The 144,179-nt window shown below is 35.5% G+C and overlaps 1 protein-coding gene and 1 long non-coding RNA gene across 18 annotated transcripts; one reads left to right on the top strand and one right to left on the bottom strand.

Annotated features, from left to right (window-relative positions):
• Positions 1 to 33,226: 33,226 nt before the first annotated feature.
• Positions 33,227 to 129,086, top strand: Emsy (EMSY transcriptional repressor, BRCA2 interacting). Of its 17 annotated transcripts, none has more exons than XM_063256453.1 (22): positions 33,227 to 33,381; positions 35,008 to 35,116; positions 41,550 to 41,649; positions 43,231 to 43,305; positions 44,611 to 44,652; positions 48,271 to 48,446; positions 50,317 to 50,466; positions 52,804 to 53,063; positions 61,322 to 61,598; positions 67,480 to 67,734; positions 72,906 to 73,055; positions 75,930 to 76,100; positions 80,726 to 80,862; positions 83,725 to 83,898; positions 99,704 to 99,902; positions 113,472 to 113,636; positions 115,325 to 115,480; positions 116,469 to 116,510; positions 119,177 to 119,379; positions 121,478 to 122,041; positions 123,015 to 123,515; positions 127,466 to 129,086. In XM_063256453.1, the coding sequence occupies exons 2-22, from the start codon at positions 35,047 to 35,049 to the stop codon at positions 127,658 to 127,660; spliced, it is 4,062 nt and encodes a 1,353-aa protein (XP_063112523.1). In that variant the 5' UTR covers positions 33,227 to 33,381; positions 35,008 to 35,046; the 3' UTR covers positions 127,661 to 129,086. The 17 variants fall into 17 exon arrangements, with proteins under 17 accessions (XP_063112523.1, XP_063112526.1, XP_063112522.1 ...); XM_063256456.1 differs by having other exon boundaries at positions 50,314 to 50,466; positions 119,228 to 119,379; XM_063256452.1 differs by having other exon boundaries at positions 50,314 to 50,466.
• On the bottom strand, positions 103,430 to 127,526 carry LOC111756391 (uncharacterized). The gene is made up of 4 exons (XR_010049834.1): positions 127,423 to 127,526; positions 126,676 to 126,712; positions 124,432 to 124,500; positions 103,430 to 103,768 (listed from the first exon to the last, which is right to left on the bottom strand). It is a non-coding gene; the product is annotated as an uncharacterized LOC111756391 (long non-coding RNA).
• Positions 129,087 to 144,179: the final 15,093 nt, after the last annotated feature.

Here is a 144,179-nt window from a genome sequence, read left to right as displayed (position 1 = left end):
GGGAGCATACATTGACCTGTGGTGAGTGATGGGAGTGGAGCCATTCCACAGAAAGGGGGGCTCCAACAGACAACATTCTGGGACCTGGCAGGACTGGCAAGCACAAGGGGCAGCAGTGACTTCAGTCAGTTGTTCCCTTCCTGAACGGGATTGGTGGAGTGAGCTCAGTCTGGGTTATGTGACCTGGCTGAGACCCAATAGGTTATGCGAAATCAATTCCCTATGGTGTCTGCGCACACTAACTCAGTGAAGCCTCAGAAGTTTGACTGACCCGGAGGGGAGATGGTGCACAGTAATACAGTGAATGACTCAACAGCTTGACTGATCCAAAGAGGAGGGGCCACATATGCTGCCCCTGTTTGCAACTCACTAGCAAACTGCGGTGGGAAGGGTCACCTAGCCAGCATGCTTCAGAAAAGTTGCAACCAACAAGGAAAGAAACTGGGGCCTCCTGGAAGAAACAAAAAAGATGGAAAGATGAAGCAACAACAAAAAGTCCCCAGGTCCAAACCCTGAGAACACTGACCCAGGACAGGTAAACACAAAGGAGAATGAGAACAGCAAACATGCAATATTAGACACTGCCCCAGTGGACATGAAGAGATATCTTTGGGACCTCATAGACAAGTTCAAAAGTGAAATATTTAGCCAAGTAAAGCAACACATAAGAAGATTAACAAAAGAAATGCTAAGCACCCCTCAAGAAGACACAGACAGAAGAAGGGAGGAACTCAAACAAAGGAGAGGACCATTTGATGAAGAATATAAAGAAAATATAGAATACATGAAGCAGATTCAAAGAGATTACCAGGAAAATAAAAACTCTATGGAAAGATGGCAAATCTGCTTGAAAGAAACTAAGGATAGATTATCAAAACTGGAGGACAGTTTTGCAATGTGGGATTATGAAAGGAAAAACTTTTAAAAAAATAACAAGGAAACAAGCAGTAACAATACAAAGGCTAGAAGATGATAAGAGGATCTATCACTTGAGAATAAAGAATGAATGAAGAAGCAGGAGTACAAACAAAGGAACTACAAAGGCTATTCACAGAAATAATTAAGGAAAACTTCTCAAACATAGGAAAAAGAAATGATAGTTAGATGTATGAGGCATACAGAACTCCAGCCACATACAACCAAAATCAAGCTACACCTAGGCATATCATACTCAAGATCTCAGAAAGTCAATATAAGAACAGAATATTAAAAGCTGTTAAAGACAACAAACAGATAACCTATAAAGGAAGGCCCATCAGAATAACAGCAGACTTCTCAACACAAACCATCAAGTCAAGAAGAGCCTGGAGTGAAATATTCCAAGTCCTGAAAGAAAATAACCTCCAGACTAGACAGATATATGCTAAACTGTCTCTAGAAAGTAATGGAGAAACAAGATGCTTCCAAGACAAAGAGGAACTTGGGAAATTCACAACCACCAATCCAACTCTACAGAGAATACTGCAGGACATTCTAGAGAGAGAGAGAAAAGTACTAGGCTTCCAGGAACAGTGGCAGAGAGGCCTCAATGAATAGAGCAGAAAACAGAATGAAGAAGATAAGCAGACAACTGATGGCAAAAAAAGAGCATAACAGAAACGAGGCAGAGAAGGTTGGTTATAATCTATAATATAGATGGACTTGATGGACTTGATACAGTAAATTAAAAAAAAGAATCACATGTGGAGTAGATCAGGAGGTACTGAGATACTATTTATAGGAAATATAATTAACATGAAAAAGAGTACATGGGCTGAAAATCAAATATGAGAAAACAATGCTCTATGTGACAGAGAACCAGAGAGTAATAGGTAATAGGGGGAACTAGACCAGTATTTGTGGATAGGTTGGAAAGACAGGCTTTAATAGGTAAAGGAATACAATTAGAGATCAAGTCTAGGAGACACACTTAGGTAAATAGCAGGTTTCTCCTTCCCCCAATTTAAAACCAAGTATCTTGGTCAGATCCGAAAATGCACAGTGTACCCTGGGGAAATGAAAGAGGAGGAAGAGTCTTAAAAAAGATGGCAGAAGATATTGTCAATAGTGTATCAGGATTAAAAACCACATTACTAGCACCAGATTGTATTCTGTTCCAGTTTGTCTACTTGCATTAGATTTGAGGGCACAGACAGCTATCCCAAAAACATCAGGATATAGCACAGTAATCATCTTTAATTTCCTATTAATATGGAGCCCTGTATGACTTATACTGTTTTATCATGACTGATCTTAATTAAATCTGGTTTGTTTGATTGCTGTTTGATATTGGCAGATTTTATTCAAAACTGATGTGATTGATAGTATCAAGTCTGAGAGTATAGGCAACTACACTGAAGATGACAGGACTCTACGGTACACATTCTGGTTTGACAATTGCCTGCCTTTGAAGTTTTATACTATATACAAAGTTGTGTTTTTATTAATACTGTTATGTATTGATATATTCAAATATACTGTGTCTGATGATATAGCTAATTCTATTGAAGATAACAAGAGACAACAAAGGAACTCTGGTAGAACTCCTTGTACAACCGTCTTATATGTCTTTTTCATTTCATGTGTTTATAGGAATATGTTTTGTTTTGTCTTGCTTTGTTTTGTTTCTCCACCTAATATAGAAAGGATAGAAATACATGTGAAGGCTCATGCATGTGTAGAATCTATAAACAGTTTTTAAGAACTGATCTTATGATGCATAATGAAATGAACAGTACTTTGAAGAAAAAGAGACACTAAAGTACCCAGTGCTGATTCTGGAGTGTCATAATGTGAAACCCAGCAATAGTATTATTCTTTGTTCAGAGTGATATTAGCCTGCTTGGGTTTGTTCAATCTCAACATGATTGAAGATATGGATAACTGCATGTATGTTTAAGTGTATAAGACTGATAACTGTATTTCTGAGTTTTTGTTGGATAGTTGAACAGAACTGGTTGCAATCTCACTGTTTGAATCCCCACTTTATATGCCCCACTTTAGTATCTTGAATAACTATTTGTAAGAGGACAATCTGTAATCATCAATTAGTGATTTCTTACTGTTTTTTTCTTTGAAAGTATGTATTGTTTCTACCTGTTTTCTATTTTGGTTAATCTTTCTTTAAATAAAGTTTTTTTAAAAAGAGAAAAAAAAGAAGTGAAATGTTATTTTAAAAAATCTAAGATGCCTGATTATTACACTGCTAGTGAGAACTTTCAGAGGTTGTCAGCAGAAGCCAGATGTCCACACAGAAAGTTGTAAAAAAGGTTTAAAGAAGAGTATGTAAAATCACTGGATGGTGGAAGAATTAGATCTTTATTATATGGTGGAAAAAATTTTAGCAACATTGTCACCTGCAATAACATGAAAATGGAAAATATACCTAATAAACTGACTGATCTCCTTGATGAGCTTTCTAAGTAGTGTGCTAAAAGCAATATGTGGCTTCTTGTACCTATAATGAAGAGAGAGAGAGAGAGAGAGAGAGAGAGAGAGAGAGAGAGAGAGAGAGATACAGACAGACAGACAGACACACACACACAAAGAGGCAGAGACAGAGACAGAGACAGAAACAGAGAGAGGGACACACAGAGAGACCGAGAGAGAATAGAGAAAGGAGAGAGGAGAGAGGAGACAAGAAGAGAGAAGCTGTTAAGGATAAGGGAGCCAGCATTGTTAATTTCCAATAATTCCTAGCTTTTCCTAATGTCAAATGATGCTAAGATTAAGAAATGGCTTCTCATGGCTCGAGCAAGTGGCTGGCACCGCAGGGAGAGAACCAGCCAGCATCTCCTGAGATATTGCCATGTTGGAACTTAGGGTGATGGGAAAGAAAGCAACCTACTCACCTCCCTGGTAAGCAGCTGTGAGCCTACTTCCATGAGGACTAAGAATCAACCATCCTACCCCCCTCCTCCATTAGCATTTGGGAGCCAGAGGTCTGAGCATCTCTTGGGAGGTTGATTCCCTTTTATATATTGCTATATATACAATATAGCAAATATGGGGGATTTCCTTCTACCATCTCTTTGAAAGCAAATATTGTTATCATTGTTTTGCTTTGTTCTGATTAATTGTATTGCTCTATTCAATATTCTGTTTTGATAAATTCTATAATGTTCCATATTTGGTTTGATTTTGCTATACCTGATTGAAAGGACAATTATTGTGAAGATAATGAGATATATTATGGTACCTATTACTGTTATCCCAGAATCCTGCTATAAAGTTCTGTACCAATTTCACTACATTGTCTCAATTGGCTTTGTTCTGTCTTGTTATGTTGTATTTTACTACCTTCAAAAATAATAAAAAAAATTTTTTAAAAAACAAGTGACTTCTAGGAAAAAGATCAAATATCTTTTCCTAGGGTACTATCAGGAAAACATGATCTAAAGAAGTCAAAGCCATGATTATAACTGCAGAAATCTCAGAATTATGGTAGAGCTTCAAGCAGATAAAAATCTTCCCAAAGATCTTCAAGTGTTTCTTGACGAATAGAATTTCTATTGTAAGAGCACAGTTATAAAAAACAATAAAGGCACAGTTATAGAATAACAAACTTATTGACATGTTTTAGCAAGTTAAAAAATCAAATAGTGGCCTTTGCTTGTACTCCTGCTGCTTGTTATATAAGCACCCTGCTAAATTCAGTCAGCCTTGACTGTCTGAGACTAGGTGCTTTGCTTCTGATAATGTGCCGGGTCAGTTTGATTATGTCTAGCTTGTACCTTTCTTAGTTAAAAGAGTGTTATTTCCAGTTTGCTTCAAGGTCTTTGTATGGGACAAAGTGACTCAGTCAAGAACACCTTTAACTTTGTTTGTCCCTCTGAACCTCCCTCTTCTGGTCCCCAGGATGTTTCTACATTATGGTAAACAATTCCTTTAAATAAATCTATTTAGAATTGGAATTAGCTTGCCTGACAATATGTAACAATATGTAATCATATAGTAATCTGCCTTCTACCTGTACTTCCTGCTTGCAAAACTGTATTTGAGCTGAATGCAGAACTGTCTCATGGCCTGGTGTTGGAGTTGGTCCCATCAGCCTGCTAGCATAATAAGCTAGTTACCTTCTAGATTCCTCAAGGCAAAGTTTCTGCCATTTGATTTGATATTGGCTTTTCTGTAAACACTGTAACTATTATCCTGCTGCTCTATAGCAGAAGACCAAAACAGTGAACACTATCTATCTGAAGTTTGCTGGTGTAGCTTTTGACTAATACAGTACATAAGGTCCAATAAAATTCTTTGGAAACTTACACAATTTTTAAAAGAATTTGTGTGTGATAGTTAGCTGATTGTGTCAATTTGTGTCAGTATAGTTCTGAGTGTGACAGAAGGGATTTCTTGAAAATAGAAGACCCACCTGATAGGTGAGTGTCACCAACTAAAAGGCTTATTGCCTGAATGGAATAAAAGGGAAATAAAGAATGAAGTCTCACTCTGTTTCCCTGGAGGAACTCCAGTCTACATCTTCACCTTGGATGTCATCTTCTGGCTCCCAATGCAGACTCAGCCTTCCAGCACAGTACGCTGCCTTTCTTCTCAGACCCTTTGGCCTTTTTATATGTACTTTCAAGGGACTCTACAATGAATTCCAGACCTTCGACTTTCAACTGGCTCCTTTGAATTCCCAGTGTGCAGATGACTGTTTAGCATTCTTTCACACCTGGCTCTGTGGTCAACCACTGTAAGCCTATTTTGTAAATCCTTATGTACTCATATATCTTGCACTGAATATATTTCTCTAGTGAGCACTGACTGATATATATGGTAATCAATATAAATACAAGCTTAAATGAAAAGAAACAGAACATGTTTTAAAATGAAAATAGGTCTTTTGGACTCAAGTTTCTATGAGCAGGAAGCAGGATGAAAAATTTATGTAGCCTCAAATATCAGTAATTTTTTAATAGAAAAGGAATAATGATTCAAAAAGCAGAGTTTAAAAAGTCCTGAAGGCAGAGTTAAGAGGCGCCCCTTTATTTATAAATATCTCAATGTGATCCTTCTTTATAGCTGAGTAGCACTCCATTGTATAAAAATACTACAACTTTTTTTATCCATTCCTCAGTTGATGGATACTTAGGTTGTTTCCAAGATCTGGCTATTACAAATTGTGCTGCGATAAACATAGGTGCACATATATCACTGTGGTATGATGTTTTCAGTTCTTCTGGGAATATGCCTAGAAGTGGAATAGCTGGAACAAATGGGACTTCCAAGGCCAGCTTTTTGAGAAATCTCCAGACAAACTTCCACAATGGTTGCACCAGTCTACACTCCCACCAACAGGGCAGGAGAGTTCATTTTTCACCAAAGCCTCTCCAGCATTTGCTTTTGGTGGTTTTCTTGATCCTGGCCATACTTTCAGGAGTGAGATGGAATCTCAGTGTGGTTTTAATTTGCATTTCTCTAAAGAGTAATGATGATGAACATTTTTTCATGTATTTATTTGCCATTTGTATTTCTTCATCTAAGAAGTGTGTATTCATCTCAGATGCCCATTTTTGGATTGGATCTTTGAATTTTGGAGGCCTGATTTTTAAAATTCTTTATATGATTTAGACAGAAGTCCTTTTTCTGAGGGACAGTTCACTGAGATTTTTTTCCAGTTTGTGGGTTTTCTTTTCACTTTGCTGGAGGTTTGTTTTGACATGCAGAAACAGGCCACGGGGCCTCTGGAACTGGTGATGCTCACCTGCTTGCTGTGAAATCCACAGTCCTCCCGACACCAGGGAGGCGGATGCAGGCGTCCCAGATCTGCCCAGTCCTTGCTCTGCACCGAGACAGTGCAAGAGTCCCAAAATCGCTAATTTGTTTTTTTATTTCTGTTAATGCTTAGTTTATATAGCTGGGTGCTCTGGAATTTGGTTCATATATATTTAAAACTGTTACCTCTTCCTCTTGAAGTTTTCCCCTAACCAGTATGTAATGACATTCTTTAGCGCTTCTGATCATTATTGGTTTGAAGTTCACATTGTCTATAAACAGAATAGCTACCCCTGGTTTTTTTTGGGGGGGGGGTTCCTGTTGCATGAAATATTGTTTTCCATCCTTTGACTTTCAGTCTGTGAGTATCCTTTTGGGTTAGATGGGTTTCTTGTAGACAGCATATTGTTGGATTTTGTTTCTTGATCGGTTCTACCAGTCTGTTTCAATTGGTGCATTGAGTCCATTTACATTAATGGTTATAACTGTTATATGTTGGTTTATTGTTGACATGTTATCTTTCTGCAGTTGCATCTTTATCTTTCTGTTCTGTTTAATTGTCTGCTTTGCTTAGTCGTTTTTTCTTAAGTTTATCTAAACTGTTTTAGTATTCTTTGCAGGGTTGGCCTGGTGATCATGAAGCTCTTGAGCTGTTCTTTGTCATAGACGTATCTTATTTCTCCATCTATTCTGAAGCACAGTTTTTCAGGGTTCATTAATCTAGGTTGGAAATCATTTTACTTTAGGATCTGAAATACTTCACTCCATGCTCTTCTTGACTTTATTGTTTGTGCTGAGAAGTCTGCTGTGATTCTGATAGGTTTTCCTTTATAGGTAATCTGTCTTTTCTCTCTGACAGCTTTTAATATTCTATTCTTGTGCTGGATTTCTGGGATGGTGATTATTATATGTTTGGGTGCAGTTTTATTTTGGTTATGGCTATTTAGAGTTCTGTATGCTTCACTGATCCTGATATCAGTTTCCAATTTCACGTTTGGGAAATTTTCAGCTATTATTTCTCTAAATATACTCTTGACGTCCTTTATGTTGTCCCCTTCTTTTTTGTTTATTCCTATCAATCTTATGTTGTTTTTCTTTGCATCATCTTGCAGCTGTTGAATTGTTATTTTCTGATTTCTTGTTATTTTTAAAAGATCTTTCCTTTCCTGTTCACTAGCTGCAATCTTGTCTTCGAGCTCTGAAATTCTATCTTCACTTTCATTGAGTCAGTTTTTACAGTTTTCAATAGAATTTTTGATTTCCTGTATATCTGTTTGCATCTGCTTTATGTATTCTGTTTGTTTCTTATATTGTTCATCCAGGGATTCTATCTTTTTGTTTAGTTCCTCCAATTTTTTAACCGTGTCTTCTTTAGGTATGTTTAGCATCTCCTTCATTTCTTTTATAATTTCTTCTTTTACCTGGGATATTATTTCTAGTTTGAATTCCTTTAAAGCTTCTCAGAGTTGCTTCTTTATTTCAGTTGCTATTATGTCCAGTACTTCAGGTGTATGGAATATATTTTCTTCCATGTACATAGCTGCTAAGGTTTCTTGGGTTGGGCTGGAGGTTTGAGATTGTAATTCGGTCTTTCATTTTTGTCATTTTCCTATATTTCTGTGTTTATAGTGTTACTCCATGGCTTACCTGGGGCCTGTTGGAAATCCTTTTCTATGCCCTCAGCTCCTGGGACTCTGGCCACTCAGTTCCCTGGATTGAGAGAGGGTCACTGGGCATGGGGCAGGCCAGCTCAAGACCCACTGAGCTGGTCCAGTGCAACAGAAAGCTGCATAATTCCCTGTTAGTGCTGAGCAAGGGTCCCAAACTAGCTGCGCTCAGGGGAATGGTGTGGAGACACCCAGCATCTGGAATGGATGTTGCTGGCAGGCTCAGAACTCTAGAGTCCTGAAAATACCATATCTTTCTTGTCCGTTCTGTGGTTGATGGACAAATTACTCTTGCTTTTTTTCTGGTCTCCTATCAACATGAAACAATTGCTTTTTCTCCTTTGGTTTTCAGTGTATGAATTTCTCTTCCAGTTAAGTGTGTTTCTTGTATACAGTATATTGATGGCTCTTGTTTCTTGATCCAGTCTCACTGTGTTTCTTTTTATTGCTGACTTTAGGCCATCTACATTAATGGTTACAATCAGTATACATTGGTTTGTCTCTGCTCTGCTGTCCTCCTGTTGTCCCTCCACTTTTCCCCTTCATTCAATTGCCTGTCTTATTTGGTGATCTTCTTTTGTTCCTGTTCCCTGAACCATGGTCATCTTTTTCTCTCTCTAGAACATTCTTTAGCATTCTCTGTAGGGTTGGTTTGGTAGTATGAATTCCTTCAGTTGTTCTTTATCATATATGTCTTATTTTTCCATCAATTTTGAAGGATAGTTTTGCTGGATAGATCAAGCTGGGTTGGAAGTTGTTTTCTTTTAGGGTTTGAAACACTTCACTCCAAACTCTTGACCTGATGGTTTGTGTTGACAGGTCTGCTGTGATTCTGATTGGTTTTCCTTTATGGGTGATCTGTCTCTTTTCTCTAACAGCTTTTAATATTCTGTTCCTGTGCTGAATTTCTAGGATCTTGAGTATTATATGTCTGGGTGTAGATTTACTTTGGTTATAGCTAGTTGGAGTCCTACATGTCTCACTTATCTGCATGCCAGATCCATTTCCCATGTTTGGGAAGTTTTCTTCCATTATTTCTGTGAATATCCTTTTAATTTCATTTGTGTTGACCCCTGCTTCTTCATTGATACCTATTACTCTTAAATTATGCTTCTTTACATCATCTTGCAGCCACTGAGTTGTTGTTTCCTGATTCCATATCATTTTTAAGAGATCTTTCCTTTTATGATCACTAGCTACAACCCTGTCTTCAAGGTTTGAAAGTCTATCTCCAGTCTCTTTCAAGTGGTTTTGCTAGCTTTTGATTGAATTTTTAATTTCCTGCTTTTCTCTTTGAATCTGTTTCATGCATTGTAATTTCTTTTCTATGTTCATTCAAGGTTTCCATCATTTTCCTATGCTCCTCTTTATTGTCTATGTCTTCTTTAGATCTGCTGAACAATTCTTTCAGCATGTTTGTGATTTCTTCTTTTACTTGAGATACTATTTCTGATTTGACTGCTTTTACAATCTCATGAAGTTGTTTCCTTACTTCAGTTGCTATCCTCTCCGAGATTTTAGGTGTGTGACTTCCATTTTCTTCCATGACCATATCTCCCAGACTTATTGTGTGTGCGCTAGAATTCTGAGTTCGCCTTTTACTCCTTCATCTTGACATTCTCTGAGGTTCCTCCCAACAAGTTGGTTTGTGGGGTGCCAGGCACTTCCTATGTTGACTGCCCCTTGGCAGTGTAGAGAAATAGGATAGGCACCTGGGTTCCTCTAATTCCAGATTTACAGGGAGGTAGCAGGATGTGGAGAGGGCTTCTCCAGAACTCTGCAGATATACTGGGGCTTTGCTGATGATTAGGGGTATTTGTAGGTGGGGGCTGCTTCTCTCAGCTTGTGTATCTACACCGAGACTACCACAATGATGGCGGACACACAGGGGTGTTTGTCTGATTCTGCCAGTGGATGATAACTCTGAGGGAACCAAGGGCCTCCAATGGTGGCCTACTAGTGCACAGAGCTTAGCTGGCTGTGTGACTTACTCCTGCTGGCCCCCTGTAGAAAGGAGCCTTCCGGTGGCAGCTCTCTGAAGGTGAAGATGGATCTGCTGGGTCTCTTGGCTCACACTGGCTGCCTGTAGGACATGGCCTTTTGGTTGCAGTGCACAGCAGGCAGAGGTAGATCTGTCTGTCTTCTTCAGCTGGTGCTGGGCACGTGGAGGAAAGGGCCTTCCAATGGTGGTGCCTGACAGGCAGAGGCAGATCTTCTGATTCTTTCTGTCTGTGCTGGGTGCATGGAGGAAAGAGCCTTCTGGTGGTGGCACCGGGCAGGCAGAGGTGGGTTTTCTTCTGTTTCTCTCTGCCCCCATTGCGCATGTGGAGGAAAGGACCTTCTGGTGGCAGTTCCTGGCAGGCAGAGGCAGATCTTCTGGTTCTCTCTCATTAACTGTTTTTGACTGTGGCAGTTGGTATTTTCTAAAAATGACTGTAATTATTTTTGGTCTCACATGGTACTCTAGAAATCTACCAAACTTAGCAAGAGATTGAATCTATTTCTCTTTTCTTGAACCTAAATATGCTTGTGAGTATTCTGATCGAGAATGTGGTGAAAATGCTACACTACTTCCAGAGACTCATCACAAAAATGACAACTTTCTTTTGTTTTTCTCTCTGGTCACTTGTGTTGGAATCTGGCCACCTGTTCTAAGAAGCCTAGGTTACATGGAGATCTACATAACAATTTGCAGCTGACAACCCATACAATTTCAGGCAATAGCCAACATTAACTGTGGATCATATGAATAAGTCCTCAGATGATTCCAGTCCTCCCTCAACCCTCAGACTTCACTGGATAACTTCAAAAAGAGAAAAGACAATTTGCTACCACTAACTCAGTGCAAATTGGTGATGTATGAGCAAAATAAATAATTTAAGCCATGGCAATGATTTTTTTGAAACTATGGGTAGCTAAACTTCATTTGTATCTTGAAAAGCATCTTCTGGAGTATCTAACTTTGGACAAACTATTTTCTCTACAGGGCTTGGATTCCTCAGCCTTAAATGAAACAATAATTACCATATCATGGGAATGTTCTGAGGCTTTAATGAGCTGATGCATAAAAGGTGTTCTATTTGTAATGAGTCAATAAATGCTATTTAATATTATGTCAACTTAACCCCATCAAGTTATGAGTTTCCTGCTTTGTACATCTAAGGGTTTTGTATTACATACATTTTTATACACCTATAAAGTTTGATTCTTTCTCCTCATTCTCTCTCTAATATTGTAGCTTTTACATTGTTCTCTGTTAGATCACTTTCTCTGGGGCAAACCAGGTTATCACATCATAAGAATGCTGTGAGAAGCTGAAAACTTTTTCCTTATTATCTTGCCAACCATGACAGTAAGCTATTTTGGAAACTGATCCTCTAGTCTGTCAGACTTGTCTGCAAACTCTTGGGAAACTCTGAGCAAAAATCAGTGAGGTCTTTTTTTTTTTTTTTCTTGCACTGAGGATCAAATGCTAGGCAGGCGCTGAGCTCACTGAATTACATCTCTGACCCTACTAAACTATTTTTGATTCCAAAAGAAACTTTAAAACTTATATGAAACTTAAAATAACAACAACAATAAAAAACAACAATGACAACTCATTGTTTTGTTGTTTTAAGCCACTAAAGTTTGGGATAACTTATTATGTATTAATGGTTAACTAATGCTTATATCAACATGGGAAGAGATTGAGAGAGAAAATGATCCAAGCATGAAGTCTGTTTTGGGGTTGTTGTGTAGGACAGAGAGTTGAATGGACTTTCAAGTGCTAAGACTGAGTTTAAAATAAATGACTGTGGGGTCCAGAGTAGAATGAGAAGAAAGTAAATCCAGTGATCAGCAACAGACTTAGAAAACTAGGAATTTATAAACCTAACAGATGTCCTGAAGTTAAGAACAGGTGTGGCAAAGAGGAAAGAGTTAATATATATGGAATAACAAACTTTTGTTTAAAATGTGGTGTGCCTTAGCTGATTTTAGAATAGTTCATGAGAATAAAGTGGAGAAGTGAGTAGGTGAACAGGAGTAGTGAAAAAAGTTTTTTGTGTTGGTGATTCAAGGACAGAGTAGACAATGAGGCACCCTAAGCAGATGACTTAAAAATCTTAAACTTAAAAATCTTCTAAGAGTGATAAAATGGAGTTTATATGGCTTAACTGAGAGCCACCATGCAGGGTATTCATCTGGTAGTTGTAGCAGAATGCCAAGTTTTACTCCTTGCTTGAGATATCAAAGGTGGGAGAGAATAAAAAAAAACTCTCAAAGGAACTTTAAAGGAAGCTGTGAAATTAAAATGCCACACTTCACACAAGATAAAGAGATGGCAGTAGTGCCCTAGGGAAAGTTAGATATATACCTAACATAGGTTTGCTTGAAAAAAATCTGGTGTTTTATTCTGCTGGCAATTGGAAGCCAGTGGTTAAGGAAACTGGTATGATGATGTTTGATAGCTCATTTTGACTAGTGGCAAGTATGGTGGGTGTATTGGGCAGAGTGTGATTGGGCTCTTTTGGAGAAAAGAGGTTTGTACAAAGGATCATTCCAAAGGAGATAAGGCCCTATCACTCTCTAAAACAATAAATTCAGCTATTTGGTTAGTAGAAACTACAGAATTCAGTGGATGATGAGGAAGTTGTTGAGAAGGCAGTGGTTAGGTCTTAAACCTCTTTTCTAAAGCCATTCTAGATTGTTCTGAAGTGTTTCTGACAATCCTTTGTACCTGAGCATGAAATTATCAGTTATTTCCAATTAACTTTCCTTTTTTTTCTCCTAACTTACAAACTTACTTATCTTTTTAAATAGCCATTGAATATTTTAAATATTTATTATGGTAAAAGGCACATTGGTTTTTTTTTTTTATTTAAAAAAAGGAAAGAAAAACAAGACAAAACAGAAAAAAGGATAGAAGTAATACAGAATTTCAAAGAAAAATATTAACATTAAGAATCTTCTAGTTGATAAGTTACATGTTGTTCTCTTAGAAATAGTTGTTCAAGTTACAAAATTGCAGCATAAAAAGTGGACACTCAAACATTGACAGTGCAAACCATTTTATTCAATGATCTAATGGAAACAGTAATATGGTTATCTATTCTATACACTTGAACATCCATATAGTTATATCCTTTAGAGCACTTTCCTTCCCTTTCTTTGTTATAATATCTGTTATATATTTTGGATCTTATTACTCTTGCAGTTTTTATAATTTTTTACACTAGAGACAGTGTGATATTTACAAATGTGAGATTTTTTTCACTTATGAGGATAGTCTCAAGTTGCCTCCATTTTTCTAATTTCTAAAGGCCTCAAGATTGTCCTTTTCTATGGTTTAGTAATTCCATTGTATAAAAATACCACATTTTTTTCATCCGCTCTGCAGTTGAGGGGCATTTTGGTTGTTTTCAAGACTGAGTTATTACAAATTGTGCTGCTATAAACATGGGTGCACATATATCACTGTTGCATGATCTTTTCAAATTTTTGGGGAAAATACCAATAGCTGGGGACTCTGGGAGAACATGCGGACAGACAACAGCAACTACCGAAGGCTCTCTGAAAGGCTCGGCTCAGAGGCCAGGAATGATGCGGACTAAGGAGACACGAATCAGTAGAGATATGCTCTGCTGACTCAGGAACGAACTGGGCTGAGAGAAACCAACTTAGGATACAGTCCTGGTGCTAAAATAGGAACAGAAAAGACTCAGGGTAGAGGCTCGACCCCGCGCCATTGGAAGCCGCGGTTTGGATTTCCCACCGCCCGGCGGCTGGCTGCCTCCACAGCGGCTCGGCAAGGAGAGACGCGCTGAGCTCTGGGAACGGGAGTCTGCGAACGGAGTCGAAAACAGGACGGACAAGGAGGCGTACACGAAAACTGACTGGTGGCGAGGTGAGCGAGAAACTGACCCCCTACCACAGTTTGACTCCAGCGGCGGACATTCTGGGCTTGGGCAGTCCTGTAAGAGCAGGGCGCGGTGGCAACTCCAGCCACACATTCCCCTCTCGGACGGGATTGGTGAAAAGTCCCTGGCCTGAGTGACGCTGCTGGCGGACTCCCTAGGCTGGCCTAACCCAGATCCCAGAGCCTGATGGTGGCCCGGAGGAGCGACTGACTCCCGCGTAGACTGCCTCCTCCGCAACTCCCTGGTGCGCAGCGGTGGGCGGGAACAACTAGCCAGCGCAATTTGATCAGGCTGTGGCTGACAGGCAGGGAAGGCGGGCCTCCTATGTAAGCTTGCATTTTATAAGGAACAGAAAATATGGGGAAGGGAAGCAACAAAAAAGGTTCCTCGGCCCCCAATCCTGAGAATCAGGCAATAGTGGACACCGCACCAATATACATTAAGCGCCATATAGAGAGCCTCATAGACCAATTCAGGAATGAAGTTATCAATGACCTGAAGCTAGAAGTATGCAGAATAGTTAGAGAAATGCTAAGCACCACCCAGGAAAAAACAGATGGTGGAATGGAAGAACAGAAAAAGAGGGGAGAATTGCTTGATGGAGAAAACAGAGAAAGCATTGAGTATGTGAAGCAGGTTCAAAGGGACTATCAAGAAATTAAGAAGTCTATCCAAGACTGGCATAACAGCTTGAAAGAAACTAAGGACAGACTATCTGAACTGGAGGGCAGACTTGAAATATGGAAGAAAGAAATGAAAAATTTCTTAAAAATAACAAAGAAACAAACAGCAATAATACAAAGACAAGAAGATGATAAGAGGAGCCATAACTTAAGGATTAAGAACATAAAAGAAGAAGTAGGGACACAAACAAGTGAACTACAAAAGCTACTCACAGAAATAATCCAGGAGAATTTTCCTAATTTAGCAAAAGGTAAAGATACTCAGATTTATGAGGCATACAGGACCCCAGCTACCTACAACCCTAACAGAGCAACACCCAGGCATATAATAATAAAAATTCCAGAAATTCAATACAAAAACAGAATATTAAAAGCTGTTAGAGACAAGAAACAGATCACTTACAAAGGAACACCCATCAGAATCACAGCAGATTTCTCTTCACAAACCATCAAATCACGAAGAGCATGGGGGGAAATAATTCAAGCTTTGAAAGATAATAATCTCCAGCCAAGATTGAGATATCCTGCACAACTGTCCCTGGAAATTGATGGAAAAACGAGGTGCTTCCAGGATAAAGAGGAACTGGGGGAATTTGCAACCACCAATTCAACCCTACAGAAAGTATTGCAGGATATTCTAAAAAAAGAAAAATACAAAGAACCCAGAAATAGTGGCGGGGAGGCCACAACGAATGGAGCAGAGAACAAAATGAAGAAGACAAACTGACAGCTACTGACAGAAAAAGAGCTCAACAGAAATGAGACAGAGAAGATTGGATGATAGGAACAGCTATTTTGGAGAAAATGACATCTTAATAGGTAATGCTGATTTAGTACCATCTTGTTTTTGAAGTCTCATCTAGCTTTTATTCTTCTGTCTCCAATGGTCTAAACAGGTTGTATCTTATTGGATTTTGTTATGTATGATAGTATAAGCAAAAACCTTTTAAAGACAAGGAGATTATACAGAGACCATTGTTCATTTTCTGTTAGTCGATTCTAAATACTCTGTAATGCTATCATTCTCCTAAATGGTTTTACATTATTTTGATATACTTAATGCTACAGTATATGAAGTTGTACTCAAGGACTTCAGGGAGGGAGTCAATATGGTAACTATTTTTGGGTTGGAAATATCTGGTGGTGAAACACTATTCTGCTTAAATGGTTATGTTTTGATCTGCCCTGTTTCGCTGTTATGCCCTCTTTTTTCTCAATCTCCACTCCATTATTTACTTTTTTATTTTTATCCATTTAATTAAAGGGAAAAATATAGCAGGATATAATATAGTAACCCACTTTGACTTTCTATTATCTCGATTTGAAGCCCTGTATTACTCTCACCATCTTGTTTTTGACTGAGGTTCCTCTATTCTGTTTTGCTGGATAGTATCAGGTTCGAAAGTTTAGGCATCAGCTGAGAAGATAATGAGATTCATTATAACGCCCATTCTCGTTGACTTTTATCTACTTTTCAAGACCTACAATATCTCCAATGTTTTGGTTTTGTCGGTTTTATTCTTTATGGTTTTGTTCAATTGTATTACAACTAATGATATAAGCAATTCTATTAGAGATAGCGGGAGGCATTATGGTAACCATTGTTGATCACCTTGTATTATGTTTTTATATTATCTATTATATCCACCCTTTTGACTTGACCGATTCTGTTCTGTTATGTCACATCTGGTTTTACTCTCTTCCAAAAAAGCAATAAGAACCGTGGGAGCAATGAAACCCAAAATGTGTAATAGTCACTGTACAAAAGAGAGGAAAATAAAGTGCTCTAAACTATATAACTGCATGTATATTTAAATGTATAAGATAGAAAATGATATCGCAGAGTTTTATTGGATCATTGAACGGAACTGTTTGCAGTATCATTGTTGGAATGTCCACTCTACAGGCTTTAATTTTGTGACTGGAACAATTATTTCTAAGATGGCAACACGTAATCCATTAACTAGTGATTTCCTACTGCGCATTTTTTCTTCTGTAAATCTGTATAACTTGTACCCCTTCACTGTTTTTTTTTCTTTCTTTTCTCCTTAAATAAAAAAAAATAAATAAAAAAAATAAAAAATACCAATAGCTGGATTGAATGGAATATCTAATCCTAGTTTGTTGAGAAATCTCCATATTGATTTTCCACAGTAGCTGCACCAGTGTACCCTCTCACCAGCAGTGGAGAAGTGTTCCTTTTTCCCACTGCCTTGCCAACATCTATTATCAGTTGTTTGCTTGATGGTAGCCATTATTTCTGGAGTGAGATGAAATCTCAGTGCTGATTTAATTTGCATTTCTCAAATGACAGTGATGGTGAACATTTCTTCATGTATTTATTTGCCACTTGTATATCGTCATCTATGAAATGTGTGTTCATCTCAGATGCCCATTTTTGAAAACTGTCTGAGTTTGAGGGGCTTGATATTTTTCAATATACTCTGGATATAAGTCCTTTGTCTGAGAGATTGTAGACTAAAATTCTTCCCCATTCTGTGGGTTTTCTTTTCATTTTGTTGGTGATTTCTTTTGAAGTGCAAAAAGATGTGATCTTTAATAAGATGTGATCCCAGTTGTTGATTCTTTGAAGTATTTCCTGTGCAGTCTGCAGTTTGTTCATGAATTCTCTGTCTATGCCTATGTCTCCAAGTTTTCTACCTATCTTGTCTTCCAATAGATTTAGTGTTTCTGTTTTAATATTTAGATCTTTGATCCATTTTGACTTTAGTTTAGTGCATGGTGATGGGCATGGGTCTAGTTTCAGTCTTCGGCATGTGGAAAGCCAGTTTTTTCAAAATCATTTATTAAAGATGCTATCCTTCTTTCCAGTGAACATGTTTAGCTCCTTTGTTAAATATAAGGTGACTAAGTGTCTTTGTAGCTGTGTTTGTATCTTCTAATCTATTCCCTTGATCGTCAGGTCTATTTCTTTGCCAGTATCATGCTGATTTTATCACTGCGGCTTTGTATATAATTTCAAGTAGGGAATTGAGATGCTTCCTACTTTGCCTTTATTGTCCAGAATTGCCTTTGTTACTTTAGGTCTCTTGTGTTTCCAAATGAATTTTAGGAGTGTTTTCTCTAGATCTGTAAGGTATCCTAATGGTATTTTGATTGGAATTGCATTAAATCTGTATAACAGTTTTGGGAGTATGGCCACTTTTACAATGTTGGCAAGGGATATACTTCCATTTTTTAGTATCCTCTTCAATCTCCTTTTTTAGACTAGTATCATTTTCCACAAATAAGTCTTCTACATGCTTGGTTAGGTTGATTTCATTAAAAAAATTTTTTTTATTTGGGGGGGGTAAAATTAAACACAACATAACAGAATAAAATAGGACATAAGAAAGCAATGTAAGAGATACAAACCTAAAAGCTAGACAACCTGAGATCCTCACGATCCATCACACTGTCCCCTGTTCTCCTCCAAATAACTGTTCATGTCTTGACACACAGAGAATTCATACAAAAAACATAGGATAAAACTGATCCAAACAGAATGAAGAAGGCATTTTAGGTCTTCAAAACCAGACAATAGCGTAGTTATCAATGGCTCCTTTTCTCCTCAAAATAGCTGACCCTACTTCCATGTACATTGAAGTTCAACCAAACAAAACAGGCAGGAAGGGAGGGGTTGCTTGGTTTTCTGGTGCTCCAGGTCACAGCATAGTGCAGGTCCCAGTAAATGCTGGTGATTCCTATCCTGGGCCACCGGAGCCTGCCACGCTCATAGCGGTTCACCAGCTGGGGGAGGAGTTGCTTGGTTTCTCGGTGCTTCAGGTCCCAGCATGGCTCAGGTCCCAGTAAACATCAGTGGCTCTCATCCTGGGCTGCCTCAGCCCACCAAGCTCACAGCTGCTCATGGTGGGTGGGGGGCAGGGTTGCTTGGTTTCCTGGTACGGCGCAGATCGTGGCATGGCGCAGATCCCAGTAAATACCAGGGCTCCCATCCTGGGCTGCCACAGCCTGCCACACACACAGCCACTCACCAGGAGGGAAGGGGTTGCTTGGTTTCCTGGCACTCCAGGTCCCAGCATGGTGCAGGTCCTAGCAAATGCCAGTGGCTCCCATCCTGGGCCACTGGAGCCTGCCATGCTCACAGCCTCTAATCAGAGGGGGAGTATATTTCATTTTTTAAGATGCTATTGTGAAAGGTGATATTTCCATAATTTCTCTCTGAATTTTTTGTTTGTTTACAGGAATGCTTTTTGAGTGTTCAGTGCTGCTGAATGTGTTTATTACCTCTAGTAGTCTTTTTATGGAGTATTTTGGGTCTTCTATATAAAGTATCATGTCATCTGCAAATGATAATTTTACTCTTTCCTTTCCTATCTTTATTTCTCTCTCTTTTCTGATTGCCCTGGCCAATATTTCCAGAACTATATTGAATAGGAGTGGTGATAGTGGACATCCTTGTCTTAGTCCTGATTTTAGTGTGAAGGCTTTCAGTTTTTGACCATTTAGTATAATATTGGCTGTGGGTTTGTCATAGGTGGTCTTTATGAAATTGAGATAGATACCATCTATTTCTAGTTTCATAGGGTTTTATCATGAACAAGTGTGGGACTTTATCAAAAGCTTTTTCTGCATCTATTGAGATGATTATGTGATTTTTGTTTTTGGCTGTTGATGTGGTATATTACATTTATTGATTTGTGTATGTTAAACTATCCCTGCCTTCCAAGAATAAATCCCACTTGATCATGGTGTATAATCTTCTTGATGATTTGCTGCTTTTATTTGCCAGTATTTTACTGAGAATCTTTGTATCAATGTTCATTAGTGAGATTGGCCTATAGTTCTTTTTGGTTGGGTCTTTCTCTGGTTTTTGGTATCAGAGTAAAACTTGCCTCTAGGAGTGAGTTAGGGATGATTGCTTCTCTTTCAATTTCATTGAAGAGTTTAAGGAATATTGGTGTCAAATCTTCTCTAAATTTCATATAGAATTTTGCAGTGAATCCATCAGGCCCTGGCCTTTTCTTTGTTGGTAAGTTTTTAATCACATTTTCAATTTCGGTAGGTGATACTGGTTATTCAAAATTGCTAAATATTCTTGATTGTGCATTAGTAGTTCATATGTTTCTAGAAATATTTCCATCTTCTCTGTATTTTCCACCCTATGTGAGTAGAGATTTTCAAAGTTGGTATTCATAATCTTTTGAATTTCCATGGGATCTGTAGTGATTTCCCTCTTTTCAGTCCTTATTGCATGCATTTGAGTTTTTCTTCTTCTTTCTCTTTCTAAGGTTGGCTGGAGTTTTACCAACTTTTTATTCTCTTAAAAAAACCAGCTCTTTGATTTGTTAATTCTTTGTGTTTTTTTTAGTTTCAATTGTGTTAATTTCTGCTCTGATCTTTAACCATTTCCTCTCTTCTATGAGCTTTGGGTTTGACTTGCTCTTCCTTTTCTAGAAGCTTGAGATGTAGCATTGGATTGTTTATTTGTGCTCGTTCTGTCTTCTTGATGTGACTGTTATGTTTTTCCCTCTTAGGACCACTTTGATTGCTCCCATAGGTTATGGTATGTTGTATCTGCATTTTCATTGAGTTGCAAGTATTGCTTTATTTCTTCTTTAATTTCACCTGTAGCCCACTGGTTGTTCAGAAAGTTACTTAATTTCCATGTATTTATGCAGATTTTGCAATTTCTTTTGTCATTAATTTCCAATTTCAGTTCAGTATGATCAGATATTATGCATGGGATAATTTTAATCCCTTTGCATTATTATTTTAATCCCTTTGCATTATAACCCATAAGAATGTTTTATGGGTTAATAAATGGTCTATTTTGGAGAATGATCCATGTGCAGGTGAAAATGTATATTCTGATGTGGTTAGGTGTCACTCTGTAAACATCTACTAAGTCCATTTGCTCACAAGTATGATTCCGTTCTATTATTTCTTTGATGACTTTTTGTCTAGTTAATCTATCTCTATGTGACAGTGGGACATTAAAGTCTTCTAATACAGTTGTGTTTTTGTGTATTTGGTTTTTCATGTCTATTAGTATTTGTCTTATACAGTCGGGTGCTCCTGCATTTGATCAGTATATAATTGTTAGTTCTTCTTGAAGTTTTTCACTGACAAGTATGTAGTGACCTTTTTTTTTTTTATCTCTTTTAATCATTTTCAGTTTGAAGTTCACATTGTCTGCAAACAGCATAGTTACCCCTGCTTTTTTCTGGATTCCTGTTGCATGGGATATTGTTTTTCATTCTTTGACTTTTAATCTATGAGTTTCCTTTTGAGTCATATGTGTTTCTTGTATACACCATATTGTGGGATCCATTTTCTTGATTCATTCTGTCAACCTATTTCTCTTGAGAGGTGAATTGAGGCCATTTACATTTATGGATATAATTGATATGTACTGGCTCAACTTTGTCATATTATGTTCCTCTTGTTTTCTGATTTCCCCCCTTCTTTAATTGCTTGCCCTACCTGGTGGTGTTTTTCTGTTGTTGTTCTGGAGATTGTGTTCATTTTTGTCTCTATCTAGTATGTCTTCAATACTCTTTCTAGGTTTGGTTTGGTGAACATGGATTTCTTCAGTTGTTCTTTGTCATGGAAATGTCATTTCTCCATTAAATTTGAAAGACAATTTTTGTTGTGTCTGGGTTGAAAGTTGTTTTCTTTCAGGGCTTAGAATATTGCTCATCATAACCTGAGGGTTTGGGCTGAAAAGTCTGCTGTGATTCTGATTGGCTTTCCTTGATAGGTGAGTTACATCTTTTCTCTAACTGCTTTTATTATTATTCTGTTTTTGCATTGTATATCTGGGACTCTAATTATTATATGTCTGGGTGTAGATTTATGTTGGTTCTGACCGTTTGGTGTTCTACATGTTTCACTTTATATCAGATTTTTTCCCCATGCTTGGGAAATTTTCTTCTATTACTTCTGTGAATACTTTATGTCATTTGCATTGACTCCTGCATCTTCATTGATGCCTTTTAATATTATATTGTTTCTTTTGGCATCATCCAGAAGCTGCTGTATTGTCATTTCATGCTGCTTTGTTGTTTTTAAAAGTTCTACTTTCATGATCACTAACTGTGATCCTGTCCTCAAGGTCCGAAATTCTATTCTGTTCTATCTGTATTCATTTAAATGGTTTTGCCAACTTTCAATAGAATTTTTTTGGTTTTTGGATATCTCTTTGAATTTGTTTCATAGATCCTGCTTGTTTTCTATATTGTTCATTCAAGATTTCATTCAATTTCCCATGCTCCTGTATTTTTAAAAATCTATTTCTTCTCTGGCTATGCTGAGTAACTCCTTTACTATGGTTGATATTTCTGTCTTTACATTGAAAAGTATTTATAATTTGATTTGCTCTGTAGCCTCAAGAACTTGTTTCTTTATTTCATTTGCTATCCTTTCAGAGATTTCTGGGGTATGACTTTTAAAATCATGTATTTCAGTGTTGCCTGTACTTGCTATTGATGGACTAGATGCTTGAGATTGCATTTTGCCTTTTCTTTTTGTTATTTTCACCTTTTGGGTAAATACTTGGTGTTTCAATCCCAGTAGTCTCAACTGTCTGTAGTGTGAATCTTGGAGTCCTACTGTGTGGGTGATATTTGTCCAATTGCTTGTTACCACAATGAGGAGGAGAGTCAGTCATCTCAATTCCTCCTGCAGGGCCTGTTGGGTGAGTCCTATATTCTTCCGGGCTAAGTAGCCTAGGAGTATTGATGTGGGTCAACTCTTAGTCCCTGCTGTTGTTGTCTTGAAGTTATTGCAGGTCACCATATTTCCCTGTCTATAGTGAGGCCCTACTGTGTCACTGGGTATCTCATAAGCTCTTTTAATTTTCTCCAAGTTTGGGGAGGCCTTATTGGCACACTCCTCAACCTGTCTGATGTTCTCTGTGTGGAAGGGATCACCCACTCTCTTGCCAGCTTCACCAAGGTCTTACAGTTGTAGGGAGCTTCACTACTGCTCATATTTACCTACTTCAGACCTCTATTTTAAGAGCAAACTCACCACACTGACTGGAGCCTGCTGAAGTCTTGTTTGGGTGATGGGTTCCTGAGTCTCCCATCAAGCCAGCATGGTAATCCGCTGTAGTCTAAGGTTCTGGGAGAAGGGGTTGGAGCCAAAGATCAACTGAAAGGTCCAGGAAGTGGGGGAGTTCCCCGAGGGATGGCCTGGAGCATCCCAGGTGTGCCAGGCCAAGGGGTGGGCCCACAGTGGAGGTCTGGGGCATCTCAGGCATGCTGTGCCGAGGGCTGGGCCCACAACATTGGTCCAGGGCATCTCACATGAGGCACATTCCTATTGATCCTCTCAAGACACTCTCCACCAAACACAGTAACCTCATTGCTATGGCCTTCAATCTTCTAATTTTGACCTACTATTTAATATTCTACTTATGTATGCTTTGGTTTGGCTAGTCCCATTTTAAATACATACATTAGCTACATCAATATAGTAATAAACTTTCTAAAGGTAAGAAACTAGATATTGTGTTATAGCACACACACAAAAAAGCAATCAAAAGATCCAACCTGAAGATGGTGGAGGAGTAAGCAGCACAGGAAACAGCTTTTCTGAACGTTGTCATTCACACACTGGAATTCAGCATAGTGAGGAAGACAAGAAAGAGGGAAGTGGGCCCATTGGATCCAGGAAGACTCTGAAGTGTGAACTGAAGCCCACCAAGGAAGTAAAGAGAAAAACTCCAGTGAAGGAGGTAGCTGGCAGTGACCTTTCCCTGAGATGGGAGTTACTGCACAAGAGTAGTAATTCAAAACTGTAGAGCCAGGGTGACAATGATAGCTGGTGAATCCAGAGGCCTCTGCAGATAGATACAGTAGTGGAAGGGAGCAGCAGACATGAGGGACTTGCTGGTGTTAAGTGCAGAGGACTTAGTCTTCACTTGGGAGAGAACAATTAGTTGGGAGCCATCTTAAAGATGGTTGGTTGAACTCAGAACCCAGAACTGCTACTGGTTCCATCTAGCAGCTCCCAGCTGGGCTCAGACCCATGGAAACTGCTTGGGCAGCAGCAAGCCCAGTGAGACTGCTTTCAAAACAGATCTTCTGAGATTATCCATTACCACACCAAGAAGCTACTGCTGGCTTACTGGGAAAGATCTGCATGAATCAGGACTCTGTCTCCACAGGTGTCTACTAGTGAAGCAAGAGAGAACCCTGGAAGTGGACTTTTTCCCTTTTTCTTTCTTTCTTTCTTTCTTTCTTTCTTTCTTTCTTTCTTTCTTTCTTCTTTTTGTTTTTGTACTGGGGATCAAATTCATGACCTCATGCTCGCCAGGTAGGCACTTATGCTGCTGAGCTAAATCCTTAGCCCCATTTTTCTCTTTCTGCTTTGTTGTTTGATCACTTTTATATGAGTGTGAACGTGTTTCCTAGTTTCTTTGTGGTTATGGTTCTGTTCTTCCTTTTATATCTTCCACCTCTCTTTTCCTTCAGTCTTCTGCACCAGTTTCCCAAAGTTGGTATGATACTCCTTTTTTATCTAAAGTTATTTCTAATCACCTCCTCTTCTTACACTGCTCTATTTTCTCCTTATTTCATTTTAAATTTTAACCCCTGAGGGCAAAGCTGACATGAATATTACATATAATTTTCTGCTTTTTTATATAACTAAAAGCCCAGTTCACATAGTTAAAAGTTACAAATTAAGGGTTAGCTCAGTTTATCTGGAACTAAATATATTTGATGCTATTGGTACCCTTCTAGCCAAAATTGACATAATTGTTCTAAATAGGTGTCAGTCCTGATATTCCATGGCTAAAATTGACTAAAGGTTACAGAAAATATGGTGGCACAGTGCCAAAGCATCAGGAACTGTGCCAAAAAGCAACTTCTAATCTCCAACTAACTGAAGAGGTAAGATCTTCCAACAGACTCAAACCCCAAAACCAGCTATACCTGGACGATACCTCAGAGAATTAATCATCACCTAAGGATCCTAAATACTAGCAATAAAGCAACTCACCATAGGCAATTTACAAGAATCACTCCAGGAATTAAACTAAAAAAGAAGACAGAAAAAATGAAAATACACTTAATAAAATGCAACTCCAGACAGTAGGTTCGCTAAAGGCAAATACATGGGGCAATGAGATGGGACAATTCAAAAGTCTCTCACTTAGCCTCCCTGAAGTGATAACAACAAAGTAATTGAATGAGGCTTTGGAAAAAATGAAATGAGAAATAATCTCACATATAGAGATCATGCTTAGTAATGCTAGAGCAGATACAGACAAAAAAATAGATGAGCTTAAGAAAATTATGGAAACTCAGCATAGGAAATAAATGGAATCCATAAAGCAGATTCAAGCAGATATACAGGAGAATAAAAATTCCACTGAAAGTATTTAAAGCAGATTAGGCCACTGTGAGGACAGGATCTCAGACGTTGAAGACAGGTTTGCAGTTAGTGACCAAGAAAATGAAGATTTCTCAAAAATAGCAAGGGACTGACAGAAATCAATCCAGCAGCTGCTAGATGAATAAGTTAAGACTGAATGAAGTCAATGAAAGCACAGGAGATACTACAAATCACATTTAAAAATGTGCACAGATATCATCACAGGAAACTTTTTTGGGAGAAAAAATAATTGGATATACAGATAAATGAGGGTTATAGAACTCCAATTAGCCCTGATCAAAAAAATTCTAAAGCAGGTATAGTCAAGATTCCAGAAATTCAACACAAGAGTAGAATCTTAATAACTGTTAGGGAGAAGAAACAAATCATCTGTAAAGGAAAATCCATCAGAATTACTTCTGACTTCTCTGTACAAACCCTAAACTCAAGGATTGGAGTAAAACATTCCAAGTGTAAAGGAAAACCACTTTCAACCCAGACTGATGTACCCCACAAAACTATCTTTCCACAGTGATGGAGAAATGAAATACATTCATGACAAAGAACAACTGAGGAAATTTAAAATGATCAAACCAGCACTCCAAAATGTTCTGAAGGACATTTTGGAAAGAGATAACAAGGACTACAGCTCTATAAACCCTAACAGAAGGAATCTATCAGGCAAGGCAAACAATTTAAGCGAGGGGGAAAGGGACAGGGGCAGGAACCAACAACAGGAAAATAACATGACAAGGAAAGTCAATACATATTGGTTGTAATCTTCAATGCTAATAGTCTACATTCACTAATCAAATAACACAGACTGGCAGAATGGATCAAGAAGCAAGATCCAACAGTATTCTGTTCAAAAGAAACACATTTAATTAAAAAAATTAATAGATTGAAAATCAAATTATGGAAAACAGTAGCCCATGGAAAGGAACTCAGAAAGAAGCAGAGGTAGCTGTTCTATTTGGAGACAAATTGAATTTCAAGCCAAGACTTATAAAGAGAGAAAGAGAAAGTCACAACATCCTCATAAAGGGAACAATCAAGGAGGAAAAGATAACAATAATAAATATATATGCAACAAATACCAGTGCACTCAACTCTATAAAATATGCTAATGGACATGAAAAATCAAATAAGCCCTGATACAAATTGTATTGGAAGACCTGAATACTCCATTGTCACAAAAAGACAAATAGAATAGACAACAATTAATGAAATATTAAAACGTAACCAAACTTTTGAACAACTGGACTTATTAGATGTTTATAGAGTGTTCCACTTCATTACATCAGAATACACATTTTCCTGGGGATTTAGCTCAGTGACACAAGTGCCTGCCTGAAAATTGCAAGGTTGTGAGTTTGATCACTGGTACAAAAAAATTTTACATGTTATTCTCATTTTCCAAAACAGGCCACATACTGGCCCACAGAACCTGCTTATGTAAATGCAAAGGAATTGAAATTATCCCAGGCATACTATCAGACCACAGAGAAATGAAATTGGAAATCCATGGCAAAAGAAACCAAAGAACTTCATAAACACATTGAAATTAAATAGCACCCTTCTGAATAACCAATGGGTCACAGATGAAATTAAAGAAGATTTTAGACAATTTTTAAAGATGAATGATAATGACAATACAACATAGTGGAACTCATGGGCACAGTGAAACTAGTCTTAAGAGGAAAATTTATAGCAGTAAGTACCTATATCAGGAAAACAGAGCAAGTACTTATAAATAACTTAATGATGAAACTCAAACTTCTAGAAAAAGAAGAGAAGACTCAGACAAAAGCTCAAAAATGAAAGAAAAAGTGAAAAAAAAGCTCAAAAGTGGAGGAAATTATAAAGGGCAGAAATCAGCACACTCGAAACTAAACAAAAATACAAAGAATCAATGAATCAAAGAAAGGTTCTTTGAAAGGTTAAATAAAATTGACAAGCCCTTATCCAACCTTATAAAAAAAAAGACTCACATCCACACAATTAGAGATAAAAAGATGAAATAACTGATGCTGCAGAAATCCAGAAGATCTTCTATACCTACTTTTAAAACGTGTACTCTAACAAGATGAAAAATACAAAAGAAATGGATAGATTTCTAGATACACATAAATTATCAAAGCTGAAGCACAAAGATATAAAATTCTAAATAACCCAGTATCAATAAATGAAATCAAACATAATTAAAAACCAATCAACAAAGAAAAGTCCAGGCCCTCACAGATTCATTGCTGAATTCCATTAAGAAATTTAGAGAAGATCTAATACCACTATTTCTCAAACTCTTTAATGAAGAAGACCTAATGCTATATTTCTCAAACTCTTTAATGAAGAAGACCTAATACCACTATTTCTCAAACTCTTTCATGAAATTGAAAAAAAAGTAATACTCACAAATGCATTCCTGGAAGCATTACCCTGATACTAAAATTAGAGAAGGATCCAACTAACAAAGAAAATTAAAGGCTAATCTCTGTAATGAACATAGATGCAAAAATTCTCATTAGGATACTGGCAGACAGAATGGAGCAAATTATCAAGAAGATTATACACCATGTTCAAGTGGGATTCATCCCAGGGATGCAGGGATGGTTCAACATATGTAAATCCATAAATGTAATACACCATATTAACAGAGCCAAGATAAATAATCATATGTTCATCTCAACAGATGCAGAAAAAGTTTTTGAGAAAGCCCAGCATCCGCTCATGATAAAATCCCTACAGAAAATTGGAATAGATGGTTTTTTATCTCAATCTGATAAAAGCCATCCATGACAAACAGCCAATATCATCCTAAATGAACAAAACCAGAAAGCTTTCTCTCTAAAATCAGGAACAGGACAAGGATGTCTACTGTCTTCAGTCTTATTCAACATAGTCCTGGAAAATTTAGCTGGAGCAATTAGATCAGAGGAAGAAATAAAAGGAATAAAGATAGGAAAGAAAGAAGTTAAACTACCTTTTTTTTTGCAGATGACATGATATCCTACATAAAAGACCCCCAAAACACCACTAAAATTGGTAGATTTAATACACAAATTCAGCAGTGTAGGTGGATACAAAGCCAACACTCAAAAATCAACAGCCTTCCTGTACAGGAACAAACTCACTGAGAAAAAAATCAGGGAACCAACATCTTTCACAATAGCATGCCCAAAAATGAAATACCTAGGCATCAGTCTAACAAAGGAAGTAACAAATGTCTACATTGAAAAATACAGTACTCTGAAAAGGGACATTGAGGAGGATATTAGAAGATGGAGATATATCTTGTGCTCTTGGGCAGGAAGAATCAATATAGTGAAAATGGCCATAATTTCAGAACTGTTACACAGATTCAGCGCAGTGCCAAATAAAATTCCAATAACATCTCACTGAATTAGAGAAAAGTCCTAAAATCCAGCTGAAACTGGAAGAGACCTAGACTAGCATAGGCAATCCTGGGCAACAAAGGCAAGGCAGGGGACATTACAATCTCTAACTTGAAATTATATTATAAAGCTACTGTGATAAAAAAGGGTGGTACTGGCCAAAAAAAATCTCCCACAAAACCAAAAACCAAACCCCCCTCCAAAAACCAAAAAAACAAAACAAAAACCCCAAAGATCAATGAAACAGATTAGATGTAGAAACAACTTCAGACACACTAAGCCACCTTATTTTTGACAAAGGTGCCAAACATATTCACTGGAAGAAAGACAGCCTCTCTAATAAATGGTGCTGGAAAAACTGGCTTTGCATATGATGAAGATTAAAGTTGGACCCATATCCTTCACTATTCACTAAATGAGATTCCATGCATCAAAGATCTAACAAATCTGCTGGAAGATACAGTAAGTAAAACTGTTGAAGATATTGGGGCAGGCAAATACTTCATGAACAAAACTCAGATTGCACAGGAACTGTCACAAAGAATTAACAACCGGACCTCAACTTATCAGAAAGCTTTTTCACAGCAAGAGAAACCACTAACAGTGAAGAGACAACCCACAATGTGAGAAAAAAATGTTTGCCAGCTATTCAGATAAAAGATTACTATGAAGAACATATAAAGAACTTTAAAAAATCATTTCTCCCAGATTAAAAAACCTAATGCAAAAACTGACATCTGTAATCAAACACATTTCTCAGATGAAGAAATAAAACAGCAAATACATATATGGAAAAACTTTCTACATCACTGATTATTCGAGAAATGCAATTGATATTCCACCTCCTTACAGAAAGAATGACTATTATCAAGAAAGCAACCAATAACAAAAACTAGAGAGGCTGTGGAGAAAACTACTGTTGGTAGTTGTGTAGACTAGTATAGGTACTTTGGAACTCAGTGTGGAGATATCTCAAAAAGCTAGAATTGAAGGTCCCATTTATTTTCCTTTTGGGTATCTTCCCAGAAGAATTAAAAATGCAATATGTGCACATCCATGTTCATAGCAGCACAATTTGTAATGGCTAGATGTTGACAACAACCGAAATGCCCATTAACTGAGGAATGGATAAAAAAAAGATGAGATACCTTTATACAATGGAGTACTACTCAGCCATAAAGAAGGATAAACTTTAGATGTTTATATGTGAATGGATGCAACTGGAGACCAGACTCACAACTGAAATAAGTCAGACACATATGTATAAACATAGTGTTGTCTCACTAATGTGAGAAGCTGAAAGATATAATGTATATATAGGTCTATATATATATAGATACAAAAATAGTTAATAGAGTTATTCTACTGATTTCTCTTGAAGACACTGAAGAGAAAGATTTGTGCTGGTAGTGTTTGGATAATTGAATGCAGATGTCTTGTGTTTCAGGTGAATGATTTGGGAATGACAATGTGTAATGCAATGTACCACTGTTGGCTTGATTGGTGTGATTTGAAATTTTGTTTTGTTTTGTCTTTTTGTGTCTCTTTGAAATGAAATGCGTTTGAAAAAATAAGTTAAATAAATCAGACATGCAAGTATAAATACTGTGTTGTCTCATTAGTGAGAAACTCAAAGAATACTACTCATTTCTCTGAGTTCATTGAAGAGAAAGATTTGCACTGGTACTGTTTGGACAATTTAATGCAGATGTCTTGTGCTCTGGGTAACTAATTTGGAGATAGCAATGTGCAATGTATGTACCGTTGTTGTCCCAGTTGTTGTGCTTTGAAATTTTATTTTTTTCTCTTTGAAATAAAATGCATTTGAAAAAAAACTAACCCCAATTCTGCTATGAAATTTCCATATAAATCACTTGATTATTTCAGTATCTTGGTTTTAGTAGTGTAAAGTAATAGACCCTAAGGTCTTATCCATTTCAATTTGCTTATGTAATATCATGGTAGCTTAACAGATACTTTCATGATGACGATGAACTCTACTTTTCCAATATAGCCACATAATATAAGAATGGTAGAGAATATGCATTTTGAAGAAATTTAAGACTAAGGTATTTAGTTAATCAAGGAATAACATTTAGACAGGCAGCATATTCCCATTTACTTTCTCAGAGTAGAGGATAATCATTTACATTTAGTAGAATAATAAAACTAGCTTTTCTCTTTTGGAAGTTAAGTGTGGCGTGACTTTTGTCTCACATTTCCTGGAGCCAAAGTGAGTTCATTTGAAATTATGGGTTTTACTACTTAGGCTGTTATCTTGGGCAAACTCTTTCTTTTCTCTGCCTTAGTTTCTTCATTCATAAAATGAGGCTAATATACGATTATTGTAGGGGGGAATCCAATGTATGCAACTGCAGTTGGAATAGTGAAAGCTCTGCCTAAGTCTTAGCTATTTTAATGTGAACACACCTGATTAGTCTCTCTCTTTAAAGAGCTCATGGTCTAGTGACAAATTTTGAAACAACTGATTATACAGTAAGTAATTTGAACTCTGTAACAAGGTGTACAATATGTGGCATAGGGGAAGAAAGGGAATGGAATAGAGGTATGGCATGCTTAAGAGTAGTCTGAGTCTGATGCATAGAGAAAAGAATACAGTATTAAGAATATTTGGGGCTAGGAAGCAGTCAGAGACAGCATGCGGAAGGTAGTTTGTGGCTGCAAAAGCAAAAAACAAAAATAAGGTTAGGAGAAAAGCACCACCATCACTTAAAAGCTTATTAAAAGTACAGATCTAAGTCTTATCCTAAACATACATAATCAAAATTTGCATTTTAACAGGATTCTCAAGTGTTCCTATGGAACAATGAAGTTTGAAAATCACTGGTCTACAGCATAGATTCTGGAGCCAAACTTCTTAAATTCAGAAACTGCCTGTATCTATTTACTTATGTGTGATCGTAGGCAAGCTATTAAACTTCCTTTGCCTCAGTTGCCTGATTTGTAATTAGGTATAATAACAGTTTCTACCTCATAAAGTTGTTTTAAGGGTTGAGTTATTATGTTAAATGCTTAAAACAGTACTTGGCATATAGTAAATACAAGATTAACTACAGTAATTCATCATACTTCTTATGGTAGGAGTCAGTTTTTATAAACCCTGTCTTTTCACTTCTACTCTATTATTTGTCATTCTGACATTCCTTGTAAAGGACATTTGAAGGTCAGAATACTGGGTGTTACAGAACACAACTATCAATTCCTAGCTATATGAAACTTGGTGAGTTACTGAACATCTGTGTTTTTCTTTTATAATAGGGGGGATGTTAAACATGGCTCATAAAGATAGTGCAAAGCTCAAATTAAAGAATGTATGCTATTACAAAACCTTCTATTAAGATTTCATTTGCTATTTTATCAAGTTCTGAGGCAACTCACCTCAAAATAGGATCCACTGGAAGATCAGGGAGGGAAGGCAAGAAATTTAAATACAATTATTTTATCTTCTTAACCTATACCTTGAGTCAAGAACATGAATGGTATCACTGATTTATATAGTAGTTCCTGATTTACAAATAACTTTTTTTTTTTTTTAAGGTGTATATCACAACATCTCTACAGGGTATATTATTCCTTAACAGGGTAGTATTTTTCTTTTCTTTGAGGGGCCAGGGATAGTAACCAAGGTCTCAAGGAGGAAACTATTCTGGTAATGGCAGAATGAACAACAAAACCTTTTCTGGCTCGAGAATTACTAATTAAAAGGACAAAATTTGGAGAGAGGACAAATACAAAATTTGATGAAATCTTCAGCAATATTAGGCACTGGCTTGGGAATCTTAACACATAGGGCCCCTTCCTATGAGCGCCAAAACCTTCCCAACACTGTGTAATTAAGTAAGAACAAAGGCTGAGTGAGGGTGAGCCTACCACCTCGTTGTGCCTCAAATAAATAGCACAAGATACCACTATCATTCGCACTTTGAATGTGCAGGAATCTGAAATTGAGAACGCTCAGGCTCTTTTTCCACTTGAAACTTCGTAACCCTGTGAACAGGTATGGATAACTCCACTGTCAATTCTCGGGGTGTGGATTATTTCTCTTCCAGCTATCGTTTGAGTGGCTGCGGATGGCAGCTAATGGCCGCTTCAATTCTGAAGAATCCGTTCCTTAATCGTAACCTCGCTTCAATGCGAAGCTGGAATTTTTTTTTTAATCCCTAGCCTCACTGGAATAAAGGTCGCCGCGAAATGCAAACTGTAAGTACAGGCGCCATTTTGGCCGCTACGTGAGACGGCACGCGTAGCAGAGAGCACCGCCGATTGGCCGGGACAAGGCAGCGAGGAGAGGCGCGCGAAGCCAGAGAGCAGAGAGTATGCTGGAGAAGCCAAAGGAACTACAATCCCAGCTTTCCTTGCGCGTGCGACGGCAACCCTGCAGTCAAAAACGACGGTTTGCGTTGGACTACAACTCCTAGCAGCCCCATGCGATATCGGACCTTTCCTTTTAAAAGGCGTAAGAAAAGTACAGGATGAATGGAGGGCCTTTGGTGTCAGGCGTTCGAAAGGCGGGAAAGGCGAACTACACTTCCCGATTATCAACGCGCGCCTGCGCCTGCGCTCTGGTACTTGTCGCCATCTTGCCCCTTCTGAGGCACAGCAAACAAACCCTATTCCTGGTGTCCCCTAGTCTTGGCGGAGGAGCCTTTTAGATGAGCCCCGAAAAGCCGGGCAGGTGGGTGACTCTCAGGCGCGTCCTATGAGAAACTGGCAGACACCCAGCATAGAGGAGCCCTGGGCCGGGCACTTGGAGCCCAGGTTGGGGCGCCCAGCCCCATCCTCCGTTGTTTCCTAACGGTATCGTGGGGCTCCCGGAGGTGGCCTGAGGGGGACTCTGGCAGGGCAGGTGCTAGGATGCCGGGGGTCCAGCTCTAGGAGCTCTCAGTGAGTTCTGGCTGTCCGACTGGCTGTCCGCGCGTCAACTCCTCTCTGTTGTCCTTCTCGCTGGGGAGGGAGCGAGCACAGATTCCTGCCGGGGGCTCCTGGCACCGGCTGCCGGCCAGAGGGGCTGGGTCGCGGGCTTGGTACTGGGATCGGCGCTGAGTGGCGCGGACTAAGAGCCTGGGCTGGTCGCTCTGGTGCCGCGGGCGAGTGCGTGTTGGGAGAGGGGGCGGGGCGGGCTTGTTTCCTTGACACTTGAGCTGGGGAAGGATTCCACGAGATCCTGGTGTCCCAACCGGCAGGGGCCCCTATTTCCCACGTTTCGGACGCGAGGCAGCCGTGGGTAGGGTCCCCCTGGCCGGGACGCGTTGGGATGCCGTGACGTGGGGCTGGATTCTGGCGGTGGAGCCGCCTCCAAAATCCTATCGGGAGGCGGGGACAAGCTTGTGGAGGGAGCGGATTTCTCTGGCTCTGCCCCTTTTTCCTCCTCCCCACCCCTTTACTTTATGTCATCGTGCCAGCTGTGGCGCGCAGTCCAGTTCTATTAGCACTCAGTTGATGCTAAACTGAGAGTGTAATGAAAAGTAGGGGGAGGGGATTGAACTGGGGGCGTAGAGTTGGAGTTAGAGCCCAGTCATTGGAACCGGATATAGTAGTTATTTCGGCTCAGTGATTTCTATCCTAGACAGTGAACTCACTTACTCATTCATTTTACTTTCTCCCGCCAACCATTCATTTATCCATTTAACAAATGTTTGCTGAGGGTTTGCTATATGCATAGCAGATATTGTTAAAGTCCTGAGCGCCTTTTGTTCTGTAGACCAAGGCGGTTTACCAATACGAAGTTCTTGGCATTTAAACTTTTGCTAAATAGTAGTAGTTTAATGATTACTAAGTCTAAATTAATATTTCATTGGTAAGACTTGAGAAGAGCATTCTTTATTACTGAATTCCATTAGCCCAAATAATGTTTGGGTTAAGTGAGAAAACTGACAGAAGTCACTTGCCCAAGCTTATATAGGTTTGTATTTATTAAATTGCATACCAGTCACTATGGAAAAACGGCATGTGTTGTTTATGAATACACATGCCAAACTGAGTGGTAATACCTTGATTTAAATACACGCATAAAACCGGTTTAGAATATCTAGTTTTGCCAGGATCATATTAGTAGCAGTGAAAAGCTGAAACTAGAACCTAGAGGTTGCCTGACCCTAAAGCCTGGACTCTTTCCACTGCTACTGACTGGTATAGTAAATTCTCAAATGGTGGTTTAATTCTTTGCCAGAAGTTGCAAAATATGGTGATGAAAAATGATCTGAGCTATCTTATTGGTTTCACTTTTTAGCCTGTGGGTGGATCTCCAGGTGAGTGGCTTCTTAAAGTACTCTGGTAAATTGGTTGTTTTTTCTTCTGGTAGGGAAGACAAGCTCTTTGGGGCTACCAAATATAAGCAGCAATGCCTGTTGTGTGGCCAACCCTTTTGGATCTCAGCAGGGATGAATGCAAAAGGATTCTTCGAAAATTGGGTATGATTTTTAATTTTTAATGGTTTTGGTCTTTGATCGTTTTCTTGTTTGGGGTATAGTTGTGTGCCTGAATGTCATCTTACGTTGTATTAGAAAATCTTTGGACATATAGTACAATCATTCTCACTGTTGTTTCTCCAGTGCCTGTTGTAGTGACTTGTAAATGAGGTGCATGGATCATCATAATACAAGTAGCTAAGACTCACTGACAGTAACTTTGCTATTTTGAATCTCTTATATTTAGCATTTCACTTAGCCTTCACTCAAACCTAAAAGATAGGCTTATTATTATTATTTTTTGCCTCCATTTTACAGATGAAGTTTAAGACCTGAGGTAATGCTGACACTATAGTCAGTATCTGAACGATTTTCTGTCTCACTTCAGCATACATTTAACCATCTTGAATGTATGTATGAATGACAAATACTTCTGAATTCTAAGTTAATATGAGCTGTACCTACTTCCCCAATTATGTTTTACTATTAATAATAAAACATACTTTATGCTTATTAATTAACAGCTTAATGTGCATCTTTTATAGCAGCCTTTCTTAAGTGTTTTAGGGAGAGAATTAAGCCCCAATGTCAAGGCATCTGTTGTATGTAATGAACCAACTTTGTCTTGCATCTGGAATGGTATTAAGTTATGTGCCATCTCAAAGAAATTTGAGAGGAGTTACTCAAATTATTTTCCATGTCATATAGTTGAAATGAAAATCTGTATTGAGAAATGCTGTCTTTGACTATTAGGAGCTTTTATTTACTGCTGAGCTTCGGGTTACACAATGGATGAAATAAAAGAAAAAAAATAATTTGAAAATGAGCAATAAATGTTTTAGCAGTGAATTATTTAGATAAAAGGCCTACCATGATGCCTGGCTTTTAGACTGTATTATTTAAAGAACTACAAAATGCTTCAGAGGAAATCTTTTTTGGGAATTCCTATATGTAGATAAATAGAATTAGGGCTACTCAAGCCTGCTAATATTTTTTCCCCTTTTATAGTTCCCCTCATGACACTATGAGGATTTCAAACCTGTTCTTAGCATTGTTTGTTTGTCTATTTTTACAGTTTTTTGGGATAGAACTGAGGCATACTCTACTATTGAGCTGTATCCCCAGTCCTTTTTTTCATTTTTTATTTTGAGACAAGGTCTTTCTAGGTTGCCCAGACTAGGCTCAAATTTGGGCTTCTGCTAAGCAGCTAGGATTACAGATACGCCTCACTGGAGTTGAATTTAGCATTGTTGTTTTAGCAAGTTGAGGAGACATGTTTTTCATGGGAGGGGTTTATCATCCATCTATTTTTTAATCTTATATACAAACAACATTAATTTGAAAAGTTTTTTACACGCTCATGCAGTTAATATAACTTACTGTCATTTGTAAAATTAGACTCACTTATTTTATAGCTGAACTAATTGCAGAGGAATAGATCACAAAGGCAATAGCTAGAATTGGGGTTTCTGGGTTTTGGAGACTTTGAATCAAGAGATTATGTTTAAAAATAAAAATAGGGTTAGGGATGTAGCTCAGCAACACATTGCCTGTCTAGCAAGCATGAGGTGGTGTGTTTTATCCCTGGTACCCCTGCCTCCGAAAAAGATAATATTTAAGCCCAAATTAATCCCCTTTTTTCCCCATAAGTGGCTGAAATGATAAATGGTAATGGTATGGTTTATAAGTGGATGAAGTGTTAAATGAGAATGGTATGGTATTAACCCAGAAAACCCCACAAAAATTATGCAAATCAAGAGACTAACATCTTTGTACTCAGTAAAAGAAAGAATACTCCTGAAGCTCCCCAGGGCTATGCATATCTGAAAAACTACTAACTATTAAAAAGATGTCACTTTGCAGAAGCAATGTGTACCATTGTGTTACAATGGGGAGTTAGTAAGTATGCCTAGGAAGAACAGTGGAGCTGGACATGGGTTTAGTGGCCCAGAAGGAATACTGAATAATTGTTACACATGCTTAATGCAGAATGCTAAATTTTTGAGTTTAGATGTATAGTCTCATCCAACACACCAAGTGAACAAGCCACCCAAGACATGCTCTGATACTTACAGAATTTGGAGTAAGATTACCCATATGTGAGCTTTTCCCTGCTTCTTGAAAAGGAGCAAACTATTCCTAAACCAGAAGAGAAGACTGCACAGAAGAAAAAGGTGTAAAAGATGAACAAAAAGTTAGGGGAGCAACAGTAAAGTTAACCTTGAAACAAATGCAAATAAAACTGAAAAATAAATAATGCTAAATTTATTCCTAATTTTAGTAAGAGCTGTGTGAGTAATGCTGCTGGAGAGCTCCTTCTGTACAAAAGAAAACATGTATCCTACCTGGTAATGTCATTGACACTTTCAGCCCTTGATAGTGTTTAGCTGGAAGACTTCCTTTGCACTTGTTTGCTCATCATCATAACAATGAACCTTGAATTGCCTTCAAGTACTAGCTCCAGATCCTAAATTTAGAGAGGACAATGTATTTAAGAATTAGCTTTGTTATTTTAAACATACTTATAAATTATGTTAATGTAAAATGCTAAAAAGATTTTACTTAATTATAAAGACTTTGGGACAGAGATTCTTTATGATATACTGAATGTACCACTGATAAAGACCTGTCAGTTCTGCCCCCATCCTCTCCTGCCTTGAACCCAGGGTCTTGGTCCAGATTTGCATCCCCAGCCTGTTTTGAGTTTTGGTCTAGTTAGCCCTAAGTTGCCCAGGCTTGACTTGTACTTGTTATCTTCCTGCCTGAGCCTCTCAGAGTGCAGAGGTTACAGTGTGTCTTAGTTAATTTCTTTATCCCTGGGATAAAATACCTGACATCATAACTTAAATAAGGAGAAGTTTCTTTTGTCTCTTGTTTCAGAAGTTTCAGTTCTTGCATGTCTCAAAGTTTGGTGGAAGGGCCTGAGTGGAGGAAGGCTGCTCACTTCATGGTGGTCAGAAAGAAGAGAGACAGAGGAGAACAGAGGAGGGAGCTATGCTCTTCCAGGTCATTCTGCCAGTGGCTTTCCTTTTCTGATCAGGTTCCACTTTTTAACACATTTTGCTGTATTGCTCATATGATTCAATTAGCTTTCAAAAGCCCTGGCTATGAGCACCTGAGACTTTGGGGGACAGCTAGATAGAAACCATTAGCACAGGCCTTGCCCAATTTTTATGATTACTTTTAACTATATAACTCTAGCCATGTAGGGTTTTATGTACTGTAATAGAATTCAATGGACGATTTGTTTAAATGGAATGAGTTGAGGGTTTTATAAAAATAGTTTGGCAAAAAAAAAAAGACTTGGTAAATTTAAAATTTTCTTTCTCCTTTCTTCTTTCCACTTTCCTTCTTTCCCTGGTTTCTTGCTTTCTTGTGGTACTGGGGATTGAACCCAGGTCCTTTGTACTAAGTTCTCCATTCTTTTTTTTTTTTTTTTTTTAGGTAAGTTCTTGCTAAGTTACTCAGGCTTAGCTCAAACTTGCATTCTTGCTTCAGTCTCCTGGCATGCTTGGATTACAGGTGCATGACAGCATGCACAGCTAAATCTTTTGGTTTTCTGAGGTGTTTGCGTGTACTTAATTCATGATAGTTGTGTGTTATAGGAGTTAACATTACAGTGGAATGGCACCAAAAAGGACACCAAAAATTTAACCAACTTTAAGACACATTATGAAGCTAGTGGGCATAATGGCTCATACCTGCAATCCCAGCACTTGGGAGACTGAATCAAGAGGATTGCAAGTTTGAATCTCTCCTGGGCCCTGTCTCAAAAAAAAAGTAGAGCTGAAATGTAGTTCAGTGGTAGAATGCTTCTTGGTTTGATCCTCAGTACTGAAAACAATCAAGATTTGAAGATACCCATAAAAATGGTCAACTTGTGTTTCTACAAATATTTCTGTGGTACTTTGTAGTAGTACTGTAATAGTAATGGTAATAGTAGTAATATTCTATGAATAGTTTGATTTCTATTATTAACTATACATAATTTTGCTTCCCTTAATATCAAATTCTCAAATGTAGTCACTGTAACTGGAAGTTACTGAAATAATAAGAAACACTATCTGCTCTGTTACTCTTTTACTCTCCTTTTCCACATTTGCCTTCCTTTCCCTTCTTGCCTGGAGCATAGATATTTTTTTCTTTTTCTAATTAAAGCTTGTTTCCAGGTTAGATGATAACTTTCTCCTCTGTTCATTTACTGCTGTTCATTTACTGCTGTAAGTAAGCTTTATTATAATTTCTTGAGGATTTATTACATAGTAGCTGTATTTTACAGTTAACTTCTTTACAGCATGACCTAACACCCTATATAGCATGTATGTAATAGGACTCAATATTGATTTGTTGAATAAAATATTTATAAATATTTAGAGTATACTTAATTTTTACTTGGTTATTTTCAGTCCCTTTCTCTACTCTGGGCCTGTTAAAAGCAGAAATAATGTTTCCTGAAATTAAGTTTTTCCTTCATGTCTCCTAGAATTAAGTATTTCCTTTACTGTCTAGAACAGCAGAGCTTGTCTTTCAGGAGAAATTCCAGGAAATGTCAACATAGTATCCAGTACAGGTTGAACACACAGAGTGTACACTTTGGTTAATTCATTTGGATCAGCCATTTCTATTTAATATCGTTGGACCACTGGACCACTGTTCTATATAAAGCTTCCTTTTGACAGACTTGTGAATAATGTTAACTAAATGAGACTACTAGTGTGTTACTGGTAATATACCTAGTCTGCAGTCATGCATTTATTTAGCTTATATTATGTTTTATGTCAGGCACTGGCAAGTAGCAAATTGTTGTGGCACCTTGATTATGAAGATAATCTAGTCTGAATATATATTCCTTACCATTCTATTTATTTATATATACTTGTTTCAGAGTATTAATGACTTAAAGCATCTGTACATCATTTCTTTCTATTCTATAAGTTGTTGGTATTGTCTGAGATCTCTTTTATCTCTCTTTGTGCAGTTGGTAGTTTAGCCGAGATGACTGGACCTCTCTCTTCATGTGGCCTTTCATTCTGGGCTGCTTTGGAGCTTGGTATCTCTAAGAGAGCAAGGCCCCAAGTTCTCATTTTTAGCAAGTATTGTTTCCAATATTGTTTTAGCAAGTATTATTTCCAATATTGGCCCAAAGCACATCACATGGCACTCTAGTCTGTGGGAGAGAAGTACACAAGCTACAATGGTATGCATGTATGTTTTACTTGGGGCTGTTGAAGACTTGTAGTTTTATATTTTAACCAATAAGAGGGATTGATAGATTTGTAATGGCTATTTCTATGAAAGAGTAAATAAAGCTGTCTGGGGCCTGAGATTTAGCTCAGTTGCATAAACGCCTGCCTGGCAAGCTTGCGGTTGTGAGTTCAATCACCAGTACCAAAAAAAAGCTCTCTGGTTTGGTATTCACTAAATAATAACCTAGTTGCTTTAAGAACATTTCATGTTTTCTAATTAGTCATTTTGATGATAGTTTTGTAGCTATAGAGGATCTTAGATCTGGAAAGTACCTAGAGTGTTCTTTTTAAATAATGAAATGGGTTCACAAATAAGAAAGGATTTGTCTGAGATGGCCCAATTAGTAAGTAGCAGTGATGGAGCCAGACTTTTTTCTTATTGTGGCCATTGCAAAGACGCATTTTATTTTATTTTTTAAAGATTTTCTTTTTTAAAGGCTGAGCCAGAAGGCTTGCTGTAAGTTCCAAGGCCACCCTGGGCTACATAGTGAGTCGTTGTCTCAAAAAACAAACAAAAATTTTCTTTTTCCTTTAACTTTTATTTTTTATTTTTTATTATGTACATATTTGCAGTACATAATGAATACATTCATTGTGGGGAGTTGGTACATGTACATGGACACCTCTTAATATGTCTTCTTTCCCTCCCTTCCCTCCTCTATCCCCCATTCCTCCAAATCTTTTAATTCTCTTCCTATTTATAAAAGATCTGGCTCTTTGTTTCCTATTAGGTATCTTTTTGAAGTTACTAATACTTTAAGTTTCTTTTATAAGAGAAACTATGTTGCACAGTGCTCACTGTACTCTCACCTAGCCAGAAAGGAAGTGGTAGTTTGAATTTTTAAGCAGGGCTATGGAATTATTTTGAAAGTTGATCAGTGAAAATGCTTTTCAGTAATGCTAAAAACTTTTTTTAATGAGTCTCATTATATCACTTGGGGATTCCTGTTGTAAATTTGTTAGATTGTTTTCTGCCTGAACATGTTACATACAGGACAACTGTGAAACAATAGAGAACAAAATGATACAAATTGTAAAAGCCACATTTAAATCCTTAGATAAAGTTTTTGAAAGGACTTAAAAAAAACTTACATTTGACTGATTTTAAGTTTTTAGCCCTGAAGTTTAGGCATAGCCATAGTGTTAAAATACTGAAGGCCTACCTTGATAAAATAATTTTCTTCTTCTAGAATTGGAGGCATATGCTGGCGTTATCACTGCACTTCGAGCACAGGGAGATCTCACCAAGGAAAAAAAGGATCTTCTTGGAGAACTCTCAAAAGTTCTTAGGTAAATTGTCATAAGTTTGGGAGGTGTTATTCTAGAAATTTCATTTTGAGGGTGTTTATTACTTTCCACTCTCAGATTAAATTGAAGAACAGAAGTATTCAAATTGTTGGTGCTTAGAGATCCTATCCTATTTGTGTACTCTTTTCCAGAAAATTTTGCAGTTTATCCTTTGTTCTGTAATCCCATCAGAAAGGGTTAAAGGCAAGTTTAGTTTTGGTCCACCTGGGAAAGGCAAGTATGTTTGATGAAAATGGAAGAAAGAAAAACTGACAGCAAATGAATATGAAGATCTAAGGTGGCATTTGTTGGAGGGAAGAGAGATATGCAAGGAAGATTCCTTAACATGTAACTGGGTGATAATTATGTAGTCATAGCGTTAAGTGTAGTCTTCCTTCAACTGCACTAGAGTGGCATTTCGATCCAATAAAAAATTCCAGTTGAAGAGTTTCCTTAATACTTTTCTTTCTTTCATTTGTTTTGCAAAGTTTATTTGAAAAAGTAAAAGTGAAGAGTGAGGGAGAAGCTGATTCTGCAGTATGAGGCTGGGTTGAATAAAAGAAGAAAGAGCAAAAACTACTCTGAGAAAGCTGGGTGGGATATTGTGAGGAAAGGCAGGATATTCCTTCACATTTTTCTTGATTCTGACATTTTAAGCTTTCTCAGAAAGTGTTTCGTTTTAACTGTTTGGCGTTTATGTTGAAAGATACTCTGTCCTATTATTTTTTAAGTGAAAAGATGAATGAGGTTCTTCCTGTTATTTAATAATACTAATGTAAGGATGCAGTTAATCTAAATTCTCAGTCTTATTGTTTTGTTGTATGTTTTTTCATAAATTCTGCTTTTTAATCCCTTAAATGTTTCAATTCATCGTATAGGTTCAACTTAAATAGTGAAGAATACAGTTGGAAGACTGATCTTTTATTATTTGTGAATAGAACGGTATAGCCTTTAAAAAAAAGCTGTTTAATATTTTACATGTTTAGTCAAGTACAAGATTAATATAAGCATATTTTTACCACTGGTAATATAAGATATAAGATACATAATATAAGATACATAGTTGGAAGTGTTGAATAATAAAAGATTATTACCTCAGTGTTAAGTTTCATAGCACATAGCCACAGGTTACAGATTGTCTTGCTACTTTCATTCCTTTATTATATTTACTGAACATAAAATTATAGACTCTTAAGCTTTAGAAAAGATCTTAGAAGACTTCTAAATGCTAAAGTCTTCTCAGCAGCCATGATTAGGAGGCCATTGAACATCAGTTTGTCTCTTTAGATAACAGGTAGCTCTGCTAATCTTGTATGATCAGATATATCTGAGATTTGGAAGTAATGCCTTGATATAAGGCTGTGTTTGTTTTTTTGTGATTTCTAATTTGTAACGAATTCTTTCTACAGTTACACAGAATCAGTATGAGTCTTTTTCTAAGACTGAATCATTTGACAATCTTAGGCTCCTACTATGCCTTTTCAGAAAGCACCCCCACCCCGCCTGTTGACTTAAACATTAATAAAAGTATAGAAAAGAGCTGCCTGCTTGGCAGAGTTCTATAATGGCTATTTTTTTTCATAGCATCTCAACAGAACGCCACCGTGCTGAAGTTCGGAGAGCAGTAAACGATGAACGGTTAACAACAATTGCACATAAGTAAGCCATTAGTCATACCACCCCTGATTTTTTTATGACATAGTATAACATAGCTTTGAAACAGTCTTCCTGTTGTGTAGCAGATTCCTGAGTACTTTATCTTAATAACAGTATTTCCGCTCAGGCATCTTGACCATAGTGGTCATTGTTTGTTCAATTGGTTATGGTTTTTGCATTTTGTTAGGCTACCTTAAAATACGTAGGTCAGATCCTGTTACAGGGTAATTTCTGTGTAACTAAAGACCACCAAGGTTTAGCGGATGATTCACTTAAGTAAAGTAACAAAATAATGTGCCTCCTCAAATTGAAAGTCCCTTAGGGGTTCTTTGTAATGGGTATTTGATATGTATATTATTTTAGGCATAACTTTTTTGTATGTAGCTCTATTTCGTGTATTTTGAGATAGAGAAAAACCCTAACATATTTTTTGCTTGTAAGACATGCATATATCTTAATTTACTTTAAAAAGTAAAAGTAAAATGGCAAAGGACTCATCAAATTGTTTTGAAATCATTACAACTGTTTGACAGGTGGGATGAGGGTGGACTGAGGGCAGGGATCAAGTATTGAGTATAGATGGAGACAGTGCCTCCTAAGAATAGAAAGGAACAGAAATTATCCTTAAAGTGTTGATATAGGATGATAGAAATATTTCATAAAAATATGTTAAAATATAATTTATTCATTTTTAATTTTTGTTTTAATGTGAAATTAAACTAAAGGAAAAATTTAATGCATTTCCCTAATGTGATACCTTAAACTATGTATTTAAACTAATTGGCAGAATTTGCATTTACCACAAAAGACCTGTTAGCTTTGTGTTCTTTATTCTCCCTCATTTTACTTAACACATAAAATGGGGTGCTTTTTTTTTTAACATCATAGTTTGAAAGTTTAGCAGTTTATCAAGAATTTTGAGATTCTTTAGTGATAGGTATGCACTGTAAAAATTGGAAAATTTCCATTGAACATTTTAGTACAGTATTTATTTGTCAGGCTAACATGGTTGAAACATTCAAGTACTAATGTATTCCTTTTTTAATTTGCTCCAGACTTTTGAGTTGGGATTCTCTAAAAATGATAACTGAGTCTAAATCCTAATATGAGAACTGGTAATAGGAAATTTGTGTGCTAGATAATAAAATAGTAAACAGTAAGTTGCATTCAGAGGCACTTAGAGACAAATTAGTATCTTAGAAACGTTAGAACAATATTGCGGGACAACTAGTTGTAAGTTGATGCATCAGTGTCATACTTAAAGGATAACATTTATTTAGTCTCCTTTTCCTTTTTTCCCCTTTAAAGAATGAATTTATCCTTATATTTGGGTGAAAGACCAAGTTACAGGTATGCAAATAGGTTATTATTATTTCAGGCTTTTTCTTGTATTTATTTCCAAATTAAAGCTCTCAATTATTCAGGGGCACATTATTCCGTTTATGAATTAACCATGCCCCTTGCTTTTCCTTCTCTTCCCCTCCTCCCCTTCCTAATACTTCCCACCCTTTAGCCATTTTGCTGCTTGGGAGTACCTCTAGTCAGAGGGTGGGAAGGGAGAGGAGGTGAAAATTTTAATTAGTAATTTTAATACTTGTTAGTTGTCCTGGAAAAGATTTGGTGAAGAATTTACTAGTATTTGCCAAAATATTTTTGGATATTATGTGAGTTTCTTTAATCTAGTTAACCTCTCCCTTTCCTTCCTCTCTCCATTAGCATGGATAATTGAGAGTTGGCTTTTATCTGCCTGTGTTTCCTCTTTTTTTTTCTCTCTCATTTTGATTTCCTTAATATATGAATTTCATTTTTTGAAAAGAGTTTACTTCAGTGTATAATTTTAAGCTGTTTAGGTCTTTTTGTACTCCTGTTTTAATATTTTACATTGTGGTTTTAGTTTTACCAGACACTGTATTTACTTGATGAGCCCAAGAGTTAGTGAGTAGAGGACTGGGTGATTGCGCTTTTCCATTAGAAATATCAACAGAGCTTAGTTCCAGAGATTATGTATAGGAGGGCTTCATACTCGGAGTTTGAAAAAACAGTGAGAGGAATGCATGTGAACTGACTGCATTCCCTTTCTCCTTTCCCTGCCCTCCCCCACGCCAAAGAGCAGTTAAGGCCTGAAGGAATGTGGTTGAAAAGTGATGAGAAAGCCAAGATGGAGCACACAAAGGAAAGGGAACAAAAGGAGTGGGGTGTCTGAGATCAAAAAGGAGCCTTGCTTGTGGCTTAAAGCATAACACATTTATTGTTTGGCACCAAGCCACATACTAAGGCTGATGCTATAATTCAGATTTGATTTATGACAGAATGTTAAAGCTTCAGATTTTTAAATTGGGCTGTACTTACCCATGTTGACGGAATAAAGTGGCTGTCTGGAATTTCTGCTCTTTAACCCTTCCTTTCACCGTTAGTCAGACATTCCAGGATACTGTGTTTCTGTGTGAGGAGTAACCATTCCTTTCACACCAAAGAATGATGTGACAGCCAAGGTGATTTAATTAATATCATTTTAAATTTCTTGAAATACAGACTAGAGCAAGGTTTCTATCTCCTTTGCCATATTAGTATAAACAGAGGTATGATACTGAGACTAAGGCATCTCAGTGAAGCCCTGCAGTAAGATGTTTAGTTTGTAAATTTAGTTGAGATGACTTATGTAACTAATGCATATTTATACTCATTACTAAACAGATAGGAAATTTTAATCTAATTCTAACATTTTTCACTCATTTAAAAAATTCAAGCATGTTTGCATGAGTGGAAATTCAGAAGATTTATAAAGTTTTAAAAAAGTTGCAGTTGTCTTTTACACTGCAAGCTTCTCTTTTTAATAAAAGCCTATATTCATGACTTTAAATGATTAATCTTCTGTAATTTCTGCTACAATTTAAACAATGCACCAGGTAAGTGTAGATATCACTTTATTAGTGTGGTAAACTCACACCAACCAAGTTAATAAGTAATGATCTAATAAAATGATAGCATAATAAAATAGGCCAAAAAATATTGAATAGTGTGTGTGTATATATATTTATATATATATATATTTTTTGGTACCGGGGATCTAACTCACAACTTCATGCTTGCCAGCAAGTGCTTATGCCATTATCTAAATCCTTGGGCCTGAACAGCTTTTAGAATTTTTTCCTTTAACAGTTAGCTATAGCTCTTTTCTACTTTTCTTGTTCACACCACTCTTTGTTTCCAAACTAGTATACTATGGAACTTTTAAATTTGTCAGTTATTGGGGTTTCAGGGAGCCCTCTTTTTTTGCCTTAGGTAGGACTGTGTTAAAATGAAGGACTTTATAGATTTTTCACAGTAACTCAGTTCAATTCATCAGCTTTTAGAAATTCCTTTTCGAACTGTACTTAAATTCTTAAGTTGTAATTTTTCTTCCATTCACTGAGTTCCCAGTTGATACAAATCAAGGGCAAAAGTTTAGACATAAAACTCATTTGTAAAAAAAAAAAACAAAAAAAACCCCCTCATTTGTAACATTTTATGTTTTTGTCATATGTGCCAAATAGCTGAAATATGTTAGTTGAAGGAGACATTGATTAGTTGTGGACCTTAGAAAAGCTATTTAGCCTGTCTTCTGGCTCAATTTTACCATCTATAAAATGGAAATAATAAGACTCCCAATTTCACAAGATTGTTGAGGGAACTATGAATTAATACACATAAAATGTTTAGAACAATGCCTCTCATATAGTAAATTCTTAACTGATTTTAACTTTCATTTCTACCCTTACCATCATCATTATTCTGCTACCCACTAATCATGGCTTTTATGTAGTCCCTCTAAATCTGAATCAGTGTATATAGATTCTTAAATGCTGTTACATTGTAGAATCCATGGTTTCAAAAAATATATAGAAATAGTTCTGATTTTATGAAGCAATTGATTAGTTTTAGGTGAATGTTAATTTTAGGTACTAGTGATTAGTCTGGGTCATTCATAGAGCCAAGTCAAGAGAAGTGACAGTTTTCTTTTTATGGTACTGGGAATTGAACTGAGGGCCTTCATGCTGAACTACATCCCCAGCCATTTTTATTTTTTATTTTGAGACAGGCTCTCACTAAGTTGCTGAGGGAGGATTTGAACTTACGATCTTTCTCCCTCTGCCCTCCTCAGTTCTGGGATTATAGGTGTACACCACAGACCCAGCTGACAACTCTTTTTTTTGGTATTTCAGCCTCTGGTCAGATTCTCAGGATGAAACTCACTCAAGAAATGTCGAGTAGAGAAACATAGTAGTGTCTGTTGAGGAGAAAGTCTAAATAACCCAAATTATTCTTAGAATGAATGGTGGTATACATAAATACAAATAACATAGTGGCAGTTTTCTTTTAGTGTCCTTAGATCTGGTCTATTTTTAACAGGAAGGCACTGTATATGTAATATAATGTAGTATAATAAAATCATTAGTAGCACATACTGTTATGTATATAACTTTCTTCTTTAATACTTAGTTCCCCTCGTTTACTGCCTCAATTTCCCTTATTTAAAAGCCTTTAGAAACTCTGGCCATGCAGGCAGATACATAATTTTGCAAAGGTTCAGTGAATTCCATTTTCAGTTTTTAAAGAAGACCTGAGTGTTAGTATTATGAGTGCTTTTTACTTTCATGGTTTAATTACAAAATTTCATTCTAAAATTTACTAAAAATGCTAGTTTTTGTTAGTGAAACAATGAAACCAAAACTAGTATTTATTTAAAAGCCATAGAAAAATATACCATAGTTTCAATTATGTTCATTGTAAGATTCAGATTATAGAATGAAATATATAAGAACTTAAGTTTGTGGCATTCCTTGAATTCTAGTTATACATAATTTTGATCTTGCTTGCTTAAAATGAAGTCTCTTTGTTCATTAAGGGTCCTTTTTATAATTCAGTGTTATATTTGATTTGTTTTTAGTAATTGAGAGCCCTTGTAGCAGTGTTTTCTCTTTTGTTTAGTATGTCTGGACCTAATAGCTCTTCAGAATGGTCCATTGAAGGTCGTCGATTGGTACCACTGATGCCCCGACTAGTTCCCCAAACAGCATTCACTGTAACAGCTAATGCTGTTGCCAATGCAGCTATTCAGCACAATGCATCTCTTCCCGTGCCTGCAGAAACAGGAAGCAAAGAAGGTGAGTAGGAAAATACTATTTAGAGAGTGTTTTCCTCAGAATTTTCAAGAAAAGTTATCCTTTTTTTTTTTTAATCTTATCTTTATTGTAGTATTTAAAGGTTATGAAACATAGTGGGCAACTCTTGTGCTGAAGCTACAAATTAGAAAATTTGTAGTCTCAGCCAAAATTAATCTTCTTTTTGTTGAAAATGTGTTATGTTAATGGTAAAATTACAAAAACCCTTCTTGAAATGAAGTTTGACATCACCATTTCTTATTAGAAGTGGATAGAAGACTTTAATGGATGCCATTACAGAATGAATTAGATAACATGTTTAATTGCTGAAAACAAAGCTCTACTTTTGTCTTCTGCAGTTGGTGGTATACACTACTTTTCTGCTTTAGACACTGTGCTTAATTCATTACCTGGCAGATGAAAAGATTTTAGAAATTCCTTTTTGTTATTTATGAAAGGTTCTTGCCCTAGTATAAATTACTGTACAGTTATGGTGGTGGTTACTTTTCCTGCTTCTTCTTCAGCTCTATTTGGAATTCCCCTTCCTGTTTGCACGCACAGAGAATTCAGCTCGGTTCCTCACATGTCATCAGTACCCACCCCATGTGCCGCTTCAATCAGAGGTCCTGTAACCCTCTGCCTCTCTGTTTCTGGTGAAAGGAGACAACCCAGTCGCCATGGGTTGTGTGCTCCTTTCCACATCCTCAACTCAATAAATCTGTTCATTTTGTACTTTTGCTTCTCTGTTGTGCCAGAATACTCTAACAGTTCAATCTACTAATTGACACATGCTTTAAAAATCTTTGAATTCTGAGACCACCATATTTGAATTGACTCTAGTAGCTTAGGTTTTTGCATGACAGTGGACCTAAAAACATTGCATTTGTCACATTACTCTGAGCAATTGCTAACGATATGGCCATGGAGTGGAATGAGACACTCTTCTTGAATGCTAGGCTGCTTTAGGCTGAAGATAGTTAAATCTGTAAGGAAGTAGTTGTCAGTGTACAAACTGCCTTCTTTGGGTTACTGTTACTCTGTTGTTGGAGAGGCATCTTTCCTCTCTTCCCACTTTTATTTTTTCTATCTATTAGCTCTCCGGAAGAGTGGTAAGAATGTAGGATTTCCAATAGTCAAATCTGTGTTTGAATCGTATTTTGCCATTTCCTAGCCCTGTAACCTTCAGTATGAATTAGCATTTGTGAGCTTTGGGATCCTCATCTTTAAAATGTGGTCATGGTGGGAGAATTAGTGATAATGTATGAAGGGGATTTAGCATAGTGCTGGTTACTCAGTAAATAGTACCTGTCTTACTGTTGATTGAACTGTTTCCCTTTGTTGAATGAAAAAGGTTGAAATTTGATGTTGTTATTTTAGTTGAGTTATTTTTGCATCACTTGCATGGCAAATGACTAGTGAGTTCATTTATATAAAAGAAATTTATGTTGCTTCTTCCCTAATAATATATTGGAAATAGCCGTGGTTAGGGAAAAATTATCCATCACCCCATCATTGACACATAGTACTAAAAGGAGATACAAATATTTGCCTGTTGTGGATGCCATTGCTGTGAATGAAAAATGATTTTCATTTTTCTTTGTATAATTTTAAAGTTGATTTCTTTGTGACTATATTTTTGTCTATTGTCAAAGTCACCTGTAAACAAGCTATTAAATAATGGGGGGAAAACTCAGTTTAGATGTTAATTTTAGGAAAGCTGTTAGTACTTTTTAACCTGTGGACATAGTACCTAGTATTGGCCTCTTAACTTTTGATCACGTGAAAACGTTAAAATTGGCCTGCAATAAAAATAAATTTTCTGTATGCCTCTGGTGAAAGTTAACAGCAAACTTTTTTATCGTTCCTTCAGTAGTGGTTTGTTATTCCTACACAAGTACCACGTCAACCCCAACCTCTACCCCCGTTCCAAGTGGCAGCATAGCAACGGTTAAGTCTCCAAGACCTGCCAGTCCTGCCTCCAATGTAGTTGTCTTGCCAAGTGGAAGTACTGTTTATGTCAAAAGTAAGTGATACTCTCAGTGTTTCCAGGGCCATCTTGGCTAAATATTGCAGGGTAGGCTCTGATTAGATCTGCCTTCCTGGAATAAATCATCAGGCCACTAGCATTACCAGTGGTTAGTTTTTGAAGATTTCAAAGAGTTCCTTTCTGTCTATGTGACTAGGTGTGTATTGATTTTCAATCCATTATACAGTTTGAGAAGTATCTTCTCTTTGTTCTTTTTGGGGGATCTGCCTTTAAACAGTGCTCTCCTTCAAGTATTCACTTGTTTTGATTGTAATGGACTAGAAATGTGAATACATACTGAAGGAATATACTTATGTCATGTAGTCAACATTTACTTCTGTGATTCTAATCTTTGTAGTGTTTTTATTAGTTCACATAATATATCATTCAGCTGTTAGAGTCAGTGAAGTACTCTAAAAGTCTTTTATTCAGGAATTCCTTGTTTAATGATCTAATGATTTAACAATCTGCTGCTCTGACTTACAGCCCTCATTTGGATTTACCATGGAGGGATGTCAGTGGCAGTGTGCCCTTATGGTGGCTTCTTCCATAGTATGGTACTATAATTTTTGATGATTGTACTGTCTAGTACAGTACTATAGATTTATGTTGTTATACATTATACTGTACTGAATCTTGTAATATACATACGATTCCTCATGTAGGGACTAATTTATTTAATGACTAGCTTCTAGGAACTGCCCTTTGTTGTTAAATGAGGAATGTCTACATTTCTAATTGACTATTTTTAAAAAATTTTTGTTTGCAATTTTAACTTGTTGATTCTACCCTATGAAGGAATGTATTTTTTTCTTTTATATTGCTGCCCCTTTTTCTTTTAAAATTTATTTTACCTTTTGCTTTGCTTTTTATATATTGAGATCATTAATATTTAATTTTCATTTTACTCAGGATATAGTTGATTCTTTGTAATTTTTAGAGGCTGTGTTTGCTATTTTAGACAGGGGTGACCCTGTGTTGTTCTCAGCCCAGTTGAAATTAGAGTCAGAGTTAAAATGAAGGTGTTAGGAGTTATCTTTTATTATCAACCCATGAGTCATGCTGTATAATTTTTATGCCTGCTTTAGAGATTTTTTTTTAATGTAGATTGGTATCGTATTATATCTAATTTGATTTTTTTAAACATGTCTATAACAATAAAGGTTTTAATATATAAAACAAAAGCTATGAATCTTGAACTATTAAACTTATGACTGATTTCTGTAGATTTAGCCAGGGTGGTCTTTTAAAATAAGCTCCACAGACTTATTTTTTTATTATTATGGTTTTTTAAACACTGGATTCCCAAATATGAAGAAACCATTTCTCAAAATACGTAGTTTTAAGTTCCAAGTAGTACGTTGTTTTATATTGAGAAGTCACACAGACATTAGTTTGGGGTAAAAACAATTATCTATTCACCTGACTTTATGTCTAAGATACCATACCAGGGAAACAAGCCATAAGATTTAGCTCCTAAGTAATGGGAAATAAGCTTGTAAACAGATACATTGCCAAGTGGTAAGCGGTATAGAAGAAAAGGTACAAAGTACCTTATAAACTCAGAGGAAACATGCTGGATGAGCAGTAAAAAGTATTTTACTGAGGAAATAACTTGGAGGATGACAATACCAGGATGATGAAAAGGTCTTTCATGGTAGGTGGCTTTTTACAAAGAACAATATTACGTAGAGACCCAGAAGTAGAATGTACTAAGTTGTTTTGGGGAATGGTTTAACATACCAAGATTTTAGGAATGAACATGGTTAGGTGCAACAAGATATTTTTGTGTTCTTGGAAAGATATGAGGCCTTTAATGATATGGTAATGATTTTATACCACATCTTATAGAAAGATAAAAATTGCTAATGCCAACTTAATCATGCCAATGCACTGCCTATGGTATGAAATTTTGTAACTGATAGTAGGACAGAGGGTAGAAATTGAAAGAGTGGAGGTATAGACATCTTTTAGGAGGTTATTGCTAAAATACAGGTAAGAGATAAGAAAGACTGATGTGGAATAATGGACATAGGTTTAAAGAAAAGAGAGAAGATATTCAGTGACAGCTTCTCTGAGGAAGTATAGATTGGACTTACAGGTTGATTGGCCGTAAGGCAAAGGGAAAGATCAAGACTGACTTGATCACACATAGTTTTTTTTTTTTTTTTTTTTTTTTTGATACTGGAAATTGAACTCAGGACCTTGCATTTGCCAAGAGGTCATTGTGCTGCTGAACTGTAACCCTGATCTGACACATGGGTTTTTAAAAATAAAATACAAAACGTAATGTTAGTTTGGTATAAATATAGCAATATTGTCATTGCCTTTCAGGTGTTAGCTGTTCAGATGAAGATGAAAAACCCAGAAAACGAAGGCGAACAAACTCTTCTAGCTCCTCTCCTGTTGTCCTAAAGGAAGTTCCAAAGGCTGTTGTTCCAGTTTCAAAGACGATCACTGTGCCTGTGAGTGGCAGTCCCAAGATGAGCAACATCATGCAGAGCATTGCTAACTCCTTACCACCCCACATGTCTCCTGTGAAAATAACCTTTACCAAACCGTCAACACAGACAACAAACACAACAACACAGAAGGTATGTAGTAGATGTAGTATGTGCCTGCCAGTTGTTTCTATCTCTTTCTGAAACTGTGATGTACATTTAACAAGTATAGCTGAGTGCTTATTATGTGCTTGGCAGTATGCTGGGAATGCTCATATATTTTACTTGTTCAGTTCTTCACAGAAAAATTAAAATTGGTATTATTTTTGCCCATAGGTGGCTAAATCATTTGCCTATGATGAAACAGCTAGCAGATTTACTTTGAGACTTATTTCATCATTAGAGTATCATTTGGAATTTTTTTAAATAGCAAAGTTTTTTAAACCTCCTTTTGTCTGACTATACCTTCCAAAACTCATTTTTTACTTTGCCAAAGTAACAAAGTTATCAGAGTTGGTTTTTTGTAAAGAAAGGAGGAATATGGTCTTTCAAAAAATTTTTTGTATGCTATCATGAATTCATTCCTAAACTGTTCCCTAGGTATGCATGTTTAAGTTGTCAGTAGTCTAAATATTGCATGCTATTGGAACCTTTAGTATTTCCACACTAATCTGGACTCTGATGGACTCTGGTAGCTATTGTACACCTATATTTCTGGGATTTTTCTTTACTGTTATTCTGATCTTCTTCTTTTATCAGTTTATCTATTCATTTTGGTAGAGCATATCCTCCAGTAACTTTAGGATATATGGCTGGATGAAATATTTTGAGGCTTTTCATTACAGGTTGCAAATTAAATTTTCTAGCCTTTCATTTTTGTCATGGTTTAGCTAGGTAAAGTCTTCTAGGTTGGAAGTCATTTTCTTAAAATTTTAAAGGTACTGTTCTTTCAGGTTTTGGTGTCATGTTTTTGTCTTTGAAAAGTCTTAGTAACTTCCCTAGTCCTGACATTTCAAAGAAATATTCTTTGATGTAGGACTTTATTTTATTGATTATGTCATATGCTCAAGTATGACTTCTCATTTTGGACACTTATGTCTTTCATGTCTCAGAAATTTTGAGTTACTCCTTTGGTTTTTCTCCACTTCTTTGTGGATTACCTGTGATTCAGGAGGTAGAATTGCCTCAGTTGGATTCTTTAACTTTCTTGCCTTTTGCCATTCTCATTTTCTGTTTGTTTGGTTTTCCCACCTGCTATAGCAGAGTGCTTAAAGATTTGGATTTTGAGGTGAGACTTTCTAAGTTGCAGTCCCAGATTTTGCCACTTAACAATTGTGTAACTGTGGGAAGATTAAACTGTGTACCTAAATTTTCTCATGTGTGAAATACAGAAAAGATACTTTTAAAAGTTTTGAAGATAATATGAAAACTGTTAGAGCTTAGCAGATAATAAATGCTCTGTAAGTATTACTATTCCTGTTTTTGTTTTTTTTCCTCAGTATAAGGATAGAACTTCCAGGAATTTTGTCCTGAGCTACATTCCCTGCTCTTTTAAATTTTTATTTTGAGGCAGAGTCTTGCTAAGTCACTAAGTTGCTCAGGCTGGGTTTGACCTTGCAATACTTCTGCCTTTGCCTTTGAGTGCTTTTTTGGATTATAGGATCGTGTTACTAGGTCTTTTTATTCTGTATTCAATATTTCTATGGGAGTTTCCATTTTTTTCTATCATGTTTTAAATGTCTAGTCTTTCTTGTACTCTGAAAATTCCTTTTTAAAAAAAATCCTGTTAGAACATTGTTATATTCTTTGATCAGATGATTTTTTAATTTTATTTTTTTTGAGACAAAGTTTTTGTATGTAGTTCAGGCTGGCGTTGAACTCAGTACATAACCTAGACTGGCCTTGAATTTATGGTGCTCCACCTACCTCAGCCTTCTAAGTGCTGGGATTGCTGGTGTGTGTCACCACAACTGGCTTGATCTGATGGTTTTTATGTTTTCTTCTTTCATGTACTTTATCTTACCTGTAAGTTCATTTTATTTATTTTTATCTCTTTCATTTCAGCATTTTCTAAAAATGTCTGGCTACCTACTTATATATAAAAGTGGGCAGTAAACTTTGTGTGTATGAGTGGGCGGTGCTGACTAGTAACCTCCTTATCGGTTTTCCTAGCTAGATTGTTTTTTTTAAGGAACACTTACTCCACTTTTCATGGTATGTAATGTCTTGGATTTTTTTTTTTTGGACTTCATCTCTTGCCTTGAGTAATTTAATTTTGGCTGCCAATATTTGGAGTAAATGGAATAGATGTAGGTGACCTCACCATAAATTATATTTTTATTTAGCCCTTTTTTAAGTGTACCACTTAGTTACCTTAGTTGTATGTAGTGTGAACAGATTCCTTTAGATTCAGTTCTTAAGTGCCTGGTCTTCCTGTGATGTGTGGGAGGGCAGCTAGAGATCTAAATGTTTCGTCAGCAGATTTTCAACTAGTTTTCTTCTCTTGACTCCCACTTTTATCCTCATGTCAAAAGCATGTTGTATTTGCAATTCTTGACTCTTTTTCTTGCATGTGAAAATTGTCTTTCTTTCATAACTGGCGTGGTTCATTTATGACTGGTCTGTTTTCCACTTTTGAAAGGTTTATAGCTGCCATCATTCCTTTCATCTCTCCTCTTCCCTTCTCTCCCCCTCTTTCTTTCTCTCTCCACCTTTCTTCCTCCTTTTTTTCTCCTCTCTGTCTCTGTCTCTGTCTCTGTCTCTGTCTCTGTCTCTGTCTCTGTTTCTCTTTCTGTCTCTCTAGTTTAGCTGGAACTGAAGTCTTATGCCTCTGTATCTGAGTACTTTTTTGTTTTGACTAGTTTATGTGCCTTTTCCCCTTTAAAAAAAGTTCCTTTTAAAATTTAAAAAAAAAAAAGTTCCTTCATAAGGTATTAGTAGAATTATGAGAAAGGAATAGCACTAAGTTCTGTGTTCAGTGTATGTTTTTTACTTTTGAATTCTTGGTCCTATTAATGGCATTTTAACTTCCTTGAGGTTTTTGGCAAGATATTCTTATATAATATGTGAAAATTTATTTTCTTAATAACAAGAAGCAATAAAGAATGGATGGTATTTTTAATCTAAGAGAAGGGATAGTGGTATAATATTAAAAAGGAAGCAGGAAATTTTGAAGTTCAAAAGTTCCGAGTTAGAAATCTACTTCTTCCAATATGACCTGAAGTAAATTTGTCTTTCTAAATCTTTTTCCTCATAGATGAGAGTAATGCCAGTTTTAGAAGGTTATTGTAAGGATTAAAGAGATTGGATACTTAAAAGTATAATATAGTCAAAAAAAGTTAGCTTCTTTCCCTTATAAGTATTTTATGGAAAACAGTGTTCTGTTTATGTTGTTGATAATGAGCTGTTCCAAATAAATAAATTTATCAGTTCACTGAAGTATATACCTCAATCTATTGAAATAACTTATTTTTGGTGACTTCTTAAATATTACACTGGACATCAGTTTTGCATTTTTATTTGATGACTTCAGGATAATCTTTCTGAATGTCACTTTTCAAATGTTATAGTTAATTGTTTTCTGAGCTGGCCCTAGATTGGGTTACATCAGCCTGTTACACTTGAGTCTCTGTTTTACTTTACTAGTACTTTTTGAGACAGGGTCTCATTATGCAGTTCAAGCTGGCCTTGAGCTCACAGTGTAGCTCAGGCTGGTCTCAAACTTGCAACAATCCTCCTGCCTCAGCCTCCAGAGTGCTGGGATTATACGCATGAGTCACCACACCCGACTTCCTTACCTATTTTTTAAAATTTTGCATCTTAAGAGATAGTAGAATATAGTTATAGCTAAAAAAAAACCTACCTCCCATCTATGTTTCTATTTCCAATATTTTATTTGTATTCATTATACTAGTTGATATTATATTGCAAACTTTCTTCTTTTTGTTTCTCCCATGAAACTAAGTTGGTTGAGAGAAAAGATTTTGTCTTATTTATCACTGTGTTCACTAGTGTTTAGAAAATGCTTGTCATGTAAGATGCTAATTAATACATAGATTTATTATAGTACTAGCTCTGTTATCTTCCTTGAGCCTCAGTTTTCTTATACAACAAAAATGATAGCATTATTTCTCAGAGTTACTGGGAGAGTTAAGTAGGATAATTGGTGGGAAACACTTAATACATTTTACATGTGATGAGTGTTTAGTGTCATCTAACATTATTAACTTTGCAATCTTTAGACTTATATAAAAATACTTATACTAGATAGGGGTTCATCTATAAGTGATATCTGTGGAGTCTTAAAGAATTTATTTTATATATATTTTTTTTTCCTCCCCTTCTGAGTTTTTCACCAGGAATGGTTTAGGTTGTTTGACTTGTGATGCTTTTAAAAGGGGTTAAATGCAGAAAATTGACTTTTATTTTTAAAGTCACTAATGAACTGTACCATGCAGTTTCAGATTCAGAATCTTAGATTTGTCTTACTGAGTTTAAAAAATAAACTTTTAAAACAAATTGAATATAAAATTTATTTCACAAGTAATTATTGAGCATCTACTATGTTCCAGATACAAAGCTCTTGTATTTCATGTGTACTTAGTCACAGCAGTTTTATTTCTTGGGATAAGCAGAGTATAGGTAGGGCTTAATAAATATTCTTAGGTTATTTCATTTTATCTTTTTCTGGGTAATCAGAATTTTTTGAACGTAAGATGGTTGTTACTGCGTTCATTTTGGATTTCTCATGCATTCTGTGAAGACAACTTAGTTTTATGTAAAATAATTTTACATTAAGTATAATTATATATCAATTTGTGGATTTTATTCAAATTCAGATAGGTTTTACATTTTCAGTGTAGACAAATCTCCACCTATGTTGATGTGGTACCTTTATTTAAATATAACATTGGTACAGCACTGATATAAACAAAGCAACAGAATATAGCTTTATGCTTTCATGTGCTTGATTGATATTTTTCATTTTGTCCTTAGGGTGCAGGTCCCAGCACTCTTAAGGAGTTTTTGTGAGTGCTAGAAGGTCAGTAATTTGAATTATGGCCTGAATAAACACTGTTGGTTCACTTGGTTTCAAATCCCTTTATTTCTCTGTTACAATAAGTAAATGTAAAGGGCACATAGATTTTTCTAAGGTGGATTTAATGTTGGGTAGCCCCGTTACAAATCAGAAATCATCTTGTGCATTAAAATCTCAAGATGAGTTGTATTGTTTGTATCTGTATTACAGAACATACTCCTAAAGACTAGATTTTTCTGAAATTTGTTGTCTTAATATTAGAATCTCATGTGTGTACTCTTGTTCTGAAATTGCAAATATTTGATTATAAATGTGATTACTTCCATTTATTTTGTCTGTTTACAGACATTACTAAGTAACATTAGCATACTTTCCTGCTAAGCCTCGACAAACTATGTGCCTCCAGAAACTATCCTTGGTTCAAAATTGACAAAAGTGAAACTGAATTGCTATCACTTTTGTAATTAGCTTTGTTGATAGCAACAATTTGGATTATAAGGAGTATCAGAATTTGGGGTAAAGATAAAAAAATTTTTTTATTAAGCAAAAATAAAATACATGAAAGGAATTTCCAGATTGATTTGATCTATAATGTCTTTACTGATATCCCTTTAATATTTATTAAGTAGGAATAATAATTACTAATAAGTTCATTTGTTAACTGCTAAATATTGACCACCTGCTATGTGCCTAGTATGTAGTTGCTTTACTTGATTATCTCATCTAATCCTTATAATCATTTTCAAGGTAGGTATTATTATCCTCATTGCACTGATGAAAATTGAAACCTTTTAACATGTCCAGGCACCTGCCATTTGTGACAGAAGCAAGATCTAAGTGCAGGCTCACTTGATTCTTAAGTTTGTGTTTCTGTTAACATATTGATTTACTTCTCAGTTATATGATGCTTCTGGTTGTTTTCTAATATTCTTATTATAGGTGTTTGCTGATTTAAGTTTATATGTAAGTATGCTAGTGAGCTCTATGTAGGTATTTGCTGGTCAAGATTTATGTTTGTAACTTTGACTGCTTAGATAGTTAACAAGTACTTGTGTCTTCTAAGCCTTTATGACACTGAAAATAAAAGCTTCTTTGGAATGTAGGTACTGAGTATTGAGTTCAGTATATACTCATTTTGACTGATTTAATCTCAGGCCTTCTTAAGGAGCAATGTAAAAATGAAAGGTTCTTCCTTAAATTTTTTTGGAGTTTTCAAAATGATTTTTCTGTCCTAAGTGTACAATTTCAGTGAAAGAAGATACTATGTTCTGTTTTGAGGATTGCTATAGGATGGTTAATATTTATCTCAAAGTAAAACTGTGATGTTACAGATTTATAAATATAGTCTTTATAATTTCAGCTATAAAATGGGGATAATAATAGTATCTGTGTCATAGACTTATTGGGAAATTACTTAAATAAACCAGTGTATATTAGCTCTACGTGCTATTCTTAATTTTGTTCTTTTTCTAACCCTGCCATTCTCGTTATCAATAACGTTTTCTCAGTGTCTCAGAATAATCTGACTTCTATTTATTTCTACTATTAACACCTACTTCAAGCATCCCCTGTTTTTCTTGCCTGGTCTACTGCTTTCCTTGCTTCTGCTCTTGCCTCTTGTTATATAACAGAGTTTTAAATATAAATCACATTTTGTTGTTTTTCTGTTTAACATCCTTCTGTGGCTTTCCATTATTCTTGTATATAATCTAAATTTTTATGGGTTTTAAACTTGGTCTCATATTCCTTTTTAAATTACTCTTTGCCTTACATAGTTTTGCTATACTGCCTTCCTTTCTGTTTTTAAATATATCAAACCAGTGCTGGAGTTAGTTCTTTTACTCTACTATTCTTTCCCTCTGAAATACATTGTCCCTAAATCATCAACAGCATTTTGACCATATTGGCTAAACCTTGAAGTCTCTTTCCTGCTTCTCTTTTTCTGTTTTCCACATCAACCTATGAGGAAATTCTGTTGGTTTTACTTTTAAGATATAATCAGAATTAGTTCATGTTTAATCACCTCCATTGGGAACAGTGTGGTCACCATCATCTCTTCTTGGTTTATTATAAGAGTTTACCAACTTGTCTCTGTTTATACCTTCTGCCTAGCAGATATATTAAAGCATTTTTAAAAATACACATTATTTTTGAAACAGTTTTAGATTTTATGGAAAAATTGAGAGTAGTACAGAGTTCTCAAGTACCTTTTATTTAGTTTTTCCATTCTTAATGTTTTTCATTATTGTAATACATTGTTTTAATTAATGAATAATATTAATGCAATAATATTAACTTAAGTTTATGATTTACTCAGATTTATTTGGGTTTTACTTAGTCTTTTTCTGTTCCAGGATCCCATCTAGGATATCCACATTACATTTGCTTGTCATGTCTCCTTAACTTACTGACTGTGAAAATTTCTCATACTTTCTTTGTTTATGGTGACTTTCACTGTTTTGAGGAGTACTAGTTAGGTGTTTTGTATGATACCCTAGTGTCTAGAGTTCCCTGATGTTTTTTTTACGACTAGACTAGAATTACTGGTTTTGGAGAGGAAGAACATGTATTAATTATATAAACTATTGTTATAATCTTAAATGATCTAGTCCTCTGTTGCTTCTCTAGTTAGTTCCTACTGTTCTCTACCTTATAAGTTCCAATACTGTTTATTATTTCTGGAAAATTTCTTGAGCGTATCAAGCTTGCTTCTATTTTAAGACTTTTGTATTTGTTGTGAATTGGATTGTTTTCTAGGTCACAACATAGTTCATAGCCCTATTCCTCTGGTTTCTGCTTAAATTTCATGTTACACAGAGATCTTCACTAATATTTTATTGTAAAAAATCATATAGCTCCCTCATCATCCTATATTCCCTTACCTTGCTTTATAATTTTTTCCATTTGTATCTACATGACATATTTTTACTTTTTTTATTTGTTTGTTGTTTCTGTCCCCTTACTACAATGTAAATTCCATGAAAGTATGAACTTTGTTCAGTTTTCTACCCCAGCATCTAGAACCATGCCTGGCACATAGTAGATGCTCAATAAATATTTATAAATGAATGAATGTCCAAATTGCTTTCTAGAGAGATTGTGCCAATTTATATTCCTTAAGCAGTATGTTAGGTTTGCTGTGCTACCTCTTGCACAGCACTAGATATTGCCTTTTAAAATATTTGATTGGTAAAAAATTTTTAAAAGTAACTATGGTTAATAATAAAGGAAAACTTACATATATTTTTAGTTATATATTTGTGTTGAATTTTTTTTGTATTTCATAAACCATTTTTGAATTGTATATAACTGTGAGTATAAATATATTAATAGCATAGTAGATACATGAAATAACTTGTTTTTCTTTTCTTAGGTTATTATAGTGACCACATCACCAAGTTCTACCTTCGTACCCAACATTCTCTCCAAATCCCATAACTATGCAGCGGTCACTAAACTTGTACCAACATCAGTCATTGCTTCCACAACTCAGAAGCCACCGGTTGTTATAACTGCTTCACAGTCCTCTCTGGTCAGTAGTAGCAGCAGTGGCAGCAGCAGTTCTACACCATCACCTATTCCTAGTACAGTTGCGGTAACAGCTGTTGTATCCTCCACACCGTCTGTTGTCATGTCAACAGTAGCACAAGGTAAGTGGTAATTCACCATTTTATTTGTCTTTTTGGTATAGGACTTTTGAAGAAAACTATGTGGTTATGTTTTTCTGCTTTGGATACAAAGGCTTCTACCATTAGATGATCTGATTACTTACCCCTTCCCTTCCTTTAGTTTAAGAATGCAATTTAGTGAGTTATTCCAAATTTTTTACATCTATGGCTCCTATTCAGTTATCTCTGATAATCTGTTTTCTTTTAGTTATTTTATTTATCCTTCCATTTGTAAGTAGATAAGCAAATGTATATATGTGTATACATATATGTGTATATATATGCGTGTGTATATACATATATACGTATATATACATACATATATATACATATATATAATTTTGCCTTTTTCTTAGAAAATGAAATGTACAAATTTGTGCATTTTAATATTTGGAAGTGATTGTTTTTAATTTTACAATTATAATTCTGGTGCTGGTAATTGAAAAGAGTGATAATTGAAATGTGCTTTGTAAGTTTTTAGAAAAAAATAGTTTATTTCAGGTGAGTACATTTTCATTGATTCTTCTTTTCTCTTGATGAGAGAAATTTTTATTCATATTCCTTTTTTTTTTGCTTTTTTGAGGCAAGGTCTCACTACACAGTTCATGCTGCCTTTGAGCTCACTTTATAGCCCTGGCTGGTCTTGAACTTGCAGTGATCCTCCTGCCTCAACCTCCCAAGTGCTAGTATTATAGGCATGCTCCATCACGCTTGGCTGATCTTACTCTTTTGGTCATATTCTTTTGTGAATGTTTTGAATTATATATCCAAGACAATCTTCTGTTAATCTTTCCTTTTCCCTCTTTAATTCTACTTCAACTTTTGCTTCTAATTGCATTCTATCTACTAGTACTACTTCCCTTACTTTAGGCTGACTCTGATGGAGTGTCTGTATTCCACTCGTGAAATCCTGTCTTTGTAAAATTCCTCAATACTGTCAATTCAAATATAGTCCCCATTTAGTATCTAAAAGTATTTTTAAAAATTTGAAGATCTGAAAATATTAGTAGATTAAATAATTTTAGAAAATGGTACAAAATAAATGCCCACCAGTAATCCTACCACTATGCCACCAATAGCACTTTACATTTTACCTATTACTGCCTTTTACCCATGTCCATTATTTTTTTACCTATTTGGAATAAAACATTCTCTATAATTTTCCTAATTATTTTTAATGCTGTTTAATATTTCTGTTACTGCTGCATAATTTATTAAATTATTCTCATTGTGGGATATTTAGATCACCTTCAGTTTTGTGAATTTACCTGGGCCTTTTATTTTTATTAGAAACAGCATCAAGAGTAAGATTACCAAATGAAAATATTGGAATTTTTGATAGTTTGCTACATACCTTACTGAATTTCCATAAATCATAATATCTTAGAGTATTTTACTACTATCTGTCCAATATTAAGTCCATATTTTTATTCTGTACAAAACAAAACAAAACAAAAACAATATGTAAGGGGAATAATTTCTATGACTAAATGTAATTGATGGGCTGCAGGTGTAACTCAGTGGTTAAGTGCATATCTAGCGTGTGAAAGGGCCCTTGGTTACAACTTCCTACTGGAGGACATCCTATTTAATGAATATATGATTTTATACTTGATTTTGTTTTCCTTTGATAACTGGCTAAAAAACAACATGGATAAAATATTTGTCATCTTTTCACTTACATGGCTTGGGTTTTTTGCCTTTTTATCGTTTTGGGGTGGCATCATTCTTTCGAGGGCTCCTATTTTGCCTCTTTAAGTACTTTATATTATATATTCCATTTTTCATTACTGTAAAGAAATAGTGGGTGGCAGATAAATTTTTTTTTAAAGAAAAAATGCTTTGGCTAATGGTTCTGAAAATCTAAAGTCAAGAGATTGCGTTTGATGGCAGAGTCCTTAGGATGGTACACGGCATTACGTGGCCAGAGACAGGGAGTACCACTTTCTTATGATTGTGTTTACTTGATGTATCTTCTTTAATTCTTGTATTTTTAACTCATCTATGTTTGCTTTTTTATTCAGTCTTACCATCCCTGATTTTATTTGTTTAGTCCATTTATATATAAGGTCATTGTCAGTTATCATTGTATCTGTCATCTTGACAACTTTTTATTTGTCTTCTCTGTTCTTTGTTTTTTCTTCCTTTTTCCCAATCTTCATGTGGCTTTATTGGGTTTTTGTTATTTTAAAAATTTCCATTTTATCTCTTTCACTGGTATTAGGGTTTATATCCAAAATGTTTTCCTAAGCCTCATGCACTCATAGATGGAACTTTTGGACCATGTAAAGATACTTATCACTGAACACTGGATTGGTCCATTTATGGGTTTAAATCTGGGTTAGGGTTAGAGTTAGGTGATATTGGGAGGTGAAGCCTGTTGGGAAGAGGTGGGTCACTGTGGATGTGGCTTGGAAGAAGGTGTATACTCTTTCTCTCTCCATACACACACACACACACACACACACACACACACACACACATATTCATTCATTCATTTATATCCTTTCTCCTTTCTTGATCCTGCTTTGCTTCCTGCCTGCCATCCTATGAATTGTTTCTCTGTTGCTCTGCCCTGCAACCAGTGGACTGTGTAATGAAAACTTTGCAGACTATGAGCCAAAATAATCCTCCCCTCCTGTAACTTGTGGGAACTGGGTATTTTGTCCTATCAATGAGAAAGTAATTGAGACAGTTGGCTTGTTAACCATGAATTCTCTTTTTCTCTCTCTGTCTCTTTTTTTCTTTTTTTGGTACTGGGGATTGAACTCACGACCTAGCTCTTGCCAAGCAGAGGCTTACGCTGCTGAGCTAAGTCCTGGGCTCCTCTCTCTTTTCTTGAGTAGTTGCTGTACAGTAATTTTCTCAGATTATTGACATTTTGGACTAGATAATTCTTTGTTGTGGGGGCTGATTTATATAACATAGGATAGGATGTTTTCCAGGATCCCTGGATTTAGCCCACTAGATATCATTAGTTTGTTCACTCATGATGTTAAAAAAATGTCTCCAGTGATTGCCAGACACAATACCTAGGGTGGTGGTTGGGAGCAGTGGTGACAAAATAGACCTTTGTTGAGAATACAGGTTTAGGGCTTACAGTATGCATCTTTAATTTGTAGCAGTCTACTGGCAAATAATACAATATTTAATGTATTGTGCTAGAATTTTAAGTGCCCTTCCATTTCTTTTCTCTTATGTTTATGTCATGATTGTCATATGTTTTATGCATTTAACAAACTTCTGTTATGTAAGTGTTGCATTAATAGGTTTACTTTAAACAGGCAGTTTTCATTTAAAGGAATTTCAAAAGAGTGAAAAGTTTTTATATATATCAGGCTCATCCTATACCACTGTTGGTGAACCTATGGCACATGTGCTGCAGCAGGCTATTTGTATCATTGAAAGTTCTAAAAGGTTCACCATCACTGATCTATACTATTCTTACTCCATCATTAGGAGCAGCCATTTCTCCAAGGCGCTCTAGTTATTTTTAGTGGAAAGTGGTAATTAGAAGATAAGATCAGAGTACTAAACATGCTTATTACTGAGGAACATGTATAAGTATGTGAGCACATGTACACATGCAGTGTGCATGTGTGCATGTATATTCAGGCACTGTATTATTGGTTAGTTTTGTTGTTTGGGACAAAACATCTGACATATACAATTTAAGGAATAGAGTTCTATTTTAGTTCATGGTTTTAGAGTGTTCAGTCCACAATTGGCAGGTTCCAAGGCAGAAATGACATGGTGAAAGGGCATGGTTTAGTAATTTTGCTTACTCTATGACAGTCAGGAAATAGAGACAGACAGACAGATACTCAGAGACAGAGAGACAGCGAAAGAGACAAGACAGTCTCACACACACAATACATGCAGACCAAGAGACCAGGAACAAGAATATACCCTTCCAGGTCATATCCTTTTTTTTTTTTTTTTTTTAATCTGTACCGGGGATTGAACTCATGACTACCTGCTTGCAAGGCAGGTGCTTATGCCACTGAGCTAAATCCCCAGCCCCCCAGGTCGTATCCTTAATGACCCACTTCTTCAACCAAACCCCACTTCTTGACAACGTATTCAGCTTTGAACTCATAAATGGATTAATCTGCCAGTCAATATAGTGGCCTTGTGATCCAAAGGTCTACCTCTGAACACATGAGATTATGGGAGGATATTTTAGATCTATGTAACGCTCTCATAATGCACATATTTATGTGTATATTTATTTCCATATGGTGAAAACTATGAGTTCATACTGATATATTTATTTCAGCCAAACACTGCCTTTTTTTTTTTTTTTTTTAAATAAAGAAAAGCTCTCCCTATGTAGTTCAGATTAGCCTTGAACTCAATGTGCAACCCAGTCTGGCCTTGAACTTCTGGCCTTCCTCCTGCCTCAGCCTTCCAAGTGCTAGGATTTCAGATATGCATCACCATGCCCAGCATTTCCTTTCATCAATCCACTACTATATAACTAATCTTTTATCATTGCTTTCATTCTATTAGACTCTGATAGCCTACATACTTCTGCATCACCTTGAGATTTAACAACCTCCCTCACCCATTCCCTTGCTTGGCAAGGGGCAAAAGAAGGGGAAAGAGCACCCTTTTCTTATTAAAACACAAATAACATGTTTTAGTTTTTCATGGTAGATTTGTGTAATCATTCATTAGATTATGTTTCTTTGTAACTCTGCAAATTGAGCCTAGAGCCTCCAGAATGCTAAGCTGCTCTCAATTTTAATTTTCCTGAAGGTAGAGATTATTTCATGTATACAAAATAGTTTACCCAAAATGTAACATTAAGTATGTAAGCATTAAGTGAGCATTTCTCAATCCTTAATTCTTATTGAATGAATAAATATTCAGAAAGGCTAAGGACTTTAGTCAGTTCACATAGCTATTGTATATTTGTGATTTGAATGCTTCATTTAGATACAATTATAATATCTGATTCTGAAATCACATTAAATGCTTTTACATCAGTTACTTTTCCTATACAGAAATATATGGAGATCATAGTTGAGTTAGGGAGTTACCCACATAGTTAACTTAGTTAATATAGAACCATACATTATGAGTGTATTATAAAGATTAAATATTTTAAGTTTAAAAAATATTGTTCACTTGTGAGTGAATATTGAGTCATAAAATTTTGGCATCAAAAGGGGCTGCTCCAGTGATAATCTAACATAGCAAATAGATACACGTCACTAAATAGATATAGGATACAAGTTCTATAGCAATTTAGAACACATGTCACTAAAATAGCTCCTTCCTGTAGTATTATGGGGGTGGTGGTAAAGTAAGTATAAATGTTTAATATGAATAATCCCTCTAGGTAATTTTGAATACAACTTTTGTCTCATTAAGCATTTCTCAATCTTTAGTTTTACTTCATCCACATAGCCACTTTTAGACCAGGTATGGATACTTCAAGGTTAAATTAACTAGTTTCTTTTCTTTTTTAAAATTTTTTTTATTTTAAAGAGATTAAGACAAAAGAGTACATAACAAAGCAGATCAGAACAGAACAATGTAAGCAACACAATATTTCACCACTAGTTTATTTTCTATAGAGAGACCTGTGTGCATACATACTGATTTTTAATTGTAACACTTCACTAAAAGAGAGTCAGTTCTTTCTTGAGTCTGAGAGCAAAAATGCTTTCCTTACAATTAGAAGAGTATATATCAAATGTGCTATCTGACACTAAGTACCACTGTACTGTATGACACTAAGTGCTCAGTAAATCATAGATTTCACTGATTTACCTGGATTTTTAACTGTTATCTACTGTAACCCAAAATAATTTTATTTATGTTTTCCTGTCAAATTGTCTTTATATTTCTGCAGGTGTATCTACATCAGCAATCAAAATGGCAACAACAAGACTTCCTTCCCCCAAAAGCTTAGTGAGTACCCCGACCCAGATTCTTGCACAGTTTCCTAAACAGCATCAACAATCTCCTAAACAGCAGTTACATCAAGTACAACAACAGGCACAGCCTTCTGTGGCTCAACCTTCTCTAGTATCTCATCAACAACAGCCTCAGCAATCTTCTTTGCCACCTGGTATCAAACCTACCATCCAAATCAAACAGGAATCAGGTAACTGGAAAATATTTACAAGATATGCTCATTCTGTTCACCAATTCTCTGAGTCTTCCAGTTCATGTACATTGTATTCTACAGGTGTATTTATTTAGGTCTTCTTTCATCAGTGCTTTAGATTTCAACATACAGATGTTGTACATGTTTTGTTAGGTTTGTACCTAAGTATTTCATTTTACTGGAATGAATATAAGTAGTGTTATGATTTTAATTTCAGTTTTCATGTGTTCGTTGTTGGAGTATAAAAGTAATACTGACTTTGTATTTGATTTTTCTAATCTCATTTATTTCTAGGAGTATTTACTTAGATTTTTGGAGTTTTTTGCATATTGTAGAAGTTTCCAGTTATGTGTAAATACATTTTTTCTTCCTTTCCAGTCAATATTTGCATGTTTATTCTTTCTTTCTTTCATTTGTTCCTTTTTCTTTCCTCATTCTTTTTCTTTGTTCCTACATTTTTTCTCTTCCTTTTTCCTTTTTCTTCTTTCTGTTTCTCCTTTTCTGTTTGTTTGTTTGTTTCTATCTTTCTGTTTATTTTCTTTTCTTTTTCTTCTTTCTGTTTCTCCTTTTCTGTTTGTTTGTTTGTTTGTTTGTTTGTTTCTATCTTTCTGTTTATTTCAACGAGTAGAGCTTCCATTACTATGTTGAGTGAATAAGATTGGAGGGAGTAGACATCCTTGCCTTGTTATTAATCCTAAGGAGAAGGCATTGGTCTTCACCATTAAGTACGATGAAAGATGTAGGTTTTTGTCAAGTTTAGCAATTTCCTTCAACTCATACTCGTCTGGGACTTTTTTTTTGTTTTGTTTTGTTTAATAATGAATAGACATTGGAGTTTTGTCAGGTGCTTTATTTTCTAGTCAGCTGATATGATCATGTTTTTTGTTATTTAGTGTATTGATATCCTGTATTATACTGATTGATTTTCTGTTGAACCAGATTTGGATATCAGAAATTAACCCCACTTGGACATGATGTGTAAATATTTTATATATATTGCTGGATTCAACTTTTGTCGGTGTTCATAATAGACATTGGACCGTAGTTTTTAAATTTTGTAGTGCCTTTATCTGACTTTTGTAGTGCCTTTGTCTAACTTTTGTATCAGGGTTACAGGTCTTCAGGAATGCCTTTGAAAGTATTCCTTTTGTAGTTTGTGAAAGAATTAGTGTGAGAATGGTGTTCTTTAAATATTTAGTAGACTTCTCCAGAGAAACTATCTGAGACTGAAGATTTCTGAGAATTTTAAAATTATGAATTCAGTTTGTTTAATGATTAGAGGACTATTCATTAGGATTATCTGTTTGATATTGATTGAGTTTTCATATTATGATTTTCAAGGAATTGATGCTTTTTTTATAAATTGTCAAATTTATGGTTGAGTTTTGGTTTGCAGTAGTTTCTTACTGGTTTTTTAATGGTTATAGTATGATCTATATTAATGATCCCTTTTCATTTCTGATATTTGTGGTTTGTGTCTTTTTTTATTTCTCAGATTTGCAAAAGGTTGGTCAATTTTATTGAAGTTTATTTTGTATGTTTGCTTTGTAGTGTTAGGGATTAGACTCCAGGCCTCTTTGTATGTTAGGCAAGATCTCTACCACGAAGCCATATCCACAGGCTATTTTTGTATGTATGTATCTAATAATGGAGTTGCAGGTTGTATGGTAAATCTGTGTTGAGTTGTTTGAGAAACGGCCAGATTGTTTTCCAAAGTAGTTGTATATTTTTACATTCTAGCAGCAGTGTTTGAAAATTTTAGCTGTTCTTAACTTTTGCCAACACTTACCTCTTTTTACTCTTGTTGTCCTAGTTTCTATGAAATGATATTTCATTGTGGTCTTTTTTGCATTCATTTGATGACTAATGGCATTGAGCATAGTTCTGTTTTTGTTTTCTTTCATTTTGTTTTGTTTTTTGAGACAGGGTCTTGCCATGTATAGGGCTGGTCATGAACTTGCAGTAATCCTCTTGAATCAGCTCCTGAGTGCTGGTATTATAGGGATATGCCTCTATACTCCACTAATTCTGTTTTCTTATTAGACTTTTTATGTATTTTTTCTTTGAAGAAATATATTTATGGGGCTGGGGATTTAGCTCAGCGGCATAAGTGCCTGCCTTACAAGCAGGCAGTCGTGAGTTCGATCCCTGGTACCGATTAATTAAAAAAAAAAAAAAAAGAAAGAAATATATTTATGTCCTTTTGAAATTTAGATCATTTGTAAATTGGGTTGTTTGTTCTTTTATCATTGAACTACAAGAGCTTTTTCATATAGTCTATTAAACCCTTATTAGTAATTTGCAAATACTTTCTCCCATTTCTCCCATTTTCTCCCATTCTTTATTGTTTGCTTTATTTTTGGTGTCCTTTGAAACACAAAGGATGAATTTTATTGTTTAGTTTAATTTCTTTCATTGCTCATGCTGTTAGTGTTATAATTAATCCTTTTTCAAGTCCAAGACCATAAAAGATTTTCTCTGTATTTTTTTCTAAGAGTTTGATAGTTTTACCTAAGTATCTTTGATCCATTTTTACTTCATTTTTGTATGTGGTATGAAGCAAAAGTGTGCTGCTGTTTGGATATGTTCCCCAAGAGTTTATGTGTTTATAGCTTAGATCTTGGTGTAATGTGAAAGATGGTGTGGACCTTTAAGAGTTGGGAGCTGGTAGGAGTTTCTGTTGGAGTCTGCTGTTCCACAGAAGAGATTTAGGTAACCCTTGTGGTGCCTCTGAGCTCTTGTGAAAATCTATTTTAAGAGTGAATGTAGTGCTGGTGATAAAGGTCAGTGGTAGAATCCTTGCTTAGTATGTGCAGATCTCTGAGTTTGATCCCTAGCACCACAAAGAAGAAAAAAAGAAAAAAAGATTTCGTCTTCTAAATTTCTTTGTGGTAATATCATCCTTCCTCTTGCATGTACCATGGTGGTATTTGGCTCTCAGTAGAGACCAGACCAGTGGGGCTACATCATTTTGGACTTCCAGTCTCTGAAACTGTGAGATAAATAAGCCGATTTGTTTTTTTTTTAGTCTGTCTCAGATATTTGATTATAGTAATAATGAAACAGACTAATAAATTCCCACTTCATTCTACGTGTGCCTGTATAATTATATCAGCACAATTTGTCGAAGAGATAGTTCTTTTCCCCATTGAATGGTCTTGGCATCTTTGTCAAAAATGAATTGACCATAGGTATATGGATGTATTTCTGGATTCCCAGTTCTATTCCATCAGTCTATATATCTGTCTGTTACACTAATATCACATTGATTTCATTGCCATTGTTTTTGTAGTAAGTTTTGAAATGAGGAAAGTTGAATTCCCTTGGTTGTGCCTATCCCCCAATATGTTCTTCTTTTATTATAGTTTTAGCTGTTCTGGGTCCTTCGTAATTTCTTAGGAATTTTGGAATATACTTATACTTTCTAGAAAGAAGTTGGTTGAGATTCTGATAGAGATTGAATTGAGCCTATAGATTAATTTGAGGTATATTGTCATCTTAATACTAAATCTTGGTGAACATGATGTTTGGTTAGTTTCCTACCTTGTTATAATGTTACCTGCCTGTAGTTACAGCTATTCAGGCTGAATCAGGATCATTGCTTGAGATTTTAGGAGTTTTAGACTAGCCTGAGCAGCATAGTGAGACCCATCTCTTTATTTTATTTTTTTATTTTTATCTTTTTGAGACAGAGTCTTTCTGCAGTTCATGCTGGCCTTGAACTCATAGCGATTCTCCTACCTTAGCATCCCAAGTGCTATTTTGCAGGCTTCCACCACATGCCCAACGGAACCATCTCTTAAATAAGACGAAAAAAGAAACAGATTTTCAATGCATTCCTTTGGTTTTTCTATGTAAAAGTTCATGTCATTACAAATAGAGGTAGTTTCTTTGTGGCAATCTGGATGCCTTTTTTTCTTTTTTTTATGTAATTTTCCTGTTAGAACTCCTAGTAAATGCATTATTGGATAGAAGCAAGAAGAACAGACATTGTGGTTTCATGCCTTACAGTCATAGAACTTCATTTACTGTTTTGTAGGGCTGATCAGCAACACATTTTTTTGTTTTTTGTTTATCTGGTAAAGACTATTTCATCTTCATTTTTGAAAGATAGTTTTTGTTATCAAATTTTCTGTTCTGAAAATGTAAAAAAGTAGTAACATCACCATCTTAACATTTAATACTATTTTTGCATATTCCCTTCAAATTCTTGTCCACAGGTGGATTTTATGTTGGTGTAGTAATACTGTATTTTTTGTAGTTAATACTTAGCAAAGTGGGTTATTAAAATACTTTTAAAAGAAAATATTTAAAAAAATAAATGATGTTCTTGATCTGTACAGTGTTCAGCGTCTTTTTAATTTGTTTTTTTTCTGTTTCACTTTGTTTTTAAGATGAGGCCATATTGCTCAGGGTGGTCCTGAACTCATGAACTCCTCAAGTACTTTTCTTGCCTTAGCCTCCCAAGTTGCTGATAGTACAAGTGTGTGCCACAACTCCCAGTTTCAGCAGTTTTTAAAAAAAATATATTTAAGAAGTTTAGAATATAACATTAAGTATATTAATTTTTATTTTTGACTTATGGTAATCCTTTCAACCCAAGGAGAATATAGTATTAGCTACATTATTCTTTTTTTTTTGTCTTTTTGTGCTTGTTATTTCATTCCAAAGATTTGTATGTAACAGATTATTTTATTTGCAAAAGTTCAAGTCCAGTTGCTAACTTTGGTTTTGAAAACTCTTATCTGACACTACCATAGATAAGAGTAAAGGTTTGTTTTCCTTTAAGAACTTTGCATGGACCGTGGTGGCAAACCTGTAATCCCAGTACTTCCAAGGCTGAGATAGGAGAATCTTGTGAGTTTGAGGCCAGCCTCAGCTACATGGTGAGTTCAAAGCCAGCCTGAACTACATAGACATTCTGTTTTAAAAACAAAAAAATCCAAATGAAGAATTTGTTATTGTAATGTTTTAATTGCGTTCCTGAAATGAGAGAAATTAGGGAAGATAAGAATTTGAGAAATAGAAGTTTGAAGAGTTTCATTAATATGAAAAAAAACATCTCTAGATAAGAGTAAGTAAACATATGTGATTGTTGCCCTCTTGGGTTGGTATAAGAAACATGTATTTAAAAATTTGTACTGAGATTAATCTTTCTTCTTTCAAAGGTGTTAAAATCATCACACAACAGGTTCAACCAAGTAAAATCTTACCTAAACCAGTAACTGCAACTCTACCCACCAGTAGCAATTCCCCTATTATGGTAGTTAGCAGTAATGGTGCAATTATGACAACTAAACTGGTGACCACTCCTACTGGTAAGTTCTTGTGAACATCAGTCTGTTCATTTTTATATTCATCAAGTAATTTCTTTATACCAGCACTATGTTTGACACTGAACGTCTAGAAATGAATGAGTCAATTCTTCAGAGTCCTTTTTGACTCTCGCTACCCCCTCACCTCCCTGAAATTAGCTTCCTCATTCTTTTTCATGGTCCTCTTTTCTTTTATAACACTGGCCGTGTTTACTTAGCTTGTTTGTTTGTTGGTTCGTTTTCCTTTTTAGACCACATGCTTCAAATATGTGTGCATGGGTGCTTATACACATATATACACACAGCACTGGCTTGTTAGTAGTTGTTCAGTCAGGATTTGTTGACCTATTGAAAATAGTCCCAAACCACAAGGATCTTACTGTGATGCATTTGAGAGCCTGTATTACATTATAGTATGGTAAGTGTTATGGAGACCGAGGGAAGCACAAGATTTCATTATGCTCACATAGAGCAGTCAGTTAGTGCTTGAGGAAGTGACAGTGTAGAACACTTTAAATAGTATACCCTGTATGACCTTTAGCAAGTTACTTAATCTCTCTAAATCATTTCTTTTTCTTATTTAAATTGTATAGCATGGTACTATGCCACTTCGTAAATGCTTCTGTTTGTGCATAATTTGGTTTGCAATCAGAAACATTTGGTAAAGTTTTGTTTTTCTTCGCAAACTTTGTACTGGGTGGCAAACATGAGTACAACCGTCTTTCCCACACAAATATAAATGTGGCAATCTAGTATTTTTTGTTTGTTTGTTTTAGTTCTTTTGAGACAGGGTCTTCCCATGTAATTCAGGAAGGCTTTGAACTCACAATGTGACCCAGGCTGGTCTTGATTCTGTGGCAATCCTCCTGCCTCAGCCTCCTGAGTGCTGTGATTATAGGCATGCACCATCATGCCTTGCCAATGTGCCCATCTTTTCCAAAATTGCAGAATAAGTTAGTTTTGAACAAAGGTACCACTATAATACCTCAACTATAAATTAAGTATTAAATAACAAGTATGTAAAAAGTCCCTTGTATAGTGCTCAGTAGCTGTTAGTATAAATATTAGAATTAGCCATTGCTATTATTTTAAATGTCTATAACTCTTAAGTAAACTTTTAGGAGGGCTGGTATTTAGAGGACAATATATAAATAGTGTAAAATTATACCTGTCTTGATTTTATAAGCTATCATTTATTGGCCTGTACAAACATTAAGCTTACTCTCTGTTACTGGTCCTGTTTTCAGTGATATACATAAAGCAATTGCTCATGGTCACACAACCAATAAGGGAGAATTAGAATTTGAACCCATATATGTTTAACTCCATAATCTGAGATTTTTAAAAAATTTTTTAAAACTTGTGGTAAAATACACTTAACATGAAATGTATTGCTTTCAAATATACTTTTTGTTGACATTGGATACATGTATGTTGTTGTGCAACTACCATTGCCATCTATCCCCAGAACCTTTTCCTTTTTCTACACTTAAACTCTATCCATAAAACAACAACTGTCCATTTCCATTCTCCCCTATTCCTTGGCAACCACCATTTAACCTTCTGCTTCTGTTTTAAACACTATTACTCTTGTATTAAATATATTGCACTTAATCCAAACTTTTTTCTGTTTGACTTGAAGATAAGTTTTATGTATATATGATTTCTCATGTTAGGGAGAGGTAATGAAAAATAAAATTGTGTCTATTAGATTAGAGTAAGTGTTTCCTTTTTAAAACAAAAGCTGAAATGGAAATCTTTTCATGTATAATTCAAAGCATTCAAATTTTGTATTCTTATAGCATATTTGTGTTGTATTAGAGTTTTTCTAATTCTGAGGTGTGCTTATAACCAATTTACATTAATTCTATTTAATGTTCCTTTGCTTCTTCCTCTTTTGACTAGTTAGTTGTGTTTTTAAAAGGTGAATAACTTGCTAAAAAACATTTTTTTTTAAGATGAGAGAATTGTTGAAAATAGCCTTTGAATCTGTCATGAAAAAATTTTCCCTTGTTGATAAATCATTATTTTTCATTTTTATCAGGCTAGTAATTCTTAGTTTATAATAATCCTTCTGAGTTACTGAATTTGTAAGAAACAACAATAGTCTTATCTGGCTGGTTTTTAATACCTGTTAGGGTATATAATACTTCTTAGGGAAAGAGTCAAGCAAGTACTACAAATAGTGGGAAAGAGTGTAAAGTCCTCTGAGTGACAAAAGGAAGAATATTCTAACAGATTAGTTAAAGTTGAAAAAGTATGTATAGAAAAAATCTTAAGCTGAAGAGAAATATTCCTGGCCACTCTTGGCAGTTTCAGCATTAATCTGTGGTAAAATTATGGAATAATGCTTTAAAAGATGGAAATGAATTTAGAGGGTAACAGTACAGAACAGTAAAAGTTTATAAAATTTAGGTGAATAATAGTTCCTTATTTGCTAAGTGCTGATGTTGGGTTTGGCACTGAGGCAGCCTAAAACAGATGCAGAGACCTTAAAATCTTTAGTAGAATTATTTAAAATGCTGTGACAAGAAAGATGATTAAATTTAAGTTTCTTTTGGCATAAAACTAGTGGGAGAAGGGAGTAGGGTCAGCTCTATGTTTTTTTTGGATTAGTAACTTGATGCAACATACCACAAAAGTTTATGTGTAAAATTAATTCAAATTGACTTGGCTTTGTTTCTTCCTATGTGCCTTAAAACTAGATAGAAAGTTGTAAATTAATGTCTTGATGTCTTAAAAAATTCTATTTTCAAGTTAAAGCAGTGTTGATTCAGTTACATTGAATTATAAGTAAACTTTATGAATTATTCTTCTATAAGCAATGATAAGGTTTTTTGTTTTTTGTTTTTTGTTTTGGCTTTTTCCTTTTTATAGGCACACAGGCAACCTATACCCGGCCAACAGTGAGCCCATCCATAGGTCGGATGGCTGCAACCCCTGGAGCTGCAACTTATGTGAAAACCACCAGTGGTAGCATCATTACAGTAGTACCAAAATCATTAGCTACTTTGGGGGGCAAGATAATTAGCAGTAATATAGTTTCTGGTAGGTATGTCTTAACTATGTGACCTTCACTGTGTAGGTAACCTTCAGTGAGAGAGAAAATGCCTATTTCACTATTGAAGGATTTTGTTTGATATGTTTTTTGCTTAGAAATCTAATACTTTGTTTTCAGTGTTTATGTTTATTGACTAAATACAGTCTTTAGTTTTACTATTAAATATTTATATATAATACTTTGACAGTTTTAAAATTAGAAGAGCATGTAGTTTATGTTAATGCAAAGATTATGCTTTATATTTACATAATTTTTAAAAATTGATTTTTGATTTGTTTTTGATGAAGTTTATTGATACATTTTAGATGCACATAATGATCACATTCATCATATGGAATTTGTACCTGTACATGATATATCTTGCTTCTTTTTTTCTCATTTCCCTCCCCATCTTCAACCCCCCTCCTCTTCCTTATTAATAAAAGCTTTCTTTCCATGTTTTCCTTTTCTCATTTTGCATAGATTTTTTTTTTTTTTTTTTTTTTTTTTACAAAATATTTGTTCATTTGTCAACTCATTGAGACCGTCTTAGCTCTTAAGGTAGCTGTTATTGTGTTCACTTCACAAATGTAGAGATATTTGAGTTTAAAGATACTGAGTTGACCTTTCTAAGGCTACATAAGCTAGAATAATGGAAAAACTATTATGTGTACATCTAAATATGTTGAAGGAATATACTTCATAATTTCAGTTACCAATGTACTTTAGCTTATTAGAAGCAAAAATATTTGGATATCTTTGACTTTCATCATTTATGATTGTTTTTTGAAAATAATTTATTCAGATAATGATGATTAACCTTGTACCTATTTTATTGGTGTATTTGAACCTTACCTGGTTTTTATTGGCTCATTAATCCTTAAAATATTTGGGTTGTGGATCCTGAACTAGAATGTTTAGACAATATCTATTTTCATTGATTATTATTTTTTAATTAAAATGATATAAATAGTCTCTGATTAAGCAAGGCTTATGATTTTAATTTTTGAGACTAATGATTTTATAGGTATCGTATTTTGTATGCCCTTGAAATTACTCTAACTTTATAAACACAAGGGGTTGAAGTTTAAATGCAAAAATCCAGTGTTTGCCAAACTGAGAATAGTGAAAGCAGTAAGGAAAAAATTGTACTCCAGCTGTTTCAACTAACCATAGGTATACATTGGAAGAATTCTTAATGTTTTTCAGTACTGTAGGATGTAGTTGATATAGCTGAAACAACTTTTTTACATGGAGATTATTGTGTCTTTGTTTCCTTCACCGTTTGATGCTTTCATTCCAAATTGTGCTCCTGTTTCTGACTGCTAAACTAATTCTAATGTTAAACATTACTATTCTTTGTTGAGATGGTTGTCTTTCACACAAAAAAGATGGTTGTCTTATTTTATATTTTTATTGTTCGTGATAGTTTATATAGTAGTTTTTAATCCATTTGTATTTATAGTAAACTATTTATAGTAACCTGAGTAAATGAATTTAGACAGTTTGCTGCCTTCATTCGTGAGCAGATGGTGAGTTTTAGAGTTTTCCTTCCTCTAAATAAAGAAGAAAGTTTCCTAAAATAAACATTTATCTATAAAAATGATGACTTAATAACAAGAAGCTGAGCATAGTGACACATGCCTGTAATCCCAGCACTGTATAGGCTGAGGCAACAGAACTGCAGTGAATTCGAGACCAGCCTGGGCTACATAGTAAGTTAAAGACCAGCCTTAACTATGTACCAACTCCTTTTTCAAAAAAACCCAAAAGTAAAAACAAACTTGCTCTTTTGTTTTGGGAGAGTTTAAAAAGGTATAAAACTATTAAAAGCAATCTTTACTATCCACAGAATGTGTTAAAATTTGAGTGTATTCCTTGTGTAGATATTTATATAAAGATGTATGTTTTAAAAATTAAATTGATACAATTTTTGGGGCTGGGGATTTAGCTCAGTGGCATAAGTGCCTGCCTTGCAAGCAGGCAGTCGTGAGTTCAATCCTAGTACCGGTAAAAATGAAAAAGACAAAAAAAAAAAAATTTTTTTTATCTTTGTTTTGCATAATCTTATGCTACTAAATGTATTTTGACATGCCCTGCCTCCAGTGGCTATTATAATATATTCTCATATCATCTATCATAAATTTGTTCATTTTTTCATTATTACATGTTGTAAGTTGATTTTTTTTTTTGTCATTGTAAGTAATGGCTATTTGGCTGGGCATATAGCTCAGCAGCACAGCAACTGCCTGGCAAGCATGAAGTTGTGAATTTGATCCCCAATACCAATTAAAAAAAAGTAATTGCTATTATTATATACAGTAGCAAAAATATGGTGAATGTTAAACTATTTCAGTAAAATTCACATTGCAATTAATCTCCCTCAAAGAATTCTCCTTCACATTAAACACATCCCATAATTCTTGCCACTTTCTGAAGCAGTTTTGGATGTCCATGTACTTGAATATCTTTAGTTGTGTTGTCATGGCTGCCTGAGTAGATCCAAAACAATTACATTTCATGCTCATTTGGCTTTGGAGAAGAGCCAGAAGTCCTTTAGTACCAGATCTGGTAAATAAGATGGATGAGAATATTCCACATGTTTTTATAAACCTGTCTTTCTATTAGATAGCACTTGGAAGCCTCATTCACTTTAATTTTGATCATATTTCTTAATGACACTTGTACGTAAGTTATCTTTTAAATTTTACTTTACTTTGTAAAATATTCTAGAAAGCAAGTTCATGTGTCCACAGTACTTTTAGAAAGGTTGTGTTTTTCATTTTAAATAAGCAATTAAGTAGAAACCATGACTATCCTTACAGTCGTTTAACCTGTGTATTATACGGTCAAATATTTCTTTATATTGAATATATATGAGATAACTATTAATAAGATTTTTTTGATGAGCCATGTTGAGTAATGATTGAAGAAATATATTCATTTTATGCAGAAGCTTGGACCGTTCAGAGATGAACTCATCTTGATTTTGGGCTTGATTTTGAGTTTTCTTTTTTGTCTTCAGACAGGGTTTTGATATGTAGTCCAGGCCAGCCTTGAACTCAGTATGTAGTTTGAATTAATGATCCTCTTGCCTCAGGCTCCTGGATGTGGGATTATAGGCATGTACTGCAATGCCCAACACATGATTTGATTTTGATTCTCTAAATCTTTTAACACAATGTCCAGCCAAGGAGCTATTGTTTATATACTTATTCATTCATTCATCACCTCTTTCTTAGAGCAAAGAAGCTTAAAATATTATCCAAGAGATCCAAGATTGTCAGGGTGATTTAAGAATCTGTGAATAGTAAAATTTGAGCCAGTAAATTTCTGTTCTTTTTAAAGATGGCCTACTATAATGTTCCAACTTTTATAGCTCTTTTAAAAAAGAAAAAATCCCTAGAATATATCCCAGTCATAGGCCATTGTGATCCAAAAGTGATACAGTTATTTTGGCCATTATGATTTTGCTTTTTTAAAGCATAGACTATTTAGTTGTATTCTCTGATGTGCCTCGAACCAAATACTGTGTAACATGCTGTCATACTTAGATGTGTACATGAGTTTTATTTTGTCCCTAGAATAAGCTAAACAAACGAGCTACATAAATCCTGTTGTATAATGAAAACTATAAATCCATTATTCTGAAGTCATGGAGGGCCCCTTTCTTTTTTAATCAGTGAATTAAAACACTAGCATACAGCTCAAAGCATTTGGACCAGGATTTTCAATTTGGACAATTAGAAGAATAAAGTATGTCTATTTTATATTGGTAGATAGATTTGATAGATAGCAATGTAAGTAAATTATGGAAAAGTATAGGCAAGATAATATAGTTTGTACCCATAGATATAGACCTACAATTTAGATCTTAATATTGAATTAGATAAATCAGAGCTTCTTCCTTACACTCCATAGTTCTGCAGGTTAACAAAGTACATGTAACTTGGTTTGTGTTTCTGTGTTTACTGTTTTGTTGGGATTTTTTGTTTTATGGCACTAGGGATTGAACCAAGACCTTCACACTGAACTACATCCCTAGCTCCCCAATCTCCTCTGCCCATTGCTCAAACTTGCCATCCTTCTGCCTCAGCCCCTACTGAGTGATTACAGACATATACCACCACTACTTTGTCTTTTTATATTGTATAATATGTCACTTATTTTTGTTCCTAAATTTTCTTAGAGTCTATTGGTATGTGAATCTTGATATTATCCTTGAATGTTACTTTTTAAAATGTATTCTATCATACTAGTCACATAAATGTAATACTTGGGCTGAGGGAAATACATATTATGGAATAGAAATTTGACTTACTTCATTTAACTAATGAGTAAAGGAATATTGAGGGGGAAGTGGATACAGTAGTGATGTTTTTAGATTCTGAGTTTGGTGTGTAGGTCCTTAGATCATAAAAAGATGACTGCTTTAAGAGTCAATTCTTAATATTTTCTTACTCTGGATATTTGTCATAGTTTACTGTTTACAGCCTTCATCTTCATCCCATGATGGCATTCATACCATTTAAGGATGACATTGACTAAAGAATATTGTGTGCAACATAAACGAGAAATAACCAAGTATCATTATTCTTTAATTCAAGCCTCCTTTTATTCCCTTTTCTCTAAGGAACAACTACCAAAATCACTACAATCCCAATGAGTTCCAAGCCCAATGTGATTGTTGTGCAAAAGACTACAGGAAAAGGAACGACCATTCAAGGGCTCCCAGGCAAAAATGTTGTCACAACATTGCTAAATGCTGGAGTAAGTAAGAGTTTGTACTACAGACTCAGCTGTCCACCAGGGGCCTTAAAGACCAGCTGTACAAATACTTGTTTAGGGCTTAAGAAGCTGCAATGGTCAGAACGACCTTATTTACTTTTACTGCGATTTAATAACTTAAGACCACACCAGCTGATGCCATTTTTCACAATAATTTATTCATAGTGGCTCAAAGCTATATCACTTGTGATTATGATGTAAATGCTTAGCTTGATTTAAATGAAGAATTCCACTGTCTTATCTACAGGAGAACTTTGTTGGAGCGCAGCTTTATTCCTGCTTATGGCTAGTAGATAATGGCTTAGTGTTTAGCTTACGTTGGGTGAAGAGAAATATTCAGCTTTAAGATGATATTAATTAATGGCAGTCTGTTTTGTCACTTTACTATTTTTTTTTTTTTTTGGTCATTCTTATGAGTTAGGAAAAAAGAGTATGCGAATTTATAGTTCTGAAATCAGCTGTTAAAAGGTTCAGAGTTAGACAAACTTGGGTTTTGTGTCTCAGTGTTATAGTTGCTTGATACTAGGTGATTTATTCACTCTCTAGTCCTTTATTTCTTCATTTTTGCATTAGGGGTGATGATAGCCCTTTTCAGAGTGCTTAAAACGATGTCTAGTACATAAAAACTCCTCAATCATAGGTTTTATTATTTTTGGTATTTAACTGTTAAGCCTTTGTAATGTCCTTATGTTTCCTCACTTCATTAGAAAAATGGAATGCCATGTTTCATTTTACTAGGCCTCATGAAGTTTCTTGGACATCATAATCCTGTGGTATTAGAAGAGGTCTAGCATTAGATTTTTTCAACATATGGAGAAACAGATTATTTCTAGTGAGGAATAGAATTGGGATTTTCAGAATCCATATTAGCATTATTTATAGTTTATAATATTTGATTCATAAGAGGGGATGACATGCACTAAAGGTTCTATGTGATCAGAGAGGTCTAAAAACCACTTGTGAATCATAGCACTAAATAACAGACCAGAGCATCGGTGTGACACAGCTGATGTTCCTAAAATAAGCAGTTCAGCATATCAGACCTTTCACCACACAGAAACACCCATTTATACTCACTACTTGTTTACCTGTGCCAGAAGAGCTTTCCAGAAGAGCTTCTGAAAAAGATAAGCTTGCTAATTGATTTCACTGGGGTCTTTGAAACTTGTACAGGGCTATTCAAGCCATTTAGGGCATACCCACTTGTAGTCTTGTGACTGTTGGCAGATGAATTAGAGCTCTTTCTAGAGATGCTCCTCTGAAGGGTATGAATATATTAAAATAAGTAATCACACAATTGACAAATGCTTCATTTCCCTTATAATAGATAAACTTAGGATGTTTGTTACTACATTTTGCTCTTATTCAGAGTGCTCTTTAGACATCCTATCTCAGTGTTTGTTATTGTTGGGTGCTAAGTTTAGAAGGTCACATATTTAGATTATTCTATTTGACTGTTAAGAAATTTTCAGATCCTTTTATTTACTTTTTAATTGTATAGATTTTATTTTATTTTTTCTTTTTTGCCTGTTTGAGGCAAGGTCTTGAAATGCTAGCCTCAAGCTCACTTTGTAACCCAAGCTGGTCTCAAACTTGCAGTGGTCCTCCTGCCTTAGCTTCGCAACTGCTGGGATTGCAGGCATATGCCATCATGGTTGGATTATGATTTTTAAAAATATTTTCTGAGATGAGATCTTGCATTGTTGCCTAAGCTGATCTCAAATGTGTGGGTTAAGTGATCTTCCTGCTTCAGTTTCACACGTAATAGAGACTGTAGATATGTGCCACAATCCCTGACTTATTTTTTTTATAATTTAGTGTATTTCATTAGATTATATTTATATCATACTATATTCATTATATTCTTATTCATTATGCAATAAATAACATATATTTATTGTATTTATATTTCATTATATTTAAATTTAATTTAGTTAAATTCAAGTAAAAAGATGTTGACATGAAAGACTAGAAAATGGTACTTAATAAAGCATATGAAAATGTAGAAAATGGTGAAAAATTAATAGGCTTAAGCTATCTATGTAGGACTAAAATGATATTAGTAACATTAATAAAAGATGGGAAATATCTTTTTTCTTTTTTTAATATAACCTTAGAATGTTAATATCTTTGCTGTATTCATCTTTTATATATACTTTTTCACATAGATATTCTGTATACCTATACAATTTCATATATAAGTTTGGAGAGTTTATTTTATAGGTGAATAGTAGAAAGTAAAAATAAACATGGAGAGTGAAACCTGTAATTCCAAGCCTTAGAGACAATCATTGTTTATATGTTAGTCTACATTTTTCCAGACCTTTCCTATCCTTTTAATATCTACATTTACTAGTGAAATAGAATTATAAGTACCTTATTATTTTTCTTTTTGTGGTGCTGGGGAGTGAACCTAGGACCTTGTGCATACAAGGCAAGTGCTTTACCAGGAGACCCTTTTATTTTCAAATCTTGAGACAGAGTCTCAATGAAGTGCTCAGGTTGACCTCAAATTTGCAGTCTTCCTTCCTCAGCCTCTCGAGGAGCAGGGATTACCAGCGGACCTCTGCATGCCCAGCTAACAAGTACTCTTAAATGTGATAATTTGTAAAAAATTGTTATCAGGAAATAAATTAGTTTCTTCTTTGGGTAGAAAATTGGCCAGATGACTTCTGATGTCATTTCAACTAAGTCTAGTATTTTTGATTTCTCAGAAACATTGTACTTCATAATCCACAGTCCTTTTCATCCTGGCAAAACTTTTCTTTGCTTTTTCAATTAAAGGATAGTTTTTATTATATTTATATGAATGTAAATCTCTTATAATTATTGGCTTCAATTTAGGGAGAAAAGACTATTCAGACAGTGCCAACAGGAGCAAAGCCAGCTATCATTACTGCTACAAGACCAATCACCAAAATGATCGTAACTCAGCCAAAAGGAATAGGTTCCACAGTTCAACCAGCAGCTAAAATCATCCCAACAAAAATTGTTTATGGGCAACAAGGGAAAACACAGGTAAGCTATAAGATGCAGTGATTTTTGTTGTTGTTTTTGGCTCACATATTTTATGTTCTTAAATTCCCAGATAGAAGTTTGAAAGAAAAGATTAATAGTCTTAAAACAACCCAAATTATTAAAGGTTTGGACTGATTGTAAGTATTAATCTGTTGTTACCACCTGTGAATTTTTTTCCCCAATACTTCCTCACCCCTCTACCCAGTTCCATAGATTGAACCTAAAGCCTTTGCACTGAGCTACATTGCCAACTTTTAAAAATGTATTTTAAAACATTTATTATTAGTACATATTTGTAGTATACAATATTTGTATTCCTTATAGGGAGTTGATACATTTTAATTCCTTGTTTCATCCCTTTTTCTTCATCTTCCTCCATTTCTCGGTCCTACTTCCTCTTCCGGAAAGATTTGCCTCTCTACTTCCTAATATCTGTTTTGTATTTTGCTGTTTATCTAAACTTTGGGTTTTTCATATTAAGAGAAACTGTAAAACTAAACCTGGCTATCTAGTTTATTTCACTTAACATTATGGTCTCAAGAAGGATGCATCCATGTTTCACAAATGACTGAAGTTTATCTTTCTTTTTGGGAAAACAGTACTTGTGTGTAAATACCAGTTGCTTATCCGTTCATTTGTTGATGGACATACAATTCCAAGATCGAGCTAGTATTAATTGTGCTGCTGAAGCATGGAGATGCATTCACTATAATATGATGTCCAACATTTTTGAAAGATACCTAGAAGAGGGGAATGACTAGGTCAAATGGAATTTCTAGTTTCACTGTTTTGAGGAATCTCCACAATAATTTCCAAAAGTGATTATTTACATTCCCACCAACAATATATAAGGGTTTCTTTTTTTCCTGTAGTCTCATCCGAATTCATTATTATTTGATTTCTTGATAATGGGTATTCTTTCTGGAGTAGGATGGAATCTGTGTTGTTTCTGTTTGCATTTCTCTAAAGGGGCATGATGTGTTGAGCATTTCATCATGCATTTATTGGCCATTTGTACTTTTTGTGTGAACTGTCTATTCATTACAATTGTCTGCTTTTTGATTGTTCTTTTATTTTAAGGGTCTAAATTTTGTGTTCTTTATGTATTTTTTTGATTTAGCCCTCTAAGGAATGACTCGCAAATTTTTTTTCCCATTCTATAGATTTTAAAGAAAAAAATCTGTTTTTACTCGTCTGGTTTTTGTTTGTTTTGTTTTTGTTGTTGTATAGAAACTTTTTAACTTAGTATCATCCCATTTGTTGATTCCTGGTACAATTTCTTGTACAACTGGGGTTTTGTTCAATAAGTCGTTACCTAAGCATGTTAATTTAAGAGTTTTACTTATTTTGCCTTTTAGCAGGCTAATGTTTTGGTTTTAACTTTTATCTTTGATTCAGATGTATAGGTCTAGTCTCAATCTTCTACACATGAATATCGAATTTTCCCAGGACCCAAAGACTGTCTTTCCTTCAGTGTATATTTTTGGCTTATCAAAAGTGAAACAGTTGACCATGCCTGGGCTGGTTTCTGCATCCTCTGTTCTGTTCCATTGGTCTTCATGTCTGTTTTTGGGCCTGTATCATGCTGGATTTTTTGTTTGTTTTCTTTTGTTGTTATTTTGTTTTTTGGTCATAGTAGCTTTGTAATATAAATTCAAGTTCAGGATTGTGATACCTATCACTTTTTACCCAGGGTTGCTTTTGCTATTCTTGATTTCTTCTTGTTTCTTATAAATTTTTCTAGTTCTGTGAATAATGGTATCAGAGTTTTCCCGTCCAAGTACCCAACCCTGTTTAACTTCTGAGATCAGACGAGATCGGGCACATTTAGAGTGATATGGCCATAGACAGTATCAGGGTTCTGATTGGAATTGCATTAAATCTCTGTATCAATTTTGAAAGTATGACAGTTTTGACTGTTTTGGTTTTGCCTACTAAAAACAGAATATCTTTCTATTTTCAGGTGTCCTGCTCGATTTCCTTTTTCAGAGTATTGTAGCTTTCATCATGGAGATCTTTTAATTCCTTAGATTATTTCCCAAGTATTCAATTTTTCTTATTGTTATTTGTAACGATATTTTTCCTCCTAATTTCTTTCTCAGTGGGCTCATTGCTAATGTACAGGAATGCTATTGATTTTTGAGTGTTGATTTTGTATCCTGCTATATTACTGAATTTGGTTATTCTAAAAGACTTTTGGTGTATTTTTTGAGGTCTTTTATGGAGAGCACCATGTCATCTTCAAGTAACAGTATTTTGACTTCTTCTTTTCCTGTATGTATCCCTTTTATTTCTCTTCCTTGCTTAATTGCTCTGCTTACTGTTTCTAGTACTATGTTGAACAGAAGTGTTGATAGTAGACATCTTTGTCTTGTTCCTGATCTGAGAGGAAGCACTTTCAGGTTTTCCTCATGTAATATGTTTTTGGCAGTAGGTTTGTTATAAGCAGCTTTTATCAGATCGATATAAGACCTTCTATACCTGTGTTCTTCAGGATTTTTATCATGAAAGGATGTTGGATTTTGTCAGAGACTTTTTTGTCTGTTGAGATTTTTGTCTTGCTACTGTTTATGCAATATATTGTATTTATTAATTTGCGTATGTTAAACCACCCTTGCATACCTGGGATGAAGCCTGCCTACTTTGTCATGATTTATGATCTTTTTGATGATTTATTGTGAATGCTAATATCTTTGCATCTGTATTCATTGAAGAAATTGGTCTGATTTTTTGGGCGGAGGGAGTTGGATCTTTCTTTGGCTCTAGTTTTGGAATCAGAATGACTTTCCAGGAATGACTTTGGGAATATGCTTTCCTTTCAATTCATTACCTCAAAGCCTAATACACTTAGTCATTTCATGGCATTAACCATAGGACTGTCATACCCATGTTTGTTCTTCAGAATATTTCTATTCTTGGATTGTTACTTATAATTGCATAATAGTAAACAATAAGTACTTAACAGGAAAAAAAAGTACGAAAATAAAGTATTGCATTTTTAATATTTATTGGGTGCTTATAGAAAAGCATCAAAATTTTCAACATTGACTGATTTTTGTTGTACAAGGTATAAAAAATGACAACAGGAATAAATTCTTATATGAACTACAATGAAAATAGCAATAGCACTCTACAAAAAGCATAATCTTCAATTATCATACCTAAGGCAGTCTTCATACATGACGGCACCACAGGAATGCATACAACAGCAGATTGTGTTCCATACACACAACAGGTTCCATACCTAAATATTATTCCATACACAAGTATGTTGACAGTCACATGTATTGCTTTCCTGGCCTTTTTTGACTGGTTGTTATTCTATCAGGAGGTTCTTATTATGTTATGCAATGTATGGTTAACAGGAACATAAAAAAGTACGAACTTCTTAATATGTATTGCATGTTTAGAATAAACATCAGTATTTTGCATCAGCTTCGTACTTGCTTATAAAACCTAAAAGATAATATGAGAAATAAATTCCTATATAAACTACAATGAAAATACCAGTAGCACTGTGCAGTCTTTACTTCAGTTATCACACATAAAAAGAAAATAAGATGTCAGTGAAATAAAATATCAAATGTATAATGAATGCTTAGAATAGACACCAACATTTCACTTAGCTCTGTGCTTGCTTACAAAACCTAAGAGATAACATTAGAAATAAAAACATATATAAGCTGCAATATAAACACAAATAAAAATCTACCACAGAAAGAATCTTTGCTTCAACTGTCATAACTAAGACAATCTTCATACATAACAACTACATGTTCTGTGCATATATCTCAGACAACACATGTGCTTATCTGTTCTCCCTTATGTGCCAGGCCATTCTTGTTGCCTCTCTTCTTTTCCTGTTTTGTGAGGAGCACCCTATTATATTATATGACACACACCATTATAGTTTGTGTCTGGATGGCCCCCCCAAGCTTCATGTGGTCATGGAGGGCAGGCTTTTGGAGTTTATGATTGATTCATGGTCCAATGCAGGGATTAGGATGTGAGTGCTATACCCAAGTGCATGTGGCATACATAACAATATAAGGGACAGAAAGAGTCTTTTGTCTGTGCGCCTCCCTTTTTGCTCTTGTTGCTTTTTCTGTCTTCTGCTGCAGTGAATTGTTGCCCTGACCTATGTACTACTCTGCCTTTGGAGCCAGCCAAGTATGGGCTGACACCTCCACAAACTATGTGCTAAACAAACCTTTTCTCATTAACCTTGGGTATTGGGTATTTTGTCTCAGCAATGAGAGAAAAGCAGTCAAAACATGCACATCGCAGGCAAAGAAGACATCAATAAAATATCAAATGTGTAGTGAATTCTTAGAATAGACATCAACATTTTCATGTCAGCTGTTTACTAGCTTACAAAACCTGAGACATAACATTAGAAATAGAAAACCTATGTGAACTACAATGAAAATAATGATAGAACGCTATAAGAAAAATCTTTCTTTTTCTTCTTCTTCTTTTTTTATCCTAGAGATCGAACTCATGACCTTACATTTTGTCAGGCAGATACTTATGCCACTGAGCTATATCCCCAGTCCCAAAAAATCTTTCAATTGTTACATGCAGTCTTCACACATGAAAATTACATATTCAATAATAAGTATTGCTTACACTGATAGCATGTATATTTTGTTTTTTTATTCTTTTCTGTAGGGCACAGTTGACATTTTTATTGGTTTTCCTGTTCTTGTAGTAGGTCTTTGGGATGGTGCACCTGCCTGTTCCTGTCACCTCAGTAATGTGGACCACATTTTTTTGCATAGTTTTTTTCCTGTGCTGTAAATCATCTCTTATGAGTTCCAGTTCTAATCCTCTAAGAAAATTTCTCCATAACTAGTTTCTTCATAAACTACCAAACTGTGCCACACATATTTAGGATTGAGTAAAATACAACCATTGACCAATGTTTTGTGTTTCGAGTGACATCAACAACATCTGCTCTGTCTTTGGTTTTATTGTAGAAAGTTTCCATCTCAGGCTTCAGTTTTGTCAAGGTTTCCCTATCAATATTCTATCATGGTGCAGTGTTGGCATCAGCAATACCAGTTTGGTTTTACCATATGTGAAGCCATTGTAAATTCTTTTATAATTCAAAGACTGTACTATACAATCTGTTTTGAAATTGCAACATTTCATTTGGAATTTTTGCTTTGTTTCTGTGTACAGTTCCTGTGCTGGTCAACTTATGCTCTGTTAGCAAATGTAACATCAATTGGAAGCTAGTAAACCAACCATTGAATGTCACATTCTGATTAGTTTGGGGGGGGGCACGGGAGCTGTAAAGTCTATTCACAACATCATTTGGTTTATTATTATACAAATAAAGACCTGATAGCTGGAAGATAAATGTCTAAATTGAAAGCATAAGTCTTTGCATCTACTGGAGCATAAATTTTTACACAATATTTTGATCTGTTGCGCTTCCCTAAGTCTTTTACATTCTTGCAATTACCATGTGAAATCCCTGCTAGGTATAGCAGACCTATGAATGCTTTCAATTGAGCTAGTGAGGCATCATAATAAATGCATTTTAAAAAATGGCTGTTGGCATATATACAAGGTTTTACTTGCATTTCTGCCTTTGTGTATTTCACAGCATCTTGTAGCATTTTGTCTGTTGAAATTTCCAACACTGAATGACAGTGCTGCACTCTGTCCAGTGCCTTTAATCCTTTTCAAGAGCCTCAGTATATTTTTTGATCTAGTGCTAACATTAGATTGTTGTTGCTTTTTGTTTTTGTTTTTGTTTAATGAGACAGTGTCTCATTATGTAGTCAACTGGGCTCAAAATCAATAGGTAGCTCAGGTTGACCTCAGACTCATTCTAGTCTTCTGTTTCAGCCTCCCAAATTTTGCGATTATAGGCATTTCCCACCATGCTTAGCTAGTTGGTAGATTTTTGATTTCTTCTTCAATTTCATTGCCCTTTTACTTTTGTATTTTATATTATTTTTCTTTCATCAAGTTTTTTGGGAGAAAGGGTTTTTTTTTTCTCTCCATGTTTCCTACCTGTTAAGTTTTGACTGAGATATATTATGGAGAGAGTCTTTCCTATCATGACCATTTGGGGTTCTATCTGTATGCCTTGCTTATCTGTATGTTAATTTTTTTTTTTTTTTTTGTCTTTTCGTTTTTATTGGTACCAAGGATCGAACTCATGACTGCTTGCTTGCAAGGCAGGTGCTTATGCCTCTGAGCTAAATCCTCAGCCCCCTGTTAAGTTTTTTAAAAAATCTTTTTCAGACAGAGTTTTACTGTGCAGTTTGGGCTGGCTTTGAACTTACTTTGTAACTTAGGTCTCAAACTCAAAGAGATCTTCCTGTCTTAGCCTTCCTGTATGTTAAATTGTTTTCCTCATTTGGAAACTTTCTGCTCTTATTTCAGGTTTTTTATACCATTTGTGTTGTCTTCTAATTGTTTACTAATTCCAATTAGTATTAAATTAGTCTTTGTGTCATAGAAATTGTTGGATCTATTTTTCAAGTTCTCTTGTTGTTGTTGTTGTGTGTGTGTGTTTTGTACCAGGGATTGAATCATGACACTTATCAAGCAAGTGCTTGAGCTAATGAGCTAAATCTCTGGCCAAGTTCTCTTATGTTTAACATTAATTTGTTACCAACAACAGATTTATCCTTCTGCTGCCCAACTTTTTATCTCTTGAATTTCTATTCAATTTTACTGTATTTTAAATAGAAAAGAATTTCAAAACATGATATTTAGGGGGTAACAATTGCATTTTGTTATCTTCAAATCAGTTACTCAGAGTGTAAGACATCTGCATTTAATTGTCCAAACAATACTAGCACACTCCTTTCTCTTCAATGAGCTCCAAGAAATCAGTAGTATAACTGTCTTAACTATCTTTTATATATATATATAGTTTCTTTCAGCTTCTCACAATAGTGAGACAATGTGATGTTTCTACATGCATGTCTGATTTATTTCACTTATGAGTTATGGTCTCAAGTTGTATCCATTTACCTACAAACATCTAAAGTCTGTTCTTCTTTATGACTGAATAGTACTCCATTGTATAGAAATACCACATTTTAAAAATCTGTTCTTTAGTTGATGGACATTGAGGTTGTTTCCAAGATCTAGCTATTACAAATGTGCTGCTATAAACATGGGTATACATATATCACTATGGTGTGATGTTTTTAGTTCGTTAGGAAGATGCCCAGAAGGTGAGTAACTGGATCAAATGGAACTTCCAATCCTTCTGAGGAATCTCTACACTGATATCCATAGTGGTTGCACCAGTCTACACTCATACCAGCAGTGGAGAAGGGTTTGTTTTCACCCACTGCTCCTCCAGTATTTGTTATTGATTTTCTCGATAATAGCAGTTATTTCTGGAATCTCAGTGTTGTTTTAATTTGCATCTCTTGAGTGACCAGTGATGTCGAACATTTTTTCATATATGTATTTCACTGTTTGTATTTCTTTATCTGAGAAGTGTGTTTCATCTCAGTTGTCCATTTTTGGGTTGGGTATTTAAATCTGGGAGAACTGATTTTTATATATTCTTGATAGTAATCCTTTATCGGAGGAACAGCTGGCAAATATTTTTTTCCCACATTGTGGGTTGTCTCTTATGGTTTCTTTTACTATGCAAAAGATTTTTAATAAGATGAGGTCCTGGTTATTGATTCTTTGTGACAGTTCTTGTGCCTTCCGGGTTTCAGTGGCTTCAACAGTTTTACTTACTGTGTCTTCCAGTAGATTTGTTTCTGTTTTAATATTTAGATCTTCAATGCATTTTGAGTTTTGTTTAGTATGTGATAAAAGATATGGGTCCAACTTTAATCTTCATCATATGCAAAGCCAGTTTTTCCAGCACCATTTATTAGAGAAGCTGTCTTTCTTCCAGTGAATATATTTAGTACCTTTGTCAAAGGTAAGGTGGCTTAGTGTATCTGCAGTTATTTCTACATTGTCTAATCTGTTTCATTGATTTTGTTTTTTGCTAGTACCACACAGTTTTTACCCCAGTGGCTTTATAGTATAATTTCAGGTCAGAGATTATGATGTCCCTTGCCTTGCCTTTGTTGCCCAGGATTGCCTATGCTATTCTGGGTCTCTTCCAGTTTCAGATGAATTTTAGGCTTGTTTTCTGTAGTTCTGTGAAATAAGTTATTGGAATTTTGATTAGGATTGTGCTGAATCTGTATAACAGTTTTGAAATTATGTCTGTTTTCACTATACTGTTTCTTCCTACCCAAGAGCATGAGATATGTCTTCATTTTCTAATATCCTCAAATTCCCTTTTCAGAGTACTGTGTTTTTCAATGTAGATGTCTGTTACTTCCTTTGTTAGATTCCTAGGTATTTTACTTCTTTAGATGCTATTATGAAAGGTGTTGTTTTCCTGAGTTTTCTCTCAGTGAGTTTGTTATTTGTGTACATGAAGGCTGTTAATTTTTGAGTGTTGACTTTGTACCCACCTACACTACTGAATTTGTGTATTAAATCTATGATTTTTAGTGGTTTTTTGGGGTCTTTTATGTAGAATATCATGTCATCTGCAAAAAAAGATAGTTTAACTTCTTCCTTTCATATCTTTATTCCTTTTATTTCTTCCTCTGATCTAATTGCTCCAGTTAAATTTTCCAGGACTATGTTGAATAAGAGTGAAGACATTAGACATCCTTGTCCTGTTCCTGATTTTAGAGAGAAAGCTTTCTGGTTTTGTTCATTTAGGATGATATTGGCTATTTGTTTGTCATGAATAGCTTTAATCAGATTGAGATAAAAACCATCTATTCCAATTTTCTGTAGGATTTTATCATGAGCAGATGCTGGGCTTTCTCAAAAGCTTTTTCTGCATCTGTTGAGATGAACATATGATTTTTTACCTTGGCTCTGTTAATATGGTGTATTACATTTATGGATTTACATATGTTGAACCATCCCTGGGATGAATCCCACTTGAACATGGTGTATCATTTTCTTGATGGTTTTCTGCGTTCTGTTTGCCAGTATCTTAATGAGAATTTTTGCATCTATGTTGATTAGGGAGATTAGCCTTTAATTCTCTGTTAATTGGATCCTTCTCTGGTTTTGGAATCAGGGTAATGCTTCCATGAATGCATTTTGTGAGTATTACTTCTCTTTCAATTTCATTAAAGAGTTTAAGAAGTAATGGTATTAGGTCTTCTCTAAATTTCTTATAGAATTCAGCACTGAATCTGTCAGGGCCTGGACTTTTCTTTGTTGACAAGTTTTTAATTACATTTCTGATTTCATTAATTTATATTGGTTTATTTAGGATATTTATGTCTTCTTGATTCAGCTTTGATAACTCATATATATCTAGGAATCTGTCCATTTTTTTCTGTATTTTCCATCTTGTTAGAGTACAAGTGTTCAAAGTAGGTATAATTTTGGGGGGGATTTCTACAGGATCTGTTGTGATTTTACCTTTTTATTTCCTAATTACATGGATTTGAGTCTCTGGTTGCTTTTTTTTGGACAAGATTGGATAAGGGTTTGTCAATTTTATTTAATCATTCAAAGAACTAACTCTTGATTTATTAATTCTGTGTATTGTGTTTTTAGTGTGCAATGCATTAACTCTGCTGAGGTTTATAATTCATATGAGTTTTTGTCTTAGCCTACTCTTCTTTTTCTAGAAGTTTGAAGTTTGTCATTAATTTGTTTGTATGTGCTTGCTCTGTTTTCCTTATATGAGTACTTACTGCCATGAATTTCCCCCTTAGGAGTGCTTTTGTTGTCTTCCATAAGTTATGGTATGTTGTAGTATCATTATCATTTAACTGTAAAAACTGTGGTATTCTTTAATTTCATCTATAATCCATTAGTTTTTCAGGAGTGTACTATTTAATTTCCATGTGCTTATGAAGTACTTGTGGTTCTTCTTGCCATGAATTTCCACTCTCAATGCTCTGTGGTCTGATAGTATGCATAAGGTAATTTCAGTTCCTTTGCATTTCCTTAAGCATGTTGTAGGCAGTATGTGGTCTTATTTTGGAGAACAGCCCATGTAGAGCTGAAAAGAATATATGTTATATAGTAGATTGTAGTGATATTTGTTGCATATATATTTATGATTGTTATCTCTTTCTCCTGAATTGTTCCCTTTATGAGGATGTAGTGACCTTTATTCCTCTTTATCAGTCTTTGCTTGAAATTTACTTTGTCTACAAATAGAATAGCTGCCCCTGCTTTTCTCTGGGTTCTTGTTGCATGGAGTATTGGTTTTCATCCTTTGATTTTCAGTCTGTGAATTTCTTTTTCAATTAAATGTGTTTATTGTATGCAGCATATTGTTGCATCTTATTTTATCAAGTTCTGACCTAGATCCCCAATCTCCCAAATACGTGTATGGTGAAGGCTTAAATAAACCAGACAAGTTGTATGATTTTAGGGCTCCAAGAGAGTCAAAACCCTTTAGCTGAGTTTGGGACTTTTGAGGGCTAAGACAAGACTTTTCTGGACTGCCCATTTTTGTTATGTCCAAAACAAAGAGTGGGGAAACTGAGGAAAGTACAGGCAATGAGCACGACCTTGAGAGTCACTTAAAGACTTTTTCAAGTAATAAATTACACTAATTAAGGAGAACTGTCTTATCTCCATGATGACATGTATGGTAGGAGTGAGACTGCAGGAGTGAGATGATTGCAGCTGCAGTCTCTATCTGCTTTATGGGTGTTTGAGCCAGGCGGCCTCAGCTGTGGCCTTATCCTGCCCTTTGAGGTATCTCAGGCCACTATAGGCCTCAGCCAAAACTAATGATTCATAGAGGTTCACTTACTAGAAATCAGCTCCGATCTCCAGGCAAAAGGCCTAGTTCTGGGACAAACTTACAGATAAACATAGAAAGCCAATTAGTTAATTTTAAATCCTGCTCAGAGCCACTTTGTAACTTCTTCAACATTGCTTCTTGATCCATTCTGCCAGTCTGTGTCATTTGATTGGTGAATTGACACCATTAACATTGATGGTTATAATTGATATATATTGACATCCACATCTTATTTTCCTGTTGTTGACACCACTTTTTTTTTCCCTTCTTCCTCTAATTGTTTGCCTTGCCTGATGGATTTCTTCTGTTGTGATTCATGGAGCTGTAGTCTTTAGTATCTCTTTTTAGAATGATCTTTAGGACATTGTGAATCATTGGTTTGGTCGTTATAAATTTCTTTAGCTGTTCTTTGTCATGGAAGTATCTTATTTCTCTATCACTTTTCAAAGTGTTTGTGGGGTATATCAGTCTGGGTTGAAAGTTATTTTCCTTCAGAGCTCCAAGCTCCCCTTGACTTGAGAGTTTGTGCTGAGAAGTCAACTGTGACTCTGATGGGTTTCCTTTATAGGTGATTTGTTTCTTTTCCCTAATAGCTTTTAAGATTCTATTTTTGTGTTGAATTTCTTGAATCTTGACTATAATACACCTGTATTTGAAGTTCTGTTTGCCTCATGTATTTGTATGTGAAATTCTTGTCTACCAAGGAAGTTTTCTACCATAATATCTTTGAAATTTTTCTTAATATCATTTGTGGTATCTCCTGCTTTTTTATTGACTCCAATCATTCTTAAATTATTGTTCTTTGTTGCTGCTGGGTTGATTTCTCGTAGTCCCTTGCTTTTTTTGAGAACCGTTTTTTTTCCTGGCCATTAACTGCAAGCTTGTCTGATATCTGAGTGGCTTTTCTCACAGTAGCCTAATGTACTTCAAATACTTTCAGTCAAAGTTTTATTGTCTTGAATATCTGCTTGAATCTGCTTTATGAGATTCCATGAGTTCCATTTTTTTTGTATGCTGAATTTCCATAATTTTCTTACACTTGTCTGTCTTTTTTTGTTTGTATCTGCTCTAGTATCACTAAGCATGCATGGTCCTTATTTTGGATACCAGCTCTATAGTTATTTGAGAGATTTTTTCTGATTTCATTTTTTCCAGAGCCTAATTCAATTACTTTGTTGTTACCATTTCAGAGACACCTGGTGGAGGCATTTGGATTGTATCACCTCCTTGACCCCTGCATTTGCCTTTGTCTCTGTTCCAGTAATACAGAGGAATGAAACTCAACCTACTATGTCCACAAATTTGTATTCTTTAAAATCGAAGAAAGAATTTTAGGAAGAATGGAGGTTAAGAGTAGAATATATTTATTGAAAGAAAGAAAGTTTCTGTCTGAGAGAGACAGACAGGGTCCCGAGTGGGTTGCCAAGGACTCTGTCTTTTTTAGGGACTTTTATAGAGTAAAATCATGGGTGAAATGGGTTCAAGATAGGGAAAACTGGGAACTCACAAGGCAGATAGGCATAAGGTGGGACAGAATACAGTTAGCGAATAAGATTAATAGTTCAGGTAAAATTGATTACATTAGGGACAAATGGGTAAGCGAGTCATATAGAAAGTAGGCATTCTTAGAGAGCAGTGACTCTTCCCTAGAGTGTTGGGAGGGTAACTCCTGACTTTCTCAGGGTGAAAGGGAACTATTTAGAATGTCCTTAGAATATGGATGTATTTGTTTGATCTTTTGTCTTGAGGCCTGTCCCGCAGCAGGAGGTGTCTCTCCCCCACACTTGGAAGGTATCTGGGGCTTCTGCACTGGTTCCTTTGAAGACCTAGCCCTCTCTCACTGCCTATAATGTTTCTAACTGACTCAGCTGCCTGCAACACCAAGCTCCAATCACCTGTGTTTACCTGAGATGGGAAGTTGTAGTATAATTTGTCCCTGTATCTAATTTTCCAGTAATTAACCGTAGTTAATGACTCTAAGGCAGTCTGGTTTGCCAACCCTAAGGAACAATGAAGGATCATCCTCAACTGTAGAAAAGAGATCTGTAATTATTGTGTGAACAGAGACAAACCAAATACTGACCTATATAGTACATGTCTACTGAATGGAACAACTCTGCTTTTACTAAGAAGAAAAATTTTCAGTAGCAATTGTATAAAGTTACCTACTTTTCTCAATCTTCATAATGCTAGTAAAAAGAGGAAGGGCTAAGGAACTAGAGAATGAAAAAGCAAAATACAAAAGTATAAAAATTAATAGGATATGAGAAGGAGGGGAGAAAAGTAAGGATTAGGGGATCCTATTTAAGTGGTAAAGGAAATTAATAGTAATAGGAAAGAACAAAGAAGCAAAAGGTGAACCTTAAAAACAAAATAAAAGATAAGGATTAAAATGTTGAAAGGGAAAAGAGAAAAAGAAACTTAAAAGGTGGGATAAAAGGGAGAGAAAACTCCCATACTTCCAAAAAACTTGGTGAAAGAAAGAAAAATAATCTAAAATTTTAAAAATCTCAAAAAGATTGAGTCTAAGGAAAAATTACCTAGTATTATTGAATGGGTGATTTCATTTCAAGATTTGTAGTCTTAGGATCCAACCAGTCATGATTTTCTATGCCTAGTTTTAAGGCCTATGAGATTTTCAAAGTTTCTTCCTTGCTCCTCTGTCTTCTCATACTGTGGTTTCCATACAAGTCAAGGGATATGCTTTCTGTCATTGGAAGATTTGGGAACACACTCAGCCCTTTAGTCTTTGCTAGGTATAGGCCACAGGGTGTGGGTTTGAGTGAGCTGTTGGACTTAATGTCTGCAGTCTGGTTGCTTTTTCTCTCTCTGACCCTTGTTCTTATCCAGAATCAGCTCAGTTGGTTAGTCCTTGCTTGTGCTGCCCTCTGCTGTGAGGAAGCAAAATGTGGAGCTCACTTGGAGTTATTAGGTGGCTGTGCCCTTGCTTGTGGAAGTGAGCCGCCACTCTTCTAGAACAGGTCTGTTTGTTCATGTAGAAGAGTGGTGCTCCTCTTCCTGTGGCAGGTCATCTATCTCCCAAGAAGGAGATGGCATTCTTTCTAGAACTTCAGACTACCTGGAAAAATTTCCCTTCTCCTCTTGTAGCTCTACCTCCCTTTCAAAAATTTTTTAAAATTTTGAGACAGGGTCTTGCTAAGTTGCTAAATTGCCCAGATTAGGTAGGTACTTTTGATCCTACTACAGCCTCCCAGATTGCTGAGCTTATAGATATGAATCATGATGCTTGCTTGACTTCTTTTGTCCATTTTGAAGGTACCTACCTGCTTTCCCTGAAAATAAGACCTTGCTAGAAAATAAACTGCCTTGAAAACTAGAGATTAAAAAAATGCCAGCTGTAACCAGCCTGCTGAGCAAGAGAATAGTGATCATTTTCTTGCTATGGCTTATTTTCAGGGAAATAGAATACATATTTATGTAGTGTTATGAGCAAAAGACTGATGGAGGGAAATTCTTATGGAAAAGAAGTCTGTATTTACAGAAGTTACATTGTTATTTGAGGTGTGTGTGGTTTTAGAGGAATGGTAGCTATTCAGAATCTCTCAAAGTAATGTACTTTTTATAAGGCGAGATGGCCTTCAGAAGCACTTGAGTTACAAAGTTTGTATTATTGGAGCTGGGTCTGGTGGCACATGCGATTATGTGATTCCGTAATTCAGAAGGCTGAAACAGAAAGATTGACAGTTCATGGCCAGTTTAGCCAACTTTATAAGACTTTGTTTTAAAATAGAATTTGTAAAAAGGGCACTCGTAGAGTACTTGTGGGAGGCCTTAGGTTCATTGCCCAGTTTAACCCCACCTCCAATTTTGCTTTACTTGAACCTTATATAACAAAAATACTAGTTATCTACTCATTTTTCAACCAGTAGAAGTTAAATGAACTTTTCTGAACATTTGCCTAGGACTTTGAAACTCAGGATAGATCTCGTGTTGCTAAGCTACTGCTTATAGGTAATTTAGCTGTTTAACTGCATTTTGAGAATATCCAAGGAAGTGATATTAACTTTGGTTGAGACATATTATCCTAGGGTTTAAAAAAATGTATTAATTTACCTATTAATGTTCCTTTAGAATCTGTGCCCTTAGCATTTTAGACAAATTGTTTACATATCTAAAAGGATTCATTGTGTAATTAGTTTTGTTACATCCAAATTGGTAATTGAGTTCAACAGTAACAGTATCATTTGTTCCATAATCTACAATATAAATCATGTATTTATTTTGAGTTCTTGGAAATGAGTGACTAGAATATGAAAAGGTTTAGGATCTCATATGTGGTAGAAATAAAAGTAACTGTGGTGAGTTAATATTTTTATTCCATTGACCCAGCTGATGTCAACTCCTGGAATCTAGATTTTGAAGTAGAATGATTTGATTGGAAATTCACTCCCATTTCACTTGTTTCAATATCTGTGCTTTTGACTTTTGCCAGGAATTGATTCATCATGCGTTCTATATTGCTTTGTTGGAGGTTTAAACCACTATTTGTCTGGAGTTTCTTCAAAGATTCTTCAGGTCTCAAGCAAGTTGACTTTGTGTTATTGTTTCTATTACGGACGCTATCTGATTCCTCACCAAAAGAAGCTTGAACAACAGTGACTTTAGGAGATTAGGGTTTTCTTTTTTATTATGTTAGTAAATGTTGAGAAAGAAGAAGTCCTAGACTGAGAACTTTCATTGGGAATCTAGGATCCTTGTATCTTTTTATTCTATCATCTTTTGTGTATGGGTTTTATTCTACTATAAGCATTGCTAGTTATAAAATAACTCGTAAAGGCAGAAAAAAAGTGTGTTGTAGACAAGAAAAAACAGATACAAAAACCACTGTTATAACTGTCCAGGTCTGACATGTAGCATTGTCTGTGTCAGTAGTTGAATTAATATTTGATGAACAGTGCTGTGCCTGAGGCATTATAAATATATGAAATCTTATTTTTCATATTGGTAAGAAGGTTTACATTTTAATATTTCATCTGGATGTTTCTGCTTTTCTTCTAGGTTCTTATTAAACCCAAACCAGTGACATTTCAGGCCACAGTTGTTAGTGAACAGACAAGACAACTGGTAACAGAAACATTACAGCAAGCATCCAGGGTAGCAGAGGCTGGTAATTCATCTGTTCAGGAAGGAAAAGAAGAACCACAGAGTTATACAGATAGTAGTTCCTCTTCTACAGAATCCTCCCAAAGTTCCCAAGGTAAGATCTATTTTACTTCTGATTTATGTAATTATTTCCTGAATGGTGTACTAGTTTTGAGAGTTGCGTTTAGGAACTTACAGCCAAGTTTGTAGTCTTTGATTTGTCAGTTCTTTTTATTTTCTTTTATTTGATGTTTAACAATGAGCTGAAATTTTAGTTTTGGTAAAGGTTACCATTCTTTCCTATAAGGCATATGTTCATTAAATAATTGGTAAATCTCAGATGATTTTGCCAAGTAGGTAATATTATCTGGATAGAAGTGTGATTCTCAGATGGTAGTCTTCTTGTTTGATTTGGGTAAGCAGGGGAAGAAGTATGGAAGAAAATGAGCATCCCCTCTGAAATGGCTGTTGCTGAACCTGGAGAAATAATCAGGGTTGGCAGAGGTGAGCTATAAATGGGCTAAGTCCTAGTTAATGTCTCTTGTTCTGGCATAAATATTAATAGTATTCCCTTTTACTCTCTGAAGCTTTTAGGTGGTAATTCTGTGGTTGTACTAATTTTACGAAGGAACTCTAAACCTAGCCTTCACATAGAAGGGAGGTCCTTTGTCCTCAGTACTATTGTAATTCTTTTTCTAGGAAATCTCTTGAAATAAAGTAATTGTCATAAGTTTTGAGCCTTTCCATAAGTCTGTTGCTCATGTCATTTAGTTATCTACATTACCCTTAGAATCAGGAGGTACTCATTATTAGTATTCCTTATTCAAAATGTTTGAGATCAGAAGCATTTTAGATTTTTTGGATTTTGGAAATTTGCATATACATAATGAAATCTTAGAGATGAAACCCAGCTCAAAAGCTAAACTTCATTTATGTTCCATATATAACTTACTTTGGCCTAGGAGTAATTTTATATACTTCATTTACCTTCATTTTGACTGTGACCTATCACATAAAGTTAGGTGTGGGGCTTTATACTTGTGACATCATGTCAGTACTCAGCAATTCCACATTTTGGATTTTGGATGAGGATTGCTCAGCCTGTTATACTGATGCATCTAATCTAAGTAAAGCTATTTATCTTCCTCCTTTTTCTTTCCTTGCTCATTTCATTTCTTCTGCCTTTCCATTAGACTGCAGGAGTACTTTCTGAGTACCATCACTTTTTTGATATACATGCTTCATATGCGTGCAAACATATCATCATCATCTTTTTTTTTTTCATTGTCACTTATCTTTTGAATTGGAATTTTGCCATGTTGTGCAGCCTACACTTACAATCCTCCAGCCTTGGCCTCCTGAGAAGCTTACATTATGGCTATGTTCCACTGTACGTGACAACACTTAATTAATTTGACTGTGCAGTGGGATCTTTATAGATTAATAATAATCACATTGTTGATTATTCTGTTAATTCAATTTGACAATTATTTATTAGTTTATATTATGCATTAAGCATGTGTGAGACCCTATTGAGGTTAAGTAAAGTATAGTACTTGTTCTCCAGAAGCCTAAAATCTATATCATTCTGTGTTGATTGTGAGTCAGTGTATATGCTTCTTAGAGTGGAATATATTTTCTACCCATTTATTTTGGGCTTCCTGACTTGGTATTTACAGATTTTAGTTTTATTTCAACTAGTTAACTGCTGGTTTCTCTTTTATTTTCAAGTCTGCATTTCCTTGAGTAATACTACCACCTTTTTTTTCTTAAGAAATATTTTTTATACAGAGTAGGTAAATTGTTTAGCTTATAAATTAGGGTTGACAGGGGAACATAAACAATAGATATCTATATATAAAGGATATCAGGTTATCTTTGAAATTGCTAGTCTTTTCCTAAGGGAACTGTAAACCAATTAATATTTCCCCAAACTGGTTTTTATTCTAAAAATAGGACAAAAGTGTGGCTTTATCTCATTTGTTTTACATTTTTCATTGTGTGTGTGTATATACACAGTCTAAATAGAAAAATTTCACAATTTAGAGTAGATATATCTACTATATAATTGATCATAAAACCAGTTTTTATAATCTCTGTGTTTGTGCCTTCTCACCATCTCCTTGTATAGCCCTTTATATATTCTCACAAAGGTCAGGGCTGCAAATATATGATTATAGAGTAGGAATTCAGACTCTGATCAGTCAGAGATCATGCTGATTTTTAAATATGAGAGCCATATTTACTGGAATTAAAAGCAATACACAGTGTTGCCATTATATTACTGCTTTCAAAGTTTTTAGATATCTGTAAGTAACTTTCTCTTGATATAATTTTAAAATTTACAGAAAATTTTTAAGTATAGTAAAAAGAATTCCTGTGTATACATTCTCTTTACCTAGCTTCACTATGTGTTTATATTATATTTTGCCCTGTTTGGGGAGAGAATTTTAGGAATTGAACCCAAGACTGTACACATATATAGTATATATTCTCCCACTGAAGTATACATGAAGTATACATCTAGCCTTCTTTATTTGTTGATTTTTCTTTCTGTTCCTCCCTCTCCTCTTCTACTGTATCAGTATAATTTTTAGATTTCTTAACCATTGCAGTTTCAGTTGTAGATACCATGTTCCATTACCCTTAATCATTTATATTTATAGCTTTATGTTTCCTAGGGGTTATTCTAAGGTATCACTATGATTATCAAAATCATATCATTAAGATATGATTTTCATAATTTACAAATTTAGTGTTATTATAGTCCATATTCAAATATTAATTTTTCAGGAGTGTTCCTTATAATTTTCTCCTTGCCCGTATTCTACTTCAAGAGCTTATATTGCATTTAGCTGCATGTAATTGTCATCATTCCTTATTCTTCTTTAGCCTAACCTCTCAGTGTTTATTTCATTTCTTGACCTTAACATTTTTGAGGAGTATAGGTTAGTTTGTAGAATATTTTTCATTTTGATTTGTCTAATATTTTCTTATGATTAGATACAGCAGGAATTCCATAGCTGGATGGTATATCCTCAGGAGCTACATGATGACAGTTTGGCACAGTATAGGATATTAACTAACACTGATTACTGATAACTTCCAGTTTTCTCCATTATGAAGTTAACATAGTTCTTAAACAGTAATTTGTTCTTTGAGACTGTATAAATACTCTACTTCTCATCAAATGCTTACCTAATAGCTTTATTAACCAGTTACCAGTCCAATTATTTATATATGGAATGACCAAAAATGGCATATTATTTTGTTAATTTTTATAAGACAGTGTAAAAGGAAATCTAAAAATGACAATTTTAGAAAATTTATTCAATATAATAATCAACTGGTTGAAATGACACTTGCTCCAGTGACATTTGGAATAATCAGTATGTAAGCAAAACACATTGCCCAAGATAGGCTTGGGGTGTACTGTAAAGTGGTGAACCTCCATACATGGTTCATTATTCTTTACACATTTAATAATTGGCATCGTACTGAAAGGAAGACTCAACCTTTTCTTGACTTCAGAAATTTTTTGTGGTGACTTATTCTACAAAAATTCTCAAATAAGGATGTCTTATGCCAAAAAAATACCTCGATGCTGTTCATTTAAAAAAACAAACAAACAAACAAACAAACTTAGTTTCTCCATTCCCAAAGAATAAAATCATGTTTTATTCCTGACCTGTCACTTCATAGACTAGAACATGGGCCTTTATCATCATCCTAATGTGAGACTTCCCTTGTTATCCTGAGGAGGGTTCATTATTCTTTCTACATTATTCTTACAGTATTACTGTATACTATCAGCTATAGTAATGTTGACCCTTTTGTACTTGTTGTTTATTATAATTGTTTTCTTCTTCATTAGGCTATATGCTGCTGTTGCTTCTTTTTCTTCTTCTTCTTCCTCTTGTTCCTCTTTCTCCTTTTCATCTTCTTTCTCTTCTTCCTCTTGTTCTTCTTGTAGGAAACTTACTGGGGAATAGAAATGAAGAGTAAGAGTAGTTCATAAGAGACAAGAGAGGTCCCAAATGGATTTCCCTAGGCTATTTGCTCCTTATGGGTACGGATAGTATTTATCTCTGTATAATAGGGTTTAGCACAGAGGTCAAGTAGCACTGAGTAGGTACTCAGTAAATGTTTCACAGAATGAACAACAGTCAGAAAATAATCATAGTAACTATGGTGTTAGGGTTAACACATTCATGAATTGGCCATAATTTAAATGTGTTACTGCTAGGTGGCTTGAGCTACCAGTAGTATGCGTATAACTACATGGGGTGCTTGTACCATTAATAAAATTAATAAAACACCATTCTCTTGGACAATCATACCTGTACTGCTAGGGTTCAAGCTGGCTTTATGTGACAGATTTGTAAACATGTCTTTGTTGCTTAAGTCCAAAATGTTATTTCTGTCCTAGGATACCCTACTAATTTTGCTGGGCCTTTAAGTGGAATAGTTCTGGACTTTAAAGATTTCTTTGTTTATGTTCAGCCTTATTTCGGAAAGGCTTTAAGGTTCATTAAATACAAGATTTTATTAAGTAATGTGGAAGAGAACAAAGAGACAAAATCAAGGGTAGGGATTTAAAATGGAACAGTACATAAGGCAAATACAAAAACACATTTTATAAACTGGTCATGGAATTCTAGCTTTCAGAATGCTGAGGCAGGAGAATTGCTGTGAGTTCGAGGCTTACCTGAGCTACGTACTTCAAGAACAGCCCCCCTTGCAAAAAAAAAAAACCTCTCAAAAATGAATCAATAAAAATACATGATATAAAGATATTGCTGTAACTCACAATTCAGTTTCTAGGATGATTTTTCCTGAAGATTCATGATCTTGATAGGTCAGAGTGAAGGTGAGGAATATATCCAGATTAAGCAAAACATACTTCTTGTGGAACTTTTTAGACCTATTATGTGCTTGTTTGTATTGTGAAAGATGGGTCAAATATATAATGTAAAATGTTCTCCAACTCTTTTGACCGTGGAACCCTTCTTATGGAGAACATTTTGAAAAACTTTGGTTCTGTGGAACATTTTGGGTGATGCTCTCTAGGCAATTAAACATTGTGAGGTCCTTGAGAGGGAAGGTACATATCATACTTTAGAAGGAATATAGACATTTTAGATATAGTTTAGAAGAAGTAGACAACCTAGAATCATATATGAAGAATGATTGGGAGAAACAAGATGTTTAATCATAGAGAAGAGAAAATGAGGGTGAGTTGACCTAGAGGGAACCTGCGATCTGTTAGCTCTTTTTGAGGACTGTGATATGGAAGAGGGAAAATAATTTGTGGATATGGGTGATCCTGAGAAGATGGCGGATTGATAGGTAGCAGGGTAGAGAGCCTTTCTGAGAAAAACAACTCACACTAGAATTTAACACCATGGAAAAGATCAGATGAAAGGAGAGGGATTCTCATGATCCAGGAAGAAACTGAGGAAAAAGAAAAAAAAAAAAAAGAAGGAAGGAAAAATGTGGATGACAGGCTAGAACCAGATGCACTCTTACTGGAGTCGGTCCCATGCTGTGCTAGGTGTGCCTTGGAATCAGACAACTCACGGTTGTGCTGAAGTCACAGTAGCGCTGAAATCGGGGGTTGGTGAGCCCAAGGCCTTTAGCGAGAGGATGCGGTGCAACGGAGAGTAGAACCAACGTGGAGAGCTGCACTAACCTGTGGTGAGTGCTAGGAATTTGGTCCCATGGAGGGGGTGACCGGCTGACCTGGCTGAATGAGCCTGAATCTGGAACTGCAGTGGCGTCAGTCGGCCTGCCCCTGACCCAAAGCATGATGGTAGAATCTATTTGAGCTGCGTCATGCCCTTGGTCGAGACCCAATAGCCAGGGATGAAACTGTCCCAAACTTATGATGTCTGCACAGTACAGACTAATGTGGAAGGCACTCACTGGTTGACTGGCTGAGAGGGGAAGGGCCAGCCCACATCATCCTTGCATGCACCTCACATATCAATAGCAAATTGGAGAGGGCAGCAGTCCCCTAGCCTGCATGCTTCAGAAAAACCATAAGCAATATGGAAAGGGCCTGAGACCTCCACCATACACCTGTCTGGAAGAAACCATAAACATGACAAGAGAAAGAAACAAGGAAAAGCGTGATTGTGAAAGGAAAGATCTCTTAAAAATAACAAGGAACCAAGAAATAACCATACAAAGGCTAGAAAACGACAAGAGGATCTATAACTTAATAAAAAAACGTGAGCAAAGAAGCAGCAGTAAACACAAATGAAATATAAAGGCTATTCACAGAAATAATTAAGGAAAACTTCCCAAGCATAGGGAAAGGAAATGTTATTCAGATCTATGAGGCATACAGAACTCCAGCCAGCTACAACCAAAACAGATCTACCCCCTGATATATAATAATCAAGATCCCAGAAATCCATCACAAGAAAGAATATTAAAAGTGATCAGAGAAAAGAAACAGATCACCTATAAAGGAAAACCCATCAAAATCACAACAGACTTCTCAACACAAACTATCAAATCAACAAGAGCTTAGAGCAAAGTATTCTAAGCCCTGAAAGAAAATAACCTCCAACCCAGATTGATGTACCCTGAAAAACTGTCTCAAAATTAGTGGAGAAACAAAAATGTTTCCATGACAAAGAGAAACTGGGAATTTGTGACCACCAATCCAAGCCTACAAAAAGTACTGAAGGACATTCTAGAGAGAGAGAAAAATTACCAGGATTCCAGCAACACTGGCAGAGAGGCCTCAATGAAGGGGCAGGCAATGGAATGAAGGAGAAAAGTAGACAACCAACAGCAGAAAAATAGCAAAGCAGAGATGAGACAGAGAAGACTGGCTATAATCTCTAACACAGATGTCCTTGATACATTAACAAAAAGAAACACATGGAGAGTAGATCAGGAGATAGGGTCCATCGAGATGCTCTTTATAGGAAATATAATCTACCTGAAAGAGGGTTAATGAACCGAAAATCAAAGATAAGAAAACAGTGCTGTATGTGACAGGGAACCAGAGAGAAATAGAGACTGCTCGTCCAGCAGCTGCAGATAGGTTGAAAAGTCATGACACTTTTGTGCAGTGGAGAACTACTCAGCTATAAGGAAGGAAAACCTTGAGGCTTTAGTAGGTAAAGGAATACAGCTCAAAATCAAGCTCAAGGGTAAAAAGGTTCAGAACCACTTGGGTAGGTAGCAGGTTTCCCCCTAATCTAAAAACTAAAGGAGTTAGTGGGACCCAAAATGTACAAAGCATCCTGAGAAAGGGAAAGGGGAGGAATTGTATAAAAAAGGAAGGCAGAGGACATTGTTAATAGTGTATCAGAATTTAAAAGCCACATTAGTCTCATCACTCTGTTTAGTTTGTTTTTATTCTGTTCCAGTCTGTCTACTCAGACTACATTTGAGGGCACAGACAGCTATCCCAAAATAGCAGAGTATACTACAGTAACTATCCTTAATTTCCTGTTAACTTAACCTGAAGCCCTGTGTTACTTATACTGTCTTACTATGACTGATCTTATTTGAATCTGAATTGTTAGATCACTGTTTTGTCTTGACTGATTTTAGTCAAATTTGGGATGCTTGATAGTATCAAGTTTAAGAGTAGAGGCAACTGCTCTGAAGACGACAAGATGCAATAGGATACCCATTCTGGTTTGATTATTAACTGCTTTTGAAGTCCTATAATGTCTCCAATGTTTTGTTTTTATTAATATTGCTATGTAGTGCTATGTTCAATTATATTATGCCTGATGATATAAACAATTCTATTGAAAATAACAAGAGACATCATAGTAACTACTGTAGATCACCTAGTATTGTGATTTATTATATGTCTTTCATTTCATGTTTTTCTAGGAATTTGTTTTGTTGTCTTGTTTTCATTTGCTTTTCCCTGTAATACACAAAGGATAGGTATACATGTAGAGATTCACACGTGTGTAGAACTTCTAATAGTTTACAAGAATAGATTATATAATGCACGATGTAATGAACAGATGCTCTGAAGAAAAAGAGACACTAAGATAACCAGTGCTAATTCCATAGCGTCATAATATAAAATCTAGCAATACTATTATTCTCTGTCTAGAGTGATATTAGTCTATTTTCTTTTTAATTTCGACTTACGTAAAGATATAGACAGCTGTTTTGAAGAGAACAAGAGACACTATGGCAGCCATTGTTGACTTCCCTATTGTCTGGTCTTGAAGACCTAAAATGCCTTCATCATCCTGTTCTGATGAGTTTAGTACTATTTTGTTTGGTATGAATTCCCTGTATGTGAAGATACGGACAACTATTTGGAAGAAAACAAGAGACAATATGATAGACAGTGAAGATCTTCAGTGGTCTTGCTTTTAAATCTGTGTTTCTTAAATTGTTTTCTTATGATCTGTTTTTGTTCTGTTTAATTTTACTCTCTTTAAAATGAAAAAAAAAAAAGAATTTGTGGATATGTAGACAGACACTAGAACCATTGGATAAAATTGACAGGAAGGTCTCTTTCTACTCAATATAAGAAAACTTCCAAATTGTCATAGCTATGTAGAAATGAAACAGTACTGTCTTACAAAGTAGTGAGTTTTTTGTTGCTAGAGTTTCCAGATGTAGAGATATTGAGACAAGTTTAGGGCAATGATAGCCTTAAATAAAATTAAAGTTTTATCTAAAAAAGAGGTGTTAAGAATATATGAAGTGTGATATATAAGGTTTTGGTAGTAAAGTCAGGATATGGTCTTGCATTGAGAGGCTTGAGTCAGCCTTTAGATATAATACTGAAGTATATACCTCTAATACTTAACCTGTAGTAAGTGGCCAATAAAGACTTATTAAATGACCTGTGGGGAGAGTATCTGAGGGGGTAGCAGGACACTATCCTTAAGAGATGTGAAGACTAGATAGATGTATGCTGTATAAGCAGATGGTTCTGGTAACAAGGTCAGACTCCAGGTGTTTCAAGCATTGTAGTTTGATCAAACTTGGTAGGCAATAGATTTATTGAAATCTAAGCATAAATCAAAAATAGAGGAAAAAATTCATTCAAGGAATGGTTTTGTGTCATAACTATTGCAGTGGTATACTTGGTGATAGTTGTTCTAAGTATGAACGAAAGGATCTCCTAGCCCCTATAGGGTGTTGTTATTTGAGATGACAGGCTCTGTTGTTCTCATGTGGAAATTTGTAATATTTTTTCTTATCTCTTTCTACCTGGTCTCTAAAATTGCACTCCTTGTCTTGTGGTTATTCGATGTGTCTCATAGAGTTGAGTTGCAGAGTTACTTTTTTCCTTTATCTTGAAAATTTCTTAAGTTTGAGCACTTACATTATATAAAAGTAATGATTCTCTAATATCAGTTCTCTTAAATTTAAATTGTACATGTCTACTTCGGAATACTGTTTATTAATCGTATTTAAAATTCTAGATCTATTGTATATTGATTTTGTTGTTTTTTTTCATTATCTGTTTCATTATCAGAAGAGCTGTTCCCTTTGCCTCAATATTTTGTACAACTGTATGGCTTGCAAAAAATGCAAGGGTTAAATGTTTGTTATGTTTATTACTGTTTTTTTGGGCTGTGTGAATTTTTTTCATTTGTTTGTGAAGTTTTCACTGACCACCTACGTATTATTTATTTTATTTTATTTTGAAGAGAATAAAACCAAATAAAATAAAACAGAATAGACTTAATCAAAACAAAACAATGAACATTATACAGGACTTTAAAACAATATAAAAGGAAATTAACAATGGCTACCATAATACCTCTTTACTATATTCAGAATTACTGCCCATACCATCAGACATAATAAAATCAAACAAAACAGAACAGAATAAGATCAATCAAAACAAAACTATGAAGACAATACAGGACTTCCAAACAAGATAATAGGAAATCAACAATGGCTACTGTAATGCCTGTTATCTTCAAAGTAGCTGCTTATACCATCAGACATAATAAAATCAAACAAAACAGAATAGAATAAAATCAATCAAAACAAAACAATGAAAGCAACATAGGGCTTTGAAACAAAATAATAGGAAATCATTACTGACTGTTGTATTTGTTAACTTTGAAATAGCTATCCATGCCATCAAATATAATAAAATAAAAAAAATCAGAACAATGAAAACAATACAGGGCCTCAAAACAAGATAATAGATGAACATCGGCCACTGCCTTCCCTGTTTTGACATTTCCTCCCCTTTTACTTTCACAATATTTATTGTGCATTTTGGATCCCACTAACTTCTTTAGTTTTTTATACTAGGGTGATAACACGATGTTCATCCATGTAACTCTGAAGCATTTCACCCATGAACGTGTTCTCAAGTTGTATCCATTTACAAGAGCCTTGAGATTATCTTTCTTTATAGCTGAATAGCTTTCCATATCTTTCTTATCCATTATACCATTCATAGGCAAGCTACCCCTACTTTTTTCTGATTCCCTGTCACATAGAGCATTGTTTTCTCTCCTTCGACTTTTAGTCTGTGAATTTCCTTTCGAGTTAAATGTGTATAAAGCATATTGATGGATCCAGTCTCCTGATCCACTCTGCCTGTTTATTTTTATTGGTGAATTGAGGCCATCTATATTAATGGTTATGGCCAACATGCACTGGCTCATTGTTGTGTTGCTATTTTCCTGCCATTAGCTGTCTACTTTTCCCCCCCATTCAATTCCTCTCCATTCAATTGCTTGCCATGCTTTGCAATCCCCCTTTATTGCTATTCCTGGAACCATGGTCATCTTTATCCCTCTCTAGAATATCCTTCAGTATTCTTTGTAGGGTTGGTTTGATGGTTGTGAATTCTTTCAGTTGTTCTTTGTCATGTAAATATCTTTTTTCTCCATTAATTTTGAAAGATAGTTTTGCAGGGTACGTTCATCTGGGTTGGAAGTTGTTTTCTTTCAGGACTTGAAATACTTCACTCCAAGCTCTCCTTGACTTCATGGTATTGAGAAATCTCATGATTCTGATGGATATTCCTTTGTAGGTGATGTGTTTCTTTAATATTCTATTCTTGTGCTGATTTTCTGGCATTTTCATTATTATACGTCTAGGTGCAGAGTTATTTTGGTTATGGCTAGCTAGAGTTTTAAATGCCTCATTTCTCTGTATGTCACATCGTTTCTCCTTGCTTGGGAAGTTTTCTGCTATTACTTCGGTAAATAGACTTTTTATGTCAATTGTGTTGACCCCTGCCTTTTCACTGATACCTATCACTCTTAAATTATTTTTCTTTGTGTCATCTTGCAACCATTGAATTATTTCCTGGTTCCTTGTTGTTTTTAAGAGATCTTTCCTTTTTGTGATTGCTAGCTGCAAACCTGTCTTCAAGATCTGAAAGTTTGTCTTTATTTTCTTTCAAGCAGTTTTGCCAGCTTTTAGTTTTTAATTTCGTGGATATCTCTTTGAATCTGTTTTGTGCATTCTATGTCTTTCTTACATTGTTCATTCAAAGTTTTCCTCATTTTCCTATGCTTCTTTATTTTTATCTATGTCTTCTTTAGAGATGCTCAGCAATTCTTTTATTATATTTTTCATTTCTTCTTTTACCTGAAATAGTATTTCTGTTCTAATTTCTTTTATAACCTCATAAAGTTGTTTCTTTACTTCAGTTGCCATCACTTTAGAAACTTCAGATGTGTAATCCCCAAGGTCTTTCATGTTTATATCTCCTGGACTTGCGTTGCATGTGTTGGAGGCTAGAGATTTCCTTTTGCTTCTTTGTCTTGACATTTTCCTGGGTTCTTACAGGCAAGCAGGTAGTGGGATCCCAGGCACTTCCTGTGTTGGCTACCATTTCTCCGAAGTGTGGCTGATTTGTTCTCCTGGCTAATGCTGGCTACAGGTATCTGATGGTGGTATTGGATGTGCTGGTGCAGGACTGGCTGCTGCTTTTTCCCAGCCTGTGCTGATTATGGGCAAGGTTGCCTCTCTGATGGAGCTGGTTACTGGTGGGAAGTGTCCTTGATGGCAGCTGGTGTATGTTCAGGGCCAGTGACCACCTAATTTAAAGTAATCTCTTACCTTTTATATGTCTTATTTGACCTAATCATTTGATGTTTACTCCAAGATATAAAACCACACATTTTATGTTTTCTACTATCATACTGTAAATTCAAGTATAGGAAATTAAGATGTCTTTGAATTTTTCATACTTGCTCATGTATTGTCTTGAAAAAAGTTGTTTAGGAAGTAATAATCTAGTTCAACCTAGGTTACATGTATGTGTGTATGTATCAGGGACTTGGCCTAGACCCCCAATCTCCCAAATAAATGTATGGTGAAGGCTTAAATAAATGAGATGGGTGCTATGATTTTAGGGCTCCAGGAGGATCAAAACCCTCTGCAGTTTGGGGACTCTGGTGGCTAACGCGGGATACCTCTGGGCAGCCTGTATTTATTATTTTTTTCAAACAACATAGGAAACTGAACAGACTTTGGGAGTGGTTCAGGGACTTTGCAAATAACAAATTATGTTATTAAGAAGTATCTTAGGAAAGGATCTGTATGTTGCATTTCACTGCAGGGGTGAAATGCATGTGGTTATAGTCTTTATTTAGTTAATTGACGTTGGAACCAGGTGTCCTCAGCCATTATCTTATCTTGCCACAGCCTTGCAGCTGCCCTGCAAGTGTGTTCAGTTTCCAGTTTCAATGGCTCCCTAGTATCATGAATGTAATAAGCCTTTGAATTAGAGTCTTAGAATGGAGAACTTGCAGACTCTAATGACATTTCTGACGTCCTTCATAGTTTATAAGGCTCATTCACTTACAGCCATGCTCCACATACTAACTGTTTAGTCAATAATGGGCTGTATTATGACAGAAGAGCAGTTGGCTACACTATATAGCCAACTACATGTATGGTGAACTATACCGCCTAGGTTTATGTAAATGTGCACTATGATCACACAATAACAGAACTGTTCAATAAGGTTTTCTCAGAGCATGCTCTTATTAAGCAGTACACGATTGTATAACATTTTACTGTATCCTCAAGTACCCTGAGATAGTTATTTTTATTTTAGAAATAGTAGAATTAAGTTCTAAAAAAATCAGCTTGTTATTTATTGATAGAATTTGATGTGTAACTATGACTTTGACCCCTAAATGTTACACTTGTCCTATTACATCATGCTGTTTCTAGATCATTTAAACTTTCTTGCTGTCAATGGGTAACATTTTCTTTTGGTAATTCACCCTCCCAATAAGTGTTGAATGAATGCTCGGGAGTAGCACAGAATACATGTTCAAGTGCATTAGGGAAAATAAGACTCTTACCACATTTTGTTTTTACTATACACAAACATGGACTTACTACATAAATGCACACCTATTTATGTCAGTTATCACAATGAATTGTACTTTGCTTTTACACATTCTTCTTTCTAGCCGGACTTCTTGAGTATTTTCTGATTATTCTGTGAGCTTCTTTAAATCTTCAGTGCTGCATATAGATTCTGATACCTATGTGTTTAACTTGTGAAATTAATTAACTGAAAAACTAAATACAGAAGTGAAAGATAATGTACCCCTGGGGACTTACAGTTTTCGTGGAGTGATAAAGCAGAAATTTACAGTAAATGCAAAGATAAAACAACAAAAGCAAATTGTTTTAAAGAGAAACTTTGCTTATATATATTTTTTTAATTAATATAAAACAGATTCCCAGCCTGTGGTTCATGTAATTGCTTCCCGGCGTCAGGATTGGTCAGAACATGAGATTGCAATGGAGACTAGCCCTACCATAATATATCAGGATGTATCCAGTGAATCACAATCAGCTACTTCAACAATCAAAGCTCTGTTAGAACTCCAACAGACAACAGGTATGAATTCATTTGCTCAATTGAATGAAGCATATTTTCTCTCAAAATAGGTTGTACTAAAATACTACCACTGATATATATGTTTTTGCTATTACTTGAACACATCTCTCCTCCCTGGACTTGTCTATAATTATTGATACATTCTGTTTACTTGTTCTTTAAGATATATATAGGAGTACTGAAGGACCGTTGTATAAAAGTCTTCGGAATGGAACGTTGGCAGAGCTTTTTTGTCTCCTACTTAAAATGGACAGCTCTCTTAACCCAGAAAGGAGTAGATTTGTCACTTCTAGGCATAAAGATGGATGCAGTGGACTAGCTAGTTGTACAAGAATTTAATAACAGCAGGGTGCAAATTGAAGGGCCCCTCACATCTTCTTTGATATTTGTAGATCAGTAAAATAGCATTAATAGATGTTGCTAAAATTCTAATTTAATTTTATTTTCAAATTTATTTCTTTGTATAAGTTATCCACTTGAATGGCCAAGCAAAGCTATACTCATATAACAAGGTCCTAACAGGATTTCTGGTTACTAAATATTTTTTATAAACTCTAGGAAAACCCAATGTAAGTTATACCAAGTTTTGTATTATAGTGGGTCAAAGATTATCATCAGAGTATTAAAGGGACCATAGTGATGATTTCATCCAGCCCTTTCATTTTATAAATAAGTAAACTGAGGTTTAGAAAGGTTACCCAATTGGTTAGTGGCAGATTGAGGCTCAACATCTTTTGATCGCTAGTTTACTGTACTATTTGTGTGTAATCTTGTATTCATTTTGTTTTGTTTTGCTTTCTTTCTGATTTTGTCAAAATGTTTCTTTGAGGGAAATGATATTTCAGTGGACTTAATCACTACTGTTTACTGTTTTTTGTAACTTCCACCCCAGTACTACCCCCCCATCCCTATTTTATGCATGTTTTAGGTTAATCCTTCTATTGGTGTTATTTTTGGCCTTAGGCATTTTCTCAGCTACTTTCCTTGGACAAATTCAACTATTTCCATTTCTACTTCATAGAGGTAGTAACTTTGAATGAAGAGATTTTTGCAGAAAAATTGTTAAAATAGAGAATGAATCTGTATATAGAAACCATTCTTGATTCCTGAGTGTCCTATCAGATATTTTTGCACCAACAGAGAGCCTAGTTTTTCCTAACAGTAAAAATTTTTATTCTTTAAGCATCATTGAAAAAAAATGTTGAAAACCTTGTAACATTTGTTTAGGAGATAGCTTGACTTTTAGTAGATCAAATTACACTGGTCATTGAATTATGCTTTTGGGGACAGATGTGCCGTAGAACAAACCATGCTGTGTACTGCTTATTTACCCTTTGGTTTTAGGTTTTAAACTCAAGGTTACCAGGAGCAGCTTCAACAGATAAAGAAAATAATATAAGGGAATTTGTATGAGGGAAACAACCACTAGTTTGACCTAGTGATAACTGGGAATGGGGACATTTTAGTGTGATTGCATTATGAGTTTTTAGTTGACTGCTGGGTATGGTTATGCAAATTGTACATTTTCAGCCATATGTAGCAAACTCCTGTTTTCAATTCATTGTCTCCCTGGTCCCTGCTGGTGTGGCATGCAGGTGTGGTGTGTGGTTCTTTATTCCCATGGACAGTGCAAGTTTTAGTGCTTATTTGCAATAAAAGTTAACTTTCCCTCTGACCTTTTTATGCAGTAAAAGAAAAGTTGGAATCTAAACCAAGACAACCTACTATTGACTTGAGTCAAATGGCAGTGCCTATTCAGATGACCCAGGAAAAGAGACATTCTCCTGAGAGCCCATCAATTGCTGTGGTAGAGTCAGAACTAGTTGCTGAATATATCACTACTGGTAGGTATCCTCTTAAAATGTAGTACTAAGGTAGGGAAGCTACCTTACTGGGTTCCATGGAACGATCATTAGGGGAAAAATGAATTCTTTGTATTTCTATGTCTTTTTCCTTTGTTTTCAAAGAAAATTTGTGTCTTGGATTTTACCTTGTCTTTACGACAAAAAAAAAAAAAAAAAATCAAAAGGATATTATAAAAATTACAAGTAATGTAAAACTGAATGTTGGCCATAAATAGTAATCTGTGAATGTAAAGCAACAGTGGTAGAGAGAAGGTGAAATAATCTGTTATCTGAAAACAGATATTTTTATGCATCTGGATGTTTTAGTTTTGGGAGAGGTGAGTTGAGACAGAAGGAAAATGAACCAAGAAAATATTGAATCCCTGTAACTACTTAGCAGTTCTTGTGGAAAGCTGAATAGATACTTGCTTAAAATGTGGTTTAGCAGCAAAACACTAATGAGATTTTTGGATGACATAAATGGAAAACTCACATAAGAGGATAGTATATTCTTTCTGTCATATTTTCAGTAGGCCACATTACTTTCTGTTTTGGATACTTTATTATCTTGAGATTTGAAATAGCTTAGAAAATGGTAGTTGAATAATTAAGTTAGGAGAGATAACTTTTGAAGCATTATGTAGAAAACTTCTGTCTTAAGTTTTCTTAAGAAGTGTTTAAAGGAGAGCATAAATTTATAGATACTTGCAAAAAAATAAAAAGTTACAGATATCTGAAGGATGTAGAGGAATTTCCTGGTGTCATTTTAGTAGATATTATTAGAACTAATGGGTTAGTATTGCCCAAAGAGGAAAATCTAGTTAAAATTATTGAAAGTCATCTACAGTTTTTCTTTAGAGATATTTAGAAAGCTAATTAAAGCAAAGGCCAGTATATTGGGGGAGCTGAGTATTAAGGGATAGACTAGATTATCAGACAGTAAATAGATGAATAGACCTATGATATCTTCCTTACTTATCCTTTTCAGAACGCACTGATGAGGGGACAGAGGTTGCTTTTCCCCTTCTAGGTAAGTGGTGTGCATCCATTTGTAGTATAATTGAAGGTAAAAGGTGATTGTTTTGGGGGGAATCACTTAAATGGATGCGCTCTACTCTGATCTGGTAGTGGAAAGGTAAGCTCCACTTAATGAAAAGATTTTCTTTAAGAGGAAAAATTTTCTTTTTATAGAGTAGTGGGATGCTTTCTCAGAATTAGCAATTTAACTCTGGGAAAAAAAAGGAGATGTTTAAAGAAATAAATGGCTCTTGATGGTGTTTACATAGCCTGGTTAAGATCACTTCATTTGTTTTCTGAATGTTCACTTTATGACCTTCTTTCACTATCTCTGCCCATCATACTTGCAGCCATGTTGAACTTAAAGCCAGTTGCTCTGGCCTCTGTATCATTCCATAGCGGATAGTTCTAGACTTTAATCAAGTTTAGTTTCTTAAACTTGGGGGACTTTCTGTGAAGAAGTTGATAGTATTTTGAGGGATAATTATTTTTAGAGAATGTGCCATTGAATACATTTTTTTCTGTGTTTAAAAAGTGCAATAAGGGCCGAGGATTTAGCTCAGTGGTGTAAGCGCCTGCCTGGCAAGTGCAAGGTCATGAGTTTGATCCCTAGTACCAATCAATCAATCATCCCGGTACCAGTAAATAAATAAATAGTGCAATAATTATGAAGAATTGCTAGGAGCCGGGCGTGGTGGCTCATGCCTGTAATCCCAGCACTCGGAAGGCTGAGGTAGGAGGATCATTGCAAGTTTGAGACCAGCCTGGGCTACAAAGTGAGCTTAAGGCCAGCCTGAACTGCATAGCGAGACCCTGTCTCAAAAAGACTAAATAAATAAATAAATAAATAAAAGAATTGCTGGGAATATAACTCAGTGGCATAGCACCTGCCTTGCAGGTCAAGAGTTTGATTCCTGGTACCCCACTCACCATCACCACCACCACCACTAAAAAAAGAATTGTATGGGTAGCAGAAATGTTCCATATAATCTGATAATTTCATCAGAAATTTATTATTTATCAAATGTTACACATTTTCAATGATGTTTCCGTTAAAAAACTTTGTTGATAACATTGTAATTTGTTTTTTCTCCTATTCTGTCATATTTAAATTATTTCAGTAGTTGTTTTCACATAAGCCTTAATTACTTTTTCAATTCACTTGCACAAATACGGAATATTTTATTAATTAATAATTTTAAGCTGGACATGGTAGCACACACCTATAATCCCAGCACGCTGGAGGCTGAGACAGGAGGATAGCATGAGTTTGAGGTCAGCCTGGACTACATAGTGAGCTCAAAACCAACCTGGACTACACAGCGAGACCCTGTCTCAAAAAACTAATGAAAAAAATTATTTTTAAAATATTAATCATATTGTGAAACACAATAAGGGACGAAAGGACATTTATAAAAATATCATGATACTGCCTATAGTCTTTTGTCATATGTCATATTTACAGCAACAAGAGAAACATTGTATTCATGAATATAGATAAAAAGTGTCATAAATAATAATTTTATATTTCACTGAATAATTTTAAAGATCTGCCCTGGTAATATATAAAATAGTACTTTCATATTGATTTCTATAATATTTTGGGCACCTCATTCTTTTTCTAAACGTGGAACGCATACTACTTGAAATTTTAGATGAGAGTATTTCACTGTGAGAACCATAGATATCTTCAAAATCCTTTGCTAATATTCAGATCTGTTTCATTTGTTCCTGATTCAAAAGGTTGAGTTTCTAGTAATTGTAAGTATTTTTAAAGTTCTATAGATCTGGAAGTGGTAAGTGTTTATACTGTTAAAAGTAGAAATTGAAGCTGGTATAAATAATAGATTGATGCCTATATAGATGTACAGTTTTGGTTATTCCATGAGATCTTTGTAACAAAGAAAATAAGAAATGAAGTGGTTTCCTACACTGTACTGCACATTGTTCAAATGAGCTAAATCTGAGATAAAAGATTTTTCTATTTCATATTTGTTCAAAACTATATAATTTTAGGGTCATTTTTTCAATCTATTACTTTATTTGGCCCTTTCAAGTAGAAATGGTAAGGCTTTATTACCCTACTTTTAAGGTTAAGAGAGGGTATGTGACTTCTTTGTATTCAGATAGCTGGTTGGTAACAGATCAAGACAGAATCTTAAGTGTACTTCTTAGTCTAACTTCCTGTAATATCGTCCTGACCTCTTGCATTTTTAGAAGCTGTAGGCTATCAAGCAGTGTCCCTTCATGAAAAAGAGTAAATATATCTAATGTTTGCATTTGGGACAAGAATCAGTAGATTGAAGAACTTATATTGCTTTATTGTCCTTTAACGTATTTTCCATTAAGAATCCCATTATTGCTTTGTTACCTCAATGGGATAAAAATCCTTGAAGAAAAAGATAAGTCACAGGAGGATGTAACCCTTGATACCATCAAGGGTTTGTTACTCCATCATGATACTAGTTCTCACAGCACTTCAGTGTACATTTCTCCGTTTATCATTTTGGGTCTTTTGTCCCAGATTTACAGATGGGGAAAAGCTTCAGAGAAGTTAGACATTTGTAGATAGAGTCACACAGCTCATAGATGAGCAGGTTCTTTCTTCTGCCACTTAGCTACAACTTTCTGTGTGATGCAAGTTCATAGACATTTGTTTAAAATGACTACTGGTTACAGATGCTGTGGCGATTTCTGGAGAAATATCATCATCACCTCCTCTATTTTCAGTCAGCCATCGCTCCCAGCCTCAACAACCTTCTCAGGCCCAGCGGACACTGCTCCAGCATGTGGCTCAGTCACAGACCGCAACACAAACTTCAGTGGTGGTGAAGTCCATCCCAGCATCCTCTCCTGGAGCAATCACTCATATCATGCAGCAGGTTGTATCTCTTCTTTGTTTTCCTTTCTTCTCTGTCTCATTCCTAAAATAAGGTTCTGTTTCATCTCTTGTTTTAAGAGGAAAAATAATTGAATTATGGTGTTTGAGAAAATGAATTTAGGGCCTTAATAACAGAAAATAATTAGGAAGTAGTATTCTTAAATCTTTAGTGAATGCTTAGCATTTCAAAAGCATAGGAAGTTCTAGATGAATCTAATGACATCAGAATTGGTCATATTTCGGACTGGGCATATAACTCAGTGGCATAAGTGCCTGCCTGGCAAGGGCAAGGTCCTGAGTTCAATTCTCAGTTAAAAACCAACAACAATGAAGAATTGGTCCCTTCTGTGTATTTTACTGTTATGGAAGAATTTATCACTGAAGTAAATAAGATTCTGAAATGAAAAAGCATTTGACTTGTTTATCTGTTTGCTGTTGGGTCTTTTTCTTTTTTTTTTTTTTTTTTTGGTTCTGTTTTATACTTTTATAATGATTCGACATGGAAACATTATGAAGGAGTAGGAAAATAAATATTAGAAGTTTTTTGGTTTTTGTTTATTTTTTTATTTGCAACGGGGTCTCACTAGGCATTTCAGTTAGCCATAAAACTCATGGTGATCCTTTGCCTCAGCTTTCCAAGGGCTGAGATTATAGGCATGTGCCACCATGCCTGAACTTAATATTAGACTTTTAAAACTATATACAACCAATTAAAGGAGAAACTCAGCAGAAAGTAACTAATATATAACAGAAACATCTGGAGTTAAGAGTAATGGGGAAAGGAAGAAGTAAGTTGTTAAGTTGATTTTGTTGTCAGAAACTGTGCTTTGAGTTTTAAAATCTTAATTTATTTGCATCTCATTATGATCTTGCAAGATTGATGTATTAAGTTAAAGTGTTTCATCACTTTTTACAAGTGATGAAACTCATGCTTGCAGAATTCTTTTAGGTAACTTGCCCCAGGTGGCAGAATCAGGATTTAAACCCAAAGTGAACTGCCTCTATTATAAGTTATATTACAGGTATCAGATTTAAGTATGACTTTTCTTTGATAGTCTTACAAGTTACCATTGCTTAGGTGGTAGCAGTTGAACCTAATTGTAGGTAAATTACCAAAAAGGCAATAAGAGTTGTTGAATTGAAAATCTATTAAGTCAGTGAGATACAAGGAGACTTCTTTGAATCTCAGTTTTAAAAGTTTAGAGCAGCTGTGTAGTATGTGACAAAGCATCAGGAAAGATAGGGATAGGGTTGATCTTGTGTCCCAGAAGAGGCCATCTCTGGCCAGATATTTTGCTAGGTGGCAGGTCTCAGTCTGGTCCTTACAAGACACCATAACACATCTTGACATTGACCTTCTCCAGGTATTTAGAGGAGAACAGACAGGCTGTCCCTAACCCTATCACTCATGATGGTGCCTTTTTCAACTGCAATAATAACTGACACCAGGCATAGTCCTCTTTCCACTGATAGGAATGACCAGTCCCATTTCTGGGCTCCCTCCTTCTGTCATGGGAGTCAGGTCTCCAGGAAGCTGTTGCTTGCAGGCCTGGAATCTGAACACCGGGAGACCTTGCTGAAGCCTGATGAGCCATCTGCACTCTTCCAGGGAGGCCCCCTCTGTGGGCTGGGCTGGGCACATCTCTCAGACAATATCCCTGACCTTCCCCACAGCACTGGAGGTGCACACAGCCAAAGTGGGCTTTTTAGAACCTTGGCTTTTCCTGGATGCCTCACTCCTTAGCTACTGCATTCTTTCGTTAGACAGATGAGCATCTCTCGTGGATGGACTGCATAGCTATTTGCTGAGTTAGGAAGCCTTTCTTCTTTTTGGGATTATAGGTTCACCTGAGTTCTCTAATCTGTGATCTGTAAAAATCCTCTAGGACTTTTCCAATAGTAGTGAGTAGAGTATATTTTGAAGTACTTCATGTCTATGTTCAAATTTAGGTTTTTGTCTAAAGCCTCTTGCGGCTTCTTGGTCTTAGGCTCTTGAAAAAATTTTGAATGAATCTCACAAGTCTTTTTCAGTTCAAGGAAAATGTAGCAATGTAGGTATTTTTCTTATTTCATTCTTACTTTGTGCCTTTTTTACTTAGGCATTAAGCAGTCACACTGCTTTTACCAAACACAGCGAGGAACTTGGAACTGAGGAGGGCGAGGTTGAAGAGATGGACACTTTAGACCCTCAGACAGGTCTGTTTTACCGATCTGCCCTGACTCAGTCACAGTCAGCTAAACAGCAAAAACTTAGCCAGCCCCAGCTGGAACAGACTCAGCTGCAAGTGAAAACTCTGCAGTGCTTCCAGACTAAACAGAAGCAGACCATCCACCTGCAGGCAGACCAGCTCCAGCACAAACTCCCGCAAATGCCCCAGCTTTCCATCAGGCATCAAAAACTCACCCCTCTCCAGCAAGAACAAGCACAGCCTAAGCCAGATGTACAGCACACACAGCATCCTATGGTGGCCAAAGACAGGCAGCTTCCTACCTTAATGGCACAGCCCCCGCAAACGGTAGTACAGGTGCTTGCAGTGAAAACTACGCAGCAACTCCCCAAGCTGCAGCAGGCTCCGAACCAACCAAAAATCTACGTGCAACCCCAAACCCCCCAGAGCCAAATGTCGCTCCCCGCCTCATCAGAGAAACAGCCGGCAAGCCAGGTAACGGAATATTGATAGCATGCAAAGTTAAACTTCTCTGTTCACGGAAAAAAAAATGAGAGCATCACTGATATCATGATAGCAGTGCTTTCTCCTGGCAAGAGGAAATCCAAAAGCTCATTACACTGGTATTACTTTGCCCCATCAGAAGGTTGACACTAGGGAAGAAAAAAAAGTGTAGCACTCAGAACTTGATTTTCCAGGCATTTTCAAATGAAATCATTTCAGCATTGAACAACAGTGCATAGAAGCTATATTCCAAAGTTTTTATTTTTTAGGTATAAAATATCTTCATGCCTGTAAACTTATTTCTGTGGCAGTAACGCTAAGTACAGTCCTTTAAAGAACTGCACTGAACATCTTCCTTTATAGTTTATCATTGCCATTTAGTTAATTATATATATATATAGATAGATATATATGTATATCTATATATATATCTTCTAGATTTATCTTTAAATTGCAGAGGGATTACTGTGGATAATCGAAAAATATTTTATTAACGAAAATCAGTGGCTCTGGAGCAATCTGTATGTGTATATTATAAATACATATATATATATATATTATATGTGTGTGAAAATGTTTTTGAAGCAAAAGATTAAAAAGCAAAAGTCCTACTGCTTTTTATTTTAAAAAACCAACAACTATATGAAGTTTGAGCCAGGTTGAAGGGGTACTGTTTAGGGATATAAATTTCTAAAGAAAACTAGGCTGCTGTGACTTTTTTTCCTTTATTGCTGTAAACCTTGGCTGGCTGAACAAAAGTTCTTTCAACCCCTCCTCTTTCCCTAGGTTCCTTAGAAGTAACCAGATCCTTCCCATTCAACCTTCTTATTTTAAAACACCGAGCTTCAAAGTGTCCTCCTAGTGTACCGCACGAATGTTTCTTTTGCCATATTGTATGGGGTGTTTAATTAGTTTTTCTCAAAGAAATGTAGCTGTAACACACACAACCCCAATTTATTTTCAGGTGGAGCAGCCAATTATAACCCAAGGATCCTCTGTTACAAAGATAACTTTTGAGGGGCGTCAGCCTCCCACAGTCACAAAGATAACTGGTGGCAGTTCTGTGCCTAAACTGACATCACCAGTTACAAGCATATCTCCCATTCAGGCCTCTGAGAAGACAGCAGTTTCAGACATTTTGAAAATGTCTTTGATGGAAGCTCAGATTGATACAAATGTAGAGCATATGATAGTGGATCCCCCAAAGAAGGCTCTTGCCACTAGTATGCTCACTGGTGAAGCAGGATCATTACCTTCTACCCACATGGTGGTGGCAGGGATTGTGAATTCCACTCCTCAGCAACAGAAATGTAGAGAGTCCTGTTCAAGTCCGTCTGCTGTTGGCCCTCCCCTAACGACCAGGAAAATCGATGTACCAGGAGTGCATACAACAGGCCAGTTCATGCGTATTCAGAATGTAGGCCAAAAGAAAACTGAAGAGAGCCCAGCAGAAATTATCATCCAGGTAAGAATTGGAAAAAAGCTAAAAAATTTTGGGCAGTTGGGAGAATGTGAGTTTGGTGCATTTTTGAAACATCACAGGAAAAGTCAAGCCTAGGTAGCAAGAAGAAATAGAGATTGTCTTTGAGCTGGTGCTTGACAAATTTGGTGTAATAATTATGACAAATATATAAATGTATGTTTGATTTTTGGTGGAGAATCATCAAAAATTGGTGGATATTATCACGGGCTCTGAGCCCATGTGTCAGCTTGATTTTATGAATTACAAGCCAAATTTCTCCCTTTGTTAAATTCAGCAAGTTAACCAAAATGATTAGCAATTTCCTGGGTTTGCATTTTGAGATCCTCAATCTTTGCTTAAAAAATCCTGGAATACAACCAAATGATAATTCTACTCAAGTTAATTTCAAGAACGGCCCTAGTTCTTGATTACAAATTTATAGTTCTAGGGACAAACATCAATTCATTGGAATGTCTGGAGAAACATGTTGTACAGGAATGTTTCTAAAATACCTTCTGTCTAATTTAGAATTAATTATAAATTTTGTTTTTTATTTCAATCATTGTTATTTTAATCCTTTTGTTACGGTTATTGTCTTGCATTGGTAAGTATGTACCTGCATTGACCAGGTGACATAACAGAATGTTTTATTGACAGTATATCCTCCTGGACTTAACATTCTCTTCATTCTAAAGCTATCTGCTGTCTTGCATAATAGATGAAGATTATGAATTACTGAATCCAGACTAGCCTTTAAGAGTTGTGCTTTTTTCTTTCTCTGTGCAAGGTATTAGGTTTTTTTTTTAACATTGGTTGTTTTTTTCCTAACCTGGTATGTAGCTTGGGAAGGTATCAGAGCAATAGATTTTAGGTAACTGGAAATTTGGATTTATTAACATGTGAATTATTTAGGACTTACCATAAATTCAGTGCTATATGACTTGGTAGTTCTTGTAGTACTTTTCTCAAAATTTGCCATGATACCAAGCTATGAGAGAATTGATCAGTGTTAAACCAATTAAGATATAATTAAGTATGTGAGCTTAATAAATAAAATAAATAATGAAAATAGCCACTTAATCAAAATAATGTGTTTCCCTTTATAAAAGCAGATTTAACAAATTAATTCTTAACGAAAGGTTTTGTTAAAAATTTTCTCCTGAAGGGATAGGGCATATGGGAAAAGGGTGGTTTTCCAGCTTTGCTTTTCACTGCTTTGGGCAATGCTATTCTCATTCTGCCTTGATTTCCTCATCTATAATGGGGATAAGTAATGCCCACTTTATAGGATCACACAAAAAGAAGCACTGAGTATATGTAATATTTGGCTTATTGTCTAGGAGATGGTGACTGTTACTAATTTTACTAAAAATTACTGTGGCTAATAGTTTAGATTGGCATACTAACTACATTGAAAATAATTTTGGATAGCTTATTTGGAAATTAATTTTCTGCATTGTACTAATAGGAGTGAAAAATAATATGCGTCATATCAAGGATGATAGCTTAAGAGTAGGTTCTACACAGAATTCTCATGTTTTAGCATGTCCCTGTGCTAAGTGTGCAGTGTCAGTGAGGCAGCCAGTAGCAGAGTGATTAAGAACCAAGTTTTTGGAACCAGAGTTGACTAGATTTGATTCCCACCTTTCACTCATACGTGATAGCACTGTGGTTTTGGGCAACTGAATCTTCGTACCTCAGTTTGTTTACTTGTGAAATAGAGACAGTAAGATCTATGTCACCAGATTGTTTTGAAAATTAAATAGACAATTTATATAAAGTGCTTGGTCAAGTATTTGACATAAAGCAGTATTCAATAAAGATACCACCAGTTATTTTCATCATTAAAATATCATTAAAACATTTTCAGATCTGACTAGTTATGCTTATTTTTCCTGAAGTATTGAATGTATTCAATACTTTATTCAGTAATATCTATTATGTGTAGAATTATGGTAATACCTATTAAGTGTAGAAGTTTGTAAAGTGATTTGATATCTTGAAGAATGCTCTATAAAAAGTCTTTGATTTTAAAAATGAAATAAAAAATTGAAATACTTTGAATGATAAGCATCACCCTTTATAGACAATCTGATTTCTTTCATTGGTTCATTTCTTCATTCATTCTACATGTATTGTTTAACTACTATGTTCCAGGCCCTGTGCTAAATATGAGGATAAGATAGTAAACAAGATATATATCTTCTGTTCTGAAGGAGTCTATTTCAGTGGAATTTAGAGCTTTTTACAAATCGTAAGGATCTTTAGAGCATATATATTCCAACTATCATATTTTACACAGGATTATTAAGGCTCAAGAAAATGGAGCAATTGTTACTTGGAGTCACACAACAAGTCAGAGCCAGAACTGAACTAAAAAATCCATGTCTTCTTTCTCCATCTATACTTTTTCATAAACATCACTCTGAAGGAGAAAAGAAACAAAACTCCACCCGTGGAAAAATTGTATAGGCATCTTGCATTGTTTTCTTGATAATGCTAAAATTAATTTCACATCTCTCTTTAAAAGGTTATTTTGGTTTCCAAAGTGCTCATACTTAGTTTTGCTCTGGGGTTTTTAATATTCAAAATGTGTTACTCATTTCTCAAATGTTTATTGAGCATCTAGTATATGTAACCCCTGTTGAAAGCTCTGGGCATTTGGCAGTGGGTAAGATAATCATTATCTGTACTCTGTCCATGTTGTCACAGAGCTTACATTCCAAAAGTGAGAAGCAATTTAATAAACATATGGTAGATGCAATGAAGGAAATGTAACAAACTATAGTAGAACAGGGGTTGAAGGATTTGGACCAACTCATTACCAGTTTGGTGGTCATTGAAGGAAAGCATCTCTAACTCTTTGACTCTAAGCATTAGAGATATGATGCAAATGATAAGAATAGAGCCAACCTTGCAAAGTTTTGGAGGAAAGGGATTTAAGAAGGAGGGGAAGAGCTAACGCAAAAGTCCTAAGGTAAAGTGAGTTTTAGCATGATGCTGAAGCCCTGGAAAGGAGTTTGACTATATAGTAAATACAAAAGAAAGTAATTGTATAGTTTTTAATAGGAGCATGACATGAACGCTGATGCTTTTAAAAATATGTTTAATAAAGATGAAGAAAAGAATGTGGCAAGGCAATATACCCATAATATTTACTTACGGGGCTGGGGATTTAGCTCAGCGGCGTAAGCACCTACCTTGAAGCAGGCAGTTGTGAGTTCGATCCCCGGTACCGATAAAAATGAAAAAGACAAAAAAGAAAAAAAGATTTAAAAAAAAAAACGTAATATTTACTTACCCAAAGGCCCATAGCTAACGTTTGTCTACTGGTATTTTTGTTTACAGGGCAAGTTTTGGTGTTTCTTGTACTTGAATGTTTTCACTACTTTCATTTTCAGTACAATTCATTGTCCTGTGACCTAAACAAATTACTGTCCTTTCGAACCACTAAAGAGGCTTACAATATATAGTATTGTGATATCAGCAAACTAATTATTCATCTTGCAGATAGTAAAGAGCAAAATTTGATCTAATTCCCGTAATGATCAAATGGAAGTATTCTTTAAACTCTGTCTCCTGAATTTGGCAGTAGATTTTAGCCTCTTTTGTAGAGGTGTCATTAAGGAGTGAAAAGATCACTTGGAGTTATACAAGACTTGGATTTGAATTCTGGCATTAACCCTGATAGCTGTGTGACCTTGATTAAGCCTTTTACCTTTTTAGTTTGCTTATCTGTAAAATGGGAATAATATTTTCCTTATAATATTGTTAATGGGGATAATAATAGGAATAATAGTTTCCTTATAATACGTTAACGGGGATAGTAGAATATCATACATGAAAGCATCTAGTACAGTGCCTGGCATGCAGTAGATTTCCAATAAATGTCAGAAAATCTTAATGTTACCTTTTCTTACTGTGAAGATTGTTTCCCATATCTTCTCTTTCAGGCCATTCCCCAGTATGCTATTCCTTGTCACTCCAGCTCCAATGTGGTTGTGGAGCCCAGTGGACTTCTTGAGCTAAACAATTTCACCAGTCAGCAACTGGATGATGATGAGACAGCAATGGAGCAAGACATAGACAGTAGCACGGAGGATGGAACTGAGCCTAGCCCCTCTCGGAGTTCTGCTGAACGGTCCTAGTGTTTTGGATACAGGAATGCACTTTAAAACCTGCTTGGTTACCAAGTGTCCAGGGAAACTCTTGAATTCTAATGTCAAAGAAAGGAAAAAAAGAAGAAAAAGGAAAAAAAAAAAAGCACTTTGCCCGTACTTAAGCTACGGACCCTAAAACAGCAGTATTTCAATAAGATATTGCTGCAGGAGTAGCATTTTAGCAAACTAAAACTCACAGGGGAATGTACTTTTAAAAAAATTATTAAAAAAAAAAGATAAAAAGAAGAGGATGCACATCTACAGAGATTCAAGATCTGATATTCTTTCTCTGTTGGACCATGGCCAATGGAAAAGTTTTGTGTTGCAGTGAAAAGAGACTTCCATTGAGCAAGTTGCCATCAAAAAAGGAGAGTATGAATAGTTTGTATTTTGAAAAGATGTGTCATGAACAGTTTTTAAAAATCTTGTATGTTTTTGCAAATCCCTGGAAGTGTTGAACTGGTTAACGTTTTACGTTTGCTCAGTTGATAATTAGTGTATAAATATCTAGGAAAATACTGGCATTAAAGAACCCTTTTTGGAGGGCAGAAAACAGATCCGTAACCAGTAGGAAGTGCTTTTTGGGTGGCTTGTACATTCTCATTGTGTATGCTAATTTATTGTGTTTTTCCTTTGTGCTCTAGACAGCACACTTGCCTTCTATTTATTTAAGTGTAAACATTTCAAAGCAGGCCATAGTCCTTCTGACACATTTCTTGTAAACCAGGACTGTATTTCTTTCCATCTCCCATTCTTCCTCCAGTGCCCTTCAAGAAAATTATTAGAAAATGTACTATTGTAAAGTAGAGGGAAAAAATTTTTTTTTCTGGCCCAAAGGAAATGTTCATTTACATTAAGAAAAGCAAATTATTCATTCACGTGCTGTTTAATGTTGAAATTGCACATTCATGTTAGACTGAAACTTTAAACTAATTTTTACATACTTTTGTTTAAGCCCCTTTGAAATGTATAAAAAAGTTGATTTATAGATCTAAATGTAATGTTTTTAAGCATTCTACCTTTTTTAGGACACTGTTTTATCAGTGTATTTTGGTCTTGTGATTGTTATCTGTCATGAGTGAGGGGAAATGAGGTGGGAGGATAAGAGTTTTGACAAGTAATGGCAAAGGAAACTATACTTTTCATTTTTAAAACTGTAAATAGAAAAGTTTTTAACGGTTTTTATAAAGATTTCACTATAAATAAGCATTTTAAGACTGACAAATGTTGAATTGTACGTACGTATATCAGCATTACTGCCCAATTTTTTTGGTGCTGAAGTACTGTAAGTAGAATTCATCAAGTCTTCTAATTTTGCATCTATCTGGAAAAAAGAAAAGCTGTGATACTATGGTTAATAAATTCCCACTAAAACAACACTGAAGATTTCAACACAAGCATTCATAATGTGCAATGGTCTCTGGTAGTGTCAATTTCTATACTGGGTGATAGTGACTTACCCATAGATGGAGCTGTTGGATATCATTTCACTGTACAAATTCAAATTTAAAATACTTTTTTTTTTTTTTTTTTTGGTCATTTTGAGACAGGGTCTCACTATGCAGTTGAGACTGGCCTTGAGCTCACTTTGTAGCCCAGGCTGGACTTAAACTACAGCGATCCCCCTGCCTCAGCATCCTGAGTGCTGGGATTATTAGGCATGTACCACCATGCCTGGCTCTCTTGTTTAAAAAATTTGTAAACTTGTTTTTAGTTAAATAATTTTTTAACTTCTCATAGGTCATAGAATCCTATGAACTTCCACCAAAAAATACTCATGCTAATATACATGTTGTGTCTCATACACAACATACAATTTTAGGAGTTTATGGGCCACTAAACCTACCCAGGTATTCCAGGTTAAGCTCCCTGTTATAATCAATCCATAACTTACAGATGGAATTTTTTATAAAATAAAGTATCTTAAATAGTCATAGATCAGATAACAAGAACAAAGTTGAATAAAGTTATGTTCTACATATTTTAACAGCATAGCCTCCTTATGTCCCTTTAAGAATTTTGCCTTAATATGTTCAACCACTTGAATGGCAAGTGAAACTGCATATATATGTATGAGTTGTAAAGATATTTTCCTTTAAAGATACTAATTGCAAGTACTGCATGAATTCATTATACAAGGGATACCATAAGGAACAAACACTAAACTCTTATGGAGTTTATAAACAGGAGGGAAGAGAAAACAAGATTGATTCTTAGGCTTCTCAGTTCAGTGGGTTAGTCGTAAGGCCACCTGTAGATCTTTAGACATCTATTTACTAAAAATTTTAGTATTGTGTTTATTGGCATTTTCATGTTTCAGTCCATAAAATTAATTTTAAGTCATCTTTGTGAATTAGATTCAGACATTATAGTGCAGTTCTGTATAATTACTAGAATTCTGCTAATCCAAGGTAAGAATTCATTTGGCTTCAAGTAAATTTTAGTAAGTGCCTAGTATTTCAGATTCCAAATGGTGAAATGAGGACTCCTTTGGTTAACATACCACTTTATTAAGATATCCACATGCTATGTCTCCACTCATTTCAAGTGTATAGTTCAGTGGCCGTTAGTATTCCGAGTTGGGCAACCCAGTACCATAATCAATTTTAAAACATATTCAGCTCTGTACCCCTGAACACCTCACCACCACCACTTCAGTCCTTAGTGACCATTTTATTTTCTGTCCCTGGATTTGCCTATTCTACACATTTCATGTAAACAGAATCATATGGTCTTTAGTGACTAACTTCTTTTACCTAACATAATTTCAAGACTCACCCATATTGCAGCAAGTATCAGTGCTTTATTCCTTTTTATGACCATTCCATTACATGCATATATCACATTTTTTAAAAAAAGTCATCAGTTGATAGATATTTGCATTGTTTCTACTTTTTGGCTAATTTGAATAATGTTGCTACAAACACTATTGTACAAATCATGCTTATGTTTTTAGTTCTCTTGAGTGTAAACCTAAGAATGCAATTGCTGGGTCATGCAGATCTCGATTTAACCTTTTAAGGAACTGCCAGAGTGTTTGCCACACAGATGGAATGTTTTACATTCCCACCAGCAGTATACGAAGGCTCCAGTTTCTCCATACCCTTCCTAACACTCAATGTTGTTCTTTTTTCAAAGATAATCATGCTAGTATGTAAAGTGCCCCATTTGTGATTCTGATTTACATTCCTCTGATGGCTAATAATGAACGTTTTTTTCATGTGCATTTTGGCTATCAGTATGTCTTTGGAGAAACATTTCAAGTCCTTGACTTAGTATTCAGTCGAATTATTTTCTTAAATTGAGAACGTGTGAAACATAAGAATTATGCTGCTCTTAGCAAAGTGACCTGCCCTCCAGTAATGAGTTCTTCACTCTTAAAACCTTAGATTAAGTTCTGGTTTTTCCTCTCTAATGTAATAGTTTGAGTGGAAATCTTGCTCTGTAAATATATTTCTTTGCAGGATTTTCATAATAGCCAAAAGTAGGAAACAGTACAAAGAAAATAGTAGTCAGGTGGTCTGAATTTGAATTCCATGTTTCTCCAGCTATTGCTTACATAAAACTTACCAAGTTGCATTCCTGCTGCAAGTTGATTTCCCCATAACACAAAGTATTTTGGATTCATTGGCAAATTATGAAGGTGAGGCAAATAGTGTGTGTAAAATGTCCAGGCAGAGTTAGGTACTCAGTATCAATTCAGTAGTTAGGTTCGCTGTTGATCTTACAGGAAAATTTGATTCAGTTTTTGTCCAGTTCAGTTTTCAACCAGAATCATGGAAAGAATTAAGTTCATGAACCCAGGTACCACAATTATTTTTTAGTGCAGTAGTTATACTATTCCCACCTTACAAAGAGAAAATGAGGGCTCAAAGAATTTAAAGGGTATATCAGACCACAAATTAAAAATGCACATTTGTGCCGCCATACAGGATTGATTATTGGAAGAGCTTACTGTAGGAGTGATGCTGGTATAGCAAATCTCATCACCTTTGAGTACCTTCACACAGAAGTAGTTGATTCACATTGGTTTTTTTTTTTTCTAGTTCAATTATGTGTCACAGATCCCATAGAAGAGGAAGTAGAGTGAGACAGTACCATTACAAGCAAGACCTTTCCCAGAAAGAATAGTGAAAAAACAATGTTCTCAGGTTTGTAAGCATTTAAGACTTGTCGACCTATATATTGAAAAAAATTTAAGCACCATAGGTTCAGATTTGTCTTATGAGAAGGCTCATACCGCCTTCTCTCTTCTATGCTTACAGATTTACTAACTGAAAACGTACTTATTTTGCTTTACTTTTTTTTTTTAAGCTCAAGAAATCTTGAGTTTAAATCCTGATAAGTTGAGTGACTTCAACAAATTTAAAAAAAACTTGAAACAGCAGAGGATGGTGGTAGCATTGTATTACCTAACTTCTTTTTTAAAACACTGCTAGATAAGTAGTCTTGCTCTGCCCAAATGGTCTTATCCTGTAACCTGACTTACTAGTATTTTAATCTCTCCTATTGGGCAAGCAATAGTTACTGAATACTTTTCCTACGTGCAGACATCAAAGATGGAGTTGTGAGCGTGGATGGGTAGGTAAGGGGATGAGTTGTGGGAGAAGAATTTCAAGGAGGTTGCTGTGGCTGCAACATGAAGAGCAACGCCAAAATGAAGGAAGAAAAAAGACCAAGCTTTGAACGATAAAAATGTATGTCTTTGAGAACTACTGGAAGTCACTGAAATATTTTAAGTCACTGGAGCTGGTAGAATGAACTAATAATGCATTCATACAATATTTAGAGTCATGTGGGTTGATAGGAGAAAGACCATTGGCAGTTTTTAAAAGTCAGTCTCATTTCCTTATGTCATTTTTTTGTTTGTTTCCTAATATAGTATGAAGTGGGCATTTAAGACTCTTAGCTAAAGTGTACACCTACATTCTAGGTTCATATCCCATTTCACTACTTCTACCTATTGTCCACTACCACACACATGATTTGTCTTAAACTGTGCACTTGAAAATTTCACTCATTCTCAAAGTACAACTTGAATTCCCCCTCACTGAGCAAGATTGCCCAAACCTTTTCAGTGAGAATCCATTCTTCTGCTCTGCTGGGCTCCTCTAGCATTTGGAGGAAGAATACACATTCACTTAACATTAGTCACTTTCTGTGAATTATTTGCAGTGCACAAGGATCCTTTATATAGAGAAGGACTCACTTATTTCAAAGTTTAAATTTTTTCATATAATAACCTGATAGAAATTCTAAGTGTGTACCATCACACAATGTGAGGGTTCCTTTGTAATTCCCCATACCTACCTTCTAGAGAAATTGAAATAAAATATTCTAGCAAGTAATTCTTTAAAAAATCTATGTCAAGTCAGGCATTCCTATAATTTCAATGCTACACTAGGCCTCAATTCTGCAATTGGAAAAATACTCAAAAAAGCTGTCAGACTGTGGGATGGGTTACCTCCTTCTTAAACTTACTGTTTCTCTAACCTTAATAACACAGGACCAGTCTTGGAGTTCCTTGGACTTTCCCTCTGTACTGTCTCCTCCCAGTGTGTGTAAGACTATGATGAAAAAGATAAGAGACCTCACTGATCTCGTAGGCTGAAGCAGAAGAATCAAAGTTTGACTCTAGCCCAGACAACTGTCAGCTTAGTGAACCTATCAGAAATAAAAGCATAAAAAGAGTTGGGGATGTATCTCAGTGTGAAAGCCTTGGGTTCAATCCTGATTTACTACCACGAAACAAAACCTTCAGCCTTAAGTGACAGGCATTGAGATTTCATAGTTCTTTTTGTCTTATGTTAGAGTTCAGTTGTTGCTTTTAGTGAGATTATGACTAATCTGGGTAAGATTCATTCTCACATTCAACTCAGTGGCATTCCTCTAGTCCTTCACAGGATTGCTGGTTTCATTGCATGGTGGTGATCACCAGGGTTTGTGCTTGGCTTACATTCCTTGTTACTTTGCACAGTTTTCTGGGACTTTCATCTGTGCATAACTTTGACTTACAATTACAAGTGCATTAATTAAATCATTGGATGTACTTTTGTGAAACACTTGTGTCTCAAACACCATCATAGCCACTAAGCATACAGTAGTGAACAAAACACCAAAAAGCAGTGCTCTGTGTAGTTACATTCTGAACAGATAACTAATATGTAAACTAAAAATGCATAGTGGTTTTAATAAGAGAAAAAAAGTGAAGAAAGTGACATTCCAAGGTGTACAGTATGAGTTTAGATAAGGTATGCAAGAATGGCGTCATTTAGAAAATGGCTTGAAAAACTTAGAGAAGGTAAAAGAACTAGCCAGGCAGGTATCTGTGTGAAGAATGCTGCAAATGGAGGGAACTGCAAGTACAAAGGCCCTGAGGTGTGTCCCTGGCATATTCAAAGAATAGTAAGAATAATTAGATGGTGTTAGTGTGACTGGAGAGAGAAGCAATTAGAATATAACAGGAGGGGAGAACTGATTGCTAGTTTTCTAAATTTGTTCATAATGAAAAGGATTTTGGTTTTTGTCTTGTTCCTCTTTTGCCTCAGTTGAGATAATCCACATTTCTCCCTTGTTTTATTAAGGTGTTTTATGTTGATTTTCTTACATTGAATCATCCTTTCCTTCCTTAGACAAATCCCACTTGATTATGATGTGTAATCCTTTAAATATGTTGTCAGATCCAATTTATTAGTATTTTGTTTGCATCTATATTAGTAGTGGATATTGAGCTGTAACTTTCTTTTTGTGTAATGCCTTTATCTAGCTTTGACATCAGGGTAATATAAGACACATAAAATGAGGTAGAGGTCAGGTGTGGTAGTGCATGCCTATAATTCCAACACTCAGAAGGCTGAGGCAGGAGGATCGCCACAAGTTTGAGGCCAGCCTGGACTACATAGTGAGTTTAAGGCCAGCTGTGGGCAACATAGAGAGACCCAGTATGTGTGTGTGTCCCCTCTTCTCTTATTTTTTGAAAAAAAGTTGAGGATTTGTATTATTTAAATATTTGGTAGTCCTTTCCAATAGTGTGATCCTGGGCCTTTCTTTTTGAGGAGGCATTTAATTATTAATTGAATCTCTTTACTACTCTATTTTGTTGGTCAACTTAGGTGATTTGTGTGTTTCTATGAAATTTGTCCATTTTCTCTAGGTAACCAAATTTATTAATGTACAGTTATTCATAGTATTCTTACAATTCTTTCATTTCTATGAAATTGTTAGCAATGTCCCTACTTTCACTTTTTTTAGTTTTTAAATACTTTTTAAGACTAAATACTTTTAATATTATTTATTAGTAATTTATAAAGCTTTGAAAAAACTCAATGAGTATTAAACTCATTGTTTAATACTTTATGGTACTATCAATTTAAAATCACAGTCAGCTCTTAACACTGTTTTTTCTACATCCCATACATTTTGGTATGTTTAGGATTTTTTTTTCGTTATTTCAAGGTATTTTTTAGTTTCTTTTGTGACTTATCCTTTGACCATTGATTGTTTAAGATAATGTTGTATAAACTGGGTACCCTGGTGCACACTTGCAATCTCAGCAGTGCGGGAGGCTGAGGCAAAAGGATCATGAGTTTGAGTCTTTCCCGTACATTTGCCTCAAAAGATAAAGAGTTGAGGCAAATCTACATTTGCCTCAAAAGATAAAGAGTTGAGAATGTAGTTCAGTGGAAGAGCACTCTTGGGTTCGATTCCCAGTGTTGCAAAAACAAAACAAAACTGTTGCTTAATTTCCATGTTTGAATTTTCTGGTTTTCCTTATGTTATTGACATCTACATTACATTGTGGTCCGAGAAGATACTTCATATGATTCCATCTTTTCAGACTTGCTTTGTGATCTAACATGTAGCCTAGGTGGAGACTGTTGCATGTACACTTCAAGAGAATGTGTCTTTCGTTACTGTAGGGTGATGTGTTCTATGTCTGTGTTAAATCTAGTTTGTTTATGTATTATAAAAGTTCTCTCTTTCCTTATTGATCTTTTACCTAGACATTCTATTTATTGTTGAAAGTGGTTATTGAAGTCTCCATTTTGTGGAATGATTTCTCCTTTTGATTCTGTTAATATTTGCCTCATATTTGGAGGGTTCTGTTTTATTTGATACTTGTAATTGTTTAGCCTTCTTGATAAACTAATGCCTTGTCAGTACATATTCTCCTTGCAATGGTTTTTGACTTAGTCTATTTTATCTGGCATAGTACAGCCATTCCAATTCTGTTTGGCTACAATTTATATAAATATCTTTCCATCCCTTTACTTACAATCTATTTATATCTTTGGGTCTAATGTGAGCATTTTGTGGAGAGTGTATTAGGTCATGATTTTAAAATCCATTCTGCTGTCTCTACTTTTAAAATTGAAGATTTTAATTCATTCATATTTAATGTGTAACTGATAAAGAAAATGCAATTTGGTATTTGGTTTCCACAGGTCATATATTTTTTTCATCCCACATTTCTTCAGTGACTACCTTTTTTGTGTGTGAAATATTGTGATTCCCTTCTCATTTCCTCTGGATGTATTTTTGAGATATCTAAATAATTCTTTTATGATTATCATGAAAATTATTTGAGCATCCTAAAATTATAGCAAAATAATTGAGTTGATACCAACTTTAATAGCATACAAAACTGCTCCTTTATTGCTTTGTCCTCCATTATGTTGTTATCACAGATTACATCTTTATATGCTCAATAACAGATTTATAATTAATTTTACGCATTTATCTTTCAAATCATGTAAATCATTATCTTTTAGACACGGATCAAGATTATTCTGGTTTTTTAGTTTAGTTATTTGTGTGGTAGGTTGTTTAGTGGTTGAAAGCAATAGTAACCAATTTGTCTAATGACTTTTTCTAATTATTTTTTTCTTAGATGTTATTCTTTTTCTTGTGGGGTTACTGAAATCTCTGTTCCTTTGCTTGTATTTGACAGATTTTCTCAAATGCCAGGAGCTAAAAAAAAAAAAAAAAAAAAAAAAAGAGAAAGAGAAAATAAAACAAAACAAACAAACATAGAAACCCCATACACACCCACAAAAAAACCCTTAGGCAAGCCAAAACATGTCTCCCAGTATTCCCACATTTCCCTTTATTCTGGATCACCTTTCACCTTACCTGAATTTCCACTGAACCTAGAGATCAAGCTCAGGAGACTTAAGTTTGAGGTCTTCTAGGAGCAAGTTTTCTGAATTGTACAGGGTGTTTTGAATATCCTACTACCTGAAGGATATTGCCTAGCTTTTCCTTCCGGCTTTTGGTGATCTGCAGGTTGCTAGTCAGCCATAGAATATTTTAGAATATGGTCTGCTTTTCTTCTGGTCTTGGTGAAGTTAAGGCAGAACAGAGATAAGTGTCTTGCATCAGTCCTTCAGGTTGCCCTAAGATAGGTGAGAGCTGACAAATGCAATATTTTATGAATAAATTCTGCTCCTCTCCTTCTAGAACTGGGGACCAGGTTGCTACTGTGAGAACAAAAGCTGGTATCTTCAAGACTACCACCAAGCCAAAGCAGTAGATTAAGGGCTAGTAAAAACATCTCAAAGCTTCTCTATAGATTATTTTCTTGTCTCACTTTTTACATTTTGTTAAACTATAACAAAACAAAATTAACATTTTAATTACTTTAAGTGTATACTTCAATGACATTAAGTACATTCACATCTTTTACAACATTACCACTATCCATTTCCAGAACTTTTTTTTTATATCGACCTAAACTGAAATTGTACTCATTAAATAGTAACTCCCCATTCTTGCCCCCCCCCCCAGTTCCTGGTAACCACTTTACAGTTTTGAAGTTGCCTTTTTTTTTTTTAAATTCAGTGTTTGGCTATTGCTGTGAACCTTTGACTGTTTTCCAGAATTCTGACAAAATTGGTTCTGACAAATTCTGCTTACTTTTCGATGTTTTTGTGGGGGATGGAAGCGTAGAGCTGCCTACTCTGCTGTTTTGTTGACATCGTTCTCAGCACTGAAGTTTTGTCTTGAGTACTTTGGAAGAGTACAATAGGCATTAACCAAAATGGAAAAGAATATGGGAAGATCTCATCTGGAAGAAGAGTAGCAAAGGTTCTCTTTGGGGTACACTAAATGCAAGATGCTTAGATATCAGTGAAGAAAGTAAACGTACAGAGAAGAAAAGAGATTCAAGGACTGAGCCCTGGGGCAGTGTACACACCAGAGTCAGATAATTCAATATATCACTATAAAAGGAAGCAGAGAAAAGTGGTTGCTGGTAGGGCAAGTGGGGTCAAGTTTTTCAATATTTTAAAGTTTATTTACTTTGAGATGAGAGTCTGTCTCAATATGTTTCCTAGGCTGCCCTCAAACTCCTCAGCTTAAATGATCCTCTCACCTCAGCCTGCTGAGTAGGTGGGACCATAGAGGTGCACTCCTAATAGTTTTGTTTTGATGTAAGAAATTAGGGTTCCTAATGAGATTGATCCACTGGAGAGGCAAAAGTTTATAAGGTAGGAGAAAGGAGCATTGCTGATGCACTGTCCTTGAATAAAAGAGGATATAAGAGCTAAGGGGGGCTGCTAGGTTCATCTTTTAGAAGAGGAAGATGTGTAGAAAAAGGAAGATCAATAAATCCACTTGCTTTAGTTTACTGATGACTCTCACATACTGCAATTGCTGTCTCTCTTCAGTCAGAACCCACTACCTAGAGATATTCACAGCTGCATTATTGAAAGTACTTCAGCCTTAAATTGCCCCAATGTTTGATCAACTCTTTTCCTCCTAACTCAGTTTCTCTGCCCATTACTACTTGTTCATTGCATCCCATCTGAGCTGAGGAGTGGAAGGGTCAGTGTTAGGAGACAGGCTGAGGCCTCAAGGAAAATACAAACCTAGAGCTACAGCCGGAAGATGAACAGACATTTGAGCAAAGATGTGAAAGAAAGAAAGCAACAGGCACAGCACCCAAAGATGGACTGAAAAATAACTTGGATGTGGGATTACTAGGGAGCAGTAGACTCAGCAGTCACCCAGAGGTCGTCACTCCTCGATGCCAACAAAACATGTCAGGATCTGTGGCATATCTGTTATATGGTCCGGAGGGCTGCTTGTCTTGAATTTCCCTTCCAAAGCATGAGTTGTCTTTCTAGAAGAGACTTTACAGGCTCTTTACCTTTCTGGACCTTGCACAGTCTCTCACTCCTCAAGCAGTGCTTTTAACTCAAATTGTTCACCGAAACCCTTTCTAACCCTTCACTTCCTGGGACACTTCCCAGACTCTTCCCCTTAATCTTCTCTGTGTCTCCTTTATGGCTTTTCTCATCAGATATCCCACCTTTTACTAAGTAAAGGTTTTCCTCAGGACTTCAATGGCAGATACATTAACAAGTGTAGTGATCAACTGTACAGAACGGCCCTCACCCCCTCTGCAAAACAGTGCTGATCATAGGTCTATAGACACAGGTGCATAAATGCTCACTGAACAGCACGAGCAAATTGCAGAAATAACATCCTTATTTCAGGTTGTTTTTAGATGAGGATGTTATTGTTTTGAGATGTTTGTGTATCGTTTATTCTGGACTCAGAGGACAGTGCCCATCTCTACTGTCATTTGTTCTGTCACTTCAAAGTACAGGAAAACCATGGGTGGTGATTTTAGAATCTTATTCAGAACCTTCAGTGAATGAGTCATTTTGCGTTGACGATGTTTCCGGATTGCTACAGTTCAAATAAATTAAGCAATAGGACATTGTTGTTATTATTGTTGTTAATTTTAACCATTTGCAATGGCAACTTTTAGAAATGCATCATCATATTTTTTGACCGTGATTCTACCATCTCTTGTTTTTACAGAATCATTATGATGAACATACTTATAATAACTTTCCTGCCCACCAATTAGAATAGAGACTTTCTTGGGGGGTGGAGAGAATAGATTTGCACTAGAGCCTAAAATCTAAGATGAGGCAGCTGAGCTGCCCCAGAATCAAGTGAGTAAGTGAGGGAAAGAGGCTGGCCCTGACCTCCAGGGCTTCAAAGTGCCTTCTAGTCACCTGGTGATGTTAAAATGCAAATTCTGGTCTGGTACATTCATTCGGTTTCGGGCTGGGATCTGATTCTGCATTTTCAACAAGATCCCAGGCAGCACTAATGGTGCTGAACCACAGATCACACTTTCAGTGTCAAGCCTTTTATTGACTGTCAGAAATTTTCTCGTGATGGTAGCTGGACTTTATTAGGAAGCTGACCTTCAACAATCTTTAGCTAAGTTATTTTCTTAGTTACTTTGTATTTTTGCTGGAACAAAAATACCTGATGCCCACAAGTTAAAAGAAGAAAGGCTTAATTTAGCTCTCAGTTTGTAAAGGTTTCAGTCCATAATAGGCTAGATCCAGTGCACGGTGACATGGCAGTGGAGCATCAAAGAGGAAAAATAGTTTATGATGTGGAAGACAGGAAGCAGTGAAACTTCTTTCTTCTTTCCCTTTTATTCCATCAGAGCCATGAGGCTACTGGCTGATGCTACCCACACCTAATGTAGCTTTTCCCTCTTCAGTAAATCTATTATTCACACCCAGAACCATGTGAGGCCAATTAATAGACTAATCCAGTGTCACACACTCATGATTCAGTCACTTCCCAAAAGTCCCATCTATCCGTAAGTGACTCTGTCTGTGGGCATCTTGCACATACTAGGAAGCTGTTGGTAATAGTTCCACCACAAACACTGTGCTCACAAGTCTATTAAGTATTCTGGTGGTCCCTGTTTATATTTAGTCTCATTGCTCCCAGAAGTAAGCTAGGTAAGCTAGGACCTTTGTACCATCTGGGAAACCAATTCTTAAAACACAGAACTCACCAGAAGTAGAACCAAGGCACCATGCTTTGTGCTGTCTCACTGTTTTTGCTACTTCCCAGCTGTGCTATATGCCAGAGACAGTCATGTGGACTCCCAGCACTGTGGGAATATGGGGAAATGGTTGCATGTACCTGTGTTATGAGGAAAGACTAACCAATAGCAGTAGCACATAGAACCTATGCAGTCTCACTTGGAATACCCTGTTGGATATTTCCTGTCTGCTCTAATCTGTACCTCAGATAATGCCCTTGCCTCATACTGCATATATGAGATACTGTTATCACAAGTAACAAAGATCACCTGTAGCATGCGCTGAGAGGCTGCTGTGCCCCATCCTTTCTATTTTGGGGCAGGCTGGCTGGGCTTGACTGCAAAAATCTGCCTTCTCTGCCTGTGGAGTTCCTCTGTCCACCAGAGCTACTTTGCCTTGTGCGTGGCACTAACGTGCTGGAGGAATTAATGTCCTTCATTTAACAAAGAGCTAGTGAAAGCTGATGTAAAATTAGACCAGCTGGGCCTGGGACTATAGCTCAGTGGTACAGTGCCTGGCTGGCAAGCACAAGGTCCTGAGTTCAATTCCTGGTACATTAAAAAAAAAAAAAAAAAAGCCCAGCTCTTTAAATTGGGTTCACTCTGAAGTATTTTCATGCTCAGTAAGCCTCAGTTACTGTTAGTGGTAATTCACTTGAGAATATTTCCTTTATTTCCTGTCTTCCCCACTCCCATAGTGGCATTTCCTGGGATGTCTTCCAAAATAAATGACTTACATTCAATAACGTGTCTCAGTATCTCCTGGCAGAGCCAAATTAAGATACTTCTAACAACTGCACTATTTTTACTGACCCACCACAGCTGAACCCACATACCTGACTCCAGTAACAATGGAAAAGGACACCATTTCCTTTGTAAGGGCACACTGAGGATCTGGATTGTGTCCTTTAGCCCTTTCAAGGATTTTCTTCCTGGAATTAATCATTTTCTATGCAACATAGTCTCTCCTCCCTCTTTCTCCTAGGTCATTCTAACTTGTAAACGTGCTTCAGTATGACCCTGAAACCCCCAAATCTGATTTCTGCTAATATAAAGCAACAGAGACTGGATTTTTCTCTTCTTCCTTAAACAACAGCAACAATATATGACACAATAGTTTTCAAGACACTGAACATCAAGCAACAAAGGCCAGAATTCTTGAGAGATGGGAAACAAGATGAAGCCTATGATTGCTCCAGCACATGATAGCATTTTCAGCAACAGCATCAGGAGCAGAACTCGGGTAAAACCTGATAGACTCCAGTAATTTAGAAGACAACTGAGTCCAGAGAGATCGAATTAACAAGAAGATGCAGGGACAACTACCTAAAGGAGAGAAAAGTGAGTTCTGCTAAGGGACCGCCTCCAGTATTCAGCAGAGATCCATGAATGCATACGAAGAAATCATCAAAGGATAAGGAAATAAATCTAAAAAGATTTAGAATAAACAGCAACAGGCCAGGGAAAGTGCCTGCTTCCACTATTCAGTCTGGAAAGTCTCATACTTTATAAGACTGTGGGTAGTGTGCACAGAAGGGTTTTGCTTCAGTAGTGAGGCATAGTAAGTCTTAGGCTGAATACTGCCCTAGTCTAGTTAGCACATCTTAAAAGAGATACCATTGGATCAAACTGTTTCCAAGTAACTTCATTCCAGAACAAAGTTCAGTTATATTTCTATAAATACAGAAATTTCTAACAATTGACAAGGTAATATTCACAATTGTTTCTATTCAATAAAGATTCTCAGGCTTGCAAAGAAGCAGGAAAATACAATCGCTAATGAAAAAAACAAACAAAAAAAAAGTAACCCAGCATTGCCATAGATGTGAAAACCAGCAGGCAATTTATTTTATTTGCATTAGATATAGTTGAAAGTTAAGTAGAGTGATGGACAATATAAAAAAGACCACCCCCCAAAAACTTCTAGAGATAAAAACAATGTCTGGGCTGAATAGAATCAACAGGTTAGGCATTTTAGAAGAAAGATTAGTGAATGTAATTATATAATAAAATATGACATAAACTGTAATAAGAATAATTTTTAAGAGCTTCCAACAGTTTAATATATGTGTAACTGGATAGCCCGGGGAAATAAAGGAGTCGAGAGACAGACAGGTACTTGAAAATGTAGGTTGAAATTTCCTCAAATTTGACAAAAACTAAACCCATATATGTAAAAAGCTCAATAAACTCTAAGCACAAGAAACATGAAATGACACCAGGATACTTCGTATCAAATTGTTCAATTTTAAGAGAAATCTTAAAAGCGCTAGTGTGTCTAGGGAAGAGGCATGCTATACAAAGAAACAGATTAACATTTATTTTCAGAAACAATTCAATCAAGAAAATAGTACAATAGCATCTATAAAGTATTGAAAGAAATCTGTACTAGAATTCTCTACTCATTGAAAATAACTTTTAAAAATGAAGGTGATGATTTTGATAATACACTAAAATTATGTAGGGAAACTGGATGACTATACATGAGAACAAAGAAATTGATCATTTAGCAAGATGGTGGATTTAAGCCTAGGTACACAATTACCTAAATGCTTATACTGTATCCTTCAACTAATTGGATTTAAAAGCAAAACCCAACTATATGCTGCATACAGGAAACACATTGTTAAAATAGATGTAAATAGGTTTAAAACAAGTATATTGCATGCTATTTGTAATAAACAAAGTTAAAATCATTATACAAATGTCACATGAAGTAGATATCACAGCAAAGATGTTATTAAGGATAAAGAACATTATTTTATAGCAAGAAAAAGTCATTTTATCCAGAGGAGGAAATCCTAAAACCATATGCACCCAACTATCTCAGAGGAGAATTGATAGAACTGTCGCAGAAATAGATAAATTGAGGAACTTTTTCTTGGGGGAAGGGAATTGAACTCATGACCTTGTACTTGCCAGGCAGGCACTTATGCTGCTGAGCTAAATCCCCAGCCTGGACAAATTGAATTTTTAGTTTGAAACCTTCCCACATAAATTACTCCAGGTCCAGATAAGTTCAGTGGTGAATCTTACCAAACATTTGAGAAAGAAGTAAAGCAAATTCTATGAAAAGTCTTACAGAAAGTGGAATAGAAGGTGATACTTCCCAACCCATTGTATGGAATAATACTTTAATGTAAAAACAGACAAAACAAATACAAGAAAGAAAATCACAATCTAAAATCTCTCGAAACTAGGTGCAATAATACCAAACAATTTTAACAAACCAAGTCTAACTTTAAAAGCTTAATACATGGAGATCAAGTGGGATTTATCCCAAGAATACAAGGTTAGCTTAACATTTCAAAACCAAAAAATGCATTATCTGACTATACCTGATTAGCTGAATATATGTAGAAAAATTTGACAAAATTCAACATTGTGGTCCAGTAAAAACTCTGAGCAATGGAACAATGGAATTTCCTATTTCTGCTGAAAGGGATCTGTTACAGCTTGTGTTAAGATGTTGTCTCAAAACCTCATACACTCATAGGTGGGGCTTTGGGAAGGTGGCTGGATCAAGGGTATAATAACTAGATCAGTACATACTGTGTTGACATAGTTCTGAGTGTGGTTAGATGGATTTACTAAAGGCAGTAGTCCCTCCCTGAGTGTGGGTGGCACCAATCAAAAGGCTTC

This window comes from Cavia porcellus, unplaced genomic scaffold (assembly GCF_034190915.1).
Source record: "Cavia porcellus strain 051 isolate PalLab524CR breed Dunkin Hartley unplaced genomic scaffold, mCavPor4.1 scaffold_9, whole genome shotgun sequence".
Taxonomy (NCBI): Eukaryota; Metazoa; Chordata; class Mammalia; order Rodentia; family Caviidae; genus Cavia; species Cavia porcellus.
This window is presented reverse-complemented; position numbering and strand designations above follow the sequence as displayed.

What these genes read in the sequence shown, in the direction of transcription:
- Emsy (XM_063256452.1), top strand. Translation starts at nt 35,047, where the DNA reads ATGCCTGTTGTGTGGCCAACCCTTTTGGATCTCAGCAGGGATGAATGC. An exon ending in GGTGAAAGACCAAGTTACAG is followed by an intron (nt 44,653 to 48,270) that starts GTATGCAAATAG and finishes TCTTTTGTTTAG; the next exon opens with TATGTCTGGACCTAATAGCT. An exon ending in CATGTCAACAGTAGCACAAG is followed by an intron (nt 61,599 to 67,479) that starts GTAAGTGGTAAT and finishes ATATTTCTGCAG; the next exon opens with GTGTATCTACATCAGCAATC.